Below are 143,845 nucleotides of genomic sequence, written 5' to 3' on the forward strand. Positions count from 1 at the left end.
TGAAAAGTGGTGAGTCGTCCCAACTGCTGTTAAAGCTGGAAAAATTTAGACATTCCTTTAACTTTGCTGTCAGGAATACACAATTAATGGATTTTTTAAAATGTGATTTTAACGTTGCTGCTACCTATATTAGGATTTCTTTTTCCCAGAAGAGAATACAGATCAAGCATTGTTAGAAACAGATTAAACACAAAATTTCAGTTCAGAAAAAAAGAACCTTTATTTGTTGCTTTTAAACAGGATGTACGTGTTCTGAAATTCTTTTCAGTAATACTAGCTGTTGCTCTTACCTAATTAATATGTCACTGGAAAAGCCTGGAAAATGTTTTTTGTTATCACAAGAACTGCAGGGAAACTTTAAAAGTATGCCTCATTTTTTGTTCTTTTTGCTAGGTTGTTTTCAAATGTAAACCTTGGACTTCTGAAAACTGTTGGTGTGAAGATTTTAAAAAGTGCTTTGCTTTTAAAGTCTAGTTTTAAAAAATCTTTCAAACACACAGTTTTGTTCCACTTTCAGACCTATCCATCCTTGGCTCTGTTGGATACTTGGTCCATGCAGCTCTCTGCCTTAGAAGTGCAGCCTGCCCTGAATTCACTCCACCTTGGCTTCTTGCAAAGTTCAACTAAATTTATATTGAAGTTTATAAATCATTGTGATTTCATAATGCAAAGAAGGCTTTTATCACATGAGCATATGACTGAAAGCAAACAAAACATGTTTCAGAAAGCCTTGGGGACTCAGCAACTGCAGAAGGAGATGTTGCCAGCTGTACTTGGGGGAAATATGTAACAAGATGTTTTGATTTTTAGCAAATACTGTGCAAAGTGTGCGTGTGGCTTTTGAGATACTCAGGTAATGTAAGCTTGTGTTGTATTATATGACATCCATTAAATTCAGAGATGTGGCTCTTATTTAAATATCAGGGTTATAGGCAATGTGCAGAAATAGTTAAGAATTGCAATTGCAGTCACATAAGTAGCAATAACTGGAGTTAAGGCTCCCAAATGACTATCTTTACTTATTTTTTCATTATAAACCACTATCTTTACTAATTTTCTGCAACACACTTTTTTGAGATTCAAATTTAAAGTATAATGTTTTGGCTGGAATCTCTTAGTACAGTTAAATCTGGCCTGTGAACCTAATAACCAATGTGAGGGTTTTTCTTAGCTTATTTTTTTAATGTCAGTGGTGGATGCCACCCCTTAAGTAAAAAGAAATGCCCTGACTTTTTTCTGCTCAAAATCTAGATACAACCAATTAAGTCCTGCATTTCTGCAGATATTGCATGTGATGTAAAACAAACTGTGGAGTGAGTCTGATAATGCACATATCTTACACAAGGATTCTACTTCACAAGTCTCCCTATTAAAGTTTGAACAACTTCAAGAAAATAACTTTTAATTTCAATTGTTGTTTCAGCAACTCACATGCTGGGCATTGGCCACTTTCCAGAGGGTAAGCTGGTGTCACTCCTAGTGACTTCAGCGGGGCTTGCAGATCAGCAAATGAAGTGCATCTATATCTATTAGAAATGTAAGATGCAAAATACAATATCAAGGTCCAATTGTCAATGTAAAAAGTCAATTACAAGGTGACTAGCTTTTTAAGTAGTGCATAGGAGGAGTACACAGGTTCTTTTTTCGGTTTCAGGACTTTACATAAAACTAAATAGGGTATCTGTAATGACAGAAATGCTAGTAGAAAAATAACAACATATAAATTGTGGCTTTTGCTATAATAGTTTTTTATTTATTTGTTAATTGAGAAAGACTCCATGGGAATTTGTTTTCCAAGAGTACAGTAAGTTACATAAGAGTTTCTACAATAAAAGGTAAAAGCAGTAAAGTCTTGCAAAGCCATGCTGTCACTCAGGACCGACTGGGTCCAACAATGGAGCAGTTGGAGGTAGGATTGGTGAGCGACTTCCACTGCACAGCTCAGAGTTTCAGCTGCTCTGAAGCCAGGTGATTCCCAGGCTCCCAAGTCAAAGAAGCAGCGATGCCAGCAGGGAGGAGCCAAACTAGGCTGCCAGCAGCCATGCTGGAGTGGATGCAGAATTTATGAGATGCATCCATTGGCATCCTGGCTGTGAGCATCCTCTGTCCCAGCAGCCATGGCGAGGTGAGAGCAGGTCTCGAGTTGTCCTCTGCTGATCAAAGGAGCTCATAATAGCTCATTCAAGCAACGAGAAGAGGCAGAAGCCCTGTCTCTGCTCCTTGCCTGCCCCTGTCCCACCACGAGCTCACAGCCTGTGGGTGGGTGGGCAGCATCTTGGGCTCTGCTGTCCAATGATCCATTGCAGAGTGGTCTCGCTGCCCTCCCTTCAGACACCTGCCCTCTCCACAGGCTGCATGGACAGGGAATCAGCAGAAATATTTACTTCCCCTTTTATTCTGGACCCATAAAAGCCATCATGGCTTCTGCCAGGCTATTTATATTGATTTTTCTTGGCTAAGAGCCTCTCCACCCAGTATCAGAATACTGGCTGGCAAACCAAGAGTGTGCAGCTTTCCCTCTGCTCTGCTTCTGGGGCTTTCTGACCCATGGAGCTTGGTCTTTGAGATCCTCCAGCCTCATTTCAACTGTCAAGGTCAGATGAATGTGGAATCTGAATCCTCATGAATATCATTATGCCCCAGAATTTTCCCAAATTTTGCATGCCGGTACCTTTTCAGATCCTTTCCAAGGCTACTCATCTTGAAAAATAAAATAAATTGGTAAATCTCTATGCCAATTGCAGAAGATAGAATCTAGGCAGCTCACAAAAATGTGAAAATATGCAAAGTAAACAGATTGTTTCTGACAGTAACAACCCTGCGATTGCATAAAGCATCATCAAATTGCAACATGCACGTATTAAGCTTTGAGAACAACTGAATTCACAGTGACACATTCTCAGCTCTTGCATTCATTATCACACCTGCTCAGCTTGGAGATTTGCAGTATTGTACCTTCTTCTAAAAGGTGGTCTCCAAAGGAGCACTGTATTATCAATGTAATCTCATTTGGGTTCAATTTTATGAATTTCTCTGGGAGCTGTATGGAGAATTGTAGCGAGGGCAGGGCAAAAGGGTACCAAACAGAGGCAAATATATGCAAACTCTTCTTTGGGTGCTGCCTTCTGCAAAGATGCTCCTAGTGGGACTGTAAGTGCTCCTGAAAGGAGATTGTGAAGGGGCAGTGTGCTGTCATCAAATCATGCTCTGACTCTGGCTGCAGAGAGCCCAGCCGAGCTGATCCTTATACTTCCCCTCTGACTTTAATAGTTTCCTTTATTTATGTAGAAGTTTCTAGGAGAAAAACAAATCCCAACCTTAAAATCTGATTCACTGGGCAAATGGTAGTAACTAATCACCAGCAAACAAGCTTTTTAACACAAAAGAAATAAATACTAGTCCCCTAATAAATACACTTTCACCCAAATATAAAGAAAAACAAACTTCATGATAATGCTACAGTCTTGACCCTGGACAATGTGCTGGGGATTCCTTAAATCAACATGTTAATGGATAGTATTGCAGGCATTTTAAATAGTCTAATATATTAACATGCTGTAGAATTTTAAAGCATTTTTAATTGCTATGACTTCTCTCAGTTCTGCCAGATAGCTTGTTAAAGTATTTTCCCACTTAATCTAACAAAATATATATACACAGACTTCTACTTGATACTTTTCAGTAGAAGTCATTAATATGTATATAAATAATTTCTTATGGTTGTCTCTTCCAGGAGTAGTTATTGCTGTTATGGTTAGAATGTGAGAGGTCTCCTGTAATAGTATTTATTTAAGGTCAGAATTAAAGTTATGCTGTGATGCAATACATTCTTTATAAAACAGATATGTACTCAAGAAGCACACAATTTATTATGTATTTATATCTATCTCCTTGATTTTATGTAATTGATACTTGGACACAGACGGTATACTTATGAAAAATACTTTAAGCTGCTAAAGATTTTCATTTTTGTTTGTTTGGGTTCACTCTAATGTGTTTATTTACCCGTTGCACGTCTTTATTTCTCACAGATGTACAACAGCACAATTTTCCAATAAGAAAACTATTTCCTTTCATGAAAAGCTCCTTGCTGTTACAGTAAACAGCTGCCACAGCCCATACTGGCTGGGAACTGGCAGAAATATTTCTCCAGCCCAAGAACTTTCAAGGTCTTGCAGAAGCAGTTGGACAGAGAGAAGTCACCGAGCCACCTCCTGGAGGGGACAATGGAGTGCAGGGCACTGCTGCACTGCTGGAACACATGTGAGCAGAATGAAAGCAGTCACCTTCTGTCCTTAAAGCAAACAGCTCATGGCAGAGCACTCCCTGCTGCTTCTTCCACTCTTTCACACACAAGTATGGAAATTAGTGTATCAATCAAAACTTCCAACAAATTAGGAAAAAAAAAAAAAAAAGGATTTGAAGACTTCTCATCCTTATTGCAGAGAAGAACATTGCAGTGCAACTGAGTTTTACATTTTCAGTACAACTGCAAAAGTACCTTCTCATTAAAGAATGCGTTGGTTAAAATTGTCCTAACTCTGTACACAATACAGAATGGTTGGAGAATCTTGGAAATAAGGACTCTGAAGCCAGAAAAGTTTCTTGGGAGCAAACTATAGCAAGGTGAGTTATAAAGATAAAAATATGTCATAGAATCATAGAATATACTGAGTTGGAAGGGACCCAGGAACACCCAAGCCCAGCTCCCAGCCCTGCACAGGACCACCTAATATCATGAAGATACTGTATTTCTATTGTGGTAACAGAAAAATATGTCAGGAGAAAAAAACGTCCCCTACCCCATCCAGTCTGTGTCAGCTTGATATGAATCATTATGAATTCAGTATTGTAACCCAGAGATAATTCAGCAATGAGATAAGGGTTGTTTAAAAACTGTGTTTGAAGGCAGAATCTTGCTGGTTAAAAGGTGAGCTTCAAGAGAACAGCAAACTCATCCTCTCAGCTAAAGAAAACTACATCACAGAGGAGATGTTGCCAACCAGATGATTGTCACTAATAACACACAATCTGCTATGGCAATTTTTTCTGGTTTGTTTCTTTTTCCATTTTCAAAGCAAATCAAACCATTATCAGTTTGTGACAAAGAGTTTTTCATACCTGTTTTCTATTCACAATGCTTGTAGGTTTGTTTGTTTTGTTTCCTTTCTGTAAACCAAGTATCCGCATTTTCAGTCATAAAAGGAGAGAAGCAGTAACTATACAGAAAATATTCCCTTTAATTCCATGCTATAAGAAAATGTGCCTGCCTCTATCCCAGCCTGTATCAGTTTCAAGATGTAAAATACATTTGGAACATGTTGTTAAGTAGGTCTGTACTTTGCATTTGATAGGGATAGTAGCACTATGTCAGACAAAGCAGAGCAGTGCTATCTCTCCTGTCTTCTTCTCTTGCTATCACTCCAACCTCCCAGTCCAGTGTGACGTCCAGAACACTTTACCCAGGTCTTTAACAAGGCTTTCAGTCTTTCTGCCTGAGGATTTTAGGCAAATCTAGGATTGATACACCACTACAAGATCTCCTCATGAAACTACCAGCTACACTCAGATTTGGAGAGGTAGAAGCTGCCCCCTTCTCCTGTGGCCTTCACTATAACCCAGAGGCTCTCAATACTCCTAAAAAAAGTCTTCATGTGCACAGGTCTTGCCTAGTCACAACTCATTGTCCCATACTAATGCTGATCACCTCTTCTTACCATTAACCGTAGGCAAAAAACCCAGTTCAGACATATTTCAGTGAGTATCAGACTGTGTAACCAAATTGCCTGTTCTCCTTTGTCACTAATTTTACAATGTATGTGTCACTGAATCTGTCAGTAAATACTTTTTGCCACAAATGTGCCTAATATTTGTGTACTGAGATACATTTCCAGACCGTTCACAAACACAACAGGCAAAGAGAACTGACATTTATTACAGCATTTTTGTTCCTATGAGAATTCAAGAGTCTCCTTTTCATTGTATTTAGTGATCTCATAGCATCTGTGGTGATCTTCTTTAGGCTTTGATTTAAATGATTATAAGCAATAATTCAATTTCTCAAGCAACAACACTTCAGTGAAAAGACAAACCTTTATTCAAAAAGGATGCAGAACAACAATATTTCAAGGTTATTCCTACTCTCAGAAATGCTTCCTTAAGCAGCTGTGCTGAGCAGGGCAGCTGTGCTGAGTTACCTTGATGAGGAGCCATATAAGAGCTGGGGAGGGAGTGGCTTGTTTTGCTCTTGTGTGGCTTGGCATTGTTCTAGGTGTGATGTGGCTGTGTCTCTGCACTGGTTTCCAGGTACTTGTTCATTTTAATCTACAGATGTGGTGTGGGGCTTGTTTTTTTTTTCTTTTTAATAGCTTCACTGTGGTGGTGACCATGGAGGGTTCTTTGCTAAAAAACTTTCTTTGGCTTTAGTATGGGGTTGACATGAGAGGCTATGTCTCTTCTGGAGCTGCTGGAGGAAGGGTAGAAATCTGTGCTTCATCCATCAGGAGATGTCATGTTTTATTTTCTATCTTGAGCACCTTGTAATGCATAGAGTCATAGAATGCTCTGTATTGGAAGGGACCTCAGAGAGCATCTTGTTCTCCCTGTTGTGGCAAGGGGTGCTTTTCCTTTTAGACCAGGTAGCTCAGATCTCCATCCAGCCTGCCCTCAAATGCTCCAAAGGGTGAGGCATCCACAGCTCCTCTGGGTGACCTCTTCCAGTGCCTCACCACCCTAACAGTAAAGAGTTTCTTGCTAATTTTGCATCTAAATGTACTTGCTTTTTGTTTAAATCTGTTGCATCTTTTCCTGTCCCTTCATGCTCTTATAAAAACAAAAACCAAAACCAAGCCCTCTTCATCTTTCCTGTAGGCCCCCTTAAGTTAGGTGCTTTAAGAGAGCGAAAGGCCTGTGTGTCCTTCCCCCCCATTATTGTATGCTGCTGTTACTCAGAAGATTTTTTTTTTTTTTTTTAATACCTAACAGGAAGAGTCACTAAGAAGGAAAATGAGAAGATCCTCTGGGTGATGTAAAACTTGTGTCTGGCTACCAGGACAAACAAATGTGGTGAGTAACATATTCTGAATTCCTCTACCTTGTATTTACTTAGACGTTCTGCAGTAAATGATACAAAAATACATCAAATATATCTGCCATTCATGAATGCATAATTAAAAAAATACTTTCTAAAGGAAACTCTTCTGCTATTTATTATTCAATGACTACAAGTGTTTACTTTCATGTTCTTTAAAAACACTAAAGCAGAGTTCAAAATGCATCCTGAGCTCCCCATTTGCTCCTGGTGCTTCATTGGTACTTGTGTGAATGTCAGCAGGGGGCTGGGGGAGCACCTTCCTTCCTCCCTCTGCAGCTCAGTAGTTTCTAAGGGTGAATAAAAGTCAAAAAGAAAATGAAAGCAAGAGATATCTTAACTATTACTATAAACAACCAGTGAATTATTATATGTTTGCAAAGGTGTGGATTTTCTCTCTAGTAAAATCAGGTTGTAGAAATGAAAATCTTGACTGGGTTCTGCTGTGGTTGAGATGGGCGAAATTTGGATTTTGGAAAGAATTTCCCTCTCTGCATTGCTCAAGTGGCAGGAATGGGCTTTGCTTGGAGGTTTTTTGTTTTTTTTTTTTTTTTTTTAAATGAAGTTGCAGAGAGCTGTACAATGAGTATCTAAAAAAAATCTTTTTCTTGCTGGTGGATGCATGTTAGAGTGAAGATAGGGTAACAGAACACCTGGGGAAAGGAGATGACCTTCTACTGGAAATAATGGATGTTGTGCAAGCCTTGTGCAAGGCTGAGTGCAAAACTTGTGTTTTGACCTTTATTTTTGTTACAATTTTGCTGTCTCTGTTGAGAGTGTAAAATTATTTAGTTATGGGAAAAATTTTTCTTTTCAAATGTGATTAGAAACCAAGTAAATCCATAATTCTCATTTCAAATGAAAAAAATGCAGAGTGTTTCTTTGGAATATTTTCTTCTTGGGGGGGAAAAGGATTTAATTGCTTTTTTTAGAATCAATTTTGGTAGTTTTTTCAAAGGTTTGACTGCTCTGACAGCACTCTCTTCATGCAACAGTATGAAGGCAGTTTGTATTCAAAAAAGTGAGAGAAATATGTATTTTACAACTTATTAATAGTTGGTTTATATTGATTGTCCAATACTAAGTCAATAGAGGATGTGATGCTATTTTAATATTGGAAGATCTGCTAGGGTTGCTATTTAATTGTCTTGTATTTGCTCTAATGCATCATCTCAGAAGAGACTTAAATAATGCCAAGAAAAGGCTGTGAATCTTGGACTCTGTACTAGGGGAGGGGTTGTCAGAAAAATGGGATCAAATCCTCAGTGTGAACTTGAGTGTTCTACATTTTTAAAAAAGAGATCTCAGCTTCCCCTTCTTTGCTTTTCTTGAAAAGGTTTGTCACCAGAGAGATCTCAAACTCTGTGCCTCTTTCCTGTTAATTCCCCTTGGCAAAATCAGGGCAAGTTTTGACATCAATTACATAACTTCAAAATTGACTTGCAAGTCCTTGTTTCCAGTAGATTGTCTAACATGTTCTAGTGAATTTATGGTGTTTAGTGCCTGAAGCAGTTTAGATACTTATGCGTACACATTTTTGCATTTTAAGTGTGTTGCTGTCTTAAAGAGGTAGAGAAGCTGTAAAAGACCTGTAGGGAATCACTTGGATCTTTCCCGGGTCAGAGGAAGGTGTAGTGGGTGGGTGGAGCTCAGTGGAGAAGCCCTGCAGTCTCACAGCTGGAGCCTAGGTTGTGCAATGAGGACACAAGAGAAGTTATGCCCTCAGCTTGGCTCCTGTTGGAATCTGGGAGTCATTCCTGTAGCTGATTTTCATGTAATTGGTGTTAACAGCAGTAATTGCTAGCACTGGGCTGAGGTTAATAATCCAAACCACTTGTGATTTCAAGTATCTGGATTTGCAAATATCTCCTTGAAGGTACTGATGAAGAAGGGACTCTATTTAAGGTATTTTATGTGAAATTATATTAATTTAAAGATGCTAGTAGAGTTTTGAGTTTTATCAAGTACTGAAGTACTATTGGACATTAATTTCTACTTAGTTGAACACATACCAGTGTGTTTAGTTTTTAGGTGGAGGCTGATTTTTTTTTTTTTTTCTCACAGAGGAGAAGAATCTTGGAGGTTAAGGATATATGACTTGGGTAGAAGTTTAGATAGAAAACTTTCTTTTCAGCTTCATGTAGAGCAACTTTTCAGCTTCAGGTAGATGTGTTTTAAGCAGCTACAGGTATGTCATATGCTATGATTCAGCATGTTTTAGTGAGCTGTAGTGTGTAATCAGTCATATTTCAGATTAATTGCTTGATTAAATTAGTAAAAATGCATACACTTTGCACTTTAGGCTATTTTAAAATAGCAGGGTGCAGTAATGACTCAAGCCAGTCTCTTGTATTACCTGCCTTATTAGAGTAATAATGTGCAGATCTTGTTTTGCAGGATGGTTGCAAAAGCTTCTTGACATGTAAATTCACTCCTGTTCTGCATGCTTTTATTGATTTTTACAAAAGAGAATTGGTTTGTTTGACCTACCTTATCGTGATTTTTTTTCCCTGTTTCCTAAGGAAATCAATATAATAAAGTAATTCTTTCCTGCTATCCTCTTCTTCACTAAGCTCTTCTGAGAACAGTCAGAAAATATCTCCCCTTCAATTATTTTAGACTTGTTTGCATTAAATCCTTTCAAAGGGACCCACGTAGGTGTGCTACTTTAATAAGGATGTCTTCCTGTGATATAAGCTAAATAAAATTTTACATTTAAGGTGAGTAAGAACCAGTTATGGAGAAAATTGTTCAATACATGTTCCATCCTAATTTCATTTTCCATGCAAAGCCTGCTCCAGCTCTAAAGTAGGATGAGAGTTTGATGTTACAGTATGCATAATTCATGGTTTTGGCCTTCTGTCTGCCCTTTTTTCTGGAATACTACATATTTAGATTAGGTAAACTTATTCTTGTCTCTTATCAATACAGTTTGTTTTCAAGCAATATAATACAACATACAGTGTAGCACCTGGAGAGTGAGACAGACAGCTGGAGCCTCACTTTGCAGAACAAGCTGTTTTCTCCCACAGAGTGCATGGGTCTCATTTGGGAAGTTCATCTGTGTTTCATTCTGGATATCATCTTTGGATGACCTTCCAGAAAGAAAGGGATGCTGGGCACCACCCTGACTTTATTAAACAGTATTTCTGTGTCAATTCAGTGGCAGCAATGAAAGCATCAATGACTAGACTGCACGGGGTGTTGATACTCATCGCATGTGGTCTGATCCAGAGCCCATCTCTGTTTTGAGCCCTTCTGTTCTTTGTGGTGTTATGTATTATCACTACTATAAAACATTTGGAAGTGTATTTTTTATTTTAATTCTCACAGACCTTCAAGACAATAGTTTAGACTAACATGCCTCTGAACTATTGAAAGTACAGCATGTGGAATAGGATTTGCCAAATGAAAAGTGGCAAAATTTGACATTGCCAGATGTTTCCAAATGGCATTCTTGTTCTTTGTAATCTCGGAGTGATCTGGAGTTGTGGTGAGCAGAAAAACCCTTCCTGCATTGAATTTGGTGTCAGACATTGCTTTGGAAATAAAATGTGCCCATGTGAGATGTTGCCATACTACAGAGAAGTAGCAGAATTTGAATGTGTCTGAAAGTAAATGTTTACTCTTAGCCTTTTACTTCAAAAGGATAATTTAAGATCATAATTGCTTCAGTAATAATAACAGGTTGTAAAGAGACCAAAGTAAACAATGGAGTCTTGGTTTTGGGAATTCAAATGCTGACCTTCATTTTAGATTCAACTCTTAATAGCATTCAAACTTTTAAAAAAATTTACAAATTTAATTATTTTTTTTTAAAAATTACTATCATCATTTCCATTTATAACAACATTTTGAAGTAAACGATCCTGCATTTTTCACAAAGGGAAATAATTCATTAAATGTCAACAAAATTTTAAATTTCAGTTACTTAGTAGTCTTTCTTTCAGTGTGATTTTTGTGATATCACAGTGAATTAACTGCTATGTTTTTCCAATTTTTTTTTTTAATTTGAACAAACTTTGCAGAATCCCCAGACTGATCCCCCAGAGTGTTGAAATGACAGAAATAATATTCACATGTTATATTGCTAGTCTGGAATCTAAACATAAAAATCATGTTTTCTAGTTAAAACTGTTTCTTTAATTTTATTTAAGATGATCTTTTGAGTCTTTCAGGTTCTTATTGGGTAGTCCTTTTACTCTTAATGAAATCATAAAATTCTAAGTTTAGAATAGCTGCAATAGCAATGAATTTTCACTTTGCCATACTGAATCTTTAGGAAAAAACCAAGCTACTCATGCAATTGAATGATGGAATGTTTGTTTGCTATAGGGGGAATAGTTCAGATTCTCCTACTTGTTTACAGTGGGGTGGGGAGATACTGTCTGTGCTGCCTGACTGCAGTGTCTGATTGCAGCACTGAGGCTGAGCTTCAGAGCTGGAAAAGAGTTTGTGCAGATGTACCTGCAAGGTGCAATGTGTTCTTCCAAATGCTTTTCCACGTGTTTTATAGTGTGCCTCCTGCTCAAATTTAGCCTCATAGAAAGCAAATTAAAATTGAGAAGTGTTTCTGAACTTATAAAATTTAAAAAAAACTTTGTCATGCCCAGATACTGTAGTTGCTATGAGTCTTGGATGCAGTAGTTGGGATAAATGACTGTGGAGATGCTTGCTGCTCTTAAATGTGGAATTAGCCTTCATCCTTCTGAAAACACTTGCTGAAAGACAGGAATTGGTCCCTGATGGTTAATTCACTGTCACAGACACTATAAGCCCATCCTTCCCAAAGAGATTTTATTTACCCATACAATTATTTGGAAAGAATAGTACTGTGAATGCTATTTCCATCAAAGGTCCTCTGCTTTGGTATAGATCCAAAGTCTATGAGTTTGTAGTGGAAGTTCCAATGTGGGAGTGCTGTTTGTTGTCTTGTCTGCTGTTCCTTAACTGTCCCAGAAAGTGAAATAATCGTTTAACACTGGAACTGCATCAACTGTTTGGATGAGTTATATGTTGCAGCTATCTGTTTTAGATCCCAAGATCCAATTTCTGGTGCTACCATCTGCTATATAACCCTCCCTACTGAGGTCAGGATTGTGGCTGTGGACTTGTCATGGACTCTGAATTCCATTAACTGGATGGTGGCTCTGCTTCCTTGTACCTAGTGTGTTTTAACTAATGAATAAATTTCACACTCCATAATGGAAATCCAATAGGCAGGGAGAAGCTTAAGGATATAAAATATACTGTTTATACAGCCCTTCTCAAAGATACTGCCTTCATCATAGGTGTCTGTAGTAAATATAGGCAAAGTACCACTGAGAAGAGGCAAAAGTGATAGCTGACTAAATCATAGTAAGTATGCACTGCAAGGCTGCTAATAAATACAATTCCTAGCTGCCATCATAGAGTAAATATTAAAATCTAGATATTTCCATGAGTTTGTGTTTTCAAAAACATCTTATTTCAATTTCTCCCCTGCAGCATTATACCTCTAATCAGAAAGGAAAATAGACACATTAGGTGAGGTTTAAGAGGGGGAAGAGAAATGCTTGGCTTTGTGTGGGAACAATTAGAGGCTGTAAATGCAGTAAGAATTTGTCTCATCAAAGATGAGTGTGCTGGAGAAGCTTGTTCTTTGCAGCAGGAGAGGAAAAGAGCTGGGGCAGTGCCTCTGTGTCAAGGTGTGCCTCTGCAATACAAGTTAATGTCTACAGTTATGATCGCCACTACTTCAGAAAACCTTTTGTTTTCCCATCCTAAACTACATTTGAATACCACAACAATGCAAAAAGACATCAGCAATAATAAAATAAAAATAAATGTATTTTTATTTAAGAAAAATGCTGGAGGGGTGAATTCCTTGCCCTCTAGTAGCTTGAGCTTTTAATATGCCCCTTAGCAGTAACACTGGGATGTAGCTTTAGTGGCTAAGAGGCAAACTTCAGTGGTTTAGCAGACCTTGAAAGTAATTGTGTGAAAGGCACTGAGGTACTTTGTACAAACTCTTGTGTATGAAAGAACTGCCATAATTTAAAAATAACTTTGTACTTCATTTGAAAATCTAGTTGTAATGATTTCAGCTCTTGCTTTTGTTGGATCTGTGACATAAGATAGCCTTGTTTGTATCTGTAGAATTCACATTAAAACCTGTTTGAAAATGCCTGTTGATTAGATCTCTGCGTTCATTCTGACTTCGGACAGTCCTGCTCTACACCCTGCAGCACTATTGTGTCTGTTTCCACTAAAAATAAAGTAGAATCCATTTATTACATCTCAGGATGACTATTGCTAGAGGTGCTAGACCTTCTGTGGACTTTAGGTTCCTCAGGACTAGCACTATTATTATAACTGTAGGATTGAGCTGGGAAATGCACAATAAAATGCAAGCAATGCAAAAATATGTTTTTATAAGTGTCTCTAAGCAGTTTAAAGTGGACAAAATTTGGTATAGGGAGCAGATATGGAAGAAGTTAAATGTAAAATGTTTTCTGCCTCTGTTGTCAGTCTGGAATGTACACTGTGCTCAACTGGTAGGCTTGGTTGATGATTCTGTATTGGATCTGTTGTGCAGCTTGCAAGGGCTTTTGTTTCCCTTCAAGTATTTTATTCTGCACTCCTTGAGTTCAGCAGCATGTCTCCTTACATAGAAATCACTGTCCTAATTTGAGACATGCACTTGCTGAATTTAGTACTTTGTAAGAGCAATAATCCTAAGTATGAATAAAAATTCAGCATTCTAGGCAGTAAGAGAAGCAATTCTTATATTCCTAATATGCTGTAGCATTTTTATAAGGTTAAAAAAAATTCAGTATGTCTTGAAGTAGCTTCTGAATGATAGTAGTCTTCAGCTAATTGCTTCTTTGACATCCAAATGACATCCTGTGTTGCACATTCATAATTCAAAATATGAAATGTGTTGCAAAAGAGAGAATTGAAATTGGTAAGAATGGAAATGGGATTTGGAGTTAAATATACAGCTTTTCAGAAAAAATTAGCAAGGAATAATGCATACATTGCTAGTCTTTATATTTGAGTATGTACCCAGCTAGAAATGAATGTATTATATCATGTTGTGTATGTTCTCATACTTAAAGTGGAAACCGTAGATATTTGTCAATCATTTTATATATAGAGTGTCTATTTTAGATCAGTGGGAATGTTTTATAAAAACAAAAAATCAATTTAGCCCCAAAGACCAAGACTGTCTTTTATTTAACTGCAGGTGGTGGAAATAGCCCTTGAAGACTTGCAGAACAAGTTCTTCCCAGTTATATCTGGGTTTATAATGTGGAAAAATACAAGCTTTTGCAAAAACTGTGAGGAAAATATATTGTATTATCCTACATTACACCCCTTGGATGGAGACTCAGGTTTTTAAAATCCATGCCACTCTGGGAAAGTTTGTTGCATGATGGATGGCTAGGAGAGCTCAGCTGTGGTGACTTTGGTGGCAGATGCATAGACAAAACAAATTGCTGTGCCTCAGTGCTGCTGCCAGGGATGTCCCACTCCCTCCTTCTCCTGGATTTCTGCTGGAGCAAGCATTCCTGAGCTGGCAGCTCTGAGCTGCCATGTGAGCCGGGGGTGAGGAAGTCTGTGGAGCAGGAGGGAGTTTGGATGGAAGGAGCTGGGCAGTCACAGGGTGGTGCTGGGGAAGGAGTGGGAGCACCTAGGCTGGAGCAGATGGGAAATAGCTGTTTTTCCTCTCAGCTTTTTGTGCCAAGGAGCTCTCAGCTCAGCTGTCTGGGAGACTGCAGAGTAGCTGGGCCATTTGGTGGCATCCAAAGAACTGCTTCAAGTATTCATTTCTTACTTCCTTCTGTCCATCCCTGCTTGCCTAGAGCTGCCAATTACCTGTTTATGAAATGTATTTAGTAAACTTGTACATTCAAGCAAAATTTGGCTTTCAGATTTGCACATCTTTATATAGTTATACCAGTTTGTGATTTTTATGCTTCTACATGAAAGACGGAAGAACTTGGTTTCATGTTCTTGATATCCATTTTTATCCATGCTGCATTACTGTTCAATCCTTTTTTGTCTGATTGGTTCATCTCTATTCCTGCATTTAAAAGGTCAAAAATGGCTGTAGTTTAACAGCCATTTCTTTCTCCATGTTTTTACTTTAAGTAGTTCAGCCATAGGTTTAGAAAAACCAGTGAATTCCTGGAGCAATAAAGAGAGCAAAAATCTATTCTTGGAGATGTTTGCTTTTCTTGATATACCTCATCTTTTTGCCTATAGTCTTTTGTCTGTAGTTATTAATTATAGTCAGGGCAACATTTTCAGTGATTAATTGACTACTTCTTAAAACAATAAGTCTGCTTAATAAGCAAAACACAATGAAAACTTCTATTTTTGTGATACCTTCTTTGGTAAGAAAGCTTCTAAGCACACTAGCAATTTTGGTGCCATAAAATGAGGAGAAATTTTCTCATAGATGTGTGATGTTTAGAGTAATAAACTGCTTGGTTTAAAAATGTCCCCACTCCAGTATTAACACATTTCTTGCTTTAGCCCTTGATTAAATCTTACACTTATTGGCATTCTTTAAACAGAAAAGGGGGAAAAAACCAATTGAATTGGACTCACTAGCACTGGGAGAAGGAGGTAAGAATTACAAGTTTGTATGACAACTGCCTTCCCAAGATCCTAGAAAGGAATGATAAACTTCAGAGGGAAGAAGGATGTCATCAAGCCAATCCCTTTCTTAATTTCACCATGGGATTGAGTTCTAGCCCCTGAATAAATGTGCAGCCCCCAGTGTTTGTCCATCTCCAAGTTGTGGTGTGCTTCGGGTGCTTTTTGAAAACTGTTGACTTCCACTGCATGTATAAGAGATTAGACATATTCTTACAATAATTTATACAAAACTGTATTTCAGATGTCTAGATATACCATCAATATATTAGTATTTTCAAGACAGTGCAAAGACCTTGCAAACCCACTTGCTGATGGGTAGAGTTCACTGGACTGCAGGTAGTGCTGGCTGAAGCTGAAGCCTGGCCAAGTGAACCAAGTCACCATATCTGTTTCCATGCCACAGCCTCCTCCCTTCTTTCTGCCTGTGTGCTTTCTCTGTATGATGGACCAACAGTACAAATGTCTCTTGCTAGTTGAAGGGAGATTTGCACAGTTCTTGAGCAGTTATGACTTTAGCCACTCTTGCCAAAATTAAGTACCTGAAGTGGCTGCCGTCTATGTACAGCATAATTTTTCCTGGAGTACTTTTTAGTCTTTTATTTTTGGTGCTTTGGATTTCTTTCAGCTCTTTTATCTCCCTCTGTCAGATAATTTCTCACTGCATAGTTTTTCATCATGTTTCTGCTGCTTCCACATCTTTTACTTGGGATGCAAATATAATAATACTTCAATATGGCATCATAAGTATTGGAAATCAGGCAAAACTAGTTCCATACTCTCGCCTTCAAACACCAGCTCCTTGTGATGACACTGCTTCCATTAAGCCTTGATGACATTTAACATGTCCCCAGCTCTATCACTTAACCCATTTTTCATTATTGTTTTTCTTCTGATTTTGGAAGGATGCAAGCTAAAAGCGCTGTAGTGTTTGTATTGATAGAGATATTTAAAGTGTCTCCAGTACTGTTAATAGCAGGGTTTATGCCATTTATCCTGAAATTTGCTTGTAAGCCTGTATGTCATCTAAAATGAATCTCTTTATAATACGGAAAATGAAGGCACTAAGCATCTTGCATATTGCCTGACCTACATCTTTCTCCCCTAATGGAGCTGACAGGTCTCTCCCAAGAATGCGACAGGGACATTATTTGTTTTGAGTGCTTCATGTAGCTTCTTGGGATCTTGTCTTACTGCTGTGCAAGACAAAACACAAAGACAGCCTGAGTGCATTCTTTAGAAATCTAATCAGAGATTAAACCAATCAAACTCAATACACCTTCATAGGACTTCTAGCAGAGCAGAGCTTCCCTTAGGAAACCTTAGAGTAAAACCTCACCATTGTAAAAGTGGATCTGGCTTGATAGGAGCAAGTGTTTCCATGGGTCTCTAACCATAACCCAGACAACTCTATTAAATACATCAAGGAAGAAAATTCGAAAATATGCTAGGATGTCTGCAGTCACTTGATTTGAATGCAAGAAAGAAAAAAAAAGCAGACAATTGAGTTTGCTCATGCTATAGTGAACCACCCGAATTCTACTGGGTTACTGGAAAGGTCTGTAACTACACCGGCAAACATTTATGTCCTCTTTCACTGGCAGGATGAAACTTTTATACAGGATTAAAATAAATGACATGTTGCATCACTAGGCAATAATTTCCCTCCCAGGATTGTCCTTGGCATCATTTGTCTGGTTCCTGAAACTAATCAAGGTGTAGGGAACAGCCAGAATATCCTTAGAGCTGTATCTTTAGCTTCGTGTCTGAAAACTTTCAGGTCATTTGTAATGTATTGTAGATGACACTTCTTATCAATAAAATTGACTTAAGCATCTTAAATCAAAGATACAATTAGACCAGAATTGGCACTGCTAATATATGTTAGTAATAGGATGGAAACCTCATTTTGTGAAACAGTAATTATTTGTAATAGTTTACAAATTAAAATTTTAGAATGTTATAATTGGTCTAATAATGTACTGTTGTTAATGACTGAAGCAAGCCAAGTTGATCTATGGTTAGGCAATAAAGCTCTTGGAAACGAATGGTCACAATAAATCAGAGTTTTGTAAGCTTTTTTAAGTTAGAGCCAGAGGATACTTCCTTAGAAAGGGATCTCAGAGAACATCACTAAAAGTGCTTTGTAGATATGATTTAGAGGATGGCTGTGTTGAGCCTTCTGCTGAGCATAGCAAAAAGAGATGACCTGTCTAGAATTCTTTTAAAGTTCTGTGTATTGCAGGAAACTTATGTTTAGTGAAAGCAGTACCTGTATTGTAAACTACATAAATGTTTGGATGTTTTAACTGCTGTTGTATGGTGATTCCCACAATTTGTCTCGGGGAGATTAAATGTGTTAAATGAATGACAAACAAAAACTAGAAAACAGTTTTATTTAGATATTTGGCAGAGAATTGTTGCTGGTCTTATCACTCAGTACTGTTACACTTCAGAGGTTCCATGTCTGACATCAAGAAGGTCTGTGAGGGGCAGAAACTTGTCTATGTTGGAGCTAAAAATGCTAAGTGTCAGAGAGGAATGACTTTGTGTCAAATACATGGTGTGAATTTGACCGTTCCTAAATGGGAAAGTATGTGGCTGCTTTTTTATTTTGCTGTTTTAAAAAGAAAAATAATTTGGTTTTTATCTATGAACAAGTACTTTGTTATTTTAAATGGAATCAGTTCTGCAAAGCTTGTTTTCCAAAGATTATTTATTGGTGGGGGGAAAAGTTCTAACATTGAGTTTCAAAGTAGAGAAAAATTCTACAATGTCTGAGAAGAAATGGCTCTATATAAATGTTTCAACTCTACAGTTCTGTTTATTATTTGGAAACAATTTTATTTTCAGTTTCTCTGACCAAAAAAACCCCACTTCCCTTTCAACAAAAACTTTGGTAATTTTTGTAATATTATCCTATTTTCTTCATAATTATCAGATGTAAAAAAATAAGCATTCCTGTTATTCAGACCAATGCTTTGGAAATTACATGTATATACTTCTCAGAATATTTTTTTGTTTTTAATAATCTTTGAGCTGTTTGGCAGGGTTCTTTTGTAGTGCATTCAGTAACACCCCTCATACTCACCAAAACAATCCTCAGAAAAATGAGAATCCCTGATACAAGTAACTTTCATTTTTAAGTTTCTTATATAGTCTGGAAAATAAGAATTGTTTATTGAAAAAGAAGAGTTATTCATTTGGTTAGATATATTGTTTGTGGACAATGTTGAATGTTTAATGTTAAAAATATTAGTCCTTACTTTCAATTGATTTAACATTGCCATACAAGAGGAATAAAATTTCACTGAAACTCATCATCAATTTTTTTAATAGCTTCCCCCTACGACATAGTTACTTATCTCTACTATAACAACTTTTGTGTTTTATATAAATGTTATACCTTCTAGTGAAAGATGTAAAAAAACCCAAAACCCTAAAAACCAAAAAAACCCTATAGTGAATTAAAGAGAGATGAGTTATCTTTTTATTGAAACAAATAGGATTTCTTTTTCAATTTAAATTGCCATCTGCATGTTAGCAAAAATATTCCAAATTTTTTCATAACCCTGAATGTAAATTACCATGGAGGAGAAAATTTTAAGAAATGCTATTCATTCCTAATAAAGAAGCTGCAAAACAAATCTAGTAGAAGAGAAATGCTTAGGAGATGAGAAAGCTCATACAGAGGCTGTGAAACACACGGTGATAGGTGGGAATTATGAGATGGAGGAGGAAGACAACATGTTAGTTTGGAGCCCCTTAGGGATTTTAATGCATGCAAATAAAAAGGAAAAATAAGAAGCCAAATATCCTGCAAGACAAACGCTTTCAGGGTTTATGGTTGATGCCATTTCAGGGAATACTGTGAAAACAATTTCTGTTTATTTCTGACCTAAATTTTTATTTTCACACATGACAGACTTTTGGCTGATCACTCAGAATATTTAGTTGCACTACTCTGATGTCAGACAGTTGTGTTGGGGTGTTAAAGTTGTTATAAAGCTAGACTGGAACAGGAACCCATGAGCAATCATGATGGGTCTGACCAGTGGCCCCTTACATCCACTGGTCTCTCTAAAAGTGCTCTTTACCACTACTGTTAGAGCAACATGGGAAAAAGCCCCAAGTCAAAATGGATAAAAATCAGTTGCTATTAAGCCTACAAATACTTTTGTTTTGCTGTTCTTGGAAATGCTTTGTTTATTGTGAATTTTGCTAAAGCATGGCTAATGCATGTTGAAGAAGAAAGAAAAAGAAAAATTTCTTCTGCTTTGATCAGAGCTGGACCTGCACAAGACGATAGTGAGGCTATTCCACAAAATCATAATTTTAAAATATAGTTTTGTCTCAAAGCCAGAATGTACTAATGCTTTCCATTAGTATATCAAGAGCATCCTGAGTCTATAGCCTTGGAGGGGATTCCCTTTCCTCTCTGCAGTCCTCATACCAATTTCCATACCAGTCATATTCAGCTTCCCTGGAGAACCATGCCTTGAACTACCCAAACACCTCTTCTTCTCCTTTGACTTTGAAATTGGGACAAAAAATTCCTGGGTATCCTGAGCTCTGACCTTATAGGATTGGCCTAATCTCACCTTGAAATAAGGGTCAGGAAGGGTATGTGTTCTTTGGGCAGTCAGTAGCAGTTACAGCAAGATAAGAACCAACTTCAATAAAGATAAATCAGAAAGAAAGAACTATCCCATGGATCTGCTGTGGGACTTGCAAAGAACTTGCTGGCACATCTCTGAGTAAAAATGCTAATACATACAGTGTGTTTATCAGCTTTGAGGTAGATAAATGATGGTAGAAAAGTGATGTGGGTACATGGAGAGGGAGCTGGCATATGCTAATTTAATTTTCATTTGAATCCCCCTATTAAAATTCAGTCAGGCTCAAAAGTATGGGAGGAGGCCTCTACATTTAAAAGTAGAATTTATTCCACGAAAAAAAATGACATTTCAAACTTCTTGGAGGTAAAAGGGCTGGAGAACAGAGGGAGGAAAGGAGCAATCAGCAGGTTGCAGATGTTTGAAGTGACAGCTCAGAGGATTTACAAATGTGGTTGCTCTGACTATATTGCTTGAGTCACAATGAAAAGTAATAGAAGTACAGTTGTTGAGAGATTGTGACTAAAGTTGATGGAATAGCAGCAATTCATTTAAACATACAAAGGATTTTGGAAATGGAAGAGCCACAGAAAAAGCAAATAAAGAAAAATAAATGAGAGAAACCCAGAAAATGGGTATGAGAGTGTCCCAGGCAGCTCAGGATGTGTCTGATGTACATTCTAGGGGAGAGTATTTACTAAAATATCAGGGCTGTTCATGTGGCTTTGCATGGTGAAGCATATTTTTCACTTTGTGCACTGGGGAGCAGCTGGGAGCATTTTCACTCCTACAAATGACTGCTATTCATACTCAACTCTTGTGAGGGTCTGTGCTCCTATAGGGAGGGAGAACATGCACAGACAAAGTTCCAGCCTAGATTGCCAAAGTCTAACCCAGCCCAACAAAGGACTTGTGCATGAAGCTTGAGGACTGTTCCTGCTGCTTGTGGGATCCTTCAGTAGTTCTTAATTTAACTCTTAATTTTACTGAAACGACTATGGGATCCCAGTAATTCACTGCCAGACGCTGTGAGGTCAAGAACATCTCAAGTGGATGTATTCTGGATAGGTGGCACTGGCAATTCCTGTACTGGCATTTCTCACTTTTGGGAGTCTGCTGAAAGAATGAAAGAATTCTACAGTCTGCCTTTAGAATTCATACAGGAAACCTTGAACAAGCTGACATCGTTACTGGTGTCAGTCTCTTGAATACACACTGCATTAAATAGGTATGAAAGAGATGCTTGGATGAAGGAACTGCAACATACAGCTTTTGAAGGAATACAGTGGTTGTTTTTAGATGTTTTGACTTACCAATGTGGAAGCTCTCTGAGCATTTTGTCATTTGAGCTTGGGAAGCAGCAGTTCTGAGGGAGAGCATACAAGACTTGTAACTGCCTTAAGTTCACTGAAGGGACTGAAAGAATTCAAGTAGCTTTAATGCTGTAGTTGAAATGAGTAGAAAGATGCTAGGTTTTAAGTCTGGCAGACTAAAATGACCATATTAGCATAGCTGTTCTTCAAAAGCCAAGATTTTCACAATTTTTACGTGTGTCCCCTGTAAGTGAGATGAAATTGGAGCACAATAGTAAAGGCAAAGGAGGCAAATATAGTATAAATCATTGGCAAGGCCATTATTTTAAGCTGCAGGAGTTAGTGATATTTACAGAAGAAATATGATCAAAAGAGTAAGATTACTGTGTGCTGGAAAAGGCAGTCTGAATTTCTTATATTTTTCTTTGTATTTAATTTCTACCATCATATACTTATTTTTTCTCAATTTGAGTGAAAATACAAAATTAAGGAGCTGAGAAAACATTGCAGTTAAAGTAAATGTTATTCAGTACTTCCTATTGCTCATCCATAGGAATGCAAAGTATGTAGCAAGTAGTCTGTGCAGTACCTTGAAATGGAGAAATTTTTTAAGCCTTCCTGCAGAGCACATTTCTTTAGTTTACAGTTAGCTGTTGCACCTTTTTATTGCCACTATTATCTTTCTCTTTTTACATATGTACAGTGTACTAGTATATGTTACAGAGAGGCCTGAACAAAGCCCAGGGGATGAATTCTGCCTTCTAATGCACTGCTAATAGTCAATAAGAGCTTGAAGTGTTTTGTTTTAAAATAAAAGTCACTGCCTTATAAGCCAATGTGCTACAGTGGGAGTTTTTAAGGAATCCTGCAGAATTTCATAATAAAACATCACTGGTCTGCTCTGGGCTCATCCATGGTGACAAACACAGGATTCAAAATAAGTAGGAGTGGTGTGAAAATGTTAATGACAGCCAGGTTCAGCAGCTTGATGTGGTCTGCTTTCCTGTGTGTCACTGCAGAGTTGCTTCCGAATAAAGCAAGCTGTCCACAGATACCTGTGTAAATTAGGAACAGCTTATACCTAGGCTGAAGTGTTCCAAGCACAGTTTGTTCCAGCTGTGTGTGCAGCAGCTCTGAGCAAAGTGTTTGATCACGCCTTGCTGATGAAATTGTCACTGGAGTTAGGTTTGACTGCAGCTGGGTGTGCTGGGGCTGGATTGTTGTGCTGCCTGGGAAAGTGTCAATTAGCCAGAGAGCCTGCATGGAGCAACTGGCTATGTCATGTGCTCAAATTGTTTAAAATTTCAACATTGACAAAACAATAATGAAACACTAATCTGCCATGCGTCTGCAAGAATTGCATGGCAGTTTCAGCCTCTTGGAGAGAAAAAGCTGCAAGTACAGGCTGGGGAGGAGCGGTGAGGGACAGGTGACACAGAGCTGAGCAAAAACAAACTGCTTTTGCAAGTATTTATCTTCTGAAATGGACTTTTAATTTTACCAATAGGAAAGGAGAAGTCTTGCTCAGAGGCAGGTTGTCACTCTTAGTCTGCATTAGGCCAACAAATTTTGTTGCAGAAATATAAGCATATTTATGCTCTCTTAATTTAACTCAGTGGCACATAAATTATTGTGAGTGAAACTGGCATATACATTACTATTACTCAGCTAAAACTTTCCCACCATGGGTAGATATGCCTGGAAGGCCAAATCTTCTAAACTGATTTTTACAAGTGGAAGAGACAAAACAGAAGCTGATAATTTTGTGTATGACCTTTGCCTACTTGCACCTTTCAGTATCTAGAAGCCAAAGCTGGTCTTGAGCTGATATTTTCCCTGAAAAGAAACTGTTGTTGCTTTTGCATACCTCTGTGGGTTTCCCCTTTGAAATACTTTGTTGTCTGTACTTTGATAAATTATTTTTGTAGGTTTATAGTAATCTCTCTTCAGCCTATGTATTTTAGTGCATTGTAGCTTTTCTAACCATTCTACCTCTTTGCATCTGCCCCTGCTAAATGCTTCATTCTGCATTTTTTTTCCTGTGTGTTTGTGTAGGTTCCTCTTAGTCTCCTTTTCATGGTAGCCTTTTTATTTCCCTCTCCCAAAGTCACACAATATATATGCAAGGAAGTACTTCAGGCCAGATTTATTTATGAATTTGCCAGAAGCAGGTATTTATGGGTATTCTGTTTGTTCTCTCACATAGCTGATGGCTCTTGCTGCTTTGGTTTAGAGCCACAGGAGTAAATGAGTCCTTGAGTGAATAACTATGTGTCACCCTGAAGAGAACAGCCCTCATGTACTTCATCTACAAAAAATTCAGAAAACTGGGAACTGCATAATAGCAGCTAGCAGGACAGCTGAGCCAATTCAAGACTTTGGCACCAGAAGGTTTTTGTAGCCATCTTTGATGTATCCAAGTCTCTTGTGTTTCATTCCCAAAGGTATTTGCCACATAAAAAAGGCAGAGATTAAATGATATAAATGTGTAGAGAAAATATCACCTAGCAAAATCAACAGAGAAAAAAAACAGTGAGTTGAAAAGAGAATTCTACCAAAACCAAACAAGACCATGAAAATAAGATACAGTAATAAGAGCATCAGAGTTTTTTTGTTTAATTTAGGGTCTTTGTGGAGTGGTGCTGAGTAGAAGTTCAGGAGCTACTTAAGTAGGAAGGAGACAATGTACTCAATTGAGTCATGGCACCCCAAGTTGCCCATCTCCTCTCTATTTTGATAACAGGTGCTTCTTTCTGACGCCAGTTTTAATTGTATTTAAAATTGCCCTTCCAAAAACGAAATTGTGAAAGCTCTGACACAAACAAGTTTCAAAACATTTAGTCCAGAAACAAGAGCAAATTTCTACTGAAAGTGGTAAAACCAGTACGAGGTATCTCTCGAAGTATTTGCTTCTGTTTCCTTTCTCTGCCCCTTTTGCCTCAGAAAAGAGGTTGTTTGTGCAGAGACTGATGCTGTCTGGATACTTTCTGGCCTATTCCTGTAATCATTCCGTGCTCATCATAGGATTTTTATCAACAAAAAGAGCTTGGTATGTTTTGTAATATTACTGTATACTTCAGAGAAAAGCATTTGGCTAACACTGGCAATTCCTTTTTCAAAAACACTTTAATGACTGGATTTTGTTATCATGAAACTATAGGTAAAATAAATAAAAGGGGAAACAAGATTTCAGCCAGCGCTGAATAGCAGTGACAGCTTTAGGTAATGGTACAAAATGAAACATCATGTTCTTATGGACATTCTTGCTATGGATTTTCACTTGCCTTCTCCAAGTGCTTGGGTAAATTCTACAAACAGGCCTTCAGCACCAGACTCCTTTTACTGAAAATTTCTGGTTTGACATCACTAGATAGCTCAAAGCGGTGAACTATTTCTGGGCTTTTATTTACCTTGCTCAACTTTAACAATTATGCTACTGTTAAACTTGCTTTTAAACTGTTGTAGATCAAGATGAACGTGTTCTATATGGAGAAACAGCTCATACAGCTGCAGGAGTGTTCAATCTAGACAGATCTATGACACTGTAGGTGTTTGAGAACATAGCATTGTAAAATAATCTCAAAAGGGAAGGTAAAATTTTCAGTAGTTTAAACATATTTTTCAAGTACTAAAAAAAGTGAGCTTGCCCTGCTTTTCTTTTGGAAATAAATACTGCCAGGGAAAAAATTGCAGATACATATTTGGCAAAAGAAGTATTTTTTTCCTCATATGTCTCATGATGAAGTATGAATAAAACCAATACTCACAGCCAGTTCTGCTGTGCCAGTTCTACTTCTCTTTTAGTGTGCTCTGTTTTCCAAAAAAAAAAAAAAGTTCTTTCAACTCTATTGAATTCAAGGGGTGCAGCATTTAGGATTCTGCAAACTGGGCTGTAACCAATGATCTTTTTCTTTAGCTCTAATTTGCAGAGTAACTATCTGTCTTTGCAGTAGAATTAAATGCTCCCCTATGAATGTTCCTCAGTTCTTAGACAGCCCTTGCAGCCTCTGATCCCCCCAGGGAGCACAGGCTGAAAGAGGAAAAGCCTGCTTCTATTAACTGCATAACCTTTCTAAACAGAACCCATTAAAAAAATCAAATTTGGCACTTTGATCAGCCTGGGATGGGCATCAGAGTGATATAATTGCTATAATGTAAAATTCTATAGATAATGATGAAGTTAAAAAACTTAATTTTTTGTCAGCTTCTGGAGCTGTCTGTGGCTTTTTTGTGTTGGCTGTTTTCTTAATTTTTCATTAGTGAATAGAGAAAGCCAAAACACCTTTAATTTTCCAAGAGGTCAACAGTATGGGTGTGTCTGAATTCGTGACAACCAAACCTAGCTTCAAGATGCAGAGTTTGATCCAGGTTATGCATACTTATTAAATTTGAGAAGATTCAGATTCTCGAAACACACTGTCTCCATTTAAAATAAGGATTTATAAATTAATCTGAAATTTCAGTATTCTCTAGTAGTGGATGTTGTGTTGGTCCTTCTCTAATAGCTCTATCACATATGAAAACATTAGCTTTGAGACCTTGCACAAAGGCATTTGCCTGCAATTTTTTTTGTGAAGGGTCAGTCTACAGAGTACTGGACTTGCAGATGTTGTCATTCTGTGACTAAATCTGAGTGAAGATACCCTTTTTATGTCTTGTGCTTCTGAAAATGACAATTCTTGCTCTTTGGTACTCTTCATGGGGTCTCTGCACTCTTCATGGTACACAGCAGCTTTAGAAAATGTGAGCAATGTGATACAGAAGGAAAAAAATTGACTCATTTATTGCTGGTTTTAGCTCCTATTTGATTGATTCCTGGCTCATCAGGGAGCAGATAATAACTTGGTGTCAGATGAGATGGCTGCCTACATGAACAATATGGTTTATGGCTGACGACCACAATGGACAGTAAAGCAAATGAACAAATTTTGCTCCTCCTGGTTTGCTGGATCCTGACTACTGACCAGCATGTGCTGTTTTAAGTCACATCTGCTTATCTCCACCTATCATTTGCTGTGGCTACAGCGCTGACCAAGAAGGGCTTTTCTCACGACACACCAGGGTTCTGGCTTGGTGGAACCAGCTAATCTCCATTATAACATCACTGCTGTCAGCTGCATTGCTAAACTAAGTTGACCAAACTTGATATGCATTACTCTAGCCTTAGTTCCCTCTCTATTAAAAATAAGTTAACCCAGGTTTATTTAGTGTTTTTTTTTCCTGCTCCTTTTCTTCCAAGACTGTACAGGAAATGGTTTCATTTCTTTGGGTTTGCATGTGTTTAAATGAAGTGTGTGTGTGGGAAACCTTACTGCATCAAAGTCAAACCAGTAAGAACAGCTTCTTCTTTTACTGCCAGAGGGTTAGACTGAGCTTTTCACTTGGCTCTTGCACCCCTGAGTTCCATAGAGGAAATCTTAGAAAAATTATCTTCTGTGCTCCAGAGATTCTTGTTTGACTAAATTTTGAGACTTGAATGCAAGTCAGCTGTTTGAGAACTGTTATGGTCCTGGAGGGAAGGAGTCAAGACAGACCTCGAGAGACAGATCACTACTTTTATTGGTGCATCAAGCGCAGGTCATGCTTATAGCTCTCTAAAAATTACTGCTCAGTGAGGGAGGACTCAAACTCTTTCAAAGGTGGAAGTATGGTCCTCTCAAACACAATATTTTGGTAACCCTGATAACTCAGAGCTTTAGTGTCAGGGAGAGATAATGTTCTTGTCTATGACGACTCAGGCAGGACTACCTGTAAATGTTACTCCACTGGGCTTCAGTGCCAAAAGCCATTTGGCAGCAGAGGCAGGGATTGGTCCTGAAAGTGAGGCAGAAATGGGACAAGCAGATGGAGCTGGTGATAATGTGATGACAAAGAAAATAATAGAACCTTGTGTTTTGCTTCTTGCACATCTATTGGCACACAAAAATGCTTTAAGAAGAAATAGCTACATTAGAAAACATGAGTACCAATTTCAGTTTGGTGAGCTGCTGTTGTGCATCTTAGAGGTTATTAGTAAGAATGAATTTGTCCATATGAGGATTTATTTGTTAACTCTTCAGCTTGCTCTGACTGTTCACTTCAGTTTGTTTCCACTGACATTAGCATGGGTGAAACACTGCTGTTCCTTCTCACTCTTGGTTTCCTCGTTTCTTTGTCTGCTAAACTGAAGATGCCTTGGTAATCACTGCTGGTGTGTGTCCTGAAGCAAAATGATATGGCTGCTTAGGGAAGGCTAAAAAAGATGTGCTGGGCTGCTGTTGGGTTGATACAGCTGTGGTTTCCTTTCCCTGGAAACCCTGAAGATATCTGACTCTAAAAGGAAAAGATGAGGACGAAATTGTTAGTCTCAGCTTATTTTCCTGCCATGAAAAAATAAATGGGAGGGGTGAAGAATGAACTAAGATGTCTTCATGTGAATATCATTTCAATTTAAAAAAATTACTCCTAGGCAACACTAGTCTAGAAATGTTGTAAATTAATTTTGTGCTAAATACTGTGTGTTAATGATTGTCTAACAAATATTTTATTCTTGCATAGCTCTTTTTTCCTGGAAATATGATTCTAAGTTTTAAGAACTAGATTTCAAATAGTATTCCATCCATAAGCCCCATGAATATCTTTACTATTCAATAGCACAAGTACATTTTATTTTCAAAATGGTCATTCCCCCATTTCACAGATCAAGGAAAGGACTCCACCTTCCCTCACCTTATAGCTGTACTTACAGTTACATCAATGTGCATCATTGCTGCATCTCAGATGAAAAAAGTAAACTCAGAGAAACTGCTTTATATGTGTTCTAAAATTATACTTTTCATATTAAAAGAGAAAGGTTAATTTTCAAAGGCACAATTTTAGGACATGTTTTTCCTTTCCAATTTTCATTTGCAAAGTTTTTTTTTTTTTACACGTTCAGAAAATGTAAACCCCTTCTTAATCCAGAAAACTGTCCCTATGAGATTTGGAATAATTTTTGTCAGTTGATATTATTCATACATATGAAAGAATGAACTTAGTTATTATCTGAGATTCAATCTGCTCTTTCAAAAAAGCTCCCAGCAATTACCAGGTTAGTAAGTTCATCTTTCCAGTTGCCTTCAAGTGTTGTAGTTTTAAGTGCTTGTTTGAAGGCAAGAACTGTATTCCCTCACTGCGTGAACAGTATCATACTGTGAGATTTACAAGCAAGCAGCTTAATACCTTCCCCAGTATTGTCTTCAAGGTATTTCACTTCCTTTATTTTCCTTCTTTAGTAAATAAGGCTGCAAGCTGCAAATCTGAGTGCTTGAAATTAGACTTTCAGGTCTTACTGAGGCTTTTAAATAGCAGTGTCCAGATTCTCAGAAGTGAATCTGGGTTGATTTTGGAAGCCTACAGAGTGTATTAGAACAACAAGTTTAAGCAGCTAGCTTTGGCGTTTTTTTAACATCAGTTTTAGAGTTTGTACTGAGGTATTTTCTTCTGATAAAGGGGAGGTATGTGCTTCTCTTGCTGCTTGAACAGCAGCAAACTCCAAACTGAACTGCTTGTATATAAAGAATTGGAGTGTTAACTTCCTTCTATGACCACTGAGTATAGCTGTCAGATCCTAAATCACCCTTAATTTACGTCTTTACGTTCATCTGTGCTTGAGTGTCAAAACTGGGTAAACTGCTCTGAGTGTGTGAAACAAATTTTTCATTCTCTTTAAATTAATAATAATGTTTGGATTATTCAAATATGAAATATGTAAAAAAATACCTTTCACCTTGTAAAACTGCTGTTTCACCTCTCTGAAGATCACATTAGTTAGAAAGCCATGGCAGAGGTTTCTGTGCTCCCCTCCTTTTGCACTGCTGTGCAGTCCTCCGAGACCCTCAGCAGAAAGTGTCTGTGCAGTGGCAGATCTGAACAGCCAGGTTAGAGGTGCTCCTGCAGGCATGGGGCACGAATGTGTGTGCAGAGGCAAGAGAAGGCATCCTGTGTTTAGCATCACTCCTGCAGATATGGCTCAAGTTAGAAAATTTGAGCCATAAGTGCTCAAAAATACCTGGTTTGGAGCAGATAATTGGAGCCACCCCTGCATATCTGTGACCTCCCATGCTGCATGGTCCCACATCATTTCTCCCTGCCAATGCTCTCTGATGGAAACCTTATGGTTGCATTTGTGCTGTGGCTGGATCAAAACAATCTTCCTTCATAAACAAGGGAAAGATTGTTTATTTAAGAAAGATTTCCAAAAGAATGTGGAGAAATTATTGTAGCCACTGCACTTGGATATAATTGCAAACAGGTGCCTTTAATAAGGGGCTATGGCTTTATTTAGTCAGGTTAAACCCCACTTTGTGGTGCCAGAGTGAGACTGGCTCTCTGCACTGGGGAGAAAACTCTTGCCAAGCTACTTGAGCTCCAAAGCCTAAGTCATAAAAGCCCTTAATGTTTATCCTGTATACATTATCAGTGCTGTTATTTTTATGGTCAAATAGCATTACACAAGTAAAAATAATTGAAGTGACCTCCTTTTAGATTAGTCCAGTGTATATTAGAAATATCTAGATAACATTTAGTGTTGCTAAGACATTTACTTCATTTATCTCCGTGCCTATGCTGTTTGTCATAATAAGAAAGCTCACACCACATTGCTTCTGTCCTCCTGTCATGACTTCAGCTAGTGAGAAATGGTGCTGCTCAAACAGCTTTTTGCCTGCTGGGTTGCTTTGTTGGGTTCACTTCTGGTGGGTTTGCAGTGGGTCACTGGATATAGGAGAGATGAGCCCAACAGGACTCTGAACCCTGCAAGGCACCTAGATGGGTCAGAAGTCAGTAATTTGAAACCAGATATGAGTAGTTCTACCTTTCACCAGACTGCTTGTTGTGGTTTAGGAAATGGAGGATCACAGCAGTCAGGCTACAGGATCAGACCTGAATGAAGTTTCAGTCTTGGAGCAGAAGGGGAAACTGGGTTTTCTGCATCTTTTCTTTCCTCTTTCATAAGGTTGGCATTGTTCCTAACATCTCAAAATTAAGCTGCTTTGGAAAACAAAAAACTGTTTAAAAGTACTTTTTCTATAGATTGATATTAATAGAGGAAAAAGTTTGGAGTTGTTTATTTGAAGGAGTCAATAAGCTGAAGGGAAGGGATGTTTGGGTTGATATCTTCTACCTGAAATTCTGATAGATATTTAACAATCTCCATCACCAAAATTAAGGAAATTAAAATTTCTTAGAGGCAGGGGAAGTCCTTGCACAGAGAGATAATTCCTTAAAAGGTAGGAGATAATTCCTTAAAATAGAGAGGGGAGTAAGTGCTTGGTTACTGCAGCAGATGGTGTTTGGCTGTGATGTTCCAAGGGTTCTGCCCTGTTTATAAGAACCTATATAAATGAGCTTGAAAAGGGAGGAGAGCAGTGAGGTGACTAAGTTTGCTGTTGATACACAGTTATTCAAGGTAGTGAGGATGAAGGCAGACTGTGAAGAATTACACAAGGATCTGAAGAGTCTGTGTGACTGGGCAATAAAATAGCAGATGAAATTCAGTGTAGATAAATGTGAAGTGATGCATGTGGGGAAAAACAATTCTAGCTTCACATATAAAATGATTGGCTCCAAGCTGTCTGTTGCCACTCAGGAGTGAGACCTTGGGTTATGATGGATAGTTCCATGAAAACATCAGCCTGTGCTTGACAGCAGGCTAAAAAGCAAATCAAATTTTAGGAATTATGAAGAAAGGACCAGAGAACAAAACAGATAATGTCATTATGCAGGCATATAAATCTATGGCTCACCTTTACCTTGAGTACTACAACTAGGTCTGACTTGCTAATCTCAGTGAGGAGGCATTAAGATGGGAAGATTCAGAAGTAGGAAAGGAGGATGAATGCAAAGGGCTGAGTAGGGTGGGACTCTCTTGTGGGGGGAAAACTCAGCTAAGGATGATAATGATAGAGAGGTTTAAAAAAACTGTGAATGGGTGGAGAAGGATGAATCTGTCATTGTCTCTTTCAACACAAGAGTTAAGGGCCATTGAATGAAGCTTGTAGAAACTGATTCAGAGCAGGGGGAGGCATCTCTTCCAGAAGGGAATAATGTACCTTGTCAAAGCTGTGCAGAGGGTCTGGTGGAGAATGGACAAATAGTTGGATGAAATGCCAGGCCAAGGACTGCTAAATGCAGAAACCATAACAAGCTTTTGAAATCTCTTGAAAAAATGCTGGAGACTGCCTGAGCTTTGTTAGAAATACTATGTATGTTTATCCTGTACTTTCAGTTGTGACTGCACTTGCTCTCTGCTTGAGACTGATAAGTGGATTTGAGAGAACAGGGTCTATAGATGGAGTATTTGAGCCCTGTCAGAGATCTATGAGGGGTGTGGATGCAGACAATTCATACACCAATTGTAGGCTTCTGGGGCTTGGATTTCTCCTTGTCCAATACTGAGTGCAAAGACCATGACAGAGAAAGGAGTCTGCTAACACAGCAAGTCAGTTGCTCATCTTACAAACTCTTGATGTTAATGCATCTTCAAGTGATTGTAGCACAAATTCAAATGTGATTGATGCTGGAATCTCTGAGCATATGTCAGTAGCAGGAAACAAATACCTTGTGACCTGGAGTGGTATTCAAGGAAATCGAAGAGTTTCTGAAGTTGCGCATGAAGGTATTCACAGGTGGGAATCAAAGATTTTGGTAAGACCCTCCTCCACATATATAAAGTTTGGAATAAAATAATAAATGCATCCTCCTTCATACTTTTAAACTGTTTCTGAAGTCAGTCATCTATATTTACTGCATGTATTACTACATATAATGATTCATTTCACTACATAATTATTCAATTAGAAAGATCAAGTATTGCTCAATCAATTCCAATAAATGGTGTACTATGTAAGAATTGTAGATCAAGTACTCATTTCCTTACCTCTCTGCCAAGGAGTTCAGATTTACTTGAGCAGTGCTGCTAGGGATTGAAGAGAAATCTAACTTAGGGATGAGAGCAATAAAGGAGTATGATGCGTATAGCAAACATGACAATGCAAATTCTAGGACCAGTGGGAGCAAAAGTGATATGCAGTGTGTGAAACACTAACTGAGATGAGTAAAGGGTATTTTCTTGAATCTGCCCGCTAGTTTTTCCAATATTACACCTTTCATGTCTTCCATTCCCCCAGTCAGAAGGTGTCTGCTGAATAAAGTAGAGAGAAATACTAAATTCCATGTTTCTCTTGAGGTGACTGCTGCAAAAATTATGAAAGGTGTGTGGAGTGGATATTAGATGTGCATGGAGAGAGGAAAGGGCTAAACATTTAAAAAAAAAAAGACCAGTTGATTGCTAAAAGCCTTTAAAAATAAACTGCTGCCTGCTACTGTAGTAGGTACCATCTGTTCTAACAGAGCATAAGTTGACACTTGAAGGAAAACATAACTGGCTAAAAGTCAACCAAGGTATTAAAGTAGTCTTGAGAACTTCAGTTGATTTCAAAGTCCTGAGTCTGACCCTGCTGAAAAGAGAGAAAGACTTTGTTTCTGCAGCCTCTCTAGAGACCCCTTCCTCTACTTCATTCTCACAGTGAAGGACATGTTAATTTGGATTTCTCCTTGTTAAAACCTGTGACTATTGCCTGGAAGGACATGTAGTTGCATGACAAATGTGATTACAAGGAGGACTAGACATTTCTACTTAGGATTGTAAACAAGTTCCTCCTATGGTTTTAGTGATGGAAAAACTTAAACCTGCAGTAGAATGCCTTGCCTGGACTTAGTGAATAATATGTCTCCATGTGTCCTATGCCTGTGACATGTACACTTTGCAAACTGGTTGGTAACAGAGCAGATGTTCCACATCTACTGGCTCAAGTGGGAGCCAGTAGAACATCTGCTCCACCTGGCAGGTTATGTGCTCTCTGAAAAACCCTGACCTCCTATGTGATGTTCTAGCTCCAAACTATTGCTGCAGATGGGTGGTTGCCTCAGGGATAGCTTGACTTGCAACCTTCAGGTTTGTGCCGCAAAGAACCAAAGACATGACAAATATACAAAAGATCTGTTGCATTATGAATTATGAATAAATTCAACAAAATGATATCTTATGAATTAAAATCCTTTTTCTCATCTGTTAATACAGAGGGAAGGATGACTTAAATCTCCCAACCATCTTGTAGTCTAGCCAAGCAAATACTCTTACTGAGTTATTCCCAAACTTTTCTGTTACCCTTGTTGTTCCTGACCTGCCTTCTAGTTAAAAAAACCAAAACAATGTTCAAGGCCAGGAGAGCATAAGTTTTCCTTTATGGATGAGTAAAGTAATTTTTTCTGATCTTCTATACCTGCTTCTCAACCAACATACTATGTCTGTCTTTTACACGGATTAATCTTAAATACTTTGTGTGCTTTGTGAAGTTTGAATGCTTCACATCTTGCTTTCATGCTTTGTACATGTTTTTCAGAATGAAAGCTAAGAGTATTACTAGAAAAACATGCAAAAAATGGACTATCTGTAGCAGACAAGGTTGGCAACTGTAAAAGGAATCCGTTGCCCACTTTAGCACTTCCCAGGAAAGACCCCTGGTATGTGTTGAACCACAGCAAGGATCTGATGGAAGGTTTTTAACTGCAAATGCAGAAGGCAGCTAAGGGCAAAGAGATTTGCACAGAGGTTCCTAAGCAGTCTAAGCCTGCACCTGATTGCAGGACACCAGTGTGCTGTGTCTTCAGAGCTGATCAGTCAGGCTGGTGTTGCTCTGGGTCAAAGTTAGCACTTCTGTGTGGTTCTGTAGTATTTTATGTAAACACAGCTGCCCAGTGGTCCTTCTCTATACACCACTAGAATTACAAATTTTTCCAATCCTCAAATGTCAGTTGATATCATGAAGGAATTATCACCAAGATACTGACTAATTAAGATGTCTTTTGAGCTACTGAAGGTAATACAAATTATTAGAAGTTTGCCTTTCCTTTGATACCTTTACACTTTCTAGTATAAATAGATGCAGATGTTCACCAAGTCAGATTTGGACCAGTTTAACTGAAAATATGGTAGAATTCCCATCAGCAAGAGTTGTCAGATGATGTCTCAAGACTGGATATCAGTCTGAATATTGCTTTTAGTTTGATCTGGAGTTTATTGTTGTTCCCACCTGATGGTCCCTGATTGCCTTTTGGCAGAGCCAGAAGTTTGTAACCAGCATTAAAACAAAAGGTTCTGATCTACAAATAATTCCTAAGCAGTCTATAGCACTGTCACAGCAGGTTATTTGAGTTTGAGACTTAAACTGTTTTGTTACAAAGTGAATCTTATTCAGGTTTCAAAATTTTCACCATAAATTTGAGAATGTCATGTAGCTCTGGATAAAGCAAAAAGAAATAGAAGGAAGAAAATCATATAATTGAAAGAATAAACATGATTAATAGTTCTTTTATTTTTTTAAATTAAAACTACTGCTCTACAGTAATATAAAGTTTTTCTTCAATTTTCTTGCATAAAAAATTTTTTAAACAGTAGTAGTTTGCCCATGGTCTGCCTGTACTATCACTGGATTTCACTGTACAACTCATGGAACAGCACTTCAATTTCTCATTTTTTGTTCTACCTGTAGAACAAGGATATAAGTTCACTTTCCTGACTCCTTGATGAAATGTTTCTGGAACATGGAGAATGTTGTCAGTCAGCCCTTTAATATTTCTGAGCTTTAATTGATTAAGCTTATACCCATCCTTGTAAAAACACACCTTCAAAAGAAATATAATTTTGGATATCACTGTACAGATCTGATACTTTGTTCTGTGTGTCTGCTGGGTTGCATCATCCTGTTGCATTTTGTAACAGAAGTCATTGTTTAAATTCAAGGTACTCTTAATCACTGTGAACAGCCAAGTTTCCTTGTGTTCTTTAGATGAGTCTACTGAGTGATACAAGCTAATTAAAAGGTGTGGAGTGTTTTAGTTTGGCCACTTCTGTGCTCAAAAAATTCAAGGCTTCTATTCAAGATAAGGTTCCAGGAAAGATAAGCAAAAAACAAGAAAGGTTTCCCAGAGCTATTGTACTTCCCTGTAGAAATAAAATTTAAAGTTATGGCTCCTATCCCATAGTGAAGAAACCTGAATGTTCCATCTGAAAGTGAAATATTGATGTACCACCTCTCCTTACTTTTTTCTCCAGACATCTCTTATGTGTGAACAAGTAACATGAGAAAAATTATTGTCTGAACAAAATGCTTCAGGAACTGAAAGTGAGATTGCGAGGGCTGTTAGTGGCACAGCTTCAGTGATTAAAAGGCATAACTAGAGATGTACTTTTTTTGATTCTAGGAATTTGAAAATGTCTTGTTTTTTCAGTTTAGTTCTGGTTTACTTCATGCATGCAGTGATGAATAAGATAAAAAAATCTCACTTGGAAAATGAGTTCATGAAAGTGCCAATATTTTATGAAGTCTGAATCCAAATTTTGATCTGATCCCTGAAGTATTGCTGAATATTGATATAGAAGACACCCGAGGACTTTCTGATGCTGAGCCATTAGGAGATGTTCTGAGAGGCCTGTGTGTGCAGGGAGAGTGCCTCTTTGATTAATAGTCCTGCTGTGAGTGTGACATATCTGTGCTGCTGTGTAACTTTTTGCGGATACTGGACACTTATGTTTAAGGATATTTGCAACTTCAACAGAAGAAAAAAGATTGAGATGATGTTAAATTGCTTTTCTCAGTGTGTGCAGTGTAGAAAAGGAAATGAAACATTAATTCCTGGGGAGGTTTTTTTTGTCTTTTGTACATGCCTGTGAAACAAGGGCTCTAGCTTTAGCCCAGCAGTGTGCATGGGGGCAGATGTGCTGAGCCAGCCGTGCCCCACCTAGTAGGGGACTGGCTCAGCTCTGTGCAGGTGTAAATCCTGTGTGTACAGCCTCAGGACAGTCCTGGACAATTATGGCAGAAAACCTTCCCTTAAGTTTAGAACACTCCCAAAAAACCCGTAGATCCACACAAACACAACTCAAAAGCAGGGAACAGAGTTCAAGGGCTTCTTGTGCTCTTCATCTAAAACATTACTATCCATTATCGTCTCACAGCCCGATGCCTCGGAAGGGATAGTTTTGGCAATGGTAGCTTTAAAACCCAAAAAGGCGCTGTTTTCACGCCGCTCCTAAGGAGGATGCGGTGCGGGAGGAGATGAGAGCTCAGGGGCTCGGCTGCCACCTACCGCTCGCTGCTCCGGCCGGGCTGCGCTCCGCGGGCTGCGGGCAGAGCGCGCCTGCAAACCTCGGGGCGGGGGAAAAAAGGCAATTTTTGAACTATGAGGAGACTACAACCGAATTTACAAATTAAATGTTGCTGGTGGTTTACAGTCTGTAAATTCCCGGAGTGGGAGATGCTGAAGGACTTGAGATATATTTAGGATATGGAGCCGGCAAAAAGTTGAAGAGGCTCCAAATTTGAATTTCAAAACCTGCAAAGTTAAAGGAAAAAGCTTGATTTAGAAGGCTCTTGTACTCTAAAGGGAAATACAGGTTTTCATAGGTTTGGGGGTTTTTTAGCATATAGCAGTTTTTTAGTGGGGACTGTCAGCTAATTTTCAGCCAAGCATTAATTCCAGGTGAAGGGGAAAAGAGAGAAGCTGGCTACCAAACACCCTCGGTTTTCTGCTCACAAAAGGTCCCCATCCTGCATCACACAGAAATTCCTGCTCTAGCAGTGGTTCTCATGGGGATCTGGCACTGCCCACCACTGGAGTCCTGTGCAGTCTTGAAATCCTGGGAATCACACTGCTCAGTTCAGACCCTTTTCATGGCAGCATTTCTGAGAAAAAACCCAAAACCCAAAAAGCAAACGCATAAAACCCTAAAGAACAACCTAATCTATAATCTACAGCCTTAAGCCATTACTTTAGGGACCACCCAGAGCTGGTTCTTTCGCTTGGTTCCCTACAGTAATTATAACAGATACTGCCCAAAAAACACTGGGAGCATGCACATCACATGAGATAAATTATAAACATGAGGACCTAACTGTTTTGCTGTATTAACCTTTACTAATGAGATCCAAATAAGAGGTGAAATAAAGTTTCTTCTCAGAAAATATGAATATTGTCACCATAAACTACATATAGAGGAGATTTGGTGTAAGTGTCTTGCTGACAGTGAGCAAGTTTGCTGCCTTCAGTGTTTCATTTGCAACGTTCCTTTTTGCAATTTAAGTGCCAGTATTGGAAGATGGATTTAATTCCTACAAAAGCCTTTCAGTCTGTCCATAAATAAAACTGCTCATTCTCCCTATGGTTCCGATGTTATAATGTTAGGATTCTCCCTAAGTTATGATGCTGGGGGGAAAAAAAGGGGTGCTAAGCTACTGTCCACAGAGTCCAGTCAGAGCCCTATAGGCTATTTCAGGAGTAAAGAAAAATCTACTTAATGCTTCTCAAAGAGTTAACCATCAGGGCCTTGTCCATGGAGAGAAATGCAGCAGTGTCTTTGCAGGGCTAATGTCACCCAACCGAGCAAGAGAGGAGATCCTGGTTTAGGCAACCAATCAAATTACACAAATAATTAATAACAATATGGAGTGATCTGTTTATACATTACTCTGAGCTTAAAATTCCTTTCAGTTGATTTTTTTGAGAACCAAAGTTCCAGCACCTTTCTAATAATTGTGATCTATGTGTGGGTTTTTCAGGAACCCAAAAATGCACAGAATGTAGCCACTGAATTCAGCTCCATGAGTAGATGAGCTAGATGTACCTGTAACTTCGGGAAAGCTTTAATTTTTTTGTTTGTCTAGAGCCCATGTGAAGGTAAATGTTATTTTAGTGATTAAGAGAAAGTGTGTTTTGATTTGGTAATGTTGACTTGCCCATTAAAAAATAAACAAAACTTCTCCTCTCAGAGAGTATGAGTGGGAAAACTTGATGACCTTTAAAATGTCTTTTGTATAAGTAATGTTCACCAAAGCCTAGATTCCCTACTAAATTTCAAAGATCATAATGTGAGACACGAAACAAAAATAGTTTACCCTTCCAGTTTTACTTTTAAGAAAGCACTATAAGGAAGTCCAAAGTGTACACAATGCAAATATACCATTAACTGGTTAAAAGTATTTTCTAACATATAAAATTGAAACAAAAGTGAGCAAAATTCAGCTGATCAAATCATTGAACATCAAATTATTGAATATTTTTTGGCAGTATTATGTGGTTGATTGTTTTACTGTGCTAAAGACTGTGCAAGACCCCTCGCAGCTCAGATAAATGAAAGCATGCAAAAAGCTTGTCACTAAATTTCACAGAGGGCAAAATGAGAAGACAGAACTGCAGGCTTGCTGAGTTACAGGATTAGAAAAGGTTGTATTAATACAAGTTCATATGATTATTCAGCAAAGTCAGGCCACAGAATGATTGGACTGCTATTTTGGGGCACAAATAAAAATGTCAAGGCTAAGTACCTCCCTGGTATATGGCAGAGGGATGAGTTTTAAAGTCCATTTGGGATGGGAATTCATGCTTAAACACAGTGTATCTCTGAACAAGAGCTTTGTCTGCCAGAAGCCTGGAAGGATTGGGTCCTTCCCTATCCCATGAGCTGCTATCACTGTAAAAAGTTATCAGATTGAATTCAGGTCTGGCTGTATTACTCAGGAGTGAATTACACATTTCATCCCAAAACAGTGCCAGTGAATCCTTCGAATCTGAATTGCCAAGAGGTAGTATGATGGCAAAACTGACATATACTTGATAGCTGTAACCTTATTTACATTGACTCTGACAGAACTCATCACATTATAAAGCAGTATTAATAAAATGTTAATTGAACCACTAAATACCATCAGCCATTAAAATTACCAGTTGCTGCTGGAATCCACTAATACAATATTCACTGAAAACTTATGGAAGCAATGATTTTGCTTAAAATATTGGTTAAAAAAAGCTGAAAGAATAAAATTAAGTTGACCTTTTGATAGATGTCTGTTTATTGATTTAAATTCACCATTTTGTGAACAATGTCAAAGAGGTCTGTTAGAATAGAAGCATGTATAATAACATGAGCTAAACAATTTTTATTTCTTTGTGTGTCATTACAGAGAGATTGAAGCAAGCTTCACCTAAGTGTAGTGATGCAAAAAAAATAATAATACCCAGTCTGGATGTGAAAAAGCAGAGGAAAACAAGAGCTTCATATTAAAGTGCCTTCTAGGTAGCTGACATGACGCATCTAGTCAGACGTAAATAATGACAGACGGAAACTATCATGAGGTCTGTGAAGCATCAACATGCTGCCATCATTTTCTTTCTAACCTTGCTTTGCTAGCAGCTCTCAGACTTACAGGCTGAGAGATCATTTAAAAAGCAAATCCTAATGATGCTGCCCACTGTAGCAGCAGCCAGTGAGACTGGCATCAATTTAGCTCAGTTTGGGAAGTCGGGCTAGCAGCCATTGCTGGCTCCTGACACCCCAAATGGGAGCTATCCCTCGCTCCCTCCCCGGCTCCCCGCAGCTTCATGTGCATCTCGCTGAAAATGATCCACCTGTATGGGCAAGGGGGAGAGCAGGCACTCCTGCTTCACCTGCCTCTTGGCAAATGAGCCCTTCAGTTATTTTCTTTATTGCATTAGGTTTATTTGGGTGCAGGATGCCTGGAAGGATTTACATTGTACACATTTTATTTGTAGTACGTGTGTCTAGGAAAAGAGGGAGTAATATGCTGGCATCCCTGTAGCTTCAGCAGAGCTGTGTTGTGGTTCAGATAAACACATCTGTGCATGGCTGCCATAATCAATGTGGAATAGCAGAGCAGTTTTGCAAATGCAACTGAAAGAGGGGGAAAAAGGCGAAATTAAAAACCTCACAACAGGTTATCAGTCTTGTCCAGCTCAGTGGACTCTATTCATCAAAACAAGATCCAATAAAACAGCTGTACATTTTATTTAAGCTGGTGACTGTATTGCAAACCATTGGGAAGCAAAGCTGGTGTGTGATAACATAATGGTATTATCACTTTGCAAATCAGCATGTGGCTTTGCTTGGGTGCTAGCAGGGCATGAGGGCTCAGAGACAGATGACAACATGAAAAAAGAAGTAGATCAGACTGCTTGTTTTTGATTGTAAACATTATTTTCATATACAGCAATGAATTTCATCCTGTTTGGTAAGCCTGACCTCAGGCTGTATAAATGTATTTCCATTGTTTGTATGTAAATTAAAACATGACCAAAAAAAAAAAATCCTTCACAACCCTCCCCATCAGAAGGCTATTTATGCTTCACAGATCTTTCCAGTACTTTAAGCACAACTAAGCAGCTATCTCAGGTAAAGAAGATGCTATTTTTCCAAGGAAGCATTTTAAAATATTTCCCCACACACACTTCTGAATGTTCTAAATACTAATGCAGAATTCGTGACTCTCAAAGTAAATAGATGGCACTTAATTATGCTGGTGATGTCAGGTATTGTATAGGTTGATTTCCCAAGGCGTAAGTGAAAAATGTACTATTTGGTCTTAAATTTAGACTTAATAAATAGCTAATTTAGGATCTTGCTCTATATGCAAGGATATAATCACAAGGCATTCATTTTTAAAAGGTTTCATTTATTCTTGTGAGCTTAATTATTGCAAGGAAACTGTGAGCAATTTGTTTTTTTTTACCAGTGTCTGATTTCTGAGAATGGTTATTAAATATTAAATGGATGCATAATTCAGGCAATTAAGAAAGTAATCACACAAAGTAATGTAATGGAAGTTAATTATTACTGCATAAGCAAATAGTTCATTAATGCTAGTAGTTGCTATGGCTGCATTCTTAATACATGCAGAACTGAAGCATGAATCCTCTGTGTATTCAGAGGTACCAGAAGTATGGTACTGCAGAAAGAGTGTTCCTAATGAAAGGCCCAGGCAAATAAGGTCATATTGACCCCTGACTTGTCTGAATGCTGTAGGGTCATCATTACTTAAGAGAGTTTTATCAAAACCATGGCTACTTTAGATGCTTATAATACCTTCTGTTTGTAATACAGCAGTGGCTTAAATCAAGGAAGAACTTGCGGAATTCAGCTGTTTTAAAATAAATTAATAAATTGCCAATCCTGCTTCTCTTGTTAAAATTCTACCCAGTGGTGCTCCTCTTGTTAAAAGGCTATAAAATCATTATATGTAACTTAAAAGGATTGTACATTTTTTCAGTACAAAAGCATAATAGCTGACAACCACCCTTGTTAGATTTTGCTCTTCAACAATGAGAGCAAAACTTGACATTCCTTTGCTACCATTATTTTCCTAAAGCATAGCTTTTCATAAAGACTATTTTAAGCCAAGGGACACTCATGCAGCTGTATTCCACTTAGTAGGCTGTGAGGCAGTAATATTACCCTTTGTGGTCTCTGGTTCAGCCAGGGATGGGAGGATCTGTGACTGAGGGGTTGAACAGTGCAAAATGGTAATGAGGTTCTCATTGGAGCCTTGAAAGGTGTGAAGATAGGACAGTTGGTTCCTCCATTTGTGTCCTTAGAGAGGAACAGAGCGTCACTTGTCCATTTGAGGCTGTGTGTTACTTTAAAAGGGGAAGAAAAGAACAAGGCAGCAATTACTAGGCTGGAGAACCCCTGCAGGTCATCCCATGCCTGCTCCTGCCAGCTGCAGGTTCTCACATCCTCCTCCTCCTCCCTCAAAATACAGCCATGTTAGATAAATGAAGGTGGATTTTGTCACTGATTGCACTTTTTGCTTAGCTGCAGTGCACAATTGTGTTAGTTCTGTGTGAAGACTGCTGTGAGCTGCCTGGGACATCTGTAGAACCAAATGACCGTTTGACAGCCGAGAACACTAAGGTTCACCATTTTTAATAACCTACTCTCCTCATTTCAGTACATCCCACAAAAGGACGATAAGCAAAAGAGGGTGCAGAATCTAGCTGTTGCTAGCTCAGTGCTTTCTGAATTTTCTGGAGAAATCTTCAAATGATTGCTTTATGCTCCCAGGGTATCTTGGATTTGAGTAGACTGGGGAACCTGAGGAGGGAGGGAGGAAAGCAGTGTGATGGCAGCTCAGCCTTGCACTCCAGTCTTCCCAAGGAATAGCAATCAGCTAGAATGCTGATATGATGAATCTGGAAAAAAAATTCTTGTAAACCCTTGTGACTGTCTAGGGGAGAAAATAGGTTAGACCTTTGGATTGAAAATATGCCCATGCACACATGCACAATGACATTTTTTAATTTATTTTAGGGCTACTCAATCAATGAAAGCATTCATTATTTTGAAATACTTAATGCTGTTTCAGAATGAAAACAAATGTTGAAGTATAGGAAATTCCTGTGGGACAGAAATTGTGTTTTTACCAGCACTAATAACCACCATTGCAACAGCATGAGCAGTCAATCAAACAGGAATTGAGCCAGCACAACCCCAGGAAAGTTCCTTTCATCCCTTCTTTATTTGAGAAGCAAACCCTTAGTCTTTTTGCAAGCCCTATTAAACGTACAGCTTTTGCAGAACGTCTGGGGAGGCCTGAGAGTTGTCTGCTTGGAGCTGAGTGTGAGGAACAAGTACCAGACTCTCACTAGCCCCACAAACAACACCTTGCAAATAGCCATCTGAAGCTTTCCACACTGGGAGCCTCTCCTGGCAGTGTCACACAGGAGGGTGATGAGTCCCTCTGCTCAGCCACCTGGAGACCTCCTGTGGTACCTGTGGCTCATAGCTGGGTCCTCAAGTCCCTCTTAATGTTACCCACACCCATTTTAGGGCCCTCCTGTCCTCTGCTCTTGACAAAACGTTGTTGTTAGTGCATAAATGGCTGAGTGTGCTGCAGCTTTGCACTCAGACTGGTTTCAAGGTGCAGCCCTTTGCAGAGGGCAATGCAGAGGGAAGAGAGCTGGCACAGGTGACTTCTTGTGGATAACTGACCAAAAGGATGCCTAGTTCAATTCAGGCTTGTCATGTTGCTCTCCCTGCTCACTTCTGCTGGGAGGTAAAATCAAGAGTGAGTGTTTAATGATCAGGGTGAGTGTGAGATTGGCCATATGTGATAGGACTTTCATGAGTAGCTGAATATATATTACCCAGAAAAGTATTAAGCAGCACAGCCTGTTAGAAATGTCCTCTGTTGTTTTGCAGCCAGACCGCACCTCCTGCCTATTCCTGATGCCCTCCAGCAGCTGTGGCTGGGGATGGGCAAGTAAGGCATCAGCACTCCCAGCTTTCCAATGTGTGTCTGCCATCTCATTTTGTCTGTCAGCACTGGGACTACCTCTGGGAGATCTATTGGTTTTGTATTTTTGGTGGGATTCATCTTTTGGTGTGTACATCTTTTGGTGACTGCATCAGAAGTTTTGATAACTGTATTGACAGTTTTATTTCTCACTGTGCTGCTTCTCTGTTTTTGGCAAATGAATGTGTGTTAAGTGCGCTTGAAGGTTTTCCTTTGAATGAAAACTTGTTTATTATATACAGAGAGATATGCCCAAATAATTCCTAATAATAATTTTATTCTCTTTCATTCCAATGACTCTACTAAGAAAGTAAAGGTTTTTAGAAACAAGTATACAAATAGCAAAGGTCTTATTAAAATTATAATCCTCTGAAATTAAAGAATAGTTCTGAATACAAAATTTAGTGACAAGCTTCTTAATTCTGTGCTCTCAGTATGCTGTATCTTTCTAATCAAATAATTGTAATCTATTTCAGATACAAATTTTAAGTCTCATTTTCTGTCCGGTATTACAGAAATAACCCTCAAAACTGTCATGTAACAATATTGACATTAAGTATTTTTCTTTTGCTAAAACAGCATTTTGTGAAGCAGAATAATCAAGCAAAACTAACTACAAATGTTGATTTTTATTTTGAACCGCATTGTTGTAGCTCTAAGTTAAGGTTTAATGTGAATAACTGGCAGATGTTTTGTTTTCATTTCATGTGGCAAAAATGAACTCTGAGAACAGTGCAGTAGGCCAGGCCACTGACCTGGGACTCAAAATCATACTTCTCTTCCTGCGAATATGTTCAAATAAAATTCTGGTAATGGCCAAGTATTTTTTTTTAGCTTCATAAATTTAAAATTCAAAACAAAAAAAAACCCAAAACCTTTTAAATTCTACCTGTCTCCCAGCCTTGCCTATAAATTTATCAATTTCTAGGCTCAAACAAAGCATGAAAAACTTAAATGCTTTGGCAGATGTCCCCTGTGTGAACAACTCCCTCTTGGCTTCCTATCTATACAGAACATGAGTGTTCCTTATTCTGCTTCCAACCATGGCTTCACATGGCAAGAAAGACATACCCTTGCCCTGTTCAGGAGGCAGAATCTTCACAAGAAATACTTTGGGAAATTTTTTCTTAACTAGCTCTAAGAAGCAGTATTGGGTCATCTTATTTTGAGTGATTTCTTCCTATTTCTGCAATAGTCCTGTTGATTTAAGTCAATATAGTCAAACAATAAACATTTCAATAACCAGGTCAGCATGCAGTATTCATAAATTCTTGCAGAGCTGCTCTATATCCATCATGCAGTACAGTAAAGGTTGAGCACCACAGTCTTATCCTATTTTTCATTTTCCTTAAAAATATGCACATCCTTTTAAAAATCTTACCACACTGTTATTCATAGATTCTGGGAAGCTGTCATGAAACATAACAAAAAGTGTATGTATAATTGTGAGGACTCTAACAGAGATAACAAGGAAAGTTGAAGTTTCAAGTGCTCATTCAAGTCTTGGTTAAGGAAAATTATTTGTTTCTCTTTGGTCTTTGGTACAAACGTGGAAGTAAGGAATGCCCAGCGGTAGGATGTCTGTCTGTGTAAGCATGGCAATGTTTTCTGTTATCAGTTATTCTTGCAGTGTCTGTTCATATTGCACTTGTTCTCATTGTGATGAGATTCCATGGAGGGATTCAGAGTATCTAAAGACCTTCCACCTATGTCTTAACAGAGAATGTAATGAACTTCAAATGAGTCTGGGATGAAAAGTTTGAAAAAAAGTTGAGAAAAGTACATGCTTGTGATGGTTCAGAATCATTTGCTCATTTTGTATGGAGGTTTTGATTTGCCTTTTTTTTAATGCAGAATTTTTTTATTAAAGTATGACTCCATTTTCCTTCAGTGTTTTTCATAATTGTCTGCTAGTTTGGAGTTTCATTGGGTGTGATGATTATGAGAAACCATTTTTGTTTCCTGTTCCTGTTCCTTGCTTCTTTACTTTGCAGCAAGTTTTGCTAGAGCATCTTAACCAAGTTGGTTGCCTGCTTTCCTTCTTGTATACACTGTCCTGGTTCCCATGGTACAGAGCATCTTCCCACTCCAGAGAAAAGATGCCACACACTGCATGGCGTCATTGGCTGCATGGATTACCTCTGCTTTGATGTAATATTTGGTCCAGTCAACAGAATTACAGTTGGAAATTTGAAGGAGCAGAAGGATGAAACTGTGTCAAACAAAAAATGCCACAGACAGGTGAAGTTGAATGCAAGTAGGGTACTTGTTGGTTGCTGGTGGGGTTGTAGTGGTGTGTTTGCATTTGTGCAGAGAGAAGAAATTCATGGCTATAGAAATTGGAATGAGCTTAATCTTGCTTCTCAATTACCTTTATTAGCATTACTTTAAGTTTATACTTCAAAATTGGTTAATGGGATGAGAGTAGATCTATGCTGGATAATTATCTCACTTCTTAGTGTCTATGTTCCAAATACAACTGGAAATGCCTTGATAGTATCCTATGGAGAGATAATGAATGATCAAAATAATTCAGATGGAATGTTTTTTATTTATTGCTTACTACCAAAAATTCACTGTGTGCTCTAAAACAAACAAAAAATAAAGGCAGCTTCAACATAAAAAAGCTGTCTGAAAAATTGAAGTGGATAAGATAGGCTTCCAGCTGAAATCTAAGGATAGCTCATTTAGTTTTATTTTCTCAATTTTCATTCCCAGTTTCTCTCACAAAAGCCTTGCAGCAGGAGCTGAGTGCTTTGCTATACCTTTGGAACTGCTTCTCAGGGCATCTTGACTCCTTATGAGCCAGAGATCTGCAAAGTTGTCTTGGTCCATGGCACCAGCACCAGTTAATTTCAGGTGGAAAGACAAAAAGATGATGCTGCCCTTCAAAAGGGAAAAAGCTCCACTCTAGCATTACCTGACTGCACACCCCTTCAAGTGAATGGATTAAGGCAGAGGATGATTCACTTTGAATTTGTGTAGACTGGTGCTGACTCCATAGCTGTCCTGCCAAGGGAATATTCTAATGTAATGGGTATTTCAGTGCCATCCTTTATATGTTTATGTACAGCTTGCCTGGACCGATCTTAGGGGTGAAACACCTTGAGAAGTACTTTAGGACTTGTACTTGCAATATACAGGTCAGTTAATGGCTCTCGGTGTTCAAGAGGTGGTTTATCTGTTGTGTGGATAGCACTATAACTTTCCACAGGAAGCGTTTGCTAGATCCAGAACTGATTAGTGAACTCTTAATAGCTCATCTCAGTGTTTGCTCCTGAACTGAGGTGCTGATGGGTTGCCAAGACTTCGTCAACAAAATGCTTGCAGAGAAACTCCCAGGAGTACGAGATCAGCATGTGCTGACTTCCCCTGTCTCTGTAAAAATATAAAAGCTATTTCAAGGCATCTGATGCTAGAACCTGTTACTAAAATAAAATGAGTACAGGATTTTTTCTACTCTCTAGCTCCAGCCCTCCTTTCTACAATTAATTCCTTTTCCAGAGCAGTTCAGCTTCATAGTTATGGCACCTAGCAGCCATGAAATTACTCTAGGATTATTTCATACAAGGGAAAGATGTAGCTGAGCATTAATTGTTTTACTAATAGAAATAAGCAGTTGCTGCAAGCCAAGTTTTTTTTCATTCCTCTTAAATGAAAAATTGACATTGTGTTGCAGCTTTCTATTGTCAGTAGGGAACTAAATGGCTCAGGACAGCATTTAAAAAGCATTTAACGTAACCTTGAAAAGTTGGGGTGTTTTGTTTTCACTTGGGGGGGTTGCATGGTTTTTGTTTGTTTTAGTGTGGGGGGTTTTATGGAGGGGGCGTTGGTGGCTTTTTTTGTTTGTTTGTTTTGTTTTTTGGGGTTTTTTGTGGGTTTTTTTGGGAAGACAGGGATTCTTTAGGTACTATGCCCTGACTCTGGATAAGTTTTGGGCCTGATAAAATTTATTAAGAACATATATTGCCAGTTAAGACAACCTTTAAAATTTGGATAAGCTTTTGATGAAAATGAAATATTTATTCTTCTACAACCTTTTCTTTCCTTAATGTCAGGCTATATTCTTCCAGTCAGTCTTGTTAGTATATTACATAGCACCACATACTTTGTTGGTACCTGCCAATTATAACACACAGATAATAAAAGTGTATTTGTAGAAAAGTTCTATTTACAGTTTGTATTCCATGTAATTAATTTGGTATTACTGAAGTGCGTACAATGATGGAATACTCATACAATATCCTTCCTCACTATAATACAATAGAAATTTATTACTTGAATTGAAAGGCAAATTCAGGGGAGACAAGAGTGCTTCAGTTTTCTCTAAGCATATTTTATACCACATTGAAGAGAATAACATATCCAAGTAATTATTAAGATAGGCTTGTGAATGGGTTATGTTTATCCATGATTAATAATGTTTAAAGACTGAGCTGATAAGGCCATCCAGAAATCATGTACTAGAGTCAAATCCAGAAATCCATTGCAGGAGTCAAAGGAGAAACAGTAATGTTATTTAGCAAAAATATTCGGCATAAAATGCACTTTGTTGTTTTGTTCAAGTGATTAACATTTCTGTTTTAAAGACTCAAGCTTGCATATCCTGGAGATAAATTTTCTTCCTTTTTTCAGCTTGATGAGGCCAGGTCATAAATGAGATCATTCAACTAGTGTACCAGTGTGGGCATTCTAGATTACTTAAGCTAAGCTGTAGCAGAACTATGGTTTGATGTATGTATGTCCAGTCCTATGCCTTTGAAAATGCTTCTATTTTCTCCTTGAAAGTGCATTCTTACTGGCTTACAATTATTGCTTCTATTTCAGCAGTCTCACTGAATAGAGGAAAAGAGCTAAAGGATGTTTTCCTCTCTGGACTGCAAGTCTGAAGTCAACAAGGACACACAATTTTTTTACTCTTTTATAAAAAAGTCACTAAAGTATTCAGGAGTGAATGAATCCACATGTTCTGGGTCACTTTTAATGCTTTGTAGATAAAGATAAGGAGCAAAGTATAGCTGAAAACATGGAGGAGGTGACAGAAAAGTAAAGCTTAAAAATGCATTGATGTGAGCCAGCAGATGATCTTGGATAACACTTGCAGATGAGAAACACAGGTGTTGGTTAATAGTCTGAACAGCTAAAAGCATTGGTGAGAGGAAATTAAATGTAAGATTAAGAGCAGTAGTGGATCAAGATGTTCCCCAGGAGCACAAACAAGCAAATGTAGATCTGTGTGAAAGTTGCTCTGTGCCAGGAGAGATGTACTGTGTGTTCTCTTTTAAACAGGTTTGAAGGGGTGGAATTTAAATTTTTTGCCTGTAAAGCAAGCACAGGTCTTGGCAGAAGTGCAGGTTATGTCCTTGCCCATCCTGACCCTAATCTTGAACTCTGTGAAAGGAAGATGACTCTTATCGACTTGAGAGCACTTTGGGCCAGATCTGCTGTGTAGTACTTGGCAAGAACCAGGTAGCACTTCTGCAGTATTGAAACTAATTTGAAAACAGCATAACTAGTGTGAAATTAGCTGTGTGTTGCCATTGCTGCTGAGGGATAATAGCTAATCCCTGCAAAGACAATACGTGTGAAAGTCTCTGCAGATGCTGTCTGGGGCATTCTGAGGCAGGAGAGAGAGCTTGGCGCCATTTTTATAGTTATGCCTGTTAAGATTTAATAGATGGAAAGTTTCATTAGTGAACTGTGTTGCAATTAACTTGAAGGAGGTTCCAGCCTACTGTATGCAGTCCTTCCTCAGACAAAGTTGTTTACATTTCCTTTTGGAAATTATTGGCTCTTCAGCACTTGATTTTTAGTGAATAGCAAAGGCTGTGATTTAACAACAAACCCACCAACAACACAACATGATTTTCTCATTACTCCAAGAGAAGATTGGGTCAGTTGTATAACTTTTTATTCCTTTGTCAACACCCCAGTTGCTGAAAGTCAAAACTAAGTTGACCCAAGGGCAAGGGATAACACAGAAATGCAAATTTCCGAGAAAGGTTTCCTCCTTGGTAACATCTGTAATAAGGATTAATGGGGTAATGACCTGGCTTTTGTTTGGTTTTTTTACCAGTCCACCCTGAGGCCAGATCCTGCATGCTTCCCACAATACTTTCATTGCAAAATAGATTAGGATTTAGGCCTGCTCGCCCTTGTGGGTGACCTGCCATGAGAGAAGAGGCACACAATTCCTACTAACTTTAGAGCTGCAGCAAACGGATTTTAGTGCATTTACTGGGGAGTTGCCCTGTGTTAATCCTTTTGAAAGAGGAATATGTGGTCGCATGAAGCTGATTGATGTTCATAGTAACTGAAGATCGTGTTCCCTGAACCTTCTGGGTCTTCTTGAGACGAGCTGTAGCAGAGCAAGCAGCAGTTGAGGTCAGCCCTGATGAGCCCACCCTGTGCAAGCACCCAGCTTGGCTGCAGCACAGAGCCCCTGCTGCCCTCACAAGCCATGAGCTAGTGCTGCTGAGGTGTCTGGCGGAGGCTTTCCCTTTGGAGAGGCTCTGAGCAGCTTTTGCTGCCACTCATAACCATGAAGTGTAGGCAAACCGCTCTGAAAAATTTGCCTTGATTCAGGGAAAACTCCCTCTGAATTCTATCAAAGACTTTGTCCGAAGAAAGAAATTAATAGACCCATTTTGACAAATCTAAATATTCACACAATGCTAGCAAAATAATGAAAAAGAGATCAAGTACTTGTCCATGAAGTTGTGGTGACCTGGATGAATTCAGTGTAATGGCAGTTCAGAGCACAGTAACTGGTGGTTGCTCTTGTTTTCATTGTACAGATGTTTCTTTACTGAGTGAGACAGAAAAAAGGGAAGAGGGGAAGATTGCCTTCAGACTTCATGCAAGCCATGAAAAAAGGCCTGTGCATCCCACTGACAGAAAATCATGGAATTATAGGATTTTGACAAACTGGTGTTAGCAGGAGGTGTAAGGTTTTTGCATTTCCTAGTGAAATGGGGCATTTCTGTGTGTTAGTGTGTGATGTGTGACTTGTTCTAGGCCTGGTACCATAGTTTGAAAATGAAGGAATAGAAGTAAGGAAGATATTGTAATATTTTATGCTAAATTAACCTATCTGTAGAGTATTAAATACCTTTCACTGGAGAGACATTGTAAAACCTAGGTATTTTCACTAATATTTCACATTATAAAACCTAGGTAACGGTGGTATTATAAGTATTTAATGTTTCCCTGCTAGGATGTAAAATTACTAATCAGTATTTTTAAAAAAAACTAGAGGAAAATAGGAAAATATGAACTAATCAAATGAATTTTATTTTGTTTCTAACTGAAATTTCAGTAATTGCTTCATTTAGCACCAATCAAAGATGTGGTTTTTTTCATTTAACATATACTTGTGAAGGGAAAAAGCAGATTCATCAAAGATTGAGTACCCTGTAGGAGCACAGTGGGCTGTCTGAACTCTGCTGTGGGCAAGGTTTGCAGGGCTGATGGTGGAAAGCATGGTCAGAGTGGACACAGGCTTATCACAAATGGCTCGTCGGGACCATGTGGGCCTAGGTCAGGGCTGTAGAGTGAAAACTTCTGCCATTGCAACTCCAGCCAAGCGTCTTTTCCTGAATGAACACCTCCAGCTGCAATGCTGCAGATGAACTATTTTGGATTAAAGATTTAGGGAGACCAGAGAATGAAGCAGCATAAAATACCTTTTAGTCTTATCCCAGGGACTGGTTTATGAGAAGGGAAACAGGAGAGCTGGAAATGGGTGCAATTATCCCTCCTGTACTGGATTATTGCACCATGAGCAATCTACTGGGAGAAGCTTTCTCTTCCTTTTCCTGCTCTCATGGTGCAGTGATGTACTTTAGAAGGCCTTAGTATTTTTAGGAAAAGAGCATGAGAAAATCTGAAAAATAAAAAAAAAGTCCTGTCCTGCTTCACATGTGATTGCAATTGAGAAGGCTAAGGTGGAAGTTTTGGACATGTACAGCTAATCCATTACTTTTATTTTGATGGATTTAGAGTGGAAAAGAAAGGATGAAGTGCTATACAGAGGAAGTGGATGTACATGTGAGAGACAGGGCAAGGAGTTTCCATTCAGAAAAACAAGGTATGATGGCTTCAGTGCCATGACCCACTGGCTGCTGATCTCACTGTGATCCTGCCCAGGAGCAGGACACAGCAAACATGCACACATGCCCACCTGCAATGCCACTGTGGATTAACAATGAGGGACATGCTAGCTTTTTCTCAATTTAGGATCTTACTACTTCATTTAGTAAACGTGATAGTGTTAGTTAACACTAAAATTCCCAAGAGTCAGAGTAAGTTGAAAGGCACTGTGAGGGAAGAGGCAGACCCTGGTCAGTGTGAATAGGATGAAGACCTTCTCCAGAGTGTTCCCCAGACAAATGTTGAATCTGGAGCTGTCCTGAGGCAAGAGTTAAGGCAGTGCTCTCACTGTGGTGGGTTTTGTCACCAAATATATTGGAGATGGAGTCATTGCAGTTAAGGCTGCAGTGCTGCTGTGGCTGCAGTTCAGTGGGACAGCAGTGCACCAACCCACAGTGTGGCAGAAACTTCCAGACTTCCCTGTCCCCACCAAATTATTCATCAGATTTGACTGCTGAAATCCTAGAAACAGTACTTCCAAAGGCTTAAAAGGAATGTCACGCAAACTTTTAGTTTCACTGCTGCAGAGACACCTCCAACTTGCTTTGATTTAGTGACGTAACTTGTGGTTAAAAGCTTCAGGTGAGGCCACACACATGCAAACAGTGACTAGTGATTGGGATAATTAGTAAGAATGGCAGAGCCCTGTCTCTTTACGTGAAAGGTAGCAATGATATGCAATTAAAAATGAGCTGTAAAAGGTAAAATCATGTAGTTATATGCAGTGCAATGGGCCACGCTGAGTAAAGCAACATAACACCTACACCAAAAAAAGATAAGAGAATGAAAGGAAAATGCTCTGATTTTTAGTGCTGTTTTCAATGAAATTGTTTCTAAAAGTGGAATGTGGGAGAACTGACAACAGGTGTCCTGATTCTTGCAGGATGTGTTTTCTCAGAATATTTATATGATAACGGAGCACCTTGATAGTATAAAAACCCCCCAAAAATATAATAATTGATCAGAAAAGTGTGAGGTACAATTAATGTTTTCTCTTACAATTTTTTTCTCCTCAATGCTCTTGCTCCCTTTTGAAGTGCTTGGCCCTACCACATATTCTCTTTGCATTGGGAAGGTTTCAAATTGGTCCCAGCATTTTTTGCTTTGACAAATTTGGACTATATACCATTTTTCTGTCTGTCTACTCCTCATTTGCCTTCTGGCACTGAATTTCTGACACAGTACCATTTCCTTGGCAACAGTTACATATAGTGTCAGGGAAAACATGAGGATAGCTATCCATTATTTCTAAATGTTTGGCTCTATCATAGTACAGAGGTTGTGTTCAACAGAAGAAATTAGACTATGATATGGATGCATTTGATGTGGAACTTCTTTTTGAGGGAATCATTTCCATGGAAGTGAGGATTGATATGTGTCTATGACTTATAATCTTGTTTGGAAAAGAAAAGAGATGATTGATTTTGTACTGAGAAACAAGGAATTCAAATGGTTCAAAAATTTTAGAAAATTTGGCACAGGGTTGGTTGATCAGAAATAGTTTGAGACTCCTGGTTGTGTCCTTCTTAGCTCTCTGGAATATTGATTGAATCTTGCTGGGCAGAATAAAATTGCAGGCTGCAGCAAGACTGGTAAATAGTGTAGTTGGAAAAAATCCAAACATGCTCACACATCTAAAGTCTGTTATTTTGAGTGATAAACTTGCCCGACAGTTTACATGTTGTGCTAGCTCCAAGAAAATATTGCATCAGCTGATTGTAATGTTGCTCATAAAGCAGTATTATTCAGTGCATGACAGGGTTGTGTTTTCAGGGATCATTTCCTGATTTTCAGGATGGCTGTTGGAATCCATGGCACAGAGTGTGATGAGAGAACTCTTGAAGGCCTTTCTCTGGTGGATGCACAGTGTACTGAGTGTTTGTGTTTGAGAGCACTGCATGGCACTTAGGACAAAGGGAATCCAGTTCTATGTCTCAAACACTGAATTGCTGCAGTGAAAATAGCTAAAAAAACCCACCAAACCTTGGATTATGGGCCTGGAACAGCTTGCTGAATCAGCACTTTGGGATTTTTGAAAGATATTAATCACTTAAAATCAAGAACCTCCTTCTGTTTTAGATTATTTCTGTTGATGGTTTTTAAGGAATGATCAAATAATATTATCGGTGAGTTAATGTGAGAGTGAATCTAAACTTGCCGCCAGAAAGCCCTATAGGATTTCCCCCTATTTCAATGGGTGCATCTTGCCACTTCTCTCTTGGAAAGAGCACAGCTGTGATCTGTGTCAAGAAATAAGGTCTGGTCTGAGATTCTAGTGATTACCTGATTTGCATCTGCAGTTGAAAGGAAATTCTAGCTAATCAATGGACTCAGCTACACTTGTTTCAATTTAAATAAGCAAGTCTAAAAGCCTTCTCCACACCTCTGTTTGTTTAAGTTGGCTTTGTCTCTTTGATCTCATGTTAACATACCTTAATGACAGGTAATGATTGATAATGGTGTATTGTAAAGTTCAGGTAATAAATAGTGTTTTACTCATAATAATGCTGAATAATGTACTTTTTATGACCCAGTTTGATGGAAAATTTCCTTGTCAACTCTGCCTAATTGTCCAAACAAACCACCCATTACTTAGAGAAATACATGTCTAAACTAGACACATTAATTAGGGTCATGACTGAGCTACACAAAGGAATATAGTAACACTTCAGTTATCTTTAACTATGATCTTTGGACAGCAGTCCTAATGTTTAACTGAAGTTTAATGGGAAGCTATTGTTTACACTATCCTTTTGTAGCTCGCAGACGTGTTGGAATCAATCCATAGTGGCTGGGTGATGGGGAAAGCGATATCACCCTGAAGGTCTTTAAAGGTCATAAGCAATATTAGTTTGAGCACCACAAATGACTAAATTGAGTATGACTGGATGAACAAGGAGGAAAATACAGTTTCTGGAGTTTTATCCATTCAGAAGCTGAAGACCTTAAACATCACATTCCATTGAGTTGAGGATTTAAAAAGGGGCTTTGTTTCTAGGTGTCAACATTGTGGACTACTGTGCAGCCCAGTGCTGTGTTGAGCCCTCTGTGAGTGTTGGCACTTCCACAGTGTCTAATTGGCATTGAAGTTTTGATAATGTAGTGAGGCCTCAGAAGTACCAGTGTAGACGTTGAAATAAACTTCAAACTTCAGAAAACTTCATGGGAAATAAGTCACCCCAGCTTATAAAGAGCAATGAAAATCTAATTCTATGAAAACATGAGCTTCCAAGAATAGACTGTCCTTTAGGACCAACTAATTTTCTAATGAAAGGTTTCTTTGATGCTGAGTTCTGGTCCCTTTATATAAACAATGCTCACTTTGATATTACATACATACAAGTGTGAGATGCTTCTGGTATAAGAGAATTTGTATTCTCTTTCACTGCCCCCATGCAGCACAGCATTCTCTGGGCATCAAATAGAGCAGCTTCAGAGCAAGACTGTGTCAGTGTGCATGGAATGAAATGAAAGAGCACCGACCTGTCCCTTTCCTACCTCTGTTTTTTTCCATTCAGTATTAAAAGTGTAGAAGATGTTATGCCAGAAGGGATTTGTCCTTCTTATCTAGGAAGAGAAATGTTTTTGCTATTTGCATTTCTGAATTGCTTAGCTGCCCAAGCATGCTTTATGTGTGCTGCTTGAAATGTGTCATCAGATCACGTGTCCACTGTTCTCTGGCTGATGTTGGACTTTCTCCAACAAATATGGATTATGTTAAAGTAGGTTCTGAATTGACGAGAATATGTTAATAACTCCCAGATGGGCATCTTTGTGCAGGGAAATACAAGCAGTCTATGGCAGGAGCTAGTGTTTGGCAGGTCCATCATTCCGTCATTAAAGGCCACATTATTACTCCCAACCCTGCTTGCATGACAATTGCTTGCATAAACTCAGTCTCCCAATAACAAATAGACACAATTTGTGTTTAGATATACTTCATTCTTGTAAGGAATCTTTTTATGCCAGCTGGGGCTTTCTCTGGTTTATGATGTGGATTTTTAAAATTAAAGAATAGAGTGAAATAAACACTTATGTTCCACAAACACACACCTAAGGTCATTTTTTTCAGATGTGTGGTACAAATATAAGCTCAGAATACTTCTACTCTCATTGTGAGGCCTGTATGTGTTAAATAAACAATGTTGTGTTTAAGTTTTGCTGGGAGTAACAATTGGGTATGCTATTTAAAAAATAGTTTATTTCTTGCTCTTAAAGAGGTTTGCAATCTTTCTATGACTTGATAAAAGTAATATTGCTTTCCTCTTACTTGCATGGGTTGGAAGAAGCTGTTATAACTAAATAAAAGCATAAACCATATATGCAAGTGTGAATTATGTGATAAAATTATCTTGATCACCACACTTGTTCTTCATCTATTAACCAATTTTACAAAAACATTCTAAAGCTCTGTCCATCCAGCAAGCATTTACGAAGTATGAATGGCTGGAAAACAGTCTTGTCTTCTCCATTCAACTATTTTCCCCAAACCTACCCCACCAAGTAGCCACTCATGAACTTAAAAACAAATGCAAGAGTCATGTTAAGCTTTCTGTGGTATCTAAAAAAATGTAAATTGTTCACAGATTATGTTTTTCACTGCTAGCTGGCAGTGAAGCAAAGACTTTGGATTCTGGGAATGGGAAACTTAGAGATTCCCAGTTCTTGGTCTTATCTTTAGTTGTAGAGCCATGTGCCCAGGGCATGAATCCTACAAAGCATTGCCTATATTAAAATCTGAGGAGGAGTTACCAGGTTAGATCAAATAAGTAATAAAGGCAATAAACACTTAAATACCTCCATAAAATAACAATACATTTTTTGCAAAAAGAATGGCTGAATCACAAGTATTTTTATCAATTGTCTGGATTATTCCACTACAAGGTCAATGATCTCTGTACCCTATTTTAATGTAGCCTCACAAGCCCATATATTTTCTCATGATCCTATATTGAAACACGGATTTTGACTGACACATCAGTGATAATGATGACTTTATTGTTCTTAATAATAAAGAGGGTAAAGCATACATTTTGAAACAACATCTGTAAATCAGCTGATTTGAGAATTTACATTTTCCAGCACATTCTGGGGAATACTACTGTGTTGGGGCAGTATTTTCTGGTGATAACCCAGAACGTCAATACTATCAAGTATCTGGATCTGACCCAAGCATCAAATGTATCATGAGGGTTCCTCTTAGTTTTGCGCTTCTCTAGTCTCTTTCTGTATGTTCTGATGTTATTACTCTCAAACTGGCACTTAATTTTCTTGGCTCTTAAAATGAGTGTTGTAAGAGTAGTTGAACGTAATATGTGGTATTTTAATATTGTGACTCTTAATGCTACATAAAACCTTTGTTTCCTACAGGTTTATTGAGCTGGTGTATTAGATTTCCTGCTGCATGAGCAAGAAGATTATGGTGGCTTACGTCTAAGTACACTTTTGGGAGGCATTTTGTATTTTCTCTATAAATAGTCTTTCTAAAACACAATTGTGAAACTATTAATGTTTATATCACATTATACATCTCTCTACGTTTACTGTGATGAGTATACAGTGTGGTAGCAAGAGGAAACCTTTTTGCCTAAGAAACGTGTTCAGAATTGTTATTGTTAGAAGCCTACTAAAAGGCAAATTTTTTTATGTTTTTTGTTATTTGTAGGACAGTTTTGGCTTATTACACTGAGTCATCCTTATTTTCACCAGTAGTAAAATTACATCTCTTAAGGAGCTAAGCACTTCAATGGAGCTTGCAAATACACAGCTTTGATCAGAAATTTGGGTGCTCTGGCTATTCTTTCTTCTTGTCAGAAAGATGTGAAAAGAGTCAATTGCAATTATAAGTTCTTCACAGATAAAATTTAGGCTTGGGGATGGGAGTGTGTGCACAACAAAACTTGTATTTTATACTGGATAAATGTTTTTGCCTTAAGGAAAAGAATGCATTTATTATGGACTTTAAAGATGCAAACCTTAGAAAGATCCTTCATCTTGACACACATGGAAACTATGTGGGGGGAGGGATGCAGGGGCAGGTTGTACCTGTATTATATTACTGACATGCATTCTGTTTTAACAAGCAATTTCTTCACGATTTGGGAAAAAATGCCACAGGTCTAATTCTGTGAGCTCCCCTGAAGCCATTTACTCATCTGTATGTGAACAGTCACTCTAACTATTTTTTGAAAACCCAACAGTAGTGAAACAAACGGTTGGCGCGTCCATCCAGCGCGACGAGAGATCGCTGTCTCCAGGCAGGGCCGGCTGTGCGCATCAGCTCCAGCTCCCAGCGAGCCCTCCTCGCCTCCGCACGCGGCGTGAGCTGCGGGTAATCTGCAATTTGCTGGGGGCATCGTTATGGTGCTGTGCCTGCGGGGCAGGATTGCGGCAGGCCGCAGCAGCTGCCCGCCGGGCTGTCCGGGCAGGTGGGGCCGCAGCCCCAGCGCTGTCCAGCCCGCTGCGGCCAGAGCCCCCCGTGACACCGACGGGCTGCTGGGGCAGATGAGTTACAGTAAGTGGCAAGTGATAAATTCAAGATGACAATTCAAAACAGCAGTGTTTCTTCTGGTAATTAATTCCAGTGGTGCCTGAGGCAGTGCTTAGCTGCTACAACCAGTGTGGCCAATGCTGAGCAGCTAATGAGAAAACATTACAGCAAGGATTAGGGGCCGGTGCATTCTGGCAGGATGAGGTCACTATGATTAGAAAATATTAGTTCAGGCTTAATGTGATAAACTGACTATGACAAAGAGACTTTATTTTATCCTGGGTGGTTAAAAGGCAAAAATACTTTATACTTATTTGTTGTTTTTTTTCCCCCTCCACCACCTTTTATTTTCTGCCTATAGCCCAGTGGCACAAAGTGTTGCTTTGGTGCTGTCACATGCAAGCCCTGTCAAGGCTGGTGAGCTACTGCAGCCAGACACAAGGTCTTCTCTTTACTTGTTTTAATTACTTTTGTCAGGTAACAACACTCACCTTAGAGGAAGGAGCTGTATGGCTGTTAGTATAAGCAAAAAGAATGATGGGAAAGTAACATTTCTACTTTCCTACTGCCTTGGGCAAGCAGCAGTGATGGGATTGCAGGGTTTAGAGTTGTGAAAGACAAGCCCATCTGAAAACTGTGACTGTGTCAAGTGTGTGGAAAGGTGATGCAAGAACAACCCTCCCCTGCTGCCACAGCATGGGTTTGAGGGGTTGCTTGTGAAGAAAACCTGTACCCAATGGCACTTAAAAAAACCACATTTCTCTGAGTTTTATCCAGGCTGTTGTGCTATTACTCTCTTACAGTTGCAGGATCTGTGATATTCTTAAGCTCCTGGTGCTGTGCGCTGTCCAGATGGAAATGTGTGGGCTATAATGTGCTTCCTAAGCACTTCTACCAGCAGAGACAAAACAATGATCATGGAGTGAGACTGCTTTCCTATTAATTGCAAGGATATAGATGAGATGGGCTGCCTATTGTGGCACTTGGATTCTTTTGTTGTCTAAAGCCTGCTATTTTCACATTTTTGTTTTCTCTTATCAAATTTATGTAACAATCACTTTTAAACTGAAATCATTATAAATACTTCAGCATAAATGTTTCCATAGAGCAGATAAAAAGTGTTTAATCACATCAGCAAGACTTCAACTGGTCCCAAGTGTCAAATAACATAATTAATTGGCAAGCTTGTAACCAAATTCTTACATTATCTCAGAATAGATTGAGCTAGCAGGGATGTTCTTACCCTGTGTCTTACTGGAGTACATACCTTCATCTTTTAAAGAAAAACAAAAAAAGCTTTAACTTTTTTTAAAATTTCAGCAAGACATAAGAGTGTGTTTTCTTCTTTATTTCGCCTACCTAACTTATCTTTTAGAACTACTCCAGAATACTTACAGAAGAAAACATAAATTCTATATGATTTTTTGTTCTAATTCAATTATTTTTAGACACCACTGAACTAGTGCAGTAAAAATATGTGGTCTCCAAAGCAAAACTTTAAATGGAGTTTGAGTTAGGGCAGTTGATAAAATATTTGTATTACATACGTTGACCCTTTTAGTAATTGCATAGACTGGCAATGGCACTAATATTTTTCTGAACAATTAAAACATCATTATGGGTGCTATTCTGCAATCTGACAAATGACATTTGTTTGCATGGTACTGAAATGTTTTTGGACATACAAGATTATTATGTAATCAGAAAAAGGAGTTATGTGTGCTCAGGTTTTTTTAATTTTTTTCCCATAGTTACCCGTGGACAATTATTTAGTCTTCATTTTCAGGTAGAAGAAAAAATATACACCTGGCCTTAGAATCTCCATTAATTGAAAGATTGGAAACTATAGCTAAAGTATATTGTGTGCAATAATTTAACTGCAATCTTACTGTCATTCATTTTGAATGTTTGAATTCCATTTAGGTGAAGCACCTTAAGAGCAAATTAAACTCTAAGCAGGATGATTAAAACAAAGGCTTAGAACTGCTGGAGTCCTAGGTAGACTCTGGAATTTCTGTAGATGCCTACAACATCACAGCAGTTTTTGGTTTTAGTTAAAATAGTTTTTAAAAAATTCTCATTCTAAATTGTTTCATCAATACTGCTATCAAATAAGATTTTAGTATAACTTTCATACTTCTAAGTATGAGCTTTTAGGTAGACATTAATGTTATACACAGTAAAAATTTAAAACTGGATTTTTAGTATGGCTATGAGATTCAGTTCCACGTGGGAGGATAGCTAATAAGTCTGGATGTTAATTCTGGTATAACCAGAGGATATCTTGAGCTGGAAGGCACCCACAAGGATCATCAAGTCCAACTCTCAGGGCTCCTCTCATTTAAGTCCCAGTGTGATTAAAATACAGCCTTCCATTTAATCATAATATCAGAACAAATATTTATTTCACAAGTTTGGCCAGGGTTTGGAACAGTCTGAGGAGTTTTCTGCCTTCAAAGCTAACGCACAGGGATTTTATAAATAGATTCTTCTTCAGATCCTGGTGCCAAAACTGTGTGGCTGTTAGAAGAGACAGACACTGGGAAATTTTTTGCTTTGGTCTTACTATAATTTATACTCACTAATACCTGAATTTGTGTATTCTTCTTCTGTTCCTGAGCAGCTATTTAGTGCAATAAGCATGGGGCTGGCTGAACACAGAAGCAGTGAGTGATGACAGGGTTTTGCTGCAGTTGGAAACTTGGAAAAATATAATTGCATCATTGTCTCTCATTGTGTTCCCACGTGTAACTTGCTTAAATGTCATTTCACGTTGCAGGCTCTCGCTCTTCCCTTCCCCACCAACCTTGTCGCGGTGCGACGCCCAGCTGGAGCGTGGCATTCCGGGGGGATTCCTCAGCAGGCATTGCCCATCATTGACCTGGCCTCGTTGTTTGTGATACTGACCGGTAAACTTTCTCAATCAATACAACATGAGCCCGCCTAGCTCCTGGGAATGCAAACCTGAATCAGTGCACTTAATCTTGAGGCTGGCTCTTGCTCCCTGCTCTGCTGCTAAAGGGGGTACTTGGCCTGCTTGATGCGGCATGATTGCTGCAGAGGTCAGGTGTGAGCCGGCTTGGCAAGCGCTGATGAATGGCTGTTTGTGATGGAGCAGCTCTCCTGCCCAGCCAGAGACATTTAATAATGATGGACCAGAACTGTGTGCACAAAACACCTCGTAGCTTGGTTGTGAGCTCATATAGTGAAAGCTAAAGTGGGCAGTGTGTTAGGAGCAACTATTTGGGAAAAAAGAATTAATGAGGGAAGGGAGGTCTTATTAAAAGTTAAAGAAACATTCCCTTTGTTACAAAATGGTAGGAGGAGGAGCTGCAAGCACATATATTTTTCTCCCATTCTACTTGCATTGGCTCCTCTTATCCTTCCATGTTAAAAAAAAAATCAGTGGCCTTCAATACTATTTCTTAACATGAATTATCTCTTCAGGAATTTATTTCATTTGAACTGTGTGCTTCAATGCAAAATATTAAATCTTGTTTGAAACTGATAATATGGGATGAGACTGGGTGCTCAAATACATATGGCAAAAAATTAAATTTCTCCAGAAAAGAGGGAAATCTTTGTGAATGAAACAAACTGAAGAAAAGCTCACCTTATTGCTGGAGAGAGCTTTCCATGGGGTTTCCTCCTTAAAAAGAGAAAGCTGAAGTAACCAAATAATCACTCCTGGAATTATCTGACGTGTTAGCCTTTGATTCCATAGGTTTTCCACATCTCTTGCTCTTACAGACATTGATTACAACATCCAAAAAAACCTGAGGAACAGCTCACCACACAATGTGGGGCACTAGTTCACCACTAAAGCTACAGGCCAGCAAGAGCTCTGAAACAGACACTACTGCTCTGTTCTACAGCTGATTCAAAGACAGATGATAGTGTTTATGGATCCAGATATTCATAACTATGAAATAATTTCTTACAGGTGTAAAACACTCCTGAAAATCCATAGAGGAACACCTATATATTGTGATTTTAGATACATTAACCAGCCTTGTGTAAGCAGCTGTTGTAAAGTCTGTAGTGAGGAGAACCTGAAAGCTGGTAGGGTAACTCCAACACCCTTTGTGTTCAAAACCACCCCTTAGCTTGTTGTTAAACATCATTCTTGAGAAAAATGTGTATTCTGTCTTAGAAATTCCAATCCTGAAAGCTAATGTTTTACAGTAAAAAAATCAGCTGTACAGTGAATTGTCCACTTGAACCCTAATGCTTGTTCTTTGTGGGTGTTGCACATGTTTGAAAACTGTTCTGTAGAAGGGAAGAGTTTTGCTCCAAACACTTGCCTGCTTCCTAAGCCGGTCCAAACACTGGATGAGTCGCTATGCAAGCTTCAGCTCTCTTTCTAAAGACAAAGTCAGTACTGAAGTTATTAGAATAGTATTTCCCTGATTTTAGTACTTATCTGGCCATGTGTCATTGATTGCTTTGTGATACTTAACACAATGCTCCCCAAAATGTTTCATTGTCTTTTCTTCATCCCTAATAGATAGAGATGAGATTGTCACTAGACCATTACATTTTATTATGGAAGACCTGCATTTATATAAATATAGATTTATGGGAAGGCAGAGTTAGCTGATGAGAACTGAAGCTACCCAAATAAGGCCCATTGGTTTCAGCTGAGTGTAAGCCACATTATTCCTGATCACGACTGGACTTGAAAGTTGTGAGTTCCTGGCATGAGTCCCCAGAGTGTGGCTTACTGAGACAGTGACTGAGCTGAAACTTCTAGTGCTTGGCTGTGTGGTCTTGCTGTGTTGCATGGAGTCATATAAAGATTATGCAAAAAAGGCCTCTTTTGTATATGCAAGCAGCTCCAAGCTACTGCTTTTGATTTTCACAAAGAGCAGCTGGATGCAGTGTCTGAATTTTGTCTCCTGCTGGTTCCATTTTCTCGTACAAAGGCAGACTAAGAGAGGTAAGCCAATGTGTTAGGTCACTCTGGGCAGCCTCAGAGGTATGAGTTCTAGTTTTGTAAACCAGCAGCATAAGCTGATGTGATGTTACAGGTATGGGAGTCAGAAAAATGAGTTCGGACCAGGCAACAAGCAATTTACCACAAATAATATGGAGAAAGGTGCTAATTCATCAGTGCCTTGTAGCCTCTCATTGCTTGTTCCTTCCACTGCAGTGCTGCCCTCACTTGGCATAGTTACTCTGAAATGTCTGAGAATGATCTCTTCCAAAATTTAATTTGCTGTCACAAGAAAACCCCCATCTTGCAAAGAGTGTGAATGGTTTTGTAAAGGAGAACTCACTTATTTTCTTACTGAAATACCCTTTTCTTGGTTATAATTGTGGCGGGAAGCAATAGCATGAGGTCAGTATGGAAATCTGCGAATGGTCCAATGTGCAAGGGAGAGCTGAGACACAGCTTTGTGCTCAGGTCCCTTGGTGCTGGGACTCTGGTGTCCAGCAGCAACAGCTGCACGTTTTAGTCATGGTGGCATTACTGAAGACCTCTAAATTGTGTTCTAAGAGCTAAAGAACCAGCATGGGAGAGGGCAGAGTGTGTGTTTGCATCTGGTAATAGAAGTGGGTGTAATGATTAAGGATGCAGGAAACAGATACAGTCCTTAGGGTGAATCAAGGAGATCCACTTGTAGTGAAAATAAGTGTTAAAAAAATTAGCTAAGTGTAAGGTCTATTAGGTTAGGCAGCAATTGTGAAAAAAAAAAATCACGAAAGTCCCATTTCTGAGACTTTTAAAACTGCACAAGTCAAAAGACCAGAAAATATAGTCTAGATAGCATAATATAATGATAGGAGGATAGTCTTACTCCCATAGGCCTATTTAATTCCTAATTCCTCCAAGTCACTTAAGCTATTTATGCTTAATTTTACATAGTTATGACTACAGAGTATAATCATCCAAATTGCAATAAAACCCTTATAACAGATTAATGCTAAAAAAAAAGTTATGTCGAATTTTGCTTCAGTGAGCTAACATACCTCAGAAATGAAGGACAATCCACGCTGCTGGGAGAGCATCAGGGTCACCAGTGATACATTTATGTAATGTCAAGTTCTATACTCAATTCTAATCCTTTGTTTTGTTTTTCCAGCAATAAAAGCCAGAAAGTAGATGATTCTGAGTGCTGTAAAACTACGAACTACAATACGTTTTCCAGAGCTCTTTCCCATTTAATTCTTAATTCATGAGGGGGTGATGCCCTGGCTTTGGCTTGTATTTGGGCTGGTACCCATAGCCACAGGCCTTGAGTTGTGTGGTACTTTTTCTGTCTTGTCCCTGTGAGTTTTGGGTCACACTTCCAGCTGGAATGGAGGGCAAATAAAATGCTGACATTCAAAGTGTTTTACACCATGACTTTTTGCCTGAACATTGTACCACTTCCTTGGTTCTAGTATTGTAACAACAGTTTGAACGTCAATTTGCCCTTTCTCTAACACAACCACTACAAACCCTTCTTTGGAGTTATGTTTACAGCTATTTACAGAGAATTATCCTGATTACTTTTGCTTTGGTGTTTGGCTCTGACATTTAGTGCCCATCTCATGAGGGTTGTGTGGGTTTTTCTCCCTGCCCTTCCCTACCCCTCTGAAAACATGTTCTGAATTTTCTATAAGCAAAAATAGACTGTTGACACTTAGCATGGCAAAAGATGCTCTGAATTTTTGCTAAGAACTGTTTTGGTGTATGTAACTGTCACATAGCATAATTTTAATTTCTATCTAGCCAATCATACTGATGCACAAGTTGTAGCATCCTGTGAATGGTCATTAAATTCAGCACTAGGATACCTGATTGTGACAGAGAGCATTCTGTGCACAATAAATGTAAGTTGGTTAGGAAACATATTTATTCATAATTTATTTTAATTAGAACAGAAAGTGATGTGAAATTCCTATCTTACAAAAAAACTAAGCCATTACCTACTAATGGGTTAAAAATAAACAGAGGACTTCATATAAAAAAAATAAAAAGGCAAAAGAAACAGAGAGAAACGGTAATGACAGTTTTGAAGTATCCAGTACCTGTTGTGACAGGAATAACAAATTAATTGGGACTATAACGGATTCTTTGTAAAGGTGAAGTAAACACACTTGACTGTATATTTTTCACCATCAGTTAAGTCTCAATTGGTTCTAAAAATAAACAGAAGACATTGAACAGTTTTAATGGATTTTGACACCTAGGTATTATGCTGTCACTCCAGTATAAATGAATCATAACTTTAGGCTGCGCCAAGAATTACTACACATTTGGAGAAAATTTATGGTGCACCGGGCTTTGAATCATGATGTGATATCAAAACTAAAGTCACAAGAGGAAAAAAGTCTGGCATAAATTATTATTTACCCAAGCCACACATATCCATGTGAACGCAACAAGTATGGTTTGCAGGGTTAGTTAGAAATGCCACTATAATTTCTAGGTGTTAACACCTCTCTGAGTAGCTGTTCTGGCAGAGCTCCCGGGGAGCTGCATCCAGAGGGGAACTGAGCAAAAATGCTGGACAAACCACTGCAGCTGCCAGATGTTTGTTGCTTCTAAGAATTTGACCTAATTAAGAGTTTACCAATGAAGAGATTAAAAGACAGAATTTCAGCATTTGACTTTGCAGTAATGTTAGGCTTAAATTTACTTATTTTAATATCTAGTGCAGGATTTGCAGATGATTAATTTTTTACTTTGGGGTAAAAGAGACCTTAAACTTTTTGTGGCTGTTAACATCTGCAAAGTGATGGGTTGCTGGTTCTATGAGCTGGCTGTTTAATTTGTGGTCATATAGATAGGCAAGTCTTAAAAGATGCAGAGATGTATACAATATTTGCTGAGTCTTTCTCTTGTAATTTATTTGAAAACACAATAGTTTGTGCAGTTGCCTAGACAATGAAAGCATTATTTTAATACTTCTAGAGAAAACAGGTATAGACAGGTATTCTTAATTTCTTAGCAGGCTCAGTTGTGTTCAATGCACAGTTGCATAGCTGGGGTTTTGTAAGTACTCATCAAAATTATCCTGTTTTTACAGACACTTTTTTTTCAAAGCACACGTAGGTGGTTGTAAATATTCAATCCACAGTACTTTTACAGCTTCCCCAACAGTTCCTCCTGTTTTTGATGATCTGAACTCATATTTGCTAGTATTTTAAAACTTGACTGTTTCTTCAGAGGTTGTTATAAATACTACAAAGAAGATATCCAATTTTTGGGACTCTATTAAACAAAAAAGAAGCAAATCCAAAAAATACTATAATCAGACAGAGATGAGATTTTTGTCCAGAAATCCATAGTGTATCGGTTTACAAAGCTTTCACAAAGCTGTAATAGCTGTATTGCTTTACAAAAGTGAATTGATTCAGTATTTTTGACCTACTGGGAGGCTAATCATTCGTTTAATGACTTCGGTAATCTTCCCTTCAAGCAGCGGTGCGGGTGCTGAACTGGCTGCTGATGGCCATAAGGCTCGAGGTCAAACCTTTCACTGATACAAATACTCTGTTCTTCACGGAGCCAAGGCTGGAAGCACTGCCTGACTGCCTCTCTCTCCTGCTCTGTTTTCCAGGCTCCATGCAGAGGCTGGTGCTGGGGTGTGTGGGCATCCATCGCCCTGCTCCACAGAGGTTTGCCTAAGGAACTGAGAAACTTCTGAGACCTGTAAAAAGTGTCCTGTTTCTGCTGCTACTGCTTCTTGCTGCAGCTATTAGTCTCACAGAAGTGTGATGTTTGAAAGCAACTTGGTATCATCTTGTATTAACCAGGTTAGTGCTGAATGGCCATCAGCAGGAGGAGAGCTATGAAAACCACACGAGGGGTTTGCCCTGTTGCTGAAATGGGGGGAGGAAGAGACAGGGAAAGAGAAGACAGATGGGTTTGTTCCCTGAAAAACAGAAAAAGAAAGAAACATCCACTATTAAAAAGTCTAAGATTTTCTTCCTTCAGTTTACGACAATTTGATGTAAGTTATTATTTCTTCCTTTACCTGATACATTTTTTCAAAGTAGTTTTTTAAAATGGGAAAAGCCACTTCCCTTTCTCTGAGGGCAGTGTAAGGATGTAGTTTAGCTTTTTGCTTCAGGGAAATGGTACCACTGGCTTTATTGTGCCCACAACTCACTTCAGTGGCCTGCTTCATGCACCAACCCTGCCCATTTTCCCTTCAAAAGAGTCCTGGCAGCTGTTCGCTGTCACCTGTTCCCCAGCAGTCACTAATCTCTTCATATACTCTTCAGGAAGAGTAAAGAAGTTGTCTGTAGGGTGTTCCCTCTGAGAGATGGTGTTTTCCAGGGCTGATGCCGGCCAGGGTGTGTTCATCTCCCACTCCCGACTGTCCAGAGAAATCACAACAAAACCTTAAAATGCTCAGTCTTCTGAAAGTATGTTTTTAAACCGCCTGCCAGGGTCTACTGGATAGTTTTAAAATGTGCTTCAGGTATAATAGATTGGTGAATAAACACTTTCATGATACCCACCTCTTTCCTCCAAAACTGCTGCCAAAGCCTTGCCAAGCAGTGGTAGCTGCACATAGCTCTCTCATGGGATCTTCAAAGGTGGAGAGCCTCAGCTAATCAGAAATATGCACATGTGTATAAAATATACAATATTCTAATCCGGGTTGTTATGGGAGAAACTGCATCCTGCTGCAAGCATAGAGCCTCCTCCCTGGTGGCAGCTGATGTGTGAAAAGCATGTGGAGGAAAACATGGGGAGGATGTTTACTGAGTGCATCCTGGGCTTTAATACTTCCTCAGGCTGTTAAAAGGAATCTTCCTGGGCAAAGTGGGGGCCTGTGCTGAGTATCCCAAACTGGGGATCTTAAAACAGAAGTGCTTTAAGATTCCTGAGATTATCTGATGCGGACAGCATCCATCCTGAAGGGGATACTGCATACTGAGTGTTGGCATCCAAAGATTTTTTCACTTGAGTTGTGAGCAAAAGTACTGGTATCTGAGGAACTGAAAGTACATTCATTTTTATAGCTCATCCAACCAGCACAAAACATAGGGATGGAAGATATACAACACATTAGTGATGTATTTCCCCCTTTGGTTGTTTCTAATATCTGCAAATGACATTTTAAAATATGAAAAAATGTTCACCTTGAGTTTATAATACTTAAATTGTCATCTAATTTTCTCCTAGTTCCTCTGAAATTATGCTAATTATTATAGAAATTTATTAATGCAATTAATTTTATAAAGGTTTGAAGTTTATTTCCATGTAAAGAGCCCCAAAGCATTCTCACAGTACCATTACTTTGAAGGTTCTAATTTTGGGCCTTTCTCACTTTATGTTTATTTGCACTTTGGCAGCATTTCTTTTTTCATTGAGTAAATTACTTAGGCATAAACAATTAATTCTGCATGGATATATCAGTCTAACAGGTATCTCTAACAGAGATAAACTATTAAGATATTTATCTTGCGGGCTTTTTCCTTAAAGGTACTATTCTAAAATTTTTCTTCCTGTGTTCTGCAAACTCTGAGGTATTTTGTTTTCATAAATTATGAAAGGAAAATGTCACAAGCTATCACTGTTTCTGTGCTCTGCCTTTGCTGACAGCTGTATGATGCTCATTCAGTGCAGCAGATTGGGAGCTGAAAGTTTCATCAATAAATATGACTCTGATGGCTTCATGTCAACGGTCAAGGTAATGGCCTTTTATTATCCTGGAAACACACTTCCACTAGGAGTGTGTATATTTTTCTTAAATTCTTATGAGGAGACTTTTTTTTTTACTTTTGCATAGAATTTTAGTCATTGCCCTTTGTAACTGATATATAAGGCATTTTAATTAAAGAAGAACAATATACTAATATTTATTACCGTGTTCTGGAGAAAAAAAAGAAATTTAGAGAATGTTGAATTGTCTTCTTGTGAACTTTATGATGACTGTAGAAGTATTTTAGAGTATTTTGAAATCTGTGAAAATAGGGAAACATGCAACTGACCTATTTGAAAAAGTAGAAAATGCATCTGAGAGATTTGCAGTGTTTAAAATCATAGAATAGCTTTATTCTGCACTAACTGGATAAGACATAATTTTGTTTCATTGAATTTTTTACTTAGTATTATTATGGTTAAAAATATTAATTTTTAAATGGAATTTTCTAGTCCATTGTACTACTGAAGAAAATTATTGTGTTTACTGCCAGAAATAGTATGCATCCATTTGCGAAAGAAATGAGCATTATAATATTTCAAGTTTTCACTGCTCCTTTGCATATTAAATACTTTCTAATATTTAAAATGTTTTTGTAGGTTTTAACTTTTCTTAGAGCTTTTTAAAGGGGACTAGTAAATGTATTTATTGTTAATTAAATTAGATTTTAGTAACAAGCTTAGGTAGATTTCTTTATTTGGTTAGTTAGATGGTATTCAATATTTGGCCCTCAAATTCTAAACTGTAAATGAAAATCTAGGGGAAAAAGTTACCTTCTTCTACAAAAATATGCCTCATTTAATGGCTGTACTACAGTTTATTTTCTCCAAGAGTTTTAGCATACATTTGTAAGATTTTTTAGAATATGTAACTAGTTTTAATGGGTATATATTCTCAATTATGTCTGATTTGCACAAATTTCTCATTAGAAGATATATTCCGCAAGACTGAAGACCAGCAAATTTTGGTGAATTTCAGCATATTTGGAAGGACTGACAGCTGCCAATAGATTAACATATTAGTGAAACTCCTGCTGGGAAATATTGCTTTGGCCCTCATAATGTGAACAATGTGGTCCTTTTTTATGTAACAATGTTCATTTGGGTTTTCTTTTTTAAATTTGCCTACATGGGGTTTTAGCTTCCATCTGAGTTAAGGCATTTTGGAGACTTTCTTTAATGGAAACAGTATTAAAATCAAGCTGGAATTCTTTCCAGGTATTTGAGGAATAAAGTAAGCTGTACAATAGCCATGAAAACAAGCTTATTTTTATCACGTGTCAGCCTCGTCTGGTACAACAGTAGCTCTTTTGATATAGTTTGCATCTGGTGGATCCTGCTTTTTCTAAAATAATATTTTAAATTGTGGCACCCAGCTGCTGCTGAGAAAATAAGGCATCCCAAGTGCTGTAGGTGCTAGGTATGGTCCCACTGCTCCTGCTGAAGATGTGGCCACCAAACCCTCCTGGCACGGGGGATGCTCTGCTTGCAGAGGTCCTGGGAGCTCCAGGGAAACTGATGGATAGGTTTCCCTGCAAAAGCTATCCCATAGGTATGGAACTCTCTGTCAGTAGTGTGACACAGCAACTCCATGAAGAAATTGAGAGCACTGATTAAAAGTTATGTCACGAGCAAGATGCTTAGTCTGGGCACTTAACTGAATTAATGTGGACCACTGATGTGGGAAGGAGGACCAGAATTAGGGGATGTGGCCCTGATCTGCAGCAGAGACTTGTCCTGGTTTTGGCAGTGCAGGATCAGATTTCCTTCCCCTCTGTTAGTGGCAGAACTGAAAACTTAAAATTCCAATCCTTGCATGCTAGACAGCTTCAAAAAATTAGAGATATGAAGCAAATAAAGCAACATTTTACCGAAAGTTCATTCATCAAAAAGCTGCATATTTTGAAAAGGGTAAAAGTACTACTAGACCCATCAGGGATAAGTAAAGGCTATATACTATAGATTATTTTAATCCCCTTGCTAGATATAAAAGGGATAATTACATATTTGTGGTTGAAGCCATGTGGTGGAAAAATCAATACAACTTTTTTGTATGACACTTCATTAGTGTGAAAAATTTTAAAAGCTGAAAAGAACTGCCTTGCAATTAAATGCCTCTGCTATTTCAGATTCAGTAATGGGTTTGTATTATTATCTAGTTTATTTGAAATAGTGGTTGCACTATAGCAGTAATTGGAAAACATTGATTATGCACTTGTATATAGAAAACCTGGCAAATCATTACAGGGCATAGCAACAGTTAGTTAGCCTTACTAATGAAGCACTAATTGCTGTAAGTAGGTTAACATGTTAGTGAAACTACAGGGAGATAGAGCTTTGAAATCTTTTGTCTGTTCAGTGTTATGTATTTTTTTTTAAATCTTATTTTAAGAAATCTCATTTTGCAAACACAAACCACAAGACTCTATTGATGCTATATTTGGAATAATTTTGGAGATTTAGGTTGTGTGAGCTTTTTTCATTTAGATAGAAAGTCTAGCACGCTTTAGTCGTATTTATGCTACTCCAATCAACATGGTGACTTTAATGTATGTAAATGGCTAACTGGAGTGATAGGCTGGTTGGCTCGATTGATTTCCTTATTCTAATGCAATTATGTCATCCATGCTATATGCTTCTTGAACAATTTTTTTTTAATTAGACTGTTCTATGTTTGATGAGGTAGTAGCTAAACTGCTATATGACTACTTGGGCTACAATTTTTTTCAGAAGATCTTCACTTTTGGAAAACCTGAAGGCCCCAAGTCTCTCTAGTAATATGTATTAGGAAATAGAAATGGATTATTTTGTAATATTATAGCTCTTGACTCAGACATATCACAATTTCTTTAATTGATTATGCTAATAATAAAATTCACTAATATCACATTTTGCAAGCTTTTGAATCAGGAGCAGCTTGAACTCTCTGGAATCCAGGGCACTCACTGGCCATGTTCCTCACAACCCTGCTCTCCAGGAGAGGCTTGCACAGCAGCTCTCCCACGCAGTGAGGTGCTCCCTGACCCCAGAACAGGGCAGTCAGTGGCTTCCCCTTCCCTTGGTGTCCCCCAGACACCTCCTCAGGAGGATGAATGCAGGGTTTGGCTGCCCGTGGCAGCTTGCAGAAGCCTCTGCAGCTTTTCCTCTGCCTCCCTCCCACCATATGGCACAGCAGCTCCATTGCATTTTGATACTGCTTGGCTGCAAAAGTGCAGGGCCAGGATTTCCTTGTTTTAAATAGGTGTTAAATTCTCTCTCAGATTCACAGGAATAAAGCATGACCCCCTAAGAAGTTGCATAATGACCTTGCCTTGCACAACATCTTGGAACAATTCTTATATTGAAAAGTAAATGAATAACAACACACAAACTTTACTAACCAAGTGTTAGAAAATGCCAGTTGTGATTCTTACCACATTCCAATTTTTACAAAATAAGCGTGTGTGGTTTTTCAAAAGATTTTAAAGGGTAGGAGGGATGTTTTAAAGGGAAAACTGCTTTCAGTTGAGAGCTAGCCTCAACTAGTTCTGCTTTGACTCAGCTTACTTAACAATATTATACCCCTCTGTTCATAATAATGAGCTGTTTTGTGCAAAGCAGCTCATTATTATGAATGTAAGGGCATGTTTGGACTAGTAAAGCAAATCATAAAAATTGCTGCCCGTGTCACGTTTTTCCTTTGTCAATAAAAGATTTTCCTTGGGGTCAGAAACAATTATTGACCAGAGAAAAATCTCAAGTTCTGTTTGGAAATTTTACCTGATGATTCTGGAAGTAAGGAAGTGAAGTTATGAAACTAAAACTATGTGTGGTGAACATTATCTGCAAGGTCTTTTGTGTTAAGGAAATCACGACATCTGCCAATCTTTCAAATTCCAAAGGGTAAAGAATGAGGTCTGTTAGGCTGTCATCGAACATGACAGGCTTAATGTAAAGTTTATAACAGAAAAAGGCCAATCTTATTGTGGTTTATTCAGTTTTATGTTGCTTGTTCAGTAGAAAAGCTCATTTTTTATCTAATTTATAGCATTTGAAATACCAAACAGATTTTTTACATATCTCCTGAGCTCACAGCTCTTCTTGGCTACCCCTTAGTCATTCCTTTAGGGAGCAGTCTTAAATCCTTCCAATTTAGCATCTATGTGAGACCAGACAATTTTTTTACTTGAGCATATCCTTCAGTTGTTATAGAGCTGTTTCTAACTCCAAACATTTTCGTTTAATTACTGCTTAGAATATTTGCTATATTTTTATCTAGGTTGCCTCTCACTTGAGCCCATTGGGCTGAAGAAAGAATTACTCCCCATGCTGTTCTGTAGCCTTTCTTGTTCAGATCTGTAATTGGCCCTGTGTTTTTGACTTTTTGCTAATAAGCAGCTTACTTGCTCTCCCACTAGACTCAACCCACCACTTTTGTTTCATGAATTTTACAAAGGATTTTAATAGATGCTTTAGGCTATGCAAAATGTTATATGAAGGAAAGCATTAATGCTCTAGCCTTGACACAAAGGATGTGTGAATGGCTGCTTATCATTACCGTCAGGTATCAGAATTTTCATTAGGAGTTCTGGAGGACAAAAGGGGAAAAAGTGTAGCTATATGAAAGAATATTAACCTATACTGTGTAACCAACCACAATTGCTTAGCATTTTACATTAACTCTCTTCAGACACTGGCTCTCATTATTTTTACACATACATAATAACTGCTTATTATAGCAGTACAGTTCACACTGATATATTGTAGATAAGGTTGTGTCAGCACTTCCATTATAAACCCTATTTTCAGAGGTTTAAAAGGCAGCTGTAAAAATTTACTCCAGACAGAAGATTGGTTTTCCAGGTTTCTGCCTCGAGCAATTTTTTTCTAAACCAATTAAAAACAATTGGCTGTTTTTTAAGCTACAGAAGTAAACAAAACAAATTAAGAGGTTTAAAGTACTTTTTGCACTTCTGTAACTCACAAACCTTTATTAAAAAGAGAGAAAGAAATTTCGAAAGCAATCTGTTGTACTTACCAGTGGTATTCTGCAAATGAAATATACACTGGACATGGCAAAAGAGAGTTGTATGCCAGGATACTATAGCTTAAAATTGACTACTGAGTGCAGTAGATGATTCTTAACAAGAGAATTTTTTTTTTTTTACTCTAAAAAATAATCCTGGTCCTTGCTGTCACCAAACATAGATCTAATTTTTATGAAGTGCTCACTCCTCCATGGACTGAAAATAATAGTTTCTCGTTAGGCTTCTCTTTGGGCTCTTTGGGAAACCAAGGTGTGATTTTGCAGTCACATCCATGGCAGCAGCTGTCCCATTCACTGTGGTGTTGGGATCTCTCCTCAAAGCTTTCCACTCCTACAAGGAAGACAATGGTCAGGAAGTGATAGAAGTTAAGGGAACTTGTAGAAATGGGGTGAGAGCCTTCCCATTTCTGAATGTGCCTGAGCCTGGCACTGCGCCTCTGCAGAGACAGTGGAGGTCAACTCCCTCCCTGCTTTGCCTTCTGGGGATACCTAGGGAGGCAGCCCTGCTGGTGACCTGCTCCATGGGGACAGGCTCACCCATCAGTCTCCAGGTGATTTATGGCTTTACTCACTATGTGACACACTGGCACTTTTCACCTACTGTGTCATGAGTGCATGCAGCCCCTCATCCTGCCAAAAATTCCCTGGAAGTTCTTGAGCAGAGAAGAGATGTGCCTCAAGCTGAGTTTGAGGACTTGTCATACATGAGATGTGATACCTCCTCTCCTCACATTTGGAAGGGGAAGGTGTGGCTGTCCTTTGCAGTGCTCTTTCCTTTGGTTAACTCTGTGAACATCATCCAGGTTCCACGCATGGTGGATGGGAGGGCACTGCTGGATTTTGCTCTATAATTGTACCTGGCAGTGAGAGAGAAAAATAACAGCATACCCGTGGTTATGGAGGTTACTTGGGAGGTACCCAAATTAGTCAGCTTGATGTCCCAGCATTTCAGCCCATCTGTTCAAACGGGGATTTATCCACTACTGTGAATTATGCCTTAGTATCTACTGGGTAATATTATGCGTTAATTTCTGCAAATAGATTTAGGTATGACATTTCTGACAGTTGTTCAGCTGAAATGGATTAATAATGCATTTTTATTATCCTCTTTTCACTTAAAAATATATTACAGTGCAATGTATTGAGATAGCCTCTAGTTTTAAAAGAAATATTTACAATATATTTAAATAAAGTTGGCTCATTTGGGATCAGCATTGGCAAAAGAAAAACAACACCCCATGTGTGTTCTTGAAGCCTTGTCACTTATTTGGAGGTATTTTCCATCTTTTCCTTAAATGATTGCATAAGGAAATGTCATGTGCCAGAAATGTGGCTGGGAAATGCCAGTGCTGTACCTTTTACCATAAGAACAAAGGACCAAATCCTGGAGTATTTCCTAGATATTGGGTCTGTTTGCAGTATGGCAAGGTCCCCATCATAGAACCGAGTAAAGTGTCTGGAACTTGGGAAAAACTATAAAGGCACCTGGAACAATGGCAAGATTTGAAAATTAAAGCATATCAGTCATGCGGTTTGAGGCAGCAGTTCATAGAAATTGGGAAAATGTGTGACAAACACAAGAGTCCATGTTTCCTTGCTTATTTCTTTTTGCAATATGGTGGGAACCAGGAATCAGTCTGTTAATGAAAACAGCTTGGTAAGATACTGAACTTCTGACCCCATCAGCTTCCCTTAGATCCCCTCCTCACCAATTGACTGCTGTTAAGTCCCATACAGATAATTACCTGTACCCTAGTAGTTGCCACGGTAGCTGCCCACAGGGCAGTACCAGCCCAGGCAGTGGCTGTCCCAGGGCACATTTGCTGTCTGTTGCAGCCCTGCAGCAGCTGATCCAGGCTGCCTTGCACTGAGGTTGTGGCACTGACACTCACTGGGTACCTGGATGATTCACCTCCTGGTTCCAGAGAGAAAGCCATCGCTGCCTGCCTTTCTGAATAGCCAGCTTAGATGAGCTGGGGAGTATCCATAATCACATCTGTCTGCCTTGCAAGGCAATAGGTGCACAAGCATGAAATGTAATAAGAAAGAAAGCACAGAAAAGGAATGTGAAAAGGTAGCAAAGTTCATGCATCATAATGTAGTTTCTATCTAAAAAAAAATTCAGATTTAATTTTGAAATTGAAGCAGTTTTGTTTATGGAGGAGCTAATAGTATCTCTGTAAAGCTCATTAGGTATAAGCCATCTTATGTTTTAGGTATTTACAAAAAGGAAGCAATTTGTGTTTGCAATGTTATAGAAGAATTGCAAATTAAAAATCAAGAGAAAGGATCAGGCAGGTTTAATCTGGGCAAAATAATTCATGTTGTGTTCCAGTTCTCTGATCTTTCCTGAAAAAGCTGTTTGGTATGTGCTTATTCAGCAGCTAATGAAGATAGGCTATATCTCATTAGTTTTTTGGGGCAATGCACCCAAGTGTACTGTAACTGCAAGAACCCAAAGAATGAGGGTGCAGTCAGGAAGAATGGAAATGCAAATGGAAAGAACAGTGTTTAATATAGTCTGGACACTTTCCATTTTATGTATGCTATGCTATGGGTTACCCCAAAATATTTAGTGTTAATCACCACATTTTCTCCACTACATGGAACTGTTTCCACAAGATTTGTATACAAGGGGATAAAAATATAATGGCTGGGCTTATATGACTCATTGCAATTATCTTGAAACAGATAACTCAAATATATTGTTGAAGAGTTGGACCTTTCTACAGAGAAATTTAGATTTTAAATACAGGCAAGGAAGATCTGAGTACAAATTTCGTTCAGCTTTCCATATGTGCTGTTTGTCATCACAGGAGAGTAAAGTGTTCTTCCCTTCAGTTCTTCATAAGCCTACTGAGGCAGTATTAAAGATAGATATTTCTCTTTGCATTCTAAACAGAGAGGGTAAAACCAGGGTTTGTGTCAGCCTAGTTGGCTGAGATCAACTACAGGCAGAATATAGATGATTTACCCTATGAGCCATGGTTAGAATGGAGCTGCAGGATTTGTCCCTTGGGAGGTGTAACAGCAATGGAACAAGCTCAAGAAAACTATGTCCCTCAAAAGTGAAGATACAGCCAAGAGTGTGAGTTTATTTCTGATCATGAGTAACAAGATTTGGTGTGGTTTTTGTTTGTTCTTTTTACTGCTTAGCTCTAGTTTATCCTCGAAAAGTAGGAGAAATGTATGTTTCAACTGAGGAATATGAAACACAATGCAGGTTCTATAAAGTGTTGGTATAAGGCACACCACTTTCAGTAATTGTAAACTATTCACAGAATTGCATAGTCTGTAACCTTTTCAGAGTAGAACTAAAGAAGCATTGAAAGAGCAGGGTGTTGAGTACATTTAAAATACGTGGAGAAAAAATGTATAAACTCCCTAACACCTTTGACTAAAGGTAGATATCAATGACTAAAATGCCTCCAAACACAGAGGCATGATTCAAAAAAATAAGGCCACTAACTTAGAGACCAGTGAAAATTTATTTTCTCCCCTTACAAATTAACAAAATGTTCTGTAAAACACTTTGACAGTGTTTGTCTACAAAAGGCAAACCAGGCTGAAAGCGGAGTTGGAGACAAGAACAAAACTTTCCTAGTTGGCTACAACATTGTTTAACTTGAGTATAGGGATCCACCTTAAGAAAGGTCCAAGGAGCGAGATGGAAACCAAATACAGTCAAAGGAAGTTGGGGATGTGGGTGTCAGGTTGTCAGTAATCTGACAGCTATGGTAACTACCCTCTAATCCAGCAGCTCCAGCCACGCTCTCGGCTGACACGGCCAGGACTGACTGACAGCTGAAGAGCGGGCACTTCTTACAGGCAAAAGTGACATCCAGTCTATTAAGGCTGACAAGCACAAAGCAGAGATTTGCCCTGAATGGTTTGGTACTGAAGCCTAGTAAAGGGGTTATTTGAAAGGTCTTAGAGAAAGTGTCAGACTCAAGCTCAGATGATAACAATATTGTAATGATAGCACTGGACAATGAAGTGCTATGATTGCCCATACAGGCCAGGAAGATTGCATTGTGGATATTGAGCTCTAGAAGCCAGTTTACAGCAGCAGATTCTCAAAGCAAACATGCAACAGCTCTAAACCCATGCTATGTCAGAAACTTATATATATTTTTTTTAGTGTGTAATAATCTACTCATGCCTTTGTTATTTTTGCTCTGCTATCTAAGGAAAAAATTAGTAGAAGGGGCAAGTACTGCACACCTCCCTAGAAGATACAAATAACAAAAGTGTCACATTCAGTGCTTTGCAGGTTAAATTAAGAATGTTCTCAATATTGAAAAAATACATTACTAATAGAAATAGCTGTATCCTAGTCCAGATCTTAAGTAATGTAGAAACCTCTGTGTGATACTGTACTGTAAATTCATGGAGATGTGCTGAACAAAAGGGGGCTAATAAGTAAATATGACAAGGTTTAGCATTATGCAGTAGCTGAGCAGTTGACTGATGTTGTGAGGCTCCAGGTGTTACAAATGTGATCCTTCGTTATAGCAGAATCTGAATCTGCTACAGACTAACAGTTTTCAATATTCCTTTTAATGTTCCTGAGATATTTCTTTTTCAGCAAAGCTCTTAAAATTTTCTCCTGTTTTGTTTTTCTTGTTTTTCATATAAATTATAATATTTAATCAAATGATGAAGTGAAATTTTTACTCTTTGTTTACGCAGAAGCTTAATTCTGTAGGCAGCTGGCTCTTCATTCGTGATCTCCCTAGTGCTATCCTTCAGGTCCCTCATCTGGCACTCCTACTTAGTGGGTGCTAGAAACCACATTTTAGCTGTCTTTTCAAGTAGGAACAGCACCATTCAACACTTAAGCCATCCTGTACCAACTACTAGTTCTTAAAAAATCTGTATAATTGTCTTCTCAATATCAAAGTGATCCTGCAGTTAGGTTTTCTTTTGTGGGTCGTTTGTTTGTTTCAGTTTTGTGTCTTACCGCCCCCCCTTCTTCCAGATACTTTGAGGAAATCACCCCTCCTTTCTATTAGATTACTTTACGTAGCTCCAGTCTATGAACTGAATCTAGTCTAATACAAATGAGATTCAATTTTATGTCTCTTCTGCTTATTGACTGCATTTTCTGGGAGTAGAAGATATTAAGCAAAATTAATCAGATCAGGGTTATAAGCAACTCAGATTCTAATTGCCAAGGAAAAAAAATGGCCAAATAATGGTCATTGACTGAAGAGTGAAGAGTTTGTAGGAAAAAGCTGCCAAAACCTGCACATGGTTTGATTGCCAGTATGTGAATAGTCAAGGCTGGAGTAATTTTCATCCATTGCTACTCCTTGCTCAACTATTGCCTTAAAACAGATATTTTTATGAAGATGGAGTAGCACTGGTGGAAACACTTCTGTTTCAAGACAGAGGCATAATTGCAGGCTTTGCTCCAGGTGTGTGGAAGTGCCTGTGCCTGTAAATGGCTGTAGGAGTGCCCACTCCACTGCTTTTGGCTGAGAAGCCCAGGCAGAATAAATGTGAGTGTGGCCAGTCCTACCCAGCCCAGGGCGCTGTGGACCTCACAGATGGATGTGTTACATGGGCTGGCTTAATGAGATACCTAGTTCCTGGAGGAGTTTTTGGGCTTCATTGTGAACTGACAACATTGTGACTTTGCTGAAGTTCTTTATGCTGCCATGAAATTCAAAAAAGTTCTGCTCTGACCCGTACAAATAATTGTTTTCATTCCTCCATGTGTTTTGGACTTCTTGAACATTCATGTGACATAGGTTCCAATTGTTTGGGCTGGTGAGACCAATGAGGAGAACTGAATGTCTGAGGGAAAGTATTCTGCGTGAAGGTCAAACCTCACTGGTTTCAAAAACAGTCAACAGGAAAAGAGTGAAAATTACATGAATATATTAAATGTAGATAATAATCCTATAAAATATACAGTATACTTCCACATTTGTTCCATTATATATATGTGTGTGTGTGTATAGATATATGCTGTGTTTTTCAATGTGATGGTTTGGCTAATTTGGGGTGGGAGTGAATTAGTGGTTTTGTGTGTGTGTGTGTGTTTGGTTTTTTTGGTTTTTTTTTTAATTGGTAAGCTAGGATTTCCTTTTATTTCCTTGCTGCTTAGTGTTTTATTTGAACAACTATTTATTGTGATTTTTTCAGTGCACTAGATTTTACTTAGGGCAAACAAACCTGCTTGCAGATCTTTATATTTCTAGAAGCATAACACAAATACATAACTTTTGGCAAGAGTTCAGTAGAAAGAATTACCTGAAACTCGGTGCCAATGTATTCGTGTATTTGCTGTTCTAAACTAAAAACCTGATCACTAACTCTGTTGAAGCCATCTGTCATTTACAAAATGACACATCCAATTTAAAACCACTAGGAAACAAAATGTTTAATCAGAATTTCAGGAATACTTGCTAACCATGAATCTTGAAGACCTAACTACTTAGCTATTACTGTGCAATTTATCTGACAAGGGGTGTCATCTATTGCAGGTGATGTGCAAGTGCAAGTCAGCATCACCTTGAGGAGGTTACTTCATTTGTCCTTTGCCCCAGTTTTCCAGTCTGTGGAATGGGAAATAGAGATTTTCCCATTTATATGAAAGGTATTGACAGGGGAGAAGGTTCAAGTGTGCTTCTTACATGTCAGTCTTGCGCAAAGTTTTTGCTACATGTATCAGCCAAAGGTATTAGAAAATTCTGTAGATTTTTGGATATTAGTGTGAAGCTTTATGGTGGAATTATGGGACAAGGGGATTTGACAGTACAGTAAGACTTTCTTAGTTGTGTGTTTCTAGAACATAACAAAAAGATATGAACTGAAAGGCTAAGTTTAGTGATGAAAATCTGCACAGAAGTTTTATAAAAAGGCTGACTCTTCCTGGGTCATCAAACTTGGTTTCTTTGTACATTAAACTTTGTTAGACTTTTTTTACTCACATTGTGCTTGTTTTGTACTAGTTCATAATGAGAGCACCGTAAGTTCCTAAGTTAGAGTTACCCCACATAAATATACAAAGCAAAAAAAAAAAAAAAATGCTGAGGAGCTCAGCTTTAGCAGATGGAGGTGTGAGATGATTCACCCAGGATCTCCCCAGAAACAGGAGGTCAGTCACAAGGTCTTTGAACTACAGGAAGACTCAGGGTATTAGGCTGTCCTGGCTCCTTTAGGCTTCTCCTTGGAGTGATTTTCTCCTTCAGGTGTTGTCCTGTTTATCTTCTCTTACTTCTCCAAATAGAAATTTAAATGTGTTACAAAAAAAAAAATTTAAATATAAGTTATATTGGGAAATAGATATGCCCGATGATAAAAACAGAAGCAGTATTTTCTGGGTGTGTTTCAGAAGATTGATCTCTGACAATGATGTAAGCTATTTAAACCAATCATAGAACCATGAGAAATGTAAATCTTTATTAGCTTCTTTGCTTTATTATACTTTATTATATGCCATTAACAGTTATTTTTAAAACACAGTAAGTGAATTCATTTTCCATACAGTAGTTGTGAAAAGCATTGCAGATCTAAAGGGAAAAAAAATAGAGAGAGTGACCTCCGAAGACCTGAAAAGAGAAAAATTGGATAATAAATGTTCAATCAGTCTGAGGTATTTTGTAAATCAGACAACTTTTATTTGGATATACTATTGTTTAACAGCCGGTTTAAATTGGGACCAGCATCCTGATTCTGGACAGCATGGCTTTTATTGGAAGTCCCTGCCACTTTTAAACATCTTTAATACATTTTAAAAATAGAACCGTAAAAAGCAGTAACCAGACTTCAAAGCGAAGCCGTGTCGTGCCAGAATTGCGAGGCTGGTGCCGATTTTCCCTGGTTGTAAAGGCTCGGGAGCGCCCTGCGGTCTGTGCCATGGTGACAAATAGCAGCAGCGCCGGCGGCTGGCACGGAGCGCCCACGGAGGGACAGAGGGAGGGTGGCACCCCGGGCACCGGGGCAGTGCGGGAGCTGAGCCCTGTCCTCCAGCCTCAGGTGTCCTTTTGTGCCACAGCAGCCACCCCAGAGTGGATGGGTAGTGATACACCAGTTACCTATATGCTGGGAGAAACAGACAAGGGGGAGAAAAAGAAAGTGCTCTGATTTTTTTTTTTTTTTTTTTGGTACATATCTCTATTTTTAATATGCTAAGATGAAGGTAGACGTTCTCCTGGGTTAAACTGGCCGTGCTCAACTGAGGCCCCACCAACCAACTGAGCCAAAGAGTGCCTTGGGGCTGGAGCTGGTGCCATTTGTTGGTGTTTGTGGAGGATTAGACAGGGTCGTTTCTCAAACAAGTACTGGCAGAGCGCTATGGTGCTTCAGCCACCCTATTTTGTTTGACTTACAAGCAGGTCCCGTTAAAGTACCTAATTTATCAGTGTCTTTGCTTCGGAGCTGCTACTGTGGCTACACCCCTGTCCCAGGAAAAGCACCACAGCAGAGTGTGTCCCTTCCTCTGTAGCTTTCTGCAGTATTTCAGAACTATTGTAGTGCTATCCTGTAGGAAAGTACTGTCACAACACAGCTCAAGAAATCAGTTTGAGATGAGGAGGCTACAAGAACTGGTTTATTGCCATCTTCAAATAGGCAAAGATGTGAAAGGGATCTCTCCAGTGACATATCTGCAGAGAATGTTCACCTGGGAATAGGCTAATTGAACGCTTGATGCCACTGCAAACCCACCTATGCATAACTAAAATGAGCACATATTTGACAACTGCACTGCATTTTAAAAGAAATTTTAACATGCAGTGATTATAGAGCCCCAGGGCCCGATGTATATCTACTCAAGACTGAAGATTTTATTTATGAAAGATAGGTTCTGTATCAATATTTTGGAAAATTAGGACCCAAAGATGTGTTTCACAAAATATTTAGGGGAAAATCTTCTGGCAGAACATGGATTCAAGACCATGTTAGGATTTTCTCTGGCTGTAGCTTTGGCATGAGATCTTTCTGATTTTGCTGTTAAAGAGAAATAAAGCTTTTTGTTATGTATTAGAATCTTTTTTTTTTAATCCATAAGTGTTTGGCATCCTCTGCAGAAAAAAAAAATTGTGGGTAAGTGATTACTGACATAACTGAGCTATTTGATATTTACACATGACCACCTTTACAGTTTCAGATCCTCTTACAAAACTTAAATAAGGTGTCTGAATAGCCTACAGAGAGCTCTTACAGGTCTCTCTTTCTTTAGTTGCCATGTCTAAAGGAAGTCAGGAGCGACTGAATTACAGCTGAATTTCTCCTAATTTTTTATTTCCCAGCAGTGCTGTACTCGTCTAAGATTTCTCCATCTTAACAGTTTTAGAGTTTAGTTAACTCTGATGGTGCTACTGTAATTCTGGAGAGCAGGTTACTAACAGTGCCCAAGAGAGCTGGTCTCCTGCAGATCCACTGTGATGTTCTCTGCAAGGAGAGAGGACCTGGCTTTCCCCACGTGAGGGAATTTGGTTACTGATGGTGCTGACCACACACACAGCCCTGTCCCTTCCAGGCTCTCCAGCTTACAGGCTCTTAGAGCTGAGTGCTGCTGCCACACACAGTCTGTCTAAATCTTGGCAGGGCTTAAACATTCTTGGAAGAGATGGCTGACTGCACACTTAGAAAAGGAGCTTTTTTGGGGAGGGGGGTGAGCCTCACCAGGTCCCCTGCCGGCTTTCTTCAGTCCCTCACCAAATTACTCAGGTGTTCCCTATAGGGAACTACTCTGGAAAGCACTATTGAACCTCCAGCTGATGCAAGCAATCACTGTGTGCCTGCTAAGAAGCTTTTCATACCATGATGCCCTCAAACAGGACATCCAGTGGGGAACTAAGCACCATTCCAGGGTGTCCACATTCAGGAGCAGGGGACACCTTGTGCAGGGCTCTGGTCAAGCTGGTGGCCGTGGGCCAGGGAGGAAACTCCCTGTGGCAGAAGCCTCAGTTGCCAGTGTAGGAGCTGAGGTACTAGGTGAGCAGACCCTACCTGAATGCTGAGGTGGCAAGGTAGTGAAACCTCTCTGTGGGGGTTTGGCTGCCATCCTGGACACAAAAAGCTTGTTGTTCAGCTAGGATGTGTATAAAGAATAATAAAAATAATGAGAAAGGGCAGATATGGGAGTGTATGTGATTAGTTTTGAATTTCTCTGTTTTTGAGTAACAAATGCTGATATTTTTAATCACATGTTCCTTACAACCTCACTTTATCTGCCTATTGGATTTCTCGTAGGCGTCACAGCATAAGCACAGAATCAGAAACATAGTGAGGACCTCAAGAGAGTGCCTAATCTGACCTTTTGCATGGAGACTAAATCAAGATGCTTGATTGCCTGGCTTGCCCTTCACGGTGATAGCAGTGCATAGCTAGCAGTTCCTGCCCTGCCTTACACACCTGTGGATATGCACGTTACGACTCTCTATCGGTTACAAGCAAAGTGTAAAGGGCAGCGGGCTGAACAAGGCGCTGTGGGAAGGTCTCTGGAGCTGATGTTTTCACTGGCATCTATTAATAAGTTGGGGCTAAAACCTCTAGTTTGAGGAAGAAGCCAGCAGAGAATTTTACAGCTGTAGACAAATATCTAAAAGGATTTGGTTCATTAAGCATTTGCAAGAAATCACACAGGAGCGCCTGAATGTATTTTAAAAACAAATAAAGTGTAAGTTAAATACACAGAGGGCTTTTTTTCTCAGAGAATAAATAAAAATTTTCTCATCTTTTGCAAAAGGTCTACAAGAGGGAGCTTTAATGAAGTTTAGGAAAAGTGTGCAAATAAATGTATATGACCATTTCTTTCACAACCATTTAATTTCTGACAGGATTCATTGGCTTACAAAATTCAGGAGAGAAATTGTTTTCCTAGGTTCTATGGGTCATCTTTATCCTCAGTGCCCCTGGGACTCTGCTGCCAATATTTCTGTTTTGTGAAGAAAGTGGTTAAGTGACAAGTGATAGGCTTGAGATCATTCCAGCCAGTAAGTATTCAGACTTGAAGTGGAACTGGGAATGTTGGGTCTTGGTTTCCTCAATTTGCTGCCTCTGCTTTTTCTTCCTATAACACTCTGTACCAGAAACTTAAATTATTACTGTATGGCAGGAATCTTACCTTCATTAAACTGAGGGAGATGTTAAAATTCCCCTCTGATCAACATAAGTGGAAAACACCTGTTTGAGAAAGAAATAGAATATCTGTATGAATTGTGATTATACTAAACAGAACATTGAAGTGACTTATTCTTTCATATGTTTCTGATATCAGGATGCTTGTTCTCTGGTAGACTTGGAGGTTGCCCTTTTGAGCTGAAGTTCTAGATTGGTTCAATATCATGCAAAATTACAAGACAGCAAGTTTGTGTATGATATAAATGTCTGAACACTTTTACAGCTGCTCATTTGCCAAGTTTGGGGAAAATAAGCAGATAATTCTTAGCACACTCATTCACAATGCTACAAATTAAAAAAAAGTTCAAAAGTGTGCAAACCTAGTCAGTAGTAAAAAAACCCAAAGAAAATACCAACAACAAAACAGATTTAAAAAAGCATCTCCCCACGATGCTGCTGTCGATGGAGTTAATTAAGTTCTGCAAATGCATTATAATGTTTGCTTTATAAAGAGAGCATGCCCTGCATTTTTTTTACTTCATTCAGACTCTATTTCTGTTATTCTCAGAATAAGAAGGCACTACAAAGCACTACTTATTTATACATTTGATTTAATTATATATGAAGATAATCCATCTGGATTTAACATGCAATCTTAGAGGTTGATACAATCTTGTCTATAGAATAGAATATAGCCAGTAAAAACTCAGTCAAAAGACTGAGTCTTGGAATGAATGTAAATGTTATGCTCTTTTTACAGACAAGCATATGAGTAAATAGGAATGATTGATCTCAGCATCTTGGTTTCTTTCTTTTATTAAGAGTTGCAGCCCTCTATATTGTACTTGCTTTGTTTCAGCAACATTTTCTGGAATGCTGCCTAGCACTGTTTTTCTTACAGTAGGTGGAAATTAAAAGAATATAAAGGTGCCAAAACTAAATAGTATTGATTGTGCTCTTTCCAGTGATATAATCCTTCCAACCCCAGACTTTTAATTCCCAGCATCCTTAACCTGTTGGGCTAAATAGTCTAAACTAAGCTTCCCTTTTATGTGTCAAAAATTAGCTGGAAACTCCTAACAAACAATTTTCTCTCATTTAAACTGTGAGAAACCTCCAACTTAGGGAAACTTTGCTTTTCTGTGGAAGAGATCTTGGAGGGGAAAGCATTTTCATTGCATTTGAGAAGCTCAAATATGGTCAAGTTCCTTATGTGGCACATGAATGCTCATACCAGTGAGAAGGTAGTCTTTATCTAGGACAGTTTATCAATCCTTGTTAGTTTGGACTGTAAAGGAAAGGTTTATCCTTATGCCCTTTGTTCTCTTATTTTCTCCTTTTCCTGCTTATGTTAGAAACTTGCTTGAGTTGATGGCCATATCTTGCTAGTTGGGCAAAGCGTAACACAACTGATCAAGAAAAAGGCACAAAAATGAGACCTGAAACAGAGTAGTGACAGGATATAGTCTTCAATAAGCATTACGCAATGGGGGGAAAATCAAGGAAATAAATCAATGAGGAAAAAGACAACATAAACAAATGTATAAAACCAGGGAGATTTGTTAATAGAGTGCCTGAAACCACAGTGACACCCTCCTAGTTTCTACTTTGGTCTGCATTATCCTATATGATTTTAGAAAGGAAAGAATAGTTTAAATAAACTGTTGTTGTCAGTGTGATAAAAAAAAAAAAGATTTTGCATTTGTTTTGGAGCCTGCTTGGTGAATTTCCTTGAAATCAGTGAGGTTTGTGTAGGTCACTAATCTCAGATAATTGCTCCTGGAGGGAAGCCAGCTAAAGGGAAGCTCATCTTTCTCTTAAAGTAAGTGAGGAGTGCAGCCTGACAAGGGAGGGAGAGGTCTGGTGATTTGTGCCCTAATGCTTGTTTCTGAGAATTGAGTTTTGGATGTGTTATGTGAGAAAAGGAGTCAGAACTTGGAATGCAAAGAACATATGTATTGGGTCTTGCCACTACAATGGGCTACTGGCACTGTCCATAAATTTGGATTGGGATGAATAAGTGTATAAGAGAAGAGTATGGTACAAGTCTGAGAAAAACATAGGAAGTCTTTCAGTTTAACTGCATCCAAAATTTAGATACTTAACTGTATAGCAGCAGAAATAAGAAAGAAGTTTTTTTAAAAAGCAGCAATGCTTTCTGTTCCAAGATGTGGTGTAGCAGCAATAACCTGTATGGAATGGCTCTCATGCTGCTTCTACTTCTGCTCTTGTCTGCAAGTCATTCCTGCATAGGCAGGTAAAGAGGAGTCAAATATTCCTCCAGATTTTTCTCAGCAGAAATAAATTCCAATACATGCAAAGAGCTGAAGAAAGAGCAGTTCTGCCTGTATTTAGTATTGGCTTTCATTGCAAAACAGGATATATTTTTGCCAATTTACAGTGGCAAAACTGGTGGTGTCACAGATCAAAGGACAGCATCAGCTCACTGCAGAAAAGGAGGCAGCAGGAGGGCGATGGTAGAAGGGTAAAAATATGAACTTAGATCCAAACTAAAAAATTCTTGCCTGAGTGAGGTCTTCAGGACTGGGCCCTTTGGGAAATGCACTCTGATGAATGCTCTCTATTACACTTGGTTGTAGAGCAAGATCAAGGCTTGTGCTACAGCTTTAATTTGACCTGTGGTGGATGTACAACATGAGCCTTTTTCCCACTAAAGCATCTCTGATTTCCAGTTTCTGAATTTGCTTTGACTCTCTTTTTAGAATTAATGTGCACCCTTAAATGCCATTAATTTAGGATTGATTTGTGCATATTAAAAATCTAAGAATCTCTTAGGACTGACTCCAGGTAGATTGCTAGAATGTGTGTTTCCAAAATAAGACAGATTTTTTTTTTTAAAAGACTGCTGAGAGATATGTGTGGGTTTTGTAGTAGAATTTCAACAGAAAGCCAGTTCACAAATGAAATTGTCATCAGATACAGTGGCTCAAGAAAACATGCATAAAACCTCCTCTTGCTGAACCAGGAAAGCCTGTTAGTGAAAACTTGAATGATAGGCCTATATGACAGGTCTTTCACAAATTTGTTTACTTACTTTTTGTATGCTGGGTGCATTTCAACTGATGCAGGCTCAAAGTTTTTGTTAATGTTAGTAATGACATAACACTGCTGTACCAATTATATTTTTTCTGTCATGGAATCTTTATCTATGTTAATTATTATCTTGGCAGAAAATTATTATGGCAGAGCTTCTGTCACCCGAGGACCCTTGTGGGGTTCTGTTAGTTCCCATGCAGACCTAAAAGACAAGCTACAGCAGCAATGGGTTCTGGTAGAAAATAATGAAAGACTGCTTGCCTAAGTAGGAGGGCGAAGCAGCATTTAATAAATCTTTGCTGTAGAGCTCAGTCTCTGCTGTATCGAAGTGGAGCTGATGTGCTGGACTTTAGGTCACTATTTTCTTATTGCAGAAGAGTGTACCCCATGTGCACAGCTATGTATTTGCTCCCACAGTTGTGGTTTTCTCACTTCCACTCGTTCTGTTTGTGGTGGCAATTGCTTCTCTGTAGCCTGCTGGTGACCCTGGGATAATCCCCTTTGTTAGTTAATTACTTCGGGGAGCAAACATGGGATCAGGTCATTTGTGAGTGATTAGTGGGCCTGGAAATGAGAGGAGGCTGATAACTTTGTACATGTGTGCAAACACACACACGTGGAAGTGGACTGTTCGCTCTTCTGCTCCTCTAGATCACCTATTAAAATGTTTGACATTGCTGTTAGTAAAAAGGGGGAGTTTGAGATCAGTTTGATGGGTCAGAGTGTTTGTGATGAATGTTTCAAAAGAAGGAATCAGACTAAAATCACTAAAAATCTAGGTCAGCAGCTTAAATCACCTTGTGAATATCACTATAACCTGTTCAGCAGCTTACAAAATCTATTTAACCCAACTTGAGATTCATTTAATTAGAGAGTTTCTTTTAATGGTTTGTAAGTACTAATGGATCTGAATTTTATAAATTTTCTCACATGTGGGTGCATACAGTGTGCACTTTGTGTGTCTGCCAATGCAGACCCATATGCTATTTTTGAGATTCTTGATTATAGTGTGGTTAATGTATCAGCAGTACTTCTGCTGCATTAGTAAACTATGTTTATTTCTGTATGATCAGCACCAGTTTGGGTCTGAATACACAAATATGCAAGTTTAAAATTCAATTTTTTTGCTACTAGCTTTCCAAGTAGAATGTTTAATAGAAAGTCATCAATTAACCACAGCAGTAGGCATGTTTAGGTTCAAATATGGGACATTTGATGTCATAAAAAGAGTTACAAATGCTCTTTGCATATAATTAGCCTTGTGCTCAGACCCTAATATTTCAAAGACTTGGATACATATTAAATCAATGGAAATATTCATCTATGAAATGTTAAGCAAATGCATAAATGTCTTTGCAGGATTGGGAAGTAATTAAGTGGAACGTTAAAAAATACCATTATGATCTTATCTAATCTAAAAGCGTGCAGTATTAATGCTTGCTGTTTTAGCTGGTTGTACAAGTACTGCTTTCACAAACACTTGTATATATGAAATAGATATTTTAAAGAAAAAAACTCAGAGGCTGGTTTAATAGATTTTACATTTTTGGCTTTCGGTATTAAAATGTGCTGTTACCACATTAATTTCCATCTAAGCGAGCAGTAGCAATATGCTGCTGTTTCAGTGTGTCTAAGCTTGGTGGCAGATTTTTTCATCAGTGGCCAGGAACTATTTCCTTGTTATTACATCAAATTAAAAATATATTAAAAATGAAGCATTGCTGCTTGCTGTAGAGAGACAGTTTGTCATGCTACCAGTGTTAAGATAGTGTTATTTATCCTGAAGAGCAAGGAATTAAACAGCCTGCAAAAGAGGTCTGGGTAAGAGGGCCAAAGTTACCCTGTCAATAGCAGCAATGTATCCAGGACAGCCGTGCTACTCTCCTGATTGGGCTTGACGCATTTTTTTGTCTCCTTTCTCATCTATTCAAATGTAATTTTTTTTCACCCGTTTTAAATCTGTTAATAGCATCTATTCCCATTTTTAATATTGTATGATCTTTTGTTAAATAGTGCGATACAAATTCAGTCTTATCGTGTACTTCAGCTGGTAATAAGATTTCTTTTAAATACTGACTGGCTTCTTAAATGGCCACCTTGAGGATGCACCCACTTGTGTCTAAGTGCAGTAGATCAGCCACTAAAAGTGCCTTTTCCTTAAAAAGTACAGCTGTTGAGTTTTAACAGTGACCAAGAAATTGCTTTATGCATTCTGTTTTGTCTTGTTTTGTTTTTAAAAAAATTAGTGGTGCTGTCTTTTGCTAATTCTGATTCAAAGGGACCTAGCTGAAGTCATGGCCCGATAATTGAAATACCCAAACATTGGCAATATGTGCACAGTTGTCTTTCTGCTATTAACTGTGCACATTAGAAACAGGATATTGCATTTATACAGTTAAAAAGAGGATCACATTTTTTGTAAGCACTCTGTATTCAAAATAAGCCAGCTGATGATTGCAGGGATTACCACCTATGACTGTCATTTGCATGACACATTTGGACTTGTTCAGATGAATCATGCCTTTTTAGTTCAAAAAATGTGCCATGTGTATCTGCATTTGGGCTACTAACAACATCATTAAAGTTCTTGCAAATCTTCTAATAAGATAAACCCCAGTGTTCAAGATGCATTTAAGATATTCTGTGCTGTATCTTCCTTAAAAAAAAACCATTATTACAGACAGAGCAGTGTAACTCTTCTGAGGAAGTTTTTCCCTAAATCACAGAAGTAAACACTTCTTTCCATTTCCCATTCCACCAGCACTATTCCATGAGAGCTGGTGGTAAGCCCAGGCTTATTAGGCACTGAGCAGAACTGAAATTTTTCTGAGACACTGCCCATTAGACAAACAGAACATCTTCCCTGAGAGACATCAGGGTCATGGCAGTAGTTAAAATTCATTCTCTTACTCAATGTTATAATTCTTTTTTTCAACAACAAACTGGTTCACTTCAATAGTGTATGTAACTAAAACATATCTTTTATTCTTTCTGATTTATTTCAAGTAATCACTTTTATTTCAACTAAATTTAAAATAATAAAAATGAAAAACTAAATTTCAAAGGTTCAATATCTTAAAACATAATTAAAATTGTAAAAGTTTTTTAGAAGTATCAATAAGACTGAAATAGCTAAAATGAAAATTTTCAGCTAACGTGAATTTATTTTATTTTTAAAATCTGAAAATCAAAGATGCAAGAGAATGACTGTCCATATACCTCTTGTACACAAAAGATATATTTAACATTACTTAAGTTTATAAGTACTGATTTAAGAATGCTCAGCATGTTAAAAAGGATGGAACCAAAAACCAAATCCTACAAGGATCTGAGAACCGCTTAGTATTTTGGTATTAAGTCCAATTTGCACAAACGGGAATATATCCTGAACTGATCAACATTTGTGTTGTTGACAAAACTGATTTTTCTATCATTAGATGACAGATCATCAAAACATATATTTTTGTAAATAGACGTTTTTCCCTTTGATTAAATGTCAAAAAGATTTTGCATGCATCAGATGGGTTGGTTGTTTTTTTGGGGTTTTTTTTTGGGTAAGAAAAACGAACAGCATTATGAATAAGATGCCCATTTAGGCAGTCAGATACCAGCTCATATCTTGATTGTCTTGGTTCTTGTTAGGGTTTATTTTAATGCTGAATGGAGATTAGTTTCAAAACCTCAATATTTTTCTCAAAACACAAATGGTTTTCAGCCCTCTCAAGGTTTGAGGGCTCTGACTAAGTGCAAAAGGTATTCTCAAGCTTATAAGACAGGAGTGAATGTGTTTATTGATGCCCTTGAGGATCACATTGTGCAGATTGGTGAAGTGAATAATCAAAAAATAGGAACATTTGAATTTGTAGACTAAATTCTGTGTATGTGTCCTAAGACCAGCTTAAGGATTTGACTGTAAGAATTGTAAACTAACTAATATTAAATGAAATTTAGAGTTGATTGAATCTCAGCATGAAGATGCCAACATTCAAATTGATTCATTAGCTGACCTGAATTCTCTGATAAAATTTACTAGCAGGCACAGTCAGAGGATTTATCCTGGATGATGTTCGTGTCATTAACAGGAACTACCACCGGCAACTCACACGTAATGTCAGCCCACAAAAAAAAAAAAAAAGAAAATAATAGACTATTTAAAACAATACAGTTATTAAAAAAAAAAAAAAAAAGCAAATCTCTATCATGTTAAAATACTGTTATTTTTGCTTTCCTTATCACTTCGGAAGCAGTGTAACAGCCAGAAGGCAACACAATGGAAGTTTTTGTGGAGCAGAGTATGCTTCCTTCAAGGAGCTAGTGTCCCAGTAGAGGCACACACCAAGTGAAGCTAACATACTGGGTGAATTATGTGTCCCATCACACCAATGACTGCAGAGCAATAAAACCACCCTAAGTGTTCTAGTTACAATCAATTACATCATGCTTTAATCACATTTTAATGATGTATTAACCAAGATTTCAACAGCAATTAGTTTAATGGGTGTTTGCTTTTTTTAAACTATTTTAACTGTGGCTATATCCAGTAAGATTAAAAAAAAATAAGGCATTGATTGTGACCTCCTTCTCCAGCAATTTTGTGTGATGGGACTGAAGAGGGAGATTTTTCAGTTACTAAGTATTCATGACTCTTAAGTTAATAACATGCTATGTGATTATATACTGCGAGATTCTTCTCATCTACAAAGATTCTGCAAAATCTAGCATACTAAACTGGAAATAATTATTGCATCTCACATCCTTTAGGGCAGAAAGTAATACACTGGCTATTGCTATCTGGGCAAAGATAAAAGAAATGCAAAGTAAAATTATTAATCATGTTAATTTTTAATAGAAGGGTTTAGAGAACTTCTGTGGCTGCCTGTAATATTCCCATTGATAGATATTTTCCATATAGAAAACTGACAAATGTCTCTGGGAATCCAGCTCCCTTTAAAGCACTTCTAAGGATATTAACAGATAAAGAAAAGAGATTTCACAGCAAAACCCACATAAAAACCAATATTAGGAATGATACGAAACTTAAAGAATGTTGTAAAATGAGCATGGAAAAATGTACAAAATGAATTCATGCCCATTTACATGCTTTCAGTCAGGCTACCAGATAACAAAGCCTCTGTCTTTGTGTTAACACTGCAGATTAGGTCAAGTTTTTACCCCTCTGAGCTCTTTTCCTGTAAATGACGGGTTTTGATGTGAAACAAGCAACATGTCAAAGCAAGTTGAAAGATGTAGGCATTTTATGCCATGTCACAATGACAGGCCGGTGAATATTTGGGCCATTAGGGGCTTATTAGTGAATAAATGACCAGATGGTTCAGTGATGCACAGAGATGGACAGAACTGGATGCTACTAATCAGCACTGTCTGTACTTGATGTCAAATCACATGACACAGTAACCCATGGATACCGAATAAAAGTTACCATTAGCAAGTCAATTTGATATCTGTGTGGTGTAAACAGACTTATAACTGCACTTCAGAGCTGCCTGTTGTTAAGAAGAAATAATGGTAGGGTATTTAAATAAACACACTCTATCTTATCAAGTTATGATAAATATAAATAGAATTTCAATTCCCAGGACCTCCTTTTTATTTTGAAAGAACTGTGGAAGCATTTACATATTAGCCTATCTCCACAGACAAAAAGGCTGGGCTGGAAATGCTGTAAGAGAGAAGCAAGAGGCTCGTTCTTCTGGTTAGCAGCACCAAGTGATGCTTTGTTTGTGCATTTGTCACAGGAATGCAGACTTTGAGAACAGGATCCATTTCCTGGGGGGTGGTTGTTTGCATTTTTGTATGTTCACATTTTGATTTTTGACTGAGGCTGATATATGTTTGCTTGTCCCTACCTTAGATTTTTCCCATGGTTTTTTTAAAATTTATTTTGACAAACCCTTGTTAACAAGTAATTTCCAAAGCATCACACCTGAGTTAGAAGCTTTGGGCATTTGGTAAGGACCAGATCCTGAGCCAGGAGCTGATCTTGATCTACTCTTGCAGAATAAGCAGTGCCATCTGAATGGCAGGGTTGAGCCAAGGCTGGGGATGGGGGAGGCTTCCTTAAATTCTTCAGTCTGAAGTATCTGTTGTAACTGTGTGTGACCCCTTTTCTGTGATATTTGCATATGAATATTAAATTTTACATAGTGGGTGAATAATGTAATAATATTTCATGGCCCTAGCTGTGTTTAACCGTGAGTTAGTTACTCTTGATCCTGATTTTTCCTTTTGCATCTCCATTGGGAAAGAACATGGGAAGAATTTTATGGCAGGAGTGATCATGAAACTTGCTATTCCCATGATTAAATAAGGAATCAAGTAAGAATTAGGCAAGTCCAATATAAGAAGTACTCCTACGTGATCAGCTAAAAATATGCTTGTTTTTTTAATGTACTTAAAGCTTTGATTAGCTAGGAAGACAACAGGATGGATTAAAATTGTGAAGTATGTTGCCATTTTAAAATCCCTTTATATTTGGAGAAAAAAAAATGTGCTTTACACTTTATCTGGTTTTCATTCTTTTTGATACTAGACCTGGAAATGAGATATACCAGCAAACTTTACCAAAAGTTTGTTAAATGCAGTGGTTTTACCCAAAAGGTTCAGCTGGCCATCCCTGAAAATTGCATTTCAGTCTCAAGTAAATCTTGAGTGGATCTGGGATAACTTCACTGATTTGCGTAGAAACCAGTGCAGTCTTTGTAGTTTTAGCATGGAGTGAATTAGAGTTTTTGCTCTTCTCTTAATTGAAAAGGCAAAACAAAACCAAGCAAACAAAACCAATCAACCAAACAAAAAAATCCCAAAACAAATCAAAATTGAATTCTGTAGTTAAACTGTACAAGGAGCTAAAGATAAATATTATCTAAACTAATGTAAATGGTGCTTTAGCAAAATTCATGTATTTCCTGAAGAAATACATGAATTTTATTTCAAGAGTAAATCTGATGCACAGGGGTCACTGATCAGCAGGATCTTCTTGTTAGGGATTTTCCCATTCCAGTTGTGACAGACTGCATCCACCACTGTTTCATTCTCTTCCTAGTTGGTTGACTATGAGCTGTTGGAACAATAGAACTCTGAGCAGATGCCATGACATCTGAGATTATTCTTTTTCTGAATAAGAAAATCTGAGATTATTCTTTTTCTGAATACTCCAAGAGAGTATTCTTTTTCTGAAAATAAGGGTATCATCATGTTTACTTGTTGCTGATGACAGCAATGTTACTCCAAAAGTAATACACTTTCCTTAGAACAGCAATACCTCATAGAAATACTTAATTTTTAGGAAAACCGATTTGGGATGGAAAGAAGTTTTTATAGTTAATTTTGTAGGAAATCTGCCTTTATTGCTATACATAACATTTGCATGGCAGGAATAAATAATTTTGAGAAGAGATGCAAAATTGTAGTTTTCACTTATGGTTGCTATCATGCCAGGTAAGGGTTGTTCAGTGGAGATAGTCAAAGGCCCTCAGCCAAAGTAAACATATGGAATGTTTATTGCTGTCTGCAGTCTCACTGCAAAATGTAGTGACCTGACAAACATATTGCAAGAAAAGATTAATGGGGGTTTGCATGCAAATGGGATAGATACTTTCCCCTCTGACTTTCAGGTTTGAAGGTATATGCTGGTACCTTATTGCTGGCTGGAGATTGTTTAGAGTCTCTGGAAGACTTTTTCCTCTTGTGCTTTGTGGTGTCACCCTTCCACCTGACATGAATAGTTCAGATAGAGATGTGCTCTGCAGCTTGCTGGACACTGGCAAGGATGCTGTGGGGATGCAGAGGACACAGGCACTGCAGGAGAACAGGTTTTGCCAGGCCTTTGGGTCAACACTGCCTTGCTCTTCTTCAGTTTTCTCAACTCACGTAACTCAAACCAATGTAAGGTAAAGTGCATCAAATAGCATGTATTTGAAAAAAATCAAAAACTTAAAAATGTAGTTTACAAATGTTTGTAAATGGAAAAATTTATGACCAAAGAAAAAAAAAAGAAACAACTAAAACCAAAAACTGTGTGATCTGGAGCACTGACTCCATGGACAGAGAGGAAATTCAGTTCCATAAAATCTTCTGTAAAATGTTTTTGTTCTGTGATGACTATCCCAAAGCAACTGGTCTCTGAGCAGCTTGACTGGGGTGAAGGTGAATCCTAGCAATCCTGGCTGGTAAGAGGAGGAAGAGGAGAGACAATCCAAAACACACCTCCCAGGGGTCCACCTGTAAAAAGGTAGTCAAAAAGCACAGAGAGATAGAAGACACCCTCATAAAGTAGTAAGTTGAAAATTGTACTGTATCTTTATTAATCTCTAAGTAATCAATGTCCAAAGATTAGACAAATATTTTGGAGGACAAATCTCATGGAATACTAACAGCTTTAGAGAAAGATTACAAAGAATGTATTAATTGTGTGTCTTAGTGGACACGGAGAAAAATCTGCCTGCCCACTTAATGCCCATTTCTGTTCCCATTGCAGTCAATTGGAGTTCTGACAATTGCCTTTTGTGGAAAAAGCTTGACCCTGTATTTAGTGCATTACATTGAATAATTGCTACATGCCTGCAGAATGACAATGAAAAAAATTATGTTTTTGACCTTCTGCCTCTGGTGGCTTTGTAAGTTTGCTGAGGATGCAGCAGCTTCACATAAGCTGCTGCTTATTTACTAATTAATTTACCTGTGAATATATGAGCAGCTCTTATGCAGTGGTTTCCTAGCAATTCAGTTCTGATATGCATCCTTTGTTTTCAGTGACAGGATGCGTGGGTGACTGGGTGTGCATGACCACAGGCTTCCCTGTCATCAAATGTGGGGATAATTTCCATGATTACCTGTTCTTTTAGCAAATTAATTTCAGCAAGTCTCCTATTTGTCTTATACCTTCAGAGGTTTGGGATTTGAGTCAAACTCTTATCAGAAAAGCAAAGCAGATGATCATTACATCTCTATTCCATATTGGAGTTAATTTTATGAAATTTATAAAGGAAGGCTTTTCAACACTTAAAGAAATATGATGACTTAATTCTGCCTTGACAGAGACGGTATTAGTTGGTGTTACTAACCTAGCAACCTCAGCCTTCTAACCACCAGGTTCTAGTCACGAAGTTATTTCAGTATCAAAATTTTCAAGTGTGTGTCTGTTTTGTAAATGTGGGTGCATGGATTGGGTAAACTGCATATAGGAAATTCTACCTGGTTTGTGTGGCAAGGTTTAGGTAGTGGGGGGTGCCACAGGGGTGGCTCCTGTGAGGAGCTGCCAGAAGTTTCCCTGTACCCAGTGATGCCAATGGCAGCAGCTCCAAGACAGACCCAGCACTGGCCAGGGCTGAGCCCATCAGAGATGGCAGCTCCAGGCAGAGGCTCCCCTGCAGCCCCTGGAGGACACACTGGAGCAGCTGGATTCCTGAAGGAGATCCTGGGAAGCCCATGCTGGAGCAGGCTCCTGGCAGTACCTGTGGACCAGTGGAGAGATCAGCCCACACAGGAGTAGGTTTGGTGGCAGGACCTGTGACCCTGTGGGGGACCCATACTGGAGCAGCCTCTTTCTGAAGGAGTAATAAGTTTTGATATTTATTTTCACCTAGGCTGGAGCATGAACAGCTACCTGAAAATATCCATTTTGCAGAAAAAGACCAATTAACTAGAGAACAAAAGAGGAAACAAAAAGTTCACTATTTTCTCTTTCTTATTCTGTACTTTTTCTCTATTCTCTTCTGCTGCTTTTCAATCCCTCAATCTTGAATTAATTTTCTCCTCAGCTCATCAGGAATTATCAAGAAACAAGTCTGACTATGGAAAGGTGTGATGTACCCTTTTCCACCTTCTTTGGGTGAACAGACAAACTATGAGTGAAATACCTCCATGGCAAGAGTAAAGAAATCTGGAAATCTCTTTTACAACCACGTGCAGGTGAGAACCCAAAGCACTAAAAACCAGATGAAATATTTTTCTAATATTTCCTATTCATATTGGAGTTCACTCTGCCTGACAAGTTCTTAGTCATCAGCTGGTGAGAGAGAGGAGAGTTGAAGAGACACTGCTCTTGCATGAGAAACAGAGGAGAGGGAATTTTTCTCCCTGTGAAGATCAGAGATGCTGTGGCAGTGCCCTTTCTGGGTTGAGCACTAACCCTGAAGCAATGCATTAGGGCTTTGTGTAGACAGCTCAGTGCAGGAGGAAAGAAGAGGCTTACTCAGCTCTTTGTATAGACTTTCCATCCAAAGAAAAAATAACAGACTGTTCTGTAAAGTCTGAAAAATTAGATGTAATGTGTTTCCTTCAACCATCACAGCTCTTGAATATGGACTGAGCCATAAAAGGCTCCTCCCTGGTCAGACCATTTTTAATTTTTTTTTTTTGGCCACATGGGTCACTCTGCTTTATGCTTTTACTGACATGCCACTTTTAGCAAGCTGTGTTAAAGAGCTTCAGCTTCTTCAGTACTTCCTAAATGTGTTAAACATATGAAAACAAATATTGAGATTATCCTAAAATGTTTAAACTTCTCTGAATTTTTTGTAGGTTTGAAACATTCAATACTTGCAATTTGGGAGTACTATTGACTCCTACCTTTAAATAGCTCCATGGCTTCAAAAAATTCAGTAATTTGGGGAAATTTCAAAAAAAAAGTTTATTTTGTGTAGAAAACACTTATTTTTTTATCCAAAGAAATATCCCTTTGTATTAAGTCTTATGCAATTATAATATTGTTTTCACTGGTTATGACTTGGCTCTAGAATATTAGTAGTACCACCTTCAGAAACTAGCTTAAAATTCTGAGTTACAATGAGCAAGGCATTTAGACATTACGATGGATGCCTGTTGTAATAAATATCTTTAACTGATGGCCTATCAAGAAATACAATCAATCTACAAAAAAAAAAGCAGCCATACATGTAGTGGTAACTCATCTTAAATATGTCTAACAGCAGATAACTTCAGCTTTTAAAAAATTGCTTTTGGTTTTCTTATCCAAACAGATGTTTTCACTAGTCTGAGTCCCAGTAAGAGAGGCCAATTTATTAGTTTTTCACAGCTGGAGATGTTGCATAGTTACTACTGTTGGTAAACAAGCTTTCCCACAGACTGACTATGACACCTCTGTTTGCAAAATCTAGATGTGGCTTCTGGCACCAAAGTATTTTTTGTGAGTGGGACAGATTGAGGGGAAGAAAAACACCATCTCTTCCAGCAATGATGATGATGATGAAGAGAACATGGAATACAACTGGAAATTCACTGAACTTTGTTTCTGCTTGAGTTGCAAGGTATGGCTCCTTCACATGAAGTGTCCATGCAGTGTTCCAAATGCATAAAACAAGTATGCTCATAATTCAGAGGAATTTGTAGAAATTATGTTTATGCTACAGTATTTTGTAAAGGCAAACCTACACACTGCTGCATATTCCCATACCCTGTTCAAAGCATCTAACTTGGTTCAGAGTCCTTTTCCATGATACTGGATGATTCTCTTCACTAAAATGATTGGAAAATAGCAAAGAAATATTGTTGGGAATTAAAATGTGTCACAAACGAAAGTATGGTTTTGTTGTAGAGATAGTAAGACTCTGCTACATTAATGACTCCTGTTTTGTCCTGCAGTCAGTTGGACATGAGTGAGTTCTCAGAAGAAGTCCTTAATTTTTTACTTAATTTTTCTTAGGATAACTAGGTGTTAGCGAAATTACTTTAACAATATGCTTGCCTGGGGTATTTTGGGCAACACCTGCAGGCAGGCAGAGGAGTCAAATAACACCAAAGATTGTCTCTAAGGTAGGAGGAAAAAAACCCTTCCCTTATAGGTTTTTTTTTTCCTCCTTCCAAGAAAAAACATAGAATCATTTTTAAATTCAGAGGGATTTTGAGACTGAGCTTTAAAATCCTGGGGTATATGTGTGAAATAATCTACCAACTAAAAGCTATGGGCTGGTCAGCTGACCTACAACCCCTGCTACTCTGATACTCTCCAGTGTGCAGTAGTATATGATTCATATGCACTTATATCTGACTGTGTTCATCTTCGAAATAATCACTTCATTCTAGATAAATGTATTCAGTGCTGTGACTACTCCATCCATCATATTAGGTAGGGTTGTGCAGCTGAATGCAGCTCTATTCCAAATAATGATGGTCTCTAATATTTTCCTGAAAATGTGGGTAATTTATTATCATAGGCTAATTATGCCCAATACGGCTGCAGGCTGACATTTATTGCAAGAGGTGGGCTGAAGGGAGCCAGGAGGTATTGCATTGTCACCAGAGCAGTTTCTGGGAAGGAATTTAGCTGCTTGTCCAGCATTTCTGTCAGAGCTCTGGGAAGCATTTCCATTGCTGCAGTGTGCTGGATGAACTTGCTTCTCCCCTGTTTCAGGCAGGATTGATGGTTACCCATCCCTCTCCTCGATTAGGGATCACAAAAGCTCCTTCTCTCCCCACATGTGCTCCTGGGCAGGAGAAGCACAGCTGCTTTGTTTCAGTGGCAGGCACATTCCTGCCTAAATCAGCCTCAACACTGACCTGATTTGCAGGATGCAGATCCCCACTCCCATGGCCTTGGTTTCTTGTCCAAGTGGCGACGTTCAACCATTTCTCTTCCCCATCTCTGAATGCACAGACAGGGACCCAAAGCAGTAAAATCTTGGTTTATAGACATCTGCTTCTCATCTGTGAAAAATACAGCTTTCTGTGCCTGCCCAGGAAAACTCAGATCCAGAAATTTTCTTCAATATGGGATCTCCCAGGCAGAAAGAAATGTCACTTGTTCTTTCTACCGTAATTTGACCATTTCTTTGGTTTTTCTCTCTTCCATTGCTGCTTTTGCTGAGAAATTCATAGCTGAGGAAAACATAATTTTAACAGCTGTGCAATGAGGTTTTGTTCATCTTGGCAATTTACTGCAGGATAAGTCTACTTAATTCAGATCAATGATAATTATTTGTTGACTTCAGTGGGAATGAATGCTACCTCTTTTTTAAATTGTGTTTGCATTAAATAGTCCAGTTTGCTGAATTCTTCTTTAATCCCATTTTTATGTTTACTATTATCGTTTTGTGCGTGTCTTGCCACTGAGACCAAAGTATATCTAAGAATGTTATCAAAGCTTTCCCATAATTGTTAAAATGTCTTTTGGTCACATCTGTGTCTGTTACTTTATAGGCAGAATAACTCAACCCCCCTAGCCTGTTCTTACCACTGAGATTCTGGAGACCTGGTATTATTTTTGTTGGCCTGTGGTGCACACTTTGCAAGGCAGTACTGTGCTTCCTGCAGCACAGCTCTGCAAACAGGTCTGGGTGAGCTCTGTATGGGTTACAGCTATTAAGGATCTTCTTCTGTAGGCAGCATGGTGGGGGCACTGCAGTTTGGGGTGGAGAAATGGGGTACCCCGTATTTGCAGGCCATTTGTCTCACTGTGTGGTTAATTTTTTGATTCTTGGTCTTCATTGAAATAAGTGATTGTAAGTAAGTTTGAACTTAAAGTCCATTCAGAATTGTGAGAATCCTTATATAAATGTGCAGCTTCCACATGTTCTGAAGTACCACACAGACAGTCAACAGATTTGTATCAAACCATACTTACTATACAGTAATCTTTAAACCTTCTTGCCTGTTTAGAGAAGTAAAGCATTTTATTTCTTATTGTTTCTATGGTAGTCTAAACTGCAAATGAGAGAGGATGTAGGAATATGTATGAGCTAACAGCAAAATTTAAGTACTGTATCAATAAAGACATTAAAGAGGTGACAGAAAATAAAGAGACAGGGTCCTTTCTATCGATTGCCAGCCCTGGGCATTGCTGTATTTCACCACAGCCACTGTCCCATGCACCTACAGCACTGGCAGACAGGGAGGTGATGTGGAGCTGTCATTGCTGACCCTGAGCAAAGCATCAGCTGATTAAATAGATATTTATTATTTGCAGCCAGCATACTGTTGAAGCATAAGCTCCCAAGTATTGTTATCATTAATAGCCACTCCTTTATATTGCTGCAGAACCATGCCTTTAAACCAGACCCTCCTGCTTGTCCCAGAGAGTTTGCAGTCTGCTCCTAAGCTTGTAGCTTGAAGTCTCTGCAGAAGGAAGGTAAGGTAGGAAACATCTGCCAGGCCCAGGCTGTGTTTTGGACTTCCCAGGCAGAGAGGGAACTGTGGGTCTTTCTCCCAAACCTTCCCCAGGCATTGGAGCCTGTCCAGCAGCCTGGCAGGGCTCAGAGGTGCTCAGGATGCCTCTCATGCTTTAGTAAGGTATAGGATAGTCCTTGAGGAAAGCCCACATTAGCTGAGAGACAAGTAGGGTTTTATGGTTTTTGTTTTGTCCTCATTACTCCTACTACTACCCTCCTTGTCTTTGTTTCTGAAGTGTTGAGTAAAATGCCCTTCAAGATGCCTGGACATAAGTGGGCTGGGAAATACATTCTTTTGCTGTTCCTTTTGTCCTCTACATTATTTAAAGTGTATAAGAAACACACAAGTAACCATTAGACTTGCTGCTCTTCTGTCAGATTTTACTTTGTACTTTTCTGTCAAATTTTCTCATAGTGCACTGTGAAACCTAATGATGCTTTCTTTTTCCATGTGTCTGTTGAAACCATTGGAAATATAACCAACACCAGAACTCTGTAAAGACTAGAATAAAAATACTTGTTTGTAGTAATTCCTTACATTGAGCTGGCTGGAGGAAATCCTCTGTTAGTGGCAAGTAACTTCTTTTCTGTGTCAGTCTCCAAATTCCAGGAGTCTGGTGTTGCTCCTCCTGGTATGCTATTAAATAAAAGACAATTAAGGAAACAGTCATTACTGCAGGTAAACTAAAAAACCATTAGCCTTACACCAACTCCAAATGTGATAAAAATTGAGTTAATGGGTTTTTAGGTGACATTGTTTACCGAGAATTATAATTTACTTGTGTTTTGTCAATTTAATTAACTGAGTAATTAATTAAATATTGTCTAAAGGAAACTGCCATACCAAAAAAAATCAGTTTACTACAATCCCACTTTTTTTTAAATGAATTTCATTGCCATCAAATAAAGAATGTGTTTGTGTTTGTTTCCTCTGTTTAAATTCTGCTTCCTCCTTGTGAAATTGTTAATATGGTAGAGCTCTGCTCTGAAATTGCTTACAAACTCTTAAAAACATAGCTAATTACAGATAGCCCAATTTAAACTTTACAGCATTCTTAATACATTCAGAATGTATGGAAGGTGGTTTATGCCAGCCAGCAAGCAGAAACACATCGTACTTCTGTGAATTTGGAGATGAAGCAAGAAGGGCTCCTTCTGCTGACAGAAAGTGAGGCTCACTAAATACAGCTGGAAAGAAAACAATTAAAAATTCTGGTGTTAATAGATTGCAATTTTGTAACAAGTGCTGGTCTTGGTTATGGATATTCCTCTGCCATGGAGTGCAGTGCAGGGGTAAAGTGATTAGAAGAGCAGTGCTGGAAGCACATTGGAGCATATTCCAACAGTATCAGCAAGGAACTTGCACCTAATAATGGTTTGGTTGCATAATATTTCAGAAAAGTTCTTGGGGTTGTCCCTGGAGCTGGACACAGAGACTGCAGAAAAATAGAGCTGGAAAAGCAGACAGACTGGACAATGCTCTGGATGTCCAGCACACTTTGGTAAGCCACTCAAGATGAATTTTTAAAAAAATTCGACTCTATAAAATAAATAAAAATGATGTATCTTTACTGCTTGTAGGTGGAAAGCCTTCTGTGTCAGGTATCACCACCAAATGTAGTGCAGGGGTGTTGTGCAAAGAGCAAGGCAGGACAGTGCTGTGTAAAGGGGCAGGATGTGACAGCCAGCTTAGAGCTCATTTCTGTCACAAGAATTCAGGAGCACAGAAAAGTGTAGAGTCTGGAGATCTGTAGGACATTGTATTGGTTCTGAGATCATACTGTTTGAAATGGCTTTCTTAATTCCATCAACAATTTAAAATTGCTCAGCATTTCAACTCAGGAAAAATGATGTAATTTCTACAACTCTTCCCAAGATTTGCCAAAACTGCAGAATGTGTGCCTGTCAAGCTAGCCTGCAGCAGATGTTGGTAAGAAGTGCAAGGCCTCTGAAGCTCTGCTGTCCATGGTCCATGTCAAAAAGGCTGCCAGCAGAGCATTGCTCCTGGGTGTGTGGTCTGCATGGAGTAAAGAAGTGAGTGCTGCCTTCTCTTACTGCCCCAACCCACACACCCAATCTCATTTTTCTCTATGCCTCTGGGAAGGACGAGGAGACTTCCTCCAGCCCCATGAAACCATCCCCAAGGACAAGAAGGAGGTCCTGAAACTGCTGAGCTCCTGCTCACTGTCCCAGCTGTGCTGTGCTCAGATCATCCTGAGATTCTGGAGGAGCACTGGGATGCACAAAAGCTGCCACTCAATGAGATAAGTGCAAGGTGCTGCACTTGAAAAGGGGCATCAAGCCAGTGACACCCTGGAGGGAAAGATACCAGGGCATTGAATGGCTACTGTTTGCTCTTCCAGGTAGAAACTATTTTGGAGAGAGATTCATTTTGTGCAGGAACCACCTGACGTTCTCTCTAGACCTCTCAGAAGTTCTGCTTAGGAAATGAAATGTAAAACACCTTTATCTTGTTGTATGTCATTTCCTAAGTGACAGCTGATTACATTTTAGGAATGTTTTCTCGTTTTCTGAATTAAATCAGTTTGGCATTCTGTAGCAGACAGTACTCATTAACCTTTTAAAGATTGCCAAACTGGTTTGAAGCATTCAATGGAGGAAAAAAAATAAAAACTCCTCTGTTAAACATCTTTGTAATCTGCTGCTTCTGAAGCAACAGGCAACAAAGACTAGGTCTTCTTGCTGTACTGTGTTAGATGTGACACTGGTTTACACTCTACTCGAGGAGATTTGAAGAGGGTACAGAATATGAACCAAGCTTGTGACTTATAGTAGCAATGTTACTTATCATTTTATCAAAGTTTGATTTCATGATTAATGATTCCATACAACTTTTCTAGACTGTTGAGAAGAAGAAAACAAAAGTCCACTTTCTAAGCCTCACTAAGCACACAGGGCAGAAACCAGGAGATAAGGAGTTGCAAGACCTCAAAACACTGGTGCTGATGAATTCATGAATATGTAAGTAGAACTAAATGAGAAACGTGATATGATTCTGCAGGTTTTTTGCTTCCCTTACTTCTCCCAGTCCTCAAAATACATTATGGATAGTGCCTGAATAATATCCAAGCCATGACTATTACCAGAAAGTACCTATGAGTTGAGTTAGGAAATGTTTAAAAATGCTGGTATTATATGTATATGTATGATGTTTGTGTGTCTGAGCAACATCAATGATGTAAACATCGTTGTTTGTCTGTCTGCAATAACAATTGATTCTTCAGTCCTGTAAAGACTTCCTAATATTGCCATTTTGGGGAGGCTCAGTAATAGACTAAAGCTACACAAATTAATCTGTGACTTCATTTATATCTTACACGAGTACCTTGTAAGCAGAAAAGGTTTGTAGCCACATCCCCTGAAAATGTTGCTCCTCCCTGCAGGGCATGTGTGTGCCATCACAAAATGGTATCTGCACATGTTTTGGTGGGTTCTTTGGCTAATTAGGTTTTAAAACAACATGGTTAAATCCCTGGCATAGCCCTTCTCCCAAGAGAGGAAACTGGCTCAAACCCATTTCCTTGGGGACCAATCAATATGGATCAATTCCTGCAGTATGGGGCTAGAATGTTCCCAAATCCAGACTTCTTAGCCAGGGGGATTTCTCCCAAATCCACTTTCTTGTAGCTTTGCCACCTTGTAATACAATGAAGGCTCAACCATTTGGCTCACGAGGAGTGCAGTACTTAGAGATGAGTGTGCCAGGGCCTTGGTATCAGCCAGCTGGTCACAATAAACCAGCCAGGGCAACTGGAGGCCAGCTGGGAGAAATCACCCTTCTTTCCACAGCTCCTGGCAAGAGGAAGTGCTGTCCTTGGTAGATACATGGCAGGAGCTGTGCCATTTCAAGATACCTTCCTTGCTGTACCTCCCAACCCAGTTTTCCTCTTCTGAAGGTAAGAAAACAAAAAGGCAGGTAAAACTGTGAAGATGCTAAAACTTATTCCTCACATTCCCCAAAAACCAACTTGGAATAGGAAAAAAAGAATGCAGAGGATACCAGTGTTGCTTCCATTCAGTACTGTCACAGTCAAGGTGTGTCCTTAGGCTTTTTGGGATGATTCTATTTAACCACCAGCCATTACCACTGATATTTATTTAGAGTGTATGGTGAGATTCTTTTGTGCTGTTGAAAGAGTCACACTACACACTGAAAAAGTAGGAACTCTTTTAGTTTAAGGAAGATTTATGGTTCATTTACACCATATTCTGGTGAAACAGTTGTGTGGAAAACCTTAAGATGTGGAATTGTGAATTAAATCTTTATAGGAAATGTCCCTGCAAATAGAAGATGTTGTACTTTAGCTTGAAGTAGGCACAGTGTAACCCAAATCATATAGACTGAGCATCAGCAATGGAAGAATTGCTGGGGATTGAGTGCTTTTCAACTCTGTGGTAGACAACTTCTCATACCAGTAGTGAGTCATGCCTAATATGCATTGGATTTAGACCAAATCTTGTTTAAGAGAAATGTGGTGCACACACCTTACCCCCCTCCCTTGTACCTGCATATTGAATGCCTGACCACCACGGAGGAAAAGAGGTGAGGGCAATCTCCTTGAGGCTTGGTTTCCTGCCCAATGGCACAAATTTCTCTGGGCTGATACGAGGGTCCTGTCAAGCAATGACTCTTCTGAGCTTAGGCAGATTTTTCTGGCTATCAGAACATATAATCTAATTAGTATTTAAACATCTGTGTAGCAAAGGCTTTATATGTATGAATTTTATGTTATATTGAAATTATTTTTAACTCATAGACATTTATTTTATATATTTTCAAGAGTTTCTGATCTCTCCATACAAGTATTGTTTAAAAAATACATGCATGCATACATATGTATATCTATACACACACACTTAGGTAACAGCAATATACAGGTTAGAATTCGTCTCCCTGTCTGAAAAATCACAAAGGAATTAAAAAAACCTTACATGTATGTGGTGTCCACACAGTAAAAGCAATTACCAATCTAGAGCATTTTGAGGCAGGGGAGCCCAAAATGGAAACTGGAAGGTACTGGGGAAGAACTGAAAAGCTGCATCCAGCATGCACAGAGGCAGAGCCTGGCACAGCTCAGCCCACGCTGTGGGTGCCAGCTTAGTCCCAGCAGTTTGCATCCACACACCTTCTCCAGGGACAGAGACAAAGCTTGCCTAAATTACCTGAAGGCACACACACTTATTTATCTAGAGTATGGTTAAGAAAGCAATCCATCCTCTGATCTTGTTTCCTAATTTTTCCCATCCTGGGACTAATGTGTAGAGACTCTGCTATATTGGGCTGTCCTTCCCAGTCCCTCCGAACCACAGCTTGATGGAGTTATAAGGAAGGGCTGGCTGTAGAACCATTGCTACAAGATACTTTAAAGAAGATGGTATTAATTTCTTAAATATGTTTCACCTTTCCACATGCATGAGGCTTCCTAACTGGCAGCCTTTGGATTTTGTTGGTACTGGCTGCACACCTGCGCCTGTCTGTGCATTAAACCTTGACTGTAGGACTCTCGTCACAAATGAACTGTCAAATCATTACTACGTTTGATGCAGCATAATCTGTCTTGAAACTAGAATTGGTCCGTCCAGGCTCAAATTTCACTTGCTACTGAGGCTAATATGCTGTTTTGAATATGCATTCATGGAGACTCGCATCCATTGGGATCCAGAGGGAGTACAAGCTAAGAGCAGATTTTCTGAATTAGCATGTCGAGAGGGAAGGGTCTTTCATTTAGACTGCTGCAGATGCCTCTCCCTCTTGTTCATTACAATTGCATTTCATCAGCTTTATGATGTCCACATGTCAATTGAGTGTGAGGATTTTGCACACAAAAGAGCCTCAGGGAAAACGACTTCACTAGCTAATCAGCTGATTATCATACCTCAAATGGGCTGCAGTGTGCTGCTCCAAATACTATATCAGCGAGAGTGGAATTGAAGATTAAGACAGCAAAAAGAAAGCTCTACAGCCCAGTTTAAAGAAATCAAACAGGAATTTGTCAGGGATAGAAAGAAGCAAATATAGCCAGGACAAGTGCCTTGAAAATATCCTGAGGCTGATTAAAAAAAATAACAAATGCCTTTCTTCAAAAGGTGTTGGGGGGTGAAAGGTTAATTAACTGTATTATCTGCCTGTTTATGCCCAGCTGTGTAAAGCTCAATAACACAAGCTCCCACCCTGGTTTTAACATTGCATCCAAGAATCAAGACCAGTTGCAAGAACAGCCTCTCCTAATAATTTAATTAGCCTCTGAACAAGCTGGATGCTCACAGCAAAGCAGACTTGTTCTCACAGCCTCCCTTTATGTGGATCTCTCTTCTATTTGGATCTGCTGTCTGGATGGGGTTCTTAGAGACCAATTTCAATAAATGATCCAAACAGTAATGAAGAGGCTACTATGGAGTCTCGCACAATAGCTCCTGGTTTCTCATATATATGGAATCCTCCAGCCTGTGAACACAGATCTATAAGAAGCACCATTTAATGGTTAGCGTGGGCTTTTACTTTTTGTCTGAAATTTACCAAAGTTTTATCCCAGCTCCCTGGAGTCCTCCCCAAGTCTATCTAAAATGCAGTTAGAGCAGAGGCTGTCTTTTGCTTCACAGAGCGTCTGCCTTATGCTTTCATCAGAGTAGTCTAACTCACACAGATGCACTATTTAACAATGCCATCCCCTGCTTTCATCAGAAGGGGGAAGGTTGCAGAGCTGAGCCCTGAAGAATAAGGGGGGCAGGTCCCCTGTGATCGGCGAAAGCTGAACATCGGTGCCAGTTTCCATCTGTCATGATAGCCTATCTCCGAACCTTCAATCTGTCAAAAGCTTGCTGCCTAGCTGAAGGCTCCAGGAGATTTGGTGCACTAAACACATTTGACAACAGCATTATCACTGCAAGGAGCCCAGCAAAATGCCATCAATGTGTTAATTGTAGCCGGCTATGTAAAATGTCACTTCCCATATCATTTTACAGCGGCTTTGCCTATTTTGCAGCTCCTAATTTTCCACTCTTTATAAATACGTGGATTGTTCATGTGGAAATGTGGTTCTTTTTCATGTCAGCTATAGTTTGTTGGGGGTTTTTTTCTCCTTAAATGGAGGTTTAATTTGGGTCTAATACATTGCTCCAAGAAAGCAGCAGTATCTGTGGAAAAATAAATAAAAAAGCATTCATGGAAATGAATTGTCTGTACATTGCTGCTGTTCTAATTTTATATCTCAATGGAGATTTATTTCTGGGTTTGTACATTCTTTAGTGTATAAATGATTCATTTTGCTGCTGTTGCTGCAAACTCCCTTTATCGAGTGCATGGTATTTTTACATTCCTGAGAGTTTTCCTCCATCATGATGTAAGAACGCTTTTGTAATGATAAACATGAGAGTACAGCATAAATAAATGAAAAATCCCCCTTGAAGGTATGAATGTGCTTTTTAGCACCCAAGTAACTAATATTCAATTTCTGGTACAACCAGTGCCAGGTGTTAAATTTCTCCAGTTACTGTCACTAATGCAAATTAGATTCTTTTCGTGCTCGTAAAAAATCAAATCCACATTAGAAATTAGCTATAAAATGTAATGACTTAAATGCTATAGTGTTTTACAAATCTCCCTGCATTTCTACAGCAGATAATGCTATAAAACTTGGAAAGGATAATAAAATATGGTAGAAAGTTGGGTTATTTAAAGGTCTATTGTGACTGCTTAGTCAGGGATTTGATGTATTATTTTGCTTTCTTTCCTTGTTGGTTGAAATAAGCATGCTTATGATTTAATTTCTTTACCGGATTAGATGTAATCAAAACTCTCCTTTGAATTTCGTTTTACCCTAGCTGCAAAGGCTGTTTGTATTATTGGAAAATATCATGTGGTGAAGTTTATAATATATTTGCAACTTTTAATCATTGGAATTGTAAATGTGTCTGACAGCTGTTAAGAAAGTTGCAGTGATCTTATTAGCAGCTGTAATACTGAGATATATGGGGATCTGTGATAATTTTCTAAACAGATTTTTTTTTTGCTCCCAGCCCCCCTAGACCTTTCAAAAACTCTGGTGAAAATAACTAATACAATGTTCATTCTTTTATATATTATGGCAAAGTCTTTAAAAATGCCGAATAGCAAAAACTGTGTTTGTCAGCCTTTAAATCTTAGGAAATATTGCATATCATGCAAAATGCCATTTTGTCTTCTCTTTCCAAGTATTTAACTTAAGGTATTAAAATTGCAGTAAAAATCTTAGGTCCTAGGTGTATAGCATATTTCCTGCATACTAAAGGAAGTTTTGATTAAAATTAACATTTCTGAATTGTTGCATTGGTGTAAAGCAAATTTAAGCTCTGCAATTCACATTCTGCCTCTTTTCCACAGGAAACATAAAAGAAATGTCATACAGTCCCCCTGCAGCCACTGCCATGGGATGTGACCAAGGCACAGCTCTTTCTCTGCAGAGCTCAGGCCCCCTTTCCTTTAGAAAACATTTTCCCTATTTCCTGTGTTCCCAAAACAAAAGTCACTAGAGAAGTGAAGTATTTTTGTTCCACATACAACCTGTTATGCATCCCAGTTCTCATTTCATAATCAGGAATTGGATGGTCCCAATTCAGGTCCCATCTGGATCTGAGCACAAATGGACTGTCTCAAACCCAGTCAGGAAAACTTGTAGAAATTCGTTTTAGGAGCAAAGGCCATGTGACTGCAATTCTCACCCTTGAGTGGTTGTGGTAAAACAATTATGTTTGTTACCTGCCAATGGACAAGAGGTGAGAGAGGAGAAATATGGCTTTGACAGCTAGCTGGGAGAGTGATTGTTTTGTAGAGAATTATCCTGTTCAAGACTGAGACTGTGGGAAAGCTCCTGGGTGGATATCATTCCTGTCGCACTGTTTCACAGCTAACACTCTATTGTGGCATCCAAAATCTGTGTCAGACTGCTCTTTTTCTTGATTTCTAGGTTTTCAGAAGTGACTAGGAAGAGGGAAAAGTGAGAGATTTTTTTGATAGTCTCAGACACAGCTTTTTTTTAGAAAGTGCTATGAACCTTCTCTACAAAACCCATCTGAAGTGCTTCAGATACAACAAGTCAAAATATGAGGTCTCTTGAAAATCTTGGTACAAAGATTCAGCAGAAAAGGTCAGTCAAAGCAGGGAATATGCATTCCTTGAGTACCTGGCTAGTGAATTTATCAATTGCTTTATCCCCAGTACTGCAGGCATGGAATATTAATAGAAAATTCATCTTTAAAATATTCAATAGTTTAGAGCAAAAGAAAGAGGTAGTGAAACATGAGGGGCAGTACCTGCTATGGAGATCTCTTGGCTCCACCATGAGAGTGGGTTTAAGCTCTGAGGATGGGCAGAGCACTGCTCTGTGCCACCTTTTCCTGCTGATTCATCCAGCCCCAGCCACACCAGTAAGTGATCTTGGTGAATTTTGTTTGTTTGTTTTGTTTGTTTGTTTTTGTAAATTAAATCCTTCCAGAAATGTCCAGTAAAAGCACAGCCTCTACACTTCTACATCAGGACACCATCAGTCAATCTCTCACTCCTTCCTGTTGAGTTCAAGGAGAGCTTTCAAGGCATACACTCCTCTCAGACAGTTTGTAGGTATGGCCCCAAATTAAGTAATCAGTAATTGTACCATGCAATGTGATCAAAAGCCATTGGGAAGTTCAGAGCTGAAATCTAATGCACTGCACAGCCTGTCACCAAATAGAACTGGTGTTAAACAGCCTTGGGGTTTTCTGTATTCCCAGCATCACACAATCCTATTTAGGCAGCTGAAAAGGTAAATATCAGAAATGATTCTGTTCCTGACTGCTCAACTCAAAAGGACTGAATGAGAAAGAGCCTGTATTTCTAGCAGATGTAAGTGCTTGAATTATTTTGTCATTTTCCTGACAGTTTTTATTTATATATTCAGCCCCATGTATGTCTTCAAGGTATTGAGATGCTGCAAAAGTAAAACTGAAATCAGCACAAGTGATTATTTAGATTAGATTGTTTATTCTTGCCAAACTTTTCTAATACTTATTACAAGTTTCAAATGTATGTTGTCAAGGGAGGTCCTCAGCTGACACCTTGCTGCATGTTATCAGTGCTACCAAATATTGGTTCTGCCTTGTAAAAAGGTTTTGCAAGATTTTGCAGCAGTCAGGATTTAGCTCACACTGCAAGAAGTAGAAGCTTAATTTTTTTGCATGCACTTGAGTCTGAGCCTTCAGAAGCTTGAGCAATGGGACTATAGAATATGTTTCAGTTCTGCTCAATATTTAATATGTAGTCTTTCCATCTGCAGTGCCATAAACATGCAAAGAGGTAGACAGTATTTTCCTGTGATTGTCTGTGGTTAGTTTCCCCACTACAAATGTAGAAATTTTATTTTGTAATTTTTACAGATCTTGTAGCAGATTGACAAATAGATGCTTCTGCTGTTAATGAAAGGTAAAGAAATTTTCAGCCGTAAAAACAAAAATTATTGAGATTTAAATAACAGTGGCAGAACCCTAATTGTAAAAATAATGCCATCATAGTAAGAAATGTAAATAATATTGTGTCATCTTCCACCCAAACGAAATTAATGGATAACCCTAGTATTTTAAACAGCAGATATTCTATTTTCTATTTGTTGTTTTTTATTTAACAGTTACATTTTAGCAAATGACTTTGTATAACACACATACCTGCAAAAACCAAACACTCTTTGGAAAGCCCGATAAACAAGGAAAATGCACCTTTCTCTAAGTACTTAACTGGAGTTTGACTGTTAATTTCTGAGTTATAAAGAAAGTTATTGCTTTTATCTGAAGTGATATCCAAATGTTCTGGTAAATAATTCATCACCTTCTAACAAATACATTATTTACTCTGAGGTAACAAAGAGGAATGGTAAGCAAGATGAGCAAACACATGATCAGAGGTGTGATCTTGCTTTTTACATTCTCTATATTGATGTCACTAAGGCAGTATTAGGCAGATGCATTTGGGTCACCTAATTCTAATTTGTTGTCTAGACTGAATCGTCTGTTCCTCACCACAGAAGCCACTGGGGTGGCATCTTCCAGTTCAGTATAGATGGCACATAAATCTGAACTGGAAGGTTTGGTTCTGGTAAGTAAATTCTTTCCCCACCAAAGCCAATGGGAATGTCATCACTGACTTTGTGGGAACAACCTCACCATGGTGAATCTTGAGAAATTTCTGAATTTTTTGAAACTCAGGGGGAAAAGGGTGACACATGCTTTCCCAGTCAGGACCTATGCTGAACCATGAGACACAGCCACAAAAAGCAGAGATTTGCTATTCTTTTTTACATGAGTTGTCATTAAGGCTTCATCTTCACTAAAATGAGATTTTTGTACTCTATCTTCTTTCACCCCTTTTCTTAATATATTTGTACTTTGCAGAAACTGCTTTTTCCAAAGCACACTAATGATAGCATAGGAAGAGGACATCTTTACTTTCATACCTCCTTAGAGATAGCAATATACATGTTTAGCATTGCTACCCATGACAGTCTTTGTTACCTAAGCAGAACTAAGCAGAACGTTATTTTTTCAAGCAACATACAAAGCAGGCAAATGGCTGCTCATCATCTTCTTTTCAAGAATGTTGTACATACAATTCTCTCCTGGCTAATAGCTCCTTCTATTGTCCATGACTTATCATTGTCAGGACTCTTTGCATTTCCTCCTTGTCTATTTTGCTGGAAATCTGACCATTTTCAAAGGACAGGCTGAATATAAATAAGTACCCATGCAGTACAATCTCATGTAGACTAAAGCATATACTGTTTTGGAACATATAAGAGTATAACTTTCACTGGTGTGTTTTTGCTCCAGTTCTTTCCTGTTCTCTTTTTCTGTCTCACTCCTTTTTTTTTTTTTTTAACTCTTCTAAAACGCTATAAAGTAAGTATCAAAGGTATCCTGGGTAATTAGCCATTACAGTACTGTCACAGAGGCTTCTGCAGTCAATACAGAGATAATTTGGGCAATGGTGAATGACAGCATTGTCCAGACTTTTGGGATAATCAAGGACACATCCAGCTGTACCAGACATCTGTCAGACCCATGAATCATTTCAAGTAGCTTTGCAATATCCAGGCAACTCGAGCAAAGATAAACACTTCAGCAGCACGCAGCCATGGAAAAATACTGCTGCCACAAGAAAGCATTTAGGTGCTCAGTGCTGCAGGCCTGCCTCTCAAAGCAGAAGAGGTACCACACACATCTTTGTGATTTTGAAAGGGCACACATTTGCAACATTACCTACTGTAGTAAGACTGAAATAACATCCCCTACATGTGCACACTAGAATTACTGAGGCAAAAGAGAGCAAGGGGGAAAGTCATCTAAAAACCTCAAAGGCTGAAGTAATCTTGATAAATACAACATGCCCTCTTGCAAATAAGAGTATTTGTACTATCTATATTGGCCTGAAATTGCTAGTTGTATATTTTCTAGATTTTGCATACCTGTGGCGGAACTGTTACTCTAAATGTGCATCAGGATTAACAAGGAGCTGGAAAACTCTCTTCTAGTTTCCTGTTGCTGTCACCTCAGTCACACATTTCTGTTGGAGAGCTGAAAGAAAACAAATGCAGTGCTGTGCTTTGATGTTCTGGGTAAATCATGGGGAAAAGTCTGGAGTTGTGGGGTTTGGACTTTGCTGTGCCACAGTCACCTGTGTGGCTGTGGGCAAATATTGTCCATTCTCTATGACTTGGATTCTCCCCCTAATTACCAAGCCCTTCTTTGCAAAGCCCACTGACACCCGTGCACTGGATTAAGTTATTCTCACTGCTTTGCAGGTGAGTGGGGATGGCTGCTCTGTCCTAGCACTCTGGCTCTCAAGGTGAGTTAAGATGAAGGGAAAACAACTGGCAGGATGAGGTAAGCCAGTTTCCCTTTCCTGTTTGAGGTGACCACAGACTGTGGAAGTGAGTAATGACTAGCCCAACTCGGATTCAGACAGTGTGGTTTTTGCTGCACTCTGCAGGCAGAAAAACTATATGGAATTGCTCCTAATAATTCTACAAAACATACACCAGAGAGTAAAAGAGATTTCTGAACAAGTGGGAGGTATCTGTCATACAAATATCAGCCACAGACTTCTTTGAAATGTCACACTTCACACTGGAGTTGAAACTGGTTGTGTTTTTCCCTTGCTCTCTTTATATGGCACTGATGGGAAAGAGTGTTATTAAGATTTCAGGGTAGAAACTGAAGAGCTTTGTTCGACTCCATGCAAGAGCTTGTGTCCAAGAGCAAAGCAGCACTGGCAGACAGGGATCCTGAAGGCTGTTGCCAGCAAGTGGAAGGGCAGCATGGAAGGAGCTGGGCTGGGAAGTGCTGGAAGCAGTTGGTGATCTGGCAGGATGCAGAGATTGATTTGCTGTGAGTGCTGTGAATGCAGCAATTGCTTTTGGAAAGCAAGAGAAAGAATTACTGGTGAGACATCAGGGGCTGTGACTGACAGATTGGTAGCTTTCCAGTGACAGGATGAGGGGTACCGAAGTATTTGGGGAGAAAGAGTGAGCCCACCACCGAGAAAATGCAATGCATTGACATTGCTTCTGATTATGAAGATGTAGAATTGCATCTTGAAGAGTTGACACAGGTGTTGATAAACTGTTGTTGCATCCTCTAAACTTATATTTATCTTTGTTCTCTGCTTTGGCCTTTACCACTAGTACCAGCTACCACTCTTAACCAGTTCCTCTACCAACTACCTGCAATTCAATGAGATTGTCACTTAGCTCTGAAGTTTCGATAATTTAGGAACCTGGGTTCTGTTGTTAGCAGCCAAGGTCGTCCTCTCATTTCCATAGATAGACATATTCTTCTGTTGTGTGCAGATTGCCAGTTTCTAGCAATCCTTACTTGAAGGGGATACTGGCTCAGGGCAATCAGGTACACTTTAATAATACAGCCAGTCCATAAACAGCTGCTTACTGGAAATTAGTTTACTATAGCTGAGGAGAAATTACTCTGCACACATCTTAGATTTTTTACTCTCTTCCTAAAGAACCAGAGCTATTGGAGAGGAAGTACAGACGTAGGAGGATAACTGTCCTAATCCAGTTTATACTTTCAAGCAATGTTTGTGGCCTTTGGATTCTTGTAGGATTGTTTTCAGAAGCAGCCTAATCAAAGACACATTAAAACTGACCTGAAGTACCCTAAAAAAAATTACAAGAGTTGCTACAGCAATATGTCTTGTCTGAGCATGGGCAGTTGAGTTACTGCTTCTGCAGCAACAGCAGAGTCTCAATAATAGAACTGTCCCCCAGTCATTATGTGATCTCCCATCAGGAATAGGATCAAAGGTCCCCAGGAAATGAGAGACTTTGCCTCCTTAGAGTTACAGTAATCTCTAACCTATCAGCATATGGGAAGGATCTGGCCCTGCACCTTCAGCTCACTTTAATCACACAAAGACCCAACTATCTACTATTGCTTTTTCATAATCTGCTTTAATTGTCATTGATTTGTATGTTCTGAATGTGCCCTGAGCTAACCGAAGCATTTTGTCTTTGTGGCTGACTGCTTGTGTTGCAGTCCTCGAGCTGCTCTCTTAGGGGTACCTGATGAAACCTTTTTTTGGGCAACACCTCTGTGTTTTCCAGGCACGGCCTTGCTTGCAATGCAAGGATTACCTGAGGCAGGTCCCTTCTGTACATGTGTTTGACTGTCACATTTTTACCTGGTTCCATTCTTAGCAGCCATCCGTGTTTACAACAATGAACAAACATATTTTAACAAGATAAAATGGCAAACAGATATTTAATCAATTACGAAGGAAAAATTCATCACTGAGAACAATTTGGATAACCACAACCCACTAAAATCACATTTAACCAAAAGGACATATAACTTTCAGTTGTAATGAAAGAGAAATAGTATTTTAATTACTTGAATTCTGTGAGGTGACTACTCCAGTGGAGACTCTAATGTGATTAAGAAACCATTTAATACATGCAGATATCTTTTGTCTTGAAACCTACAATTTTAATTTACAGTATATCGTCTGAGCATTTGAATAATACAGAGTCTGATTTTTAGTAATAAAGTTAAAACATTAAACACTGTTTGGTACTTTGCTGATTTAATATATGAGGTAAGTTAACAGGACAAAATTTCCTTGAAAACAAAGGATGGGTCAAAAGGACAGAAAGTTTCTTCTAAATGTCAGATGTCATGGTGACCAGGCACAGATTGGGCTTCTTGATCACACTTCTACCACCTGGAAAGAAGTGTCATTGTCCCTCCTAGATCTTTGGTAAGGACAAAGCCTTGCACAGCACAGGCAGCTTTCAGTGAAGATCTAAACCAGACAAAAAAATGGGTAGTTTAGTTGTGTGAAATTATTAGGATTCAGTTTGAGTAAGCTGAGGCACTACTGGGAATTTTGATGAGACTGGCTCATTCTGATCACCTCCAGTGCCACCCCTGTGGTGACAGACAGACAATTCTGTGCTTGGGGCAGCTGTGAAGGGATGGGCTGGTTTGTGGCTGCATGTGTAGAGCCTGGTTCCAGACATGAGTCAGAGGTTCAAGAGAGGGAGCAATTACTTCAGTAAATGGGACCAAAGGTAACCTGCATCTCAGGAGGGACTGGGACTGCCACAGGCACTTCCTGCTGAGAAACAGAGCTGGGACAGCTTTGGGGTCTGGAACATCATCTTCTGTGGTAGCAGAAAATTTTAGCAAATGTTTCAGATTAGTTACTTAAGTCTGCAGCAAATATTAAATAATGCAGCTTGATGTCATTTCTGCCAGTAATGGCAACATAACAAAATAAAGGAAACACTAAGGGAAAAATTATTTTGAGTTTTCAAGTACCTATCTCTTAAAACAGTTACAGTTACTCTCAATGAAAAAGAAGTAAAAAGTACAGAATACACAATGTCTGCTTAGATTAGCAGAAAAATATCTTGTACTTCACTTATGCAGAGAAAATTTAAATATTGAGGAGGAAAATTTACAGCACCAGGCACAGAAAAACAGTAGAATTGGCTGTGTAGGAGTTTTTCTCAGGAGAATATTTCTTAAAAAAGAGAATAATGTATTGGGGATGATCAAGATCAGTAACCTTCAATATTTTGCAATTTTTAAAAGCCTTCATCGCCTGATAGAATTGTGGGCCCTCATGATAGGAATATAGCTTGCTGATAAAACAGCTTGCTTGTCTTTGCTGCCTCTTGCAGGTCTTTACTTAGTCCCTGGATTCTCAGTGGTTGCCAGAAACTGTTTAGCCATTGTTGCAGCTAAATGTAGCGTGGCCTCAGTGCAGGGGAGCAGGATTCCTGGAATGCTTTAAGCCTCTCCCATGTATGTGATTTTATAACTGAACTTTATTGTATCTTCTTAGTAGCACAAAATATTGGTGGCAGCAGCAGTGACAAAATCCTACCAAATTTGCATGGTCCAAATCCTGGTTGCTACAGAAAATCCTGCAGGAAAGGCTGAGAAGAAAACTCCACACTAGATTTGAAGACTTCTCACAGCTGCTTGTGTTGTAAACTGGGAGGAGACTCGGCAGATGGAAAGTTCTGTCTTTCCAATACTTTTCAGGATGAGGCTTGTGGGAAGTCTCCAACAGGGAAAACGAAGATGACAGAGGCTGCTGATACTGCTTTTATTTTCCCACGAGATGTTAAAGGCACAGGGTTTGCTATGTAATGCCTTCATGGCTCAGACACTTACCTACACCTTTGCATTCCACTTTGAAACACAATGGTGCTGTATAAAGGCAAATTCATGAACTTGGCAGATAGAGCTCCCTGAGAGCTGGGATAATGTTGCTTTAAAACATCCCTTTTCTATCCAATGATGCAATCAGTATTTTTTTAACATCTCTAATAAGTGGCTTAGTATACCTTAAAAGCACTATTCCAATGAACCTAAGGAAAAAAAATTATTTTGCAGAGCATTTTCTCTGATTATTTATTCAAAGTACTGCTGTGGCTGTGGTGTAAGCACATAGAATTTGACAATTCAGAACTTTTGTTGTTGCCAATTTTGAAATTGCCATCCTTGGGTAACCTGCCAAGAACAGTAATTCAGACTTCCTTAGGAGGAACTAAGCAGTCACAGATAATCCTCAGTGTAAAAAACATTTGAAAAAAAGTGTCTATAGTTGTATTTTACTCTGTATTTTTAATTTTTTAAACTTTATTAAGTTTTTTTTGGTGTTAGAATACTTTCTACAAGCCAAGCTAGACACATTACTCAAAGTTACCTGGGCTTTACCTAGGTTGTACTTTCATGTACCAGGCTAAGACAGGTTCTAGTTCTCCATGCTCCACAGGAAGTTACTACTATGAAAAAAGATGCAGATGCCCAAAATTCCTTAAATTTCTAGATACTAAGGTTCTTCAGGTGCAGTGTCAAATCATGCCAGTATCACTTGATCCATCTCCACTGAGGTAATTTAAAAATGACTGTTTCTGTATTGCTCCAAATCTGTGGGATGGTAGGGGCAGGGGACCCAAAAAAAGCAAAACCCAAAATACCACCACCACCACCTCAAAATATCTAGGTATTTAAAGAAACTTAGCTGCCCTTAAATCCTGGAGCACTATTTGTGGATGAAGAAGAGGGTTTCCCTCATAGCCAGGAAAGTAAGAATAATTTCAAAGAATCTCTTTGAAGAAATTTCAAATCAGTTACAGAAAATAAATGGTGTTCATTAAACTGTAACATAACAGGAGCTTTATGTGTGCATTCAAAGGCAGAATTTGTATCCTAATTTGTCCATCAGTATGGCATGGACAATACAGAGCATTAATTTACTTTGAAGGAGAACTTACTAAATTTATATGCTACTTTGGCATGCAGTTTTCTGAGTTTTTATTCCCAGTGTACCCCCTCCCATGAAGGTTACTGATAACACCCAAAAAGAGACTTCATTTCTTTGAAATGTAATTGAGTTTCTTGAGTTCCTGAACATTTATAGCATGCAGAACTCTCCGTATGTTGTCTGTAGGTAACCATGCTCTCAGAAGAAAAGGACCCACTTTTTGTTCAGAAAAGCTAGTTGGCTTTTGCAGCATACCATCAGCAAGAAAACAGAGTATCTGCAACAAATTATTTTGTAAACAAGCAACTGATCAGGAGTTATTTCCTTTTGTTATAGTACAGTAAGTTCCAATAATGAATGTATTCAAGAAGGCAGTTGTCTGTTTACAGATAATTCATGAACTGAAAGAGTATTAAACCATATTTTTATGAAATATTAATATACTACAGCATCTGGCTTTGCTATGTCATTGCAATGTTTTGAATATAATTTGGAGTAATGTGAGAAATAATATAAAAAATATATTAATTCCAAATTCCATAGGCCTATTCTGTATCAGAGAAACCATGTTAATAGTTCCCTGCCATATGAATGAAAATAGAGCTATCCCCTCCCTGTTCTTTTTAGTGAAAGTTAAAGACAAAGCTAAGAGAAGATGTTAGAAGACCCCACAGGAAAGATCTCTCACATCACTGAGTTAGAGGTTCTAAGTGGGACTTTTTCAAGAGGTTCCTCTCCTCTCATTGCTTGGGACTGTTTCTGGGCTGGCCTTCCACATCCCTTGAGTACAGAAAGCTTGAGTCTTTCAGTCATGCAAAAATCATGTGAGGCTCTGCTTTTTAGAGAGGCATCCATCCTGAAATTCATGCATGTAAGCTTTTGATTTACAAGTGAAAAATATGTTCACTTGTAAGCATGTAGTTGTACATTTGTATTTGTGAGAATCTGCCTCTATAGGTTCACTTAGCATGGTGACCGTTTTAAGCCGTGTGTAATTAATCTGCCATGGAAATTAATTGTTTATTTATTACATAAGTATGCCTTTTATTAAAACTACTTTGTGAAAACCTAATTGCTACTATAGTAATATAGCATAACAGTTCCTCCCATAAATACATGATTATTATGTACAGTCACTTATCTGTGAACGAGCTCTGCTACTACTTTCCTTAATTAACGATACAAAGGGCTCCTTCATCTTTGCATATTCCCTAGCTAGGACATTGATACTCATTATTTCCTAAGTCCAAACACTGAAACTGTGTCAAGAATGCATCTATCACCAGATGGGTACTTATAGTCAGCGGAATTTTCCACCGCGTCAGCAAATTCAGCAATTTGCAATTTCTGTATGTCTGACGTGTTTTTATTGGTGAAGATCACTTTCAAATACCAAGATCATGAGACTGATTCCTCGGTTAGTCTCTTCAGCAGTCGAATGTAATGACAGTAATTAACAGCCTGTGATTAGCAGCCACTCCAGAAACTCTTTGAATGTTAATTTGCTTCAACTAATATGCAGCACTTCTGTGTAATGAGAACCATGCTATAGGTTCATGGTGAAATCAAATTATTTTCCAGCATTTAGTCATACAAATTATTCTCAGTTAATCACTTGAATGGTAAATCTCAATGTTCTAATAACAGACATTTTTCATTTGATCTATTACAAATATAGGTGATGGTATGGTGAATTGGGGACCATTTCTTCAAAAGAGGTCAAGAACACACTGTGTAGATCACATAGTAACCAAGGTGATCTCATTTTATCTTTTTCCTTTATCCTTCACTTTTGGTTCTTTATCCTTTTCCTTTCCTTGGGGTTTCCATATGACCTTTCCATACGACACCTGAAGTGTACCCCTGAATTGCACTTCCTCTTTTTCAGACTATAGATTCCAAGGAAAAATGCACTTCAGTGCACTTGCAGAAGGTTGAAAGGAAGCAAGCCAGAATGAGCTCACCTTGCCAGTGGACAGGAGACATCATGAGAAAACCACAGTGGAATTAGGAACTAGCCATGTGAGTTACTGCATTCCTTTTTGTATTTTACATCTGCAAAGGCAAACCGTACTGGTGAGAATAACCAAATTATCCTTTAGGTGGAGGAGTCAAACACATTTGAAAAAAAATATGCTTATCACCTAAGTGTAAACTTGAGAGAAAATGCTTTCTCTTGTCTTCCAGCTGTTGGGAAGACAAATATGCACTGTGAGCAGTGGCACTACAGATCTGGGGCTCGGAGGGGCTGCTTGCTTTCTCCTTCTAGAAGTCTATACTGACAAGAGCCCTCTGCATCAGCATTGTCCCACTGTGGACCCTGAGGCAATACCCTCCTCACTGCAATTCTGTTGTCCACTTCAATTCAAAACTGGGAGAAAGGAATAAAAGCAGATAATTTGAGAGAGATATTTTGAGGTTATTCTTAATTTACTTTTTAAAATTCAGGTATTCAATATATAAGCACTTGCTGGTTTATCCCTCCCCATTCTGGATACTTTCTCTTTTAGCAACCTTGCTCTTAGTCATCTTCTTATTCAGATCTTTCTCATGAAGAACTGTGAAGCAACACAGTTCTTCACCTTGAAGAACAGTAGCAAAATTCAGTCCTGGAGTGAGTATAATGAACAACAACTTTAGCTGTGGTCGAGGCATGTATTAGCCCTAAACAGCTTAAGAAATCTGCCAAATTTACCGTAATTTGACTGTTGGACTAAATTTTCCCTCTTGGAACTTAAAGCTAAAAGCAAAGCCTGTGGCAACCACGCAATCTCTTTTATTACTCCCAACACCTTTGGAGCTGCACAGGAAACTCCACCTGACTCTTCTTGCAATGTCTGATGCCCTGTTCAGGATAGAGCTAGTGGAGATCACATATCTGATTCTGCAAGCTGGCACCTGCCAGTAAGGACAGGTTTGCAGCTTTTTTTAGCATTGTTCACCCAACACAATAAAGAGGGGATTTTGAAAGTCAGCATTCGTGAGGACAGGTAGAATGAAGGGGAATGTTTCTAATCTAATTGTAAATGCTCTGTTTTTAAAACACTTCTTGTCAATAAATCTTTCCATTAACAGACATGCTGGCAGCCCTCAGCACAGTCAAATCAGGAGTCCAGCCCCAGTTATTATATTTCCATTATTTAATATACAAACAATTTGTAGAAAGTTACACTGAATTGGCTGATTTTAAAATGTGTTCAGTATTCAGAAGCTTGTTTTGGTAGAAATACCGAGGATTTTCCAGACTGTGGCATATTTGCATATTTGCACCATTCTGCCCTTTACATTGAGCTTAACACCTAAAAAAAGGATCTGTTCAGAAACCTATCTATAGAGTGGGCACAGGGTTGAGAGTGGGAGATCTTAAGCTGCAATAACGTTTTTGCAGCCAAGTTGCTTGGTGGGCTTAAGAAGTTAATTTTCCAAACATACAGTGAAGGAAATAATGCTTCTCAATTCCAGTGATTAATAATGCTGGTAAATATTTTTAAACATTTGGAAGTGCCTACAAAGATGTAAGTAGAATCCTTTGTGCCACTATATTGCTTCTATCAGTTTGAAGTCAGACATGGAAGTTGAGCTGAATTCTCTTTCTAACAACTTTTATGTTGAATTTTTGGTTGCTGTCCAATTTTCTTCAAAATGCTGCCAGTCTTAGGCAGGAAGGGGGTATTCTTAGCTTTCTGTTTCTTTGCTACTCCCACTTCCCTCAGCCCTGAATCTACCTCCATTTCTCTAAAGTTGGTCCTATGTAGAGTATTTTGACCCCTCCAGAGAATGAGAATTGGTACTATGTATAACTTATTAAACAAGGGTCTAACTGGCCTGGCCACATTCTGGTTATTCAGGGTTAACTCTAACTCTTAAAAAAAAAACCCAAAAACCAGTTTGTGAGGTCATTTATCTCATACACATTTCACTTCTTTCTTATTTTAATTTATTTCTTCTGTTCAAAATCTTTTTATGAGAAGCAGGCAGCTCCATCTACTTGTGGCAGCATTCCTCCAATGCTGTCATGAGATTCACTAGTGATGTTCTATAAATGCCAGCCAAAATCTATCTGCAAGAACATCTGCTCAACAGTGCAAACCTGATGTAATTACCAACCATCATCTTTTATCCTCCTGCTGGGGCAACTGCTCTAAAGATGACTTTTTGCCCTGAACTAACAAGAAACTTGCTGTTATGTACAAAACCTGCCACAGAAAACTAACATGGCTCATACACAAATTCTAACAGAATCTTTCAGCTACAAGAGATAACTAATTCCCAAGTAGCATGAGTCTTGTGGAAATATTTAAATTTTTTTTTATGTTCTTATTGGTTGCATCTGCTTCATACATTGTTGTTCCATGATATAATTTGTAAGGGTTGGCAATAATCATATAAAAGAACTATTTTCAAGAATTATATAATAGTGAAAAAGATGTTGCAGATGCTCAAATTTGACTGTAATTAAGTTATAACAGGATGTCATTTATGTGTGTGTTTAAACAGGTGATAGATTGTAGGAGGTGGATATTCGGTACGTAAAAATATACACAATAAGTGTGTACTATATTTGCTGGTAGAAAAAACACAAATTTACACACTAAATGCTACTAATGGCAGATAAATGTTGTAGAAATTTTTGAAATACAGCCTATACCTGTCAGCAGCTTTTTTGTGACTATGTACTGATACCTTCCTCTCTGGGAATTGTTTTCAACATTGCAAACCTCCAAGGGCTTTCAATTAAGTACAGCCTTGTCTCTCAAGCAACCTGATAGATAAATGCTTCCATTTTCCTTGCACTGTAGAACTGATTTCCAGAAAAGCCACCTCCCTTGGTGGCCAGTTTCACGTCCAGAGTCTCTGGGCGACTTTTCAGTCAGTGAAAGCGTAATGTGCAACCTAAGTGTAAAAATCTGATCACCCCAGCACAGGAAACGTTGTAATTACAGGGTCATAAATTTCTCAGACAACGTTGGTTTCACTCCATTCCTTGGAAAGAAATCCAATTTTGATTGCACCTGCATAACCTTGTACCTCAGGTGTTTAGGGAAAATCACCTCACCTACAGTTTGCCAGTTGTGCTGTTTAAAAAGGCAGGGATACCTGGACTGCTGAAAAATAATCAGAAAGACCCACCAAACCAACATTATTTGATGTGCAAATGCAACATGTACAGAATGAGATTTCCATTGCATTTCTAAATAAATACATTTACAAACCACAGCTAAACTTCTGGCAGAGCATCATGTCAGCATTGCCTGCCTGCCTAAAAATACGTGCCTGTGGGACTCAAGGTAAGAGCTCCTTGTTCAGCAGCCTCTCTGCTTCTGATTCTTTATGACTTCCAGGCTTGTATTCTGGTTCCTGGAGATTTTGATCATCCCTTAGACCTTGGTGGGATGATTTCTGCCTAGGGTAGGTCTATTACTGCAGGTAGGGTTGTGCTAAAATGAGTTATTTTCATAGATTTAGCAGTGTCCCAGACACACAAGTGGGGATTCCTTCCTGGAGGTAGCACAGGCAGGTAAATATTGGCACTAAATATTGCTTGTGATGCCCCTTATAAATGTGTTTCTATGCAGAAAGGTGGGCTTTTCACATTCTCTTCTATATTCTGATCTTGAGTTTCTCTTCCCATTCTCAGTATTGAGGTCTACAGGGCTACATTGTGCCACACCAGCAAAGAACTTCTGTCAGTGATGGTTACTTAATTAAATACTTCAAAGACATCTGCAGTGACACTTACCTCTTCAAGCAGTTGCCCCAGACTTTTTGTTAAACCTGTTGATATTTTTATTTCTCTGGATAGCCTTCCTATTGCTGTATGTCTGTAGTTTATCATCTGAGGAAAGAAGCAATTGCAATGACAGAACTAGACCTTGTTATGCCATGAGTAATATTACACACAGTCCAGCACTTCTGGAGAGAATCTTGAATGCTGGTGCTTTATATACATGATAAACAAGGGGAATTTGGTTTGTATTTGAAATAATTTATGGTACAGGCTGCTTCATGTGTAGCTGCTGCTGTGCTGTTCTTTCATGCCAAGATTCATTACCCTTAATGGGTTGGCTAACATCTCTGGGACTTCTCAGAAGGTCTGTTAAAGAGCCCTAAAAGAAAAGTATACAGATTATAGCTCCACGTGTTTTTCATAAATGTTTTAGACATTTGGAACATGTCATTAAAATTTTTCAAAAGGAACAGAAGGAAAGAATAGTACAAAGTATTTTCTTCTTCCTTCTCATTTTTGGGGTAATGAATTTTCTGCTTATTGAAGTATGTTTTTCCTGTAGTTCTTTGCCTGTTGATTAACTAAGAACTAGAATAGTTATCATATTGCTTAGTAGAAGCAGTGTTGAGTAGTACTTAATATGTATTCTATATAAACCTGCCTCCCTAAAATTGTGGCTTGTGCTTGTGGAGCAGGAATATAAAATGGAGATAAAAGTCTATTAGATTAGAATGGCATCTTCTAGATCCATTTAGCAATATTTTTTGCAGAGGTATAAATGATAGGGGAAGGGTAAACTGGGAAATTCAGGCTGTAGGTACCAGTAGACAATATGCAGTCCAGACACAAAAAATGAGCTAAGTTCTGAGCTACTGTGCAGTTGAGGTCTAATACACATTAGCAGTGAGACCTGCTTAGAAAGCAATTCTAAATATTTCTATGCATAGCACATTTTGAGGCCCACTAGTGTCAAATTTTGACCTTGTACTGAGAAGCATATATGGCAGCCACACCAGTTCTTGCCTCTGCCCCTGCAGGGAGCTGTCTGCACCAGCCTGAAGGGATCTGAAGCAGAGTTCTGTGAAAGTGATGGAACAACAGAGAACTTGAGAAGAGGCTACAGGCTTCTGTGGTCTCTTCTGTCTGCATGGGTGCCCAGTGTGAGTAAGGAGAATCTTTTGAGGTTGGACACAGGGTCATGGGTGGATGGTGGCACAGGGACAAGCAGGGCCATATAAGGAGAGCAGGGAGCTGGCAGGGGGATGGAAAGTCTGCAATCTTGTCTGCTTTATTCAGCAATGAGAACACCACTGAGACCAGTCCACTCCCTGGCTCTGCTGACCCCCATGCAAGGCCATGTGCAGATCTTAAACCCCATTTGTGTTTGGGTGAATCTTTTTCATCTTTGATCACCCAAACTCATTGTGGATGACACATCTTTGCTAATAATCAGCAAGCTGCTGATGGCTGGAGCTGGAGCCATGCTGGCCACCTTCCCACAGTGCTGCCCGGGTACATTTCTGGAGGAAAGCTGCTGCCTTACTCATCTCAGATGAGTTTAGTCCTCTCTCCACACATCATTTTTCCCTCTGTTTCAGTTTCCCACCCAACAGGGGAAAGTGAAGCCTCACAGCCTAGCTGCAGTGCAGTTTTGGCCCAGCAGCAGGAGGTACAGAAATGCTGCACTTCGCCACTGCAGGAGCACCAGTGAATGGGGAGCCCCTTGGCTGGGACCCTGCAAAGGGATGGAGGAGATGCCCAGGCTGCCCTGACAGCACTGCTAGCCTTCCTGCTCCTGGTACTTGCAGGCAGCAGGAAGTGATGGATATAAGATGTGTAGGAATCAGATGTTTCATTTCTATTGTCTCTTCTGGTACAGCGACTCTGTTGGCACAAAGCCCTTTCCCTGAGGCTGTTGTCAATGTAGTGTGACTGAAGCTATCACAAATTCCAGCTGGATGTCACCTTCAGGATCTGTACCTGTAACACTCTTTGCATCTGGGACGAACAAAATGCTTCACCCCTTAGAGGCACTTCATGTTCTCTGGTCATTTTTCTTCTGCACAGAAACTCCTGCTTTCCCAGGGAAATGGTGGTGCTGAAACACTGAAATGTGCACCTACTGGGTCTTCATCGTCAGTTTACCTGTGGTCAGTTACAACAAGGTGAACCTTTGTCGAAAATTAATCAAACCAAATCAGGTCCTCCCTTAACAGCTAATCAAACTCTTTGGAACATTGTTGATACAGGTTTCAGGCAATTCTTCAGTGCTTACTTAATCATCCTTTTCATCCACTTTGACAATATACTCTGTAAAAATACTAATTATTATTCCTACTATTTTCATCTGAAAGAGTAAATAGCATTGGAAAGGTGCATATAGCATTTTTCCCCAAGGAAAAATGAGGTCAGGAATTACTGGAAATAGAACATGAAGTTCTCCTACAAGATTTCCAGACCAAAGTTATTTAGATACACTAAGTTTCAATTTACAGGTTTTTATATTAAAAAACTAGGTCAGCTGCAATGTATGAGATTTGGATTTTACTAAAAGAAAAAAAAATATACATTTCAAAATTAATTATGCATGCTTGTAAGTATGTGTAAGTGAACACCCTTAAAATCTATACACAGATTAGATTTATACAGTAAAATTCAATAGTATTTTACAAAACAATAAAAGTACTTGTAGATTCTCATGAAAAAACATCAATATATTTTAGTTTTAATAATGACAGTGTTTAACAAATAAGATCCAGTTATCAGCTTCATGGACAATGCTACATAAAATCTTTTCTCACATATCTATGCATTTCATCTTTATTTTACCAGTCTTCTCAATTTGCTTTTACTGTTTCTCCAGTTTATTTGTTTTTTTTTTTTTACAATAGACTTTGGCAAATTGTTTTACTCCTTTTGCTTTGAATTTCAGGATGAGTAGTTTAATGCAGAAAGGTTATTTATTTTTGTGAGCAAGTCTGGCAGGGACATGGGTGTAGCTTGTTTCACTGATTTTTGCATAGAGTATGACATAATTATTTTAATAACTTTTGGCTGAAAAAGAATCTTTCAATCTACTATCCTTGAGAGCTGTTGTCTTGGTATTTTCCTGTATTTACTGTGGAAATGCAATCAATGCAAAAAGATGCAAAATAATCCAGTTTATTTCACTGGATCCTCTCTTGCTTACACTAGACTAATAGCTTTTGTAATAGCTAAGACCTACTACTTAACATCAAATGGTGACACAGCTCTGAAAGGGAGAATTTATTTTTCAGAGATGAGGTTATCTTTTCTTCCAGGCTTCATGGGGTACTATTGCCTTAGGAGTGGGTATCACTGATTCTATCTACCTTATATGTGATCTTCAGATTAGCGCAAGTTATTCCCCTTTGCTACAATCACCACCTTTGAAGAAACTCCCCATTTTTCCATTCCTTCTCCTCTGAGCTGTGAAGAGGAGCTCATGGTTCCACACAGGCCAGACATCTGCACATGGTTATGTAAGTACAAAGTATTTGGAGTGAATGCTGTAGTGTGTGTGATTGGTGGTGGGGTTTAAAATGTACTCAGGTGCTGGAGCAGAAGCAGGAGGTGTTTGTTACTGCCCATTTAGCATAGCACTGGCAGGACCCCTGTCGACCTTCTGTGTGTGACAGTGGGAGAAGCCCCTGCTGTAAATGAGGATCAGCCTCTTCAATTGTTTTTTTCCTTCTTGCCTTGATGCTGTATTTGGTAGCATGCATTAAGTTAAATCTTGTATTGGCTCACTCAGCTGGTGCCACTCTGCCTCCCCAGAGCCAGAAGGACAAGCAGACAAGTAGTTTTCTGCTTTATTAAGAGATTTGAAGGTCAGAGCATCAAAATGGTAATTTCAATCAGAGCCAGTCTGGTTGCTCAGCAGACTAGCAGAGCTACTGTAGGTTGCAGATCTTAATGCATGCAGGGACTGTGATCTAATTCTGAGCACTGCTTCTTGGGTCAGATCTGGTTGAGTCAAATTGCGATGCACCAGCCCATCGGGTTGCTCCTGAGAGGCTGCCTTCCACCTAGGTGGCAGCAAATAAAATACAAAGAAGAACGGAAATTGAGACCTTGCTTTGCTGAACAAGCACAAATTTCTGCATTAAGGATTAGCACTTAGAAAATAATCCACTGTTGCCTTTAGTGTCATCTCAGCCGACCTACTAAATTCAGCGTCAAAGCCTCTGCAGCTACTGTCAAGTACCAGACACAGGCACTCCTTGCAAATGGATGGGAGGAGAAAACAGGGACTGGTAGACAGAGAATAGATTAATTTCTTATTGTCTCTCAATTAATCCTTGTAGTGCCAAATAGCATAATGTTGACTACAAAAGGAGACGTTGTTAGGTAGTCACAGTTTTATCCAAAAAGGAGAGAGGGATTGCAATGGCTTGTTTACAGGTGTAAATATAACACTTTTTCCTGACAGTATAATAACTAATGAGGATTTGTAGACCTTTGAAGGAATAGCAGTATTTTTTAAACACATATACATGAGTTTTTAGACCCTCCCTACAGCCCTCCCCTGGTGCATAGGTCTGTGCCCAGCCCCAGCACACTAACAATTGCAGAAATAGCAATTATATAGCAACTGTGAATGAGTAACATTTTTCAGACACTGTGGGTACTGTATTAGGAAAAAAAAACACCCAAGCAAACAAATTAGCAAAATGAAAGTATAGCACAGCACTTAATCACATAGTTGTTTCATTTAAATCAGTAGGTCGACTCATTTTTGTATAATTATGCATGTTTTTAAGACATGCTTGGTATGTCATGAGACTGTGTAATCTTATAATTGCAGCTATTCATTTCCCTTATGTTTGCCCTACCTTTGGAGGAAGGAATGCTCTTTTGTTACAGGTCATGGGGAGCTGGCATAAGAAGTGTGGGCTTGTTAGCAGGAGCTGGTAAGCACTGCGATAGGATGCACAGCCACAGAGTCTTAGTTAAATAATAACTACTTCTTGGTGAAGAGATGGTAAATTACAGAAGTTGCTTGATTCCAGTGATACTACAGCAACCCTGCAGTAGACAATGAAAGTGGCAGGGTAAATGGCTTCTGCCACCTTCCCAGCCCACTGCAAAAGTTGAAACCAGTGGAAGCCAGAGCAGGTAGGCATAATTAAAAATGGGGAGCTCTGGCGAAGGTGGAGTGCAGGTGGTGGGAGAACAGTAGTAAAATGATGTGTTTTATGTTACTGGTGTCCTGTCTTTTATTTACTTTAGTCTGCTGGCAGGATGTTTGTCTGTAAACATTACCACAAAACACTTAAACAGGAATAAAAGTAACTTTTATTGAAGGAATTTAAAAGTAGTCTCTGGAAAACATGCAAGAAACACCATGTGGACTCCACATCTTCTTCAAAGTAGAGTGAACACAGCAGGGATCTGCTACTGTCACCAAAACCAAATCAAAACTGCACTGTTTAATATTTATATAATTGAAAGTACAAATCCAGTTTGCTGCCTGAAAGTACTAACCTCTCATGACAGCAAAAGAGTCAAACTCTTCTTTTCAAACTCATAATAACATCAAATCTATCCTGTAGTTTTGGCATAAACAGCAACATCGTGAAAAGAGGGCTTACCACATATTGCAAAATACAACTTTCCATTCTTTAAACTAATTAGAGAGGCAGCCAGTAGCACCACTATGGTTCTGTCAGCATTTCCACAATAAAACCCCCTTTTCAGGGCTTTATAACTTGGCTGTAAAAAATTAGCTTCAGGCTGAAGCTTGGCATACCATGGTTCACCCCAGCAGCAAATCAAGCTGTGCATGTGGTTATGTGTGTGGTTTGTTGATTGTTTCCTAAATATAAATTTTAATTAAAATTAATTTTGCCACTTCTTGGAAGACAATGATAAAATAAACAAATTTTTAAATGAACGAAATTACATTATTTGGCAGGCTCTTGCAGCAAGTTGTTAAAAGTATGGAAGTTTGAGGTGCAAAGAACAGCTTTGTGATGCTTTTTTGTTTGAAATTAAATCATCTCAAGGGAAGTTTGAAAGCAGGTTATTGCACTTGCATGATGAACTTATTTCACAGGGTGTGATTGACTGCATAAAAGTCACCAAGCAGCTTTGACAGAAAAATGCCCCACAAAAGCAACTCACATGAAGGCACATAGACCCTGAAGCCCTCGGAACAGCTGTGCCAAAGGGAGGATCAGTGTCCTCCGCATTGCAGGAGTTGCCAGGCCACTAAATGCTATGGTGGAGCAGCCATCAGTGCCCTGTTCCACTTTGCATGTAGCAGTGACCATGTCAGCCTCTCCCAGAGATCAGACTGAGTCATCTCTCCAGCTGTGGGTGGCAAACTGCTGCTTGTTGAATTTCCATATTGTGGATGATTTCAATGCATTATTAGTTCATAAGTGTTCACATAACCCCTTATATTCACACCTTTTGCAGTGAGCTGACTCGCATAAATAATCTTGACTGTAAATGCTTCTGTTTCAGCTTCACTGTGGTCTGCAAGAATGCCCAAGAAGTCAGGACACTACCATGCACCTAGAAACACTGCAGCATGGACAGAGAAGTGGAAGCAAATCAGAAAGACTGGTAAGAGGAGCAAAGCTGACTGATTTTTTTTTTTTTTCAGGGGAGTTTTCTTCATTTTCATATGGTTGCATGTTTTGTTATTTTTCTTCATCATTTTTAAAAGTTAATAATAGTTGATTATTAAATAAATATGGGTAAAATATGCAAGCCTTGAAAGCTAAATTTGCTTCTTCCAAGGAAGGAAACAAGAGAAAGACTCTAAAAACACATTAAGAGATGGAGAATGTCATCAATATGCAGTAACATGCTCTCCAAATCATTCTTCAATATAAGTGTCACGAAGAAAACTAACAATCCACATCCAGTATTCCTCGATCAATGAACAGTTGAAGATGAAAATTAATATTATAGAGTAGAATAACCAATTATAAGCCAATTCAAAAGTCTATTCATCATGGACTCATTTTTGCAATGGGTGGATGAGACTTGAAAGGGAGAGAAAGTGAGTGAGTAAGCAGCACTGAGCCAACTCACCAGCTTCCCAAGCACACAGCTTTGTCACTCCTCAAAACCAGTCTATGGCTGATGAATAGTGAAATATTTGGGTTCAGCCCATCTCCCCAGCTACAAGGAGTCAGCTAAGAGCCACCTCTCATGCAGGGGTAGGCTCAAGTTCTCCATTAGATCAACAAACTTTCATTTTCCAGCTTTCATTTTCTCCTAGAGTAGCTGCCAGGATATCCTTGAACACATAAACCCAATTAAGCCAAGCTAAACTGATCATTAGGCTTTCAAGTATGTGTCTGCTGAAATTTTATAAGGCTGTAGTCTGCTTAAAGTTTCACCTCCTGCAGCCACTCACAGCTGACCCTGGGAGTCCACTGAAACACCAGACCTCCTAAATTTCTGGGAGAGTCTTTGAGTGTCTCAGAATTAGAGAGGCTGCCCAGATCACTGTGGCTCACAGAAGAATTGCTCCAAATTTCTTTTTTACTCCTTCCAGCTGCTGAGGTAGCACCCACTCAGAATAGCTGGTGTGACTTTGACCTGACCTACACCTGTCGGCAACCCAAGAGCATGCAAGTGGAAAAGTGCATGAAGCAGATGTAGGAGACACATAAATGCTTCTTCAGGCACCATTTGTCACCTTGAGGACTGGTTTAAATTTTATGATTTATTCTCCCTTTGCAAAAATGATTATGATCAGGCTGTGACCATGGAATTTTCATTCAGCAAGCGTTAGTACCTAGTGGAGAGTAAACAAAACCTCATGCTTAGTGTCACACTTCACCTCCCCCCCTAGTTCCAGCTTATTTAGGAAACTCACCTTTACACAAACACCTCTAGTTCTCCAGACCGACATGGTGGCCAAGTAACCAATAACACCAAATAAAGTCAATTTGTTGAATGGAGAGGGTATGCATGGCTTCCTAATTCTGCTGCTTTCCACTGACCTTACATAGTCAGCTTTGTGACCATGCCATCAGAAGCCAGTTTCACTGACCCAAACTAAGAAATCAACATCAGTTCTGCTCATCTGAGCTTTGTTTTCTTGAAAGGTTAGTTAATACTTAAATAGAATGCAGGGCTAGGTGAGTAGACATATCAGAGAACACCTAGAGAGATTTTATAGATAGCCATAGGCCAAACCCACGGCCACAGCCTCATGTTCACTTTTGTCTGCCCTATGAGACATTGTGAGCATGAAGACATCCTCTCTCTTTAAATGCTGTATGTGTTTCTTCATCCTTTAGTAGGTCTCTTTGCTTTGATTCCCTTCTGGGAGTACTCAACAGCTGGCAGGCTTAAATCATCTTCTCTTAAATTTGGGGATGTGCTGACTATACTACATGACAAACTAAATGCAGTCAAAAACATGTGAGAACTATATTTAGTATATCCCGCCAGGAAAAAAAAAAGATTTTTACATGCAAAAAATAATATAGCAGAGGAACATAACAATATAATCTTTTGTGGATCAGTAGGACTTTCAGGCCATCAATATCCATGCTATTGTGCTGTCACTGCCTAGGACTGTATGGCCTCTACAGCTTCACATGCTGAATAAGCAATTCCCAATAGTTAAAGATATCCTTTTCCTATTTGGAATCCCTTTGCTTGATCTATTTTTTCTGAAAGGCGCTGTCTGGATCCTTTTTCCCAGCAGTTTGGATTTCTGCATTTCTACAAGAATATACTCTATGATTTCTGCAATGTTGCATACAACCCGACTGAACGGGAACCCAAGGTCTGCTGCCAGTGACTGCTGAGAACACAGGAGGGTGAAGAAGACAAAACTCAAGCTAGATCTTGCATAATTCTGTCTGCTGAAAGAAATACATACAGAAGGCTGAAAGAGAGGTGGCATAAGAGGTAAGTCAGGGCAAGTACCTGTATCATAAACTAGTCTGAATTAAACAATCAAAACTACAGATAGAACCAGGTATAATTAAAAAGGAAATACAGGAAATGATAGTACAAAATACATTACTATTGCTTTTTGACTTTCAGTTATCAGAAAATATGTACCTCAGGCTGAACCTGACCAACTTGATACATACTGTTAGGTTACATGATGACTTCTGTCACTGTCTGTGACTGGTTTTGCACCAGGGCAGGGGCTGAAAAAACAGGAAGGGAGAGTGTTAGCTTTTTAAATGTATATATTTTTGTTTTAAAAAAAACCACAATAGTCTTCATAAAAATCTAAAATATAAAAATAATTTAAAATATTTATATGGAGGATATATGCATGTATTTGCAAGTAATATGACTGTAGTTAATACTAATGGCTACAGTACTACACTTAGCTATTAGTTCCTTGGCTTCCTTCCTTAAGCTAAAGCCAGCGTGGTGGTTTGTAGCATTCTGGCAGCCAACAAGAAAGAGCAGAGAATATCCCATCACAGCATTGGCACTTACTGCCTTTGCTGAAACCCTGCATGATTGCACTGTGCTGGTTGCATTGTCTAGAGGGCCATCACAGGTTTCTCTTCTCAATCTGTGCTCTCCAAACACTCCCAGGTCATGCTGGCAGGTAACACTGACTTGCTGGGAAATCAGAATGTTGAGCTAGTGATGAATTTGGTCCTTTGTAAAAAGAGACTGATACCCCTCTTTTCCCTCTCTCTATCTCTCTCCAGTAGGAAATTCTTTCCAATCCAATGACTCATACAAGTCTCTTCATCTTTTAGTCTCAAGCTCTCAGTTCTCTCAATGAAGAACAAAAGCTAAGTCCTACAAAACAACATAAGTGAGATGCCAGTTATGATTAGGCTAAATTTAAGATGCTCTATCATGTATGTTAATGTTTTATGTACATCGTGCATGCAACTAAAGGAATAGATAGAAAAATGGGCTGGGAAATGGAAGAAAATTAAGTTCATAGTAAAGGGTGTGTTTCCCCAAACAGAATGACTGTGAATTGCTTCTTTCTTTTACTCTAAGAGTTTCCCTCCTTATTCTATCTGGCAACTTTCTGCTAACTCTTACTCTGCTTTTGGTTGTCAACTTGCTTTTGTTATCCTGTCCATAGGAAAAGAAAGCAAGCAGGCAAGACTGGAAAGTAGCTAGATGAGTATCTGGCAGTGTTTCATGAGAAGCATATCCTAGAGAGCAACAGCAATCTAGATAAGGTTCAACTTTCCTTTGTGCTTAAGGACAGTTTGGCAGTTCCATACTTTGCAGTTTATACATAAATGTAAACTTCCTCCCCTGGGTATCATCCCACAAAGAAACAAATAATAATGGAAAAAATTTCAAGGGAGATATTTGTAAATTATAAAAATAATATGTATCCATAGTGACATGTTTGATATAAAGATTTTTGAAGCAGCTTTTTTACTCTCATGTGTAAGAAATGCAAAACGCTTTTTTTCATAGCCAGTTACTATACAAATAGTTATGCTGGAATGGGGAGGGACAAACAAACCTAAAGATGACAGATCTGTACAGAAAGCTGTTAGTATGCCAGATCTTATTACAGAGCAGTGGGAGGCCTTGTACGCTATGTACCGGCTCTATAGGGACCTCCATATTTAAAATGATGAAAAAAATGTGATTTGAAAAACCCCTCATGGGCAGCCTTCAAAGGCACAGACAGGTTCTGACTGGATTAACATTTATTGACTGTTTAAGCCTGCTTTTTTGCTTCAGGACAGAGATACACGAGTTTAATTGCAGAGGCTGTTCTGCCAACTGATCACTAGAGTGGCAACCAAAGCTTTACTAATCGGTCCTTCATTAAAGAAAAGTCTCTATTACAAAACAAATTAAGCATGCTCTGATCCCAACCCGCAGGTCCAATGGCATTACAGCAAAGTTTAGGCTGCTAGAGCACTGAAAAACTTATTAAGGTTTAGCGCTGAGATAGCACTTTTGTATTGATTTTACAATACACAGGTATTATGATTTATGGAGTGCTAGTGTCACTCTAACAAGCTGAAGGACACACAATATCATCTCCAACATCATTAAAATTCAGAAGCCTCTAGAACTAACTCATCAACCACTGTGCATGTCACAGGCTATAGAGCTGTATTCCAGTTGGAAAATGCTCTGAGTTTCCTGGACAGTTGTCTTCCGGAATAATTTAATTAAAAAAAAAAAAAAGTGGGGGGTAGAAAAGAGAGAATTCAAACCCTGCGTATGTTTTAAAAACCCGTCTGTGACTGTGCAGTTCCTGTAGTAGCAAGCACTGCTCTGAACTATCGCCTGTTCGAACCGGGCTGTTGCGGCTTCTGGCGCCCGCACTAAGGCGCCGCACAGCGCCAGGGCTGCTTGGGCGATGCAAACCCAACGGGGAGCGCTCGGTGACAGCCGGCCGCTCTTCTGCCTCGCTCTGCATCCCAAATGCTTGATTTTGCCCAAGTTAGGGTCCGCACCGTATGTCAGCCCGCTCCCAGCCTTTCCGCCCAGGCGCCGCTCTCGCCCTTTTCACGGGAAAAGCCAAAACCCGGCGGTCCCGCACCGCGCTCCGTTCCGCCCGATGTAAACAGAACGCGGCATCGCTGCTCAGCTGCTCACCACTCGCAGCCCGTCACCGCGGCCCCGACCGCGGCTGCAGCGGGAGCGGGAAGGCGCCAGCCCCGCGGCCCCTCAGCCCCGCGGCCCCTCAGCCCCGCGGCCCCTCAGCCCCGCGGCCCCTCAGCCCCGCGGCCCCTCAGCCCCGCGGCCCCTCAGCCCCGCGGCCCCTCAGCCCCGCGGCCCCTCAGCGCCGGGTGTTCCGCGGTGCGCGGGCGCCCCCTGTCGGCGGCCTCGCGCAAGGGCGGGCGGGCCGCGGGCGGGAGGTGCCGGGCCCGGTTCCCGCCCAGCGCGGCTCCCGGCGGGAGCGGTCAGGCTGCCCTCACACGGGCTCCCCTCGCAAGGGCTCCCCTCGCACGGGCTGCCCTCAGACGGACTCCCCTCACACCGGCTCCGCTCAGCCCGCTGCCCGCTCCTGAGCTCCCAACGCTGCAACAGCTGCGTTGGGAGCAAGGAGTAATTTTGCCTTTCTTCTAGCGGTCTCCACGCGCAGGAAATTCTGCGGCTGGAATTTTGTAACTGGGATGACAATAGTCCGTGTAGCATTGGAGTGTGTCTGGGCTAGCTGAAGGAATTTGTCTTGGCAAAATCCTGTTTTCCTGTGCCATGCTGCCCTGTGTAGGCACAGTTTGTAATGTCAATAGGAATCCTCAAGCCGGGTTCTCTTCTGTGCTGCTCTTCATACACCAATGGCATTTACATAAGCGCTACAAAAACACTTAAAAAGGGGGTGCAGGAGCGACAGTACGAACCGCCTGGGTACAAAATCCATTTGTTTTTAGTGAGGCAGTGTACAATGCCAGGTATCATATTATGAGCATTTCCATTCTTTTAGCTGGTGGTCACTTGGTAGCTGTTATTTCCTATCTCAATTCATGAAAAGTGTTGTATTGCTGTTAGATTTGCTATAGGACTATAATCGAGTATAGAAACATGCATTCTACCACCACTTTTGTGTGCAGCTCCCCTTACAAGCTGTGTGAATGTTTCATGTGAAAGGACTTCGAAGTCAGGCAATTGAGTGGCTACACTTATTAGAAAGCAGCCTTACCTGAGGAGTTCCAAAGTGTCCTAAATTGACAGAGCCTCGAGTCATGCCCCATGTTTCTGTTTGGCATATACTCATCTTTTTTTCCTCCCAAATTCTGAAATATCTAAATATTTTTACCTTCGAGTATGCTTGAAAATGTCATTTAAAGTTCCAAAGTACTCTCTAAATTATTTTTCTGACTTACATTAAACTGGAGCTTATTGACCATTTTAATCTTAAATTATCTTTAAAGCTCTTCACACTTACATTTTACACCGATGTAAGTCTCAGTTCAATTGGAAGAATCTCTTGATGTCAAATTTCAGAAGTATTATCAGCATAAACAAGATCAGGATCAGTCCATAATATGTGAATAATAAATGTAAATGACTGAGTGAAAATCCACACAAAAATATAAATTAGTATTTCTGTCTGCTGAGAATTCAGTACCTTTCTTTTTTGGATCCCTTACAAATCTATTGAGACTCAAGCAGCTCTGCAAAATGATACTCCAGTATGTGCAGCTGAGTTCAGCTAAAAGAATAAATTATTTAAAGTCTTCTTAAAATTGTTACAATGTGTGAATGTCATATCAAAGATTAAACGTTTTCCAAAGCTGTGTAAATATACGTTTGACAAAGACTTGAGTGGTAGAAGTTGTTTATATTTTTGTTGCTTATGTTTTTAATAGCATATTATTTCCAAAGAAGGAAGAAAAAGCTTTTCTTTCCAGTATAGCCAAAGATGCCTGGTTGCAAAATTCAATCAGTCCTAAAATTAAAATTAGGAGGCTGGATCAGCATGAAAGCAATTGTGTTATAAGTCAGTGTTAAGATGTTATTGATAGAAAAGCTAATGCAATACATTTTCTTCTGTCACACATTTCTGGCCCAAAGCAATTTGCCAACCAGCAAACCACCTCAGCATAAACACCGGGGAGCCCCCGCTGGGTCCTGGAAATCCCGCTTGTCTGCAAGTGCACAATATACAAGGCAAATCTCCATAAAGCTTAGGGCCACAGTTGAATACAAACACTCCTCAGGTCCTGCTGTGACTTGGCATACCCTGCTGGACAGCTGGAAACTGCGAGGAAAGGAGCTGCTGCCAATAACGGGTTACAGGGGATTGTCGGTGCAAAGTTTCCTGGAAACAGGCAGCGACTGACATTATTATTTTGTTGGAGGATACTGATGTGATATATAAGATATATACAGTGATACACAGTTGGACTTGATATATATATGATAGGCTATCCAGTAAAGCAGTATCGTTTTGATATGATCCATGTGCTTTGGCTAGGAATTAAGCTCTGAGAAAAACAAACAGAACTTGTCGCAACCTTATGTTGTACCCAACATAATTCTGGATATCAGATATTGCCCTAAATGTCATTTGTCATGTGTATCAAAAAGATTTAGTATGCTAAGGGTCATGAATGTGTACATAACACTTTTGCAGCTGCAGTTTACTGTAGATAGGTTGCATACGGTCACTCTTTCATTTTTTTTCTCAGAACCACTTGCAATGAATTGCTACTGGCGATCATTAAAAAAAGATTGCTCTTTTTATGTAGATTGAATATATGAAATCCTACTTATCTGCATTTTGGTGTGAAGAATCCTTCAAAGACAATTCAATTCAAATATATGAAAGAAACAGGTAAACTAGTGATTGGAATACACTAACATCATTAGTCTAATGTAATAGAATCTTTAATGTAAAGAATCTATATTTTCTAACCCTGAATAAAAGCCCAGTATTCTCTATGTGTTATAATAAATTAATGCAATAAAAACAGGTACACTTATCCTGTAAAGAAGCTTATTAAGGAGACTGCTAGTGCTGCAAAATTCAGCATACAGTAAACAATACTTTTTTTGTTAGAATAATGACTTAACAGTTTATTCTTTTACACTGTGTAGCACTTGGGGACCACATCCATTTACCAAAATAATACCAAATTAGTACTGCAAATATTGAAATCAGACCTTTCAGACTAACCAGTGGCCTAATTTTCTCTTCAATCTGCTCTTAATCTCAATTCATCAATAACACTGCCTTATTATAGGACTTTGACAGTGAGCTAGAGCTTTTGATAAATTATACATCTCAAGCCAGATTTAAAATTTGAAGCTCAAGTGCTAATTATCTGTACAGGCCTAGTTAATAACGAGATTTCTTGTTAAGTATCTGATCACAGCATGGGCATCATTTGTCAAGAACCTCAAGACTACCTTGGAGACTAGCTCTTCGAATTCTCCCTTGCCTACCATATGTAAAATTGGGATCTTTGTTTCTATAATAACCTTTTATTAGGAAGCTGACATAATGATTAAGTTCGCTGTAGACACATACAATGAGTTAGACAATTACCCTTGCTGCTTTAAACTACTCAGGCTCCTAGCAAGACAAAATAATTAATATTGAATTTTAATTTGATGTGTTCCACATTTAAACCCCAATTTGCAAAGTACACCTGGAAGGCTGCCGCTGTTTCCTTGCAGTTTGTGCTGATGAAATAAAAGCTCCTGCAGTTTGAATGTAAAAGCACAGAAGGCATGATGCACCACAATCACTTCTCAGTGGAGCAAAGAATTTTCAAGCATTAATGGGAAAGGTAATTACCTAGGTCTAACTTTATAGCCTTTTCTCTAATGAAACTATAATCTCCCAGGCCTACATGGTTTAAGTATTTACATGATTTTAACGATTTCACTGCCATAACAGTTGTCACACATGGTAATTTAAAAACTCAGTGCCTTGAAACAAAGATGCTAATTATATTTCTATATTTTTATTATTGAAGTAAAGCTGGACTATGTGAAGTGACAGAACCATAATAAAAACAGCTATGCACTGTGTTGCCTAAGTGGAAGGGGGTGGGGGACATATTTGTTTGCAAAAAAAAAGGTGCCTAAGAGCCTTCCCAACTGTACCTGTTAACTGTGCTGAGCAGATCAGTTCCCCTGAGCTTTGGCTGTGGGGCAGAGCACACCCTGTGCTCTGAGGACCTTCAGTCTCTCAGACTTCAGGCAAAACTCCCACTGTGCCAGCCTGTGTAGTCCTTCCCTTATTAAAATACAAATGGTTCTCAACCATAATCACCTAAAGCCATATCCAATCCAGACAGTACTGGCCTTGTAAGGAGGAGTCCTGGAGTCCTTCCCCTACACCAGCCCAGTGCTCCCATGCTAGCATTATGCAGTCCTGATGGCAAGCACTTCCACATATAGATGAATTGAGCCTGCAGCATGTGGGGAAATGGGCTTTTTGCCTGAAGGACTGGACAGTGCAGCTATTTGCAGGGTGTATCCTGTAACGTGGTTCCAGTTTTTCTGAGTGGTGCCTGGAGTGTCTGCTGGGGTGGGGTGGGGCGGGGCTCCCACCCAGCTCACATCATCTGCTCTTCACAGCCTTTGCAGTCCCTTCTGCATCTCTCTCTAGCCTCTGCTCTTACTATGCTGGGCGGCTTGGCTCTCACCTCACCTCCGTGTCAGGCGTGTAGGCTGGCAGGGGAGTAACAGCATTAGTAAAGTCGGCTTTCCCAATGATCTCAGCTCCGGGGTTGGGACCCCTGCCTTTACTCAGCTCTAGCAAGGCTGGATGACTTCCTCCAGCCTTGGCTTTTGTCTCTGCTTGAGAACCTCACACCTTTAAACAAGCTGAAGTCATCACTGCTACAATTTCCAGGACAATATAATTTGATGCTCATCATCACAGCAATGCTTTATTTTCCAGAACCTGTTCATATCTCTTAGCTGTGGGCCTCAGCTGCAACATTTGGATCCGTATCAAAATATGAACTTCCCAAAAAGACAGGTGTGGAGATGCCTAATACAGATACCCTCTGATTATTTTTTTTTTATTATTATTATTAGCTGGTAAGTGACACAAAGTGACACACTCAAACAGAAAAATCAAAAGCCTCTTTGCTGATATGAAGGTGAGCCTCAACACTCATTTAGAGTGTCAATAGGGAGCCAAAATTTACTTTTTGTAGAAAATTCAGATATTTCACTCATCTTTTCTATTCTTTACTGGAATGAAAACAAGAAAATAAAAAAAGGAAAGATTCATCAAGATTAATTTTCTGGCTGATTGGAAGCTACTGATCTTCAAAAAAACAAAGTCAAGACTCTAAGTAGTGCCTGTTGGCTGTCAGAAGACATCTGCTAGAACAGTCTCAGAGAGGTAAGCTCTGCAAACCCCTGGGGAGTGTTGGGCCTGAAGGATGAAACCATGGACAAAGAAACATGAATAATTTAATATGGTGACCAAACACTGATTTCTGCTTTGGCTCCTGTAACTACTGTGTTGTTGTAAGAAAGATCAGACAAGACCTTTGGATGGAACTGTGTGGATCCTCTTAGCTTGGGGGAACAAATACCATTATTTAACCTGGCATCAAAGCAAGAAGCAAAGGAGCTGCCTGGCTGGGGAGGGGCAAGTGCTGGACTGTGGTTTTCTTCTTTTTTTCTTGAGGAAAATAAAGAATTGTAATTATCTTCTCTGCCTTAGCTCAAGGGGGACACTGCAGACCAGGAGGGAGATCATATGGCATAACGATGTGTGATGACAGCAGGTAAAAGCTTCTTTTGACATGTTTCCAGCTCATAAACTGGGCTATATCGTTCAAGGGGAAAGACCTTTTAGACTTCTCATCTCTTAACACTTCGAAGGAATGCATCAGGATGCTGGATACTGAGGGAGAAGCCTTGTAGCCCAGTTTTAAGGATTTCAGCACTGGGAATATCAAATACTTTATCGGTTTCAACACTAGATGAGATTTTATGTTACAGGATTTCTTTTTCATTTGAAAGCATAGATTTACAGTAACAGGCAGATGTTAGAAAAGATAAAATAAGAAGGTGCATTATTAAGATGGGAAAAAATGACAGACATCTTTTTTAGCTACTCCATTCACCAGCAATGTTGCCTAATTAGTCTCCACCTCTTACCCCAGGGAGGGGAAGCTCTGAGAGCTGCTGCTTTCCTGGTCTTCCTCTTCAATGTGACAAACAAAAGCAGCCAAAGCAGCTGCTCTGAGCCTCTGGCTCCTTCAAAGGTGAGAACAGAGTGTCAGAGTGCCTTCTACTGCTTGCTTACTCCTAGTGTGCACGTAATATAGTTTGTATTTTATAATATATGTAATTTCCTTCCTCATCTCTGAAACACCTTGATTACCATTGCTACCAGATACTTTAAGGCATAGGTCTACACCTTTTGGAGAGGCACTGGAAGTCTTATGTTTCATGGTATGAGAAATACGAAAACTTCTTAGTAGATTTATGAC

At 38.9% G+C, this 143,845-nt stretch overlaps 1 long non-coding RNA gene across 2 annotated transcripts; it reads left to right on the forward strand.

Annotated features, from left to right (window-relative positions):
- The first annotated feature begins 6,192 nt into the window (after positions 1 to 6,192).
- LOC146434627 (uncharacterized) lies at positions 6,193 to 70,252 on the forward strand. 2 transcript variants are annotated; one of them, XR_014853282.1, is made up of 5 exons: positions 6,193 to 6,306; positions 6,985 to 7,065; positions 67,022 to 67,217; positions 69,019 to 69,106; positions 70,048 to 70,252. It is a non-coding gene; the product is annotated as an uncharacterized LOC146434627 (long non-coding RNA). The 2 variants fall into 2 exon arrangements; XR_014853283.1 differs by lacking the exons at positions 67,022 to 67,217; positions 69,019 to 69,106; positions 70,048 to 70,252 and adding an exon at positions 57,350 to 57,546.
- Positions 70,253 to 143,845: the final 73,593 nt, after the last annotated feature.

The sequence above is a fragment of the Lichenostomus cassidix genome, chromosome 7, assembly GCF_008360975.1.
Source record: "Lichenostomus cassidix isolate B80296 chromosome 7, HeHo_3.0, whole genome shotgun sequence".
NCBI classification, from domain to species: domain Eukaryota; kingdom Metazoa; phylum Chordata; class Aves; order Passeriformes; family Meliphagidae; genus Lichenostomus; species Lichenostomus cassidix.